Source organism: Peromyscus eremicus, chromosome 12 (genome assembly GCF_949786415.1).
Source record: "Peromyscus eremicus chromosome 12, PerEre_H2_v1, whole genome shotgun sequence".
Classification (NCBI taxonomy): domain Eukaryota; kingdom Metazoa; phylum Chordata; class Mammalia; order Rodentia; family Cricetidae; genus Peromyscus; species Peromyscus eremicus.
Window position 1 is genome coordinate 63697008 of NC_081428.1, and position 142835 is coordinate 63839842.

The 142835-nt window shown below is 47.4% G+C and overlaps 2 protein-coding genes and 1 long non-coding RNA gene across 4 annotated transcripts; 2 read left to right on the forward strand and 1 right to left on the reverse strand.

Annotated features, from left to right (window-relative positions):
* Positions 1-6916: 6916 nt before the first annotated feature.
* Lsg1 (large 60S subunit nuclear export GTPase 1) lies at positions 6917-35849 on the forward strand. The gene is made up of 14 exons (XM_059277182.1): positions 6917-7073; positions 8853-8979; positions 15061-15181; positions 15589-15675; positions 17034-17120; positions 23473-23533; positions 24863-25027; positions 26845-27246; positions 29223-29324; positions 29410-29553; positions 30262-30385; positions 31904-31983; positions 32443-32616; positions 35397-35849. The coding sequence occupies exons 1-14, from the start codon at positions 6975-6977 to the stop codon at positions 35574-35576; spliced, it is 1953 nt and encodes a 650-aa protein (XP_059133165.1). The 5' UTR covers positions 6917-6974; the 3' UTR covers positions 35577-35849.
* Positions 35850-49392: 13543 nt separating this feature from the next.
* Tmem44 (transmembrane protein 44) lies at positions 49393-82999 on the forward strand. Of its 2 annotated transcripts, XM_059277139.1 has the most exons (11): positions 49393-49594; positions 52177-52303; positions 54314-54407; positions 55527-55693; positions 55870-55956; positions 58453-58623; positions 59823-59969; positions 62147-62251; positions 70204-70362; positions 77526-77558; positions 81751-82999. In XM_059277139.1, exons 1-11 carry the CDS (start codon positions 49458-49460, stop codon positions 81859-81861), a joined length of 1338 nt encoding a protein of 445 aa, XP_059133122.1. In that variant the 5' UTR covers positions 49393-49457; the 3' UTR covers positions 81862-82999. The 2 variants fall into 2 exon arrangements, with proteins under 2 accessions (XP_059133122.1, XP_059133123.1); XM_059277140.1 differs by lacking the exon at positions 77526-77558.
* Positions 83000-115114: 32115 nt separating this feature from the next.
* Positions 115115-116836, reverse strand: LOC131922982 (uncharacterized). Its single transcript, XR_009382450.1, has 2 exons — positions 116651-116836; positions 115115-115195 (listed from the first exon to the last, which is right to left on the reverse strand). It is a non-coding gene; the product is annotated as an uncharacterized LOC131922982 (long non-coding RNA).
* Positions 116837-142835: the final 25999 nt, after the last annotated feature.

The window sequence follows — 142835 nt, forward strand, 5'->3', positions numbered from 1 at the left end:
ACATTTCTTTTCATCTACATTCTGTTATGTGCCACCCATCCTGCTTATTCTGTGTCTCCTGTTGTCTCTCTCTTGCCTAGATTCATCTCCTACTTCCGCCCTCTCTTTCCAGAAGTCCTGCCTGTATCTCCTGCCTAGCTACTGGATGTCCAGTTCTTTATTAAACAGCAATACATCTTCACACAGTGTACAAATATCCCACAACACCCATCTCAGGAGATAAACTCTGGCTCAACTTAAACACACACACAAAAAAAAACATTGACTTTGGCCATCTTGGACAAGTTCTAATCCCCAGTACCTGTGCTTGTGATCTCATCTAAAAAGATGTTTTTGCAGATGTAATCACGGGAAAGTGAAATTACAATGATTAGAGAGGCCCACAGCAATGCCTGAAGTCCTAATCCCACTGCCTGTGGATGTGATCCTTAGCATCTCTTTTTGAGGAATACCACTGAACTCAAAACAGAGGATCTTAGAGTTTCTGTTGTTGTTATGAAACACCGTGACTAAAAGCAAATGGGAGGAAAGGGTTTATTTGGTTTACACTTCTGTCTTGCAGGTCACTATTGAAAGAAGCCAGGGCAGGAACTCAAACAGAGAAGGAACCTGGGGACAGGATTATGCAGAGGCCATGGAGGAGTGTTGTCTGTTGGCTTGTTCCTCAGTCCATATAGAACCCAGGACCACCAGCTCAGGGATGGCACCACCCACAATGGGCTGGACACTCCCACATCAATCACCGATTAAGAAAATGTCCTACAGGCTTGCCTGCAGCCTGATCTCATGGAGGCATTTTCTCAACTGAAGTGCCCTCCCTTCTCAGATGATTCTAGCATGTGTCAAGGTAACAAAAAAAATCACCCCGCACAAGAGGCCATGACTGGAGATGTAAGAAGTAAGGGCAGAATTACAGAGGACTAAATGCAGCTGTCCAGAGGTGACCCTCTTGATTCCCACCCCCAGCGATGTTCTCTCCATGTCCCTTTCCTGGGAGCCTCTTCTTCCCTGGGGCTGTTTGCTTGGAATGGTAAAGGCCAGGCGGAAAGCCAGAGATACCAGAAGGAAGCCAGGACAAAGCTAGAGACAGGGACGGTAAAAGACTACCTTAGCTTTCAGACAGAAACAGAAACCTTGGATCTTAAAACAAACAAACAAACCCCACATATTTTAGGTATTTCCTACTTGTGATAATCATAGCCAATGATGACGGAATTTGCTAGTACGGTGGCTCATGTCAACCCTCTTGTGATAAGGAGGGCAAGATATGGTCTTTTCAGTTTCCATGGTAAAAGCACTGCTCTACTGTTGCCAGCCAAGGGACTCTTTCTGAGACTCTCTATATGCACTTGCTGTTTTAGATACTAGGGTAAATCACGGGGTAGAATGAAGAAGAAGGGTACCTACCAGGGTTAGGAGGCTGCTGAGCACCTCAGGGGCCACTAACATCACCCACTCTGGTGCACAGACTTGAGCAAAAACACCCTGATACTTGGTTATCTAGCCTGATACTTGGCTAGCCTTTGCTCAAATACTCCCTGTGGCAGGGAGCACGCTACCTTCCAAATCTGCACGTGCCATCTTTGAGTCACTGACGGAAAGAAAGTTCAGACCAATTTAAATCTCAAACTGTGACTCTGGTTCCTACCGTGTATGCTAGTGCTGTTGGTCTTGCATCCACTTAGAAACATCTTCTTTCCTTTCTTTATGAATAGAAATGGCCATAAATAGAAATGGCCCCTGCGTGCCCTCAATGTGCTGTCCTACAACATAGATCTGTATCATCATCCATGATAGGATATTTAGGGGGATTTAAGAGGGGACGGCATAGAGACAAAAAGAAAGTGCTGGTCTGTAGGGGGCCCTCTTGGTGGAATAGGACCTACCTGATGGTTCAGTTCGTGGCTCCATTGCTGATTTGAGCTATTTAAAGCTGGATGACTGCCACTAAAATGTACACTCATTCAGCCAGGAGCTTGCCCAAGGCTGACTCCAGAGGCCAGTGATCAATGAACTGACAGAGGAAATAAGTGGCTGAGTGGAAACAACCTAGCACTTTCTAGCTGTAAATTGTTGATTTGGTGATTACTAAACCTGCAGCTAGATCACTTAACTTTGATTAAACTTTTCTACAATTTCTGCAGCTTTTAGGTGCAGAACAATAGTGATGTCCTTTCTTTCTTTCTTTCTTTCTTTCTTTTTTTTTTTTTTTTGGTTTTTCGAGACAGGGTTTCTCTGTGTAGCTTTGCGCCTTTCCTGGAACTCACTTGGTAGCCCAGGCTGGCCTCGAACTCACAGAGATCCGCCTGGCTCTGCCTCCCGAGTGCTGGGATTAAAGGCATGCGCCACCACCGCCCGGCGTGATGTCCTTTCTTACTTGACTATTGTGAAGGGAAAAGTCAATTTTAAAGTCATTTGTGAGGAAGATCATAGATACTTCACATGTAAGAGTTGGTTTTTTTTTTTTTAAAAAAAACTCATAGGTGTAAGGGCTGGCAAAGTGGTTCAGGAGGTAAAGGCATTTGCTGCACATTTGGTAGCCTGAGTTCAATCCTCAGAAGTTTTGTAAAGGGGAAAGGAAAAAAGTTACTCCACAAAGTTGTCCTCTGCTCACTACAGGAGTGCCATGGCACACACATGCATGTATGCACCACCCACACACACTAACAATAAATGTTTTAAGTTATTTTTTAGATCCATAGGCATATATATACAATTCACATAGGATCCTATAGCTGCTGTATGCTATATATGCTATATACATATATAGTGTAGCGGATATAATTAAAACAAGAGCCTCTTGATACTTTTCCTTGCTTGCACAACTTACACAAGCAGGTAATCAATGTTTAATTGCAATGGCTCAATCATTAATAATAACCACCAATAAATGTCTGCGAAATTATTTAAACTCATGGCGTGCGAGAACCCACCCATTTCCAACAAAGATGAACTGGAAATAATAGATAATAGGAGGGAGTTCCCCTATTGATTCACTGATACTCCAAAAAGATGGCCAGATTCCTTTAATTTTCACAACTCTCAGGCTTACGCAAACTGCTCTGCTCTTCCTGAATAAGATGTGTAGAAAGTGAGGGATGGAAGGATGGGGCTCTATGCTTACCTTGGGAAAGTGTCAGCCACTGACACATTTTTGGGCAAAGGAGTGATAAGACTAAAATACAAGCCAGTCTACTTCCCTTCTCCCTCCCCCGACAGATGTGAAACCCAGGAGCTCAGCAATGTGGAGCTGGATTGCTGAAAGCTATTCCAAGATTTGTTCCTGGGTGTGAGTATCAGTGCTTGTAACTGCATTTGTTCAGGCAAGGTAAATCACCTGTTATGCAACACCGTGAATGAGGAGCACTCCCTCCCTGGGCTGCTATTTGGGAGGTAGGTGCAGGCTTCCACCCCCAAATCGATGCAGCCTTCTCCAGGAATCAGCCTCTCAGAAAATCCTGGTTTCCACGGAAGGGCTTAAGCTCTGGGAATGAGGAGGATCTATCAAGTCTCCAGATGGAAGTCTGGTAGACAAGCATTTCCGGTGGCATGACAAAGTGATGGTGGGGAATTTGGCTGGGCTGTGCTGTTCCCAGTGGTGTGTGGGTGGAATAGCTCCTGCGGTCAGAGGGCAGGGACCTGGGCTGATTCATCATTGCAACCTCCTCCTTCTGACAGCAGCCAGCACCTTGTTCAATCCTTCATCACCATGATCATCTCTCCTCTCACACTCACACTTTGTTCTCTTGAATCTGGGTCCTATGCCCTTACCTCATCAGCACCCTCAATTACTTACCTCTTTGCCCTTGTCCCTAGAACAATTATCTAGCTGGGTTCTCACATATATTGCTCAGTTGGGCTGTGTGTGTGTGTGGCGGGGGAAGGCAGGGAAGGTTGTTAATTCAGCTGTGCCAAACTGGTATCTCCACAAACTACTGGACAATGATCTTGCAGAATTATTTTATTTGCTATATTTGAAGAACAAAAATTATGACCATCATTCTGTTTGTTTTGTAGTCCTGGCTGGTCTGGTGTTCTCCATGCTGACCAGGCTGTCCTTGAACTCGCTGAGATCTCTCTCTCTCTCTCTCTCTCTCTCTCTCTCTCTCTCTCTCTCTCCCTCCCTCCCTCCCTCCCTCCCTCCCTCCCTCCTGAATGCTGTGAATGCTGGGATTAAAGGCATGCACCACATTAAAGACATGACGACCATCCTTATTCCTGTTTACCAGATAAGAAAACTGAGAATGATTTTTCTGAGTATTGTGTTGGGAGAACATCTTTTTTTTTTTTTTTTTTTTTTTTTTGGTGGAGCTGAGGATCAAACCCAGGGCCTCGTGCTTGCTAGGCAAGAGCTCTACCACTGAGCTAAATCCCTAACCCTGGGGGGGATCATCTTAGAATAGGTTATGCTTTCTTATCTGTTGGCTTGGAATAGTTGCTGCTAACTAATCTTACAATGCTGATGCTCTTTTGACATTCCCCAACCAATCTTGATGAAATTTTCACATTGGTTTATTTAGATATTTCAGAGTCTTTAGAAGAGTGGCATTAGGCCTGGAGAGAGTGTTCAGCTGTTAAAAGGCCAGGCTCACAACCAAAAATATAAGTGACTTTAGAAACCCAAAGTGGGCCGGGCGGTGGTGGCACACGCCTTTAATCCCAGCACTCAGGAGGCAGAGCCAGGCGGATCGCCGTGAGTTCGAGGCCAGCCTGGGCTACCAAGTGAGTTCCAGGAGAGGCGCAAAGCTACACAGAGAAACCCTGTCTCGAAAAACCAAAAAAAAAAAAAAAAAAAAAAAAAAACCCAAAGTGGCTGGACCTAACGGTAAGTGCTAACAATTCCAATCACTTGGGAAGCAGGAACCGGAAGAAGATCTTGAGTTTGAGACTAACCTAGATTATGAACTGTGAATCTGTCTTAAAATAAACAAACAAACAAAAACAAGACTGTTCGCTTTTTCAAAAGCCCTGGAAAAGGAAACTATGGTTAAGCCTTGAGTTACTGGCTGAACTCTAGGGATGAGATGACCATTTTCTCTATACTATGCATTAAAATGTATAATCCTTTTCATTTCCTTGAGTTATGGTTCTCTTTAACAAGAAGCTCTCTCTAATTCTAGCCGGGTGTCTTCTCCCTATCTTCTTCCTGGAGATTGTGCTCAGAGATTTTACAGTCATGCTTCTAAGTTGGGAAATGGAGAAATCATGTTCTTCTCAGAGAAAGCATTCCTTCTCTGGACTGTTAGCACTGCCTTTCCCAAAGTGTTTCAAACTACTCCTGGGTTTGTCAGCTCCCCAAAGTTCACTCCAATCAAGCAAGAGTCTACTGGAGGTGCAGCACACAAAAAGGATGTGACGAAGAGTCAGAAGTGGGTGAGTGGTGTGGTCCCAATTCTGCCTGCTGCTAACTTGCGATGAATGTCCTCTGGTTAGTTCACTACAGTGTCTTCATCTGCACCAGGAAATGAAAGGACTACTCTTGCTACCTAAAGAGTGGTCTGTGGGCCTTCCTCATCCTTGTTACCTGGAAACTTGTTTCCTGACCAGATCTTATGAATCAGTCAACCTGTTAAGGAGATTTCTGTGGACATCAAAGTTGGAAAAGTACTAGAGCAGGTGGCCTCTTGACTTTTATGATTTCTCTTAATTATTTTAACTGACAAATATGGTCATATTTTAATGTTATACATATCTTAGTCAAGCAAGTTAACTCAATGAGTTATCTTGTTCCTATGACTTCTACAATACATGTTAACCTTCAGTCCTCTCAATAATGTATGGAAAAGTAACAAGACTTGAGTTTGATCCCTGACACTGCATGTCTTTGATCTATAGCCGGTGCAAACTGTTTCCTTGCCTGAGCAGCACATTGTAGTGGTCTCCCTAGTAATGAGAATGTTGTCCAGCACACACATGGTTACAAGCTGATTTGGGGTGGGGGTGGGGTAGTTCGAGACAGAGTTTCTCTGCATAGCTTTGTACACCAGGCTGGCCGTGAACTCACAGAGATCCGCCTGCCTCTACTTCTCGAGTAAAGGCGTGAGCCAACACAGCCGGCTGTTTTTCTTTTTTTTAGACAGGGTCTCACTGTGTGGCCCCAACTGTCCTGGAGCTCGCTCTGTGTATGTAGAGATTTGCCAGCCTCAGCCTCCCACGTGCTGGGATTAAAGGCGTGCATCACCATGCCTGGCTTAAACTTTATATTCACATTATAAGGAAAGCTGACGATTGGTAGAGGCCACTAAATATCTATCAGTGGATCCAGCTCACTATTTTCGCTTTAATTTTAATTATAGGAAAACATTGAGACAACGCTTACTGGAACGGGTAAACATTTTTGCTCTTCATAAAGCAGAAGAGCGACGCGGTCGGCTTTCGTTTTCATCTTTCAAGTTCAGGAAATGAGCTTTTCAACTGCTCATTTCAAAATCTCACCCAGGTGGGAACTTTTGTCCCCGCCTCAGAGCTATAGAATACTAGGAAAACAAAAACCGATTTAATTGCTAGGCGAAACCCCAGAAACTGGAACCTCCTGCCACCTAGAGCCACAGAGGCATCCTACACCCGATTCCCTTCCTCCTCTTGACGAAAGGAGCAGGGAAGGTGGAGTCAGTCCTATGAACCTGAGCGGTCATATTTTCCAGTTGTCCCAGTTTCCCGCCGAACTTTAAACACTGACGTACAAGTCCGGAATGTACCATTCTCTTAAAAGTGGGTCAGTCTATCCAAAATTGAGACAGTCGCAGGAATAGCTATAAGGAAGTCCCCAGAACAATTTCCACATCTCTTCTCTATAATATTTTCAAGCTCGAGATCTACCAAGAGCATTCTGAAACAAGTCTTTCCATCCCCCCAGCTCAACTTCGGCCCTGAACCACTTGGACTCGCTCAGACGTCACTTCCTGATTCAGCACCAGGGAAACCGGAAGCCTCACGCGCTGGGAAGAGGAGGTCCGCACCGCTGTGGAGTTGTTATGGGCCGGAGGAGAGCGCCGGGTAGCGGGTCCCTGGGCCGGGTACTTATCCGGCATCAGACTCAGCGAAGCCGCAGCCAACGTCATACCGACTCCTGGGTAAGGAAATCCTTATCATCCATAGCCTTTCCGTCTCGTTCTGAGCGCCTCCATGCTACAGAAGTTGGAGCAAGTCACACCTGAGCAGGATTTCGAAGCGGGTCCCAGCAGGGCGCGGGGCACAGAGGGAGAGGGGCTTTAAAACCGGACTAGTGTGTGGTGGGGTGGGACTGAAAACGTGTATAGCCTTTCATGTCGGAATGTTCGCCTGTGTTTGATCTTGACTCTAGAAGCCGTGGGCGCTCTTGGAAATGTCTAAAGGAAAATAATGTGTTATCTTAATTTTTTTTTTTTTTTTTTTTGAACGAGCCTCCGTATGCAGCCAAGGTCGGCCCAGGACTATCTTCCTCCTGCCTCTGCCGGCAGGGTACTGGGATTACAAGCCATGGCCGCCACGCTTGGATAGATCTTTAAACTTTCCGATTTTAATTATCTCTAGAAGTGGTTGGTTCCATCAGAAAAACAAATAACTCCAATCCCTGCTTTCCCTGTGTTTCCTCCTTGGGGTTTAGCTCAAGGAATGAACGTTGTCTTTAGGAGTTTGAGGAGGATCGTAGTAGGAGCCTTAAAAAGTAGATGAAGTATAGAGATTACTTTAATCGCAGCGTTCAGGAGGCAGAGGCAGGCAGACCCCTAAGAAAAAAGTGGTTTGATTTTTTTTTTTAATTGTTCTAGTTGTCACTTTTATTCTCTAGAATAGTTGAGAAAATTCCGAGTTCTCATTAAGATCTTGTGCGGAAGTTGTTTGTCCTTGGTGCTCATGTGACTGCATGTCTGTCACACTGTCCCATTTTCCAACCAACCAGATGGCCTGAGGAATACACACATACTTCTCGGTGTTCAAGTCTGGACATTTGACTATTGGTCAGCTAACTGATTTGGTGGGGACTTACTGTTGTAGTAGCCTTTGGGAAATAGTCGGAGTGGTTGAATTTAAGTGTAAAAAAAAAAAATTCTAATCTGTATTCTGATTGTCATTAATTCTAAGCTTTTGTTTTAATTTCTTTTTAAAACTGTGTTTGTACCTATAAGTAAGCATATAGCAGGATGGTATTTATCAAACTCTGGGTTGTATGAGAAAATCAACTTAGTAGTTTGCAGCTAAATCTTTTTTAATGGTCATCCCGGCCAGTCCAGTCTTCCAGCCCTTGGGGGTTTGGGGTGGAGGAGACTAAGGAGAAGTGGGGAGTAGATGTCTACACAGTTCAGGATGGCCCTGAGACCTGTGGTCTCTGTGCTCTCTGCTTCTGTGATCACAGCATGTATCACCACGCCTGGCTTTAAAAGAGTCCTTCTCATACATCCCAGTGGAAACTTTTTAACTAGCTGGCTGGAAGAGTCAAGACAAGTCAACCCAAGAACAAGTCTGGGTTCTACTTCTGCCTGTGTACCTAGTTTGCAACTACAGCCGAATTATTTTACCTGCTTAAACCTCAGTTTCCTAAGTAGTAAAGTGAAGACACAATACAATTCACTTCAGAAGAGTCTGAAGATGAAATTGAATGATGGAAGGGAGGTGCCCTTGCTGAGGTAAGAAAGTGTTCGTTTAAATATTTGATCTGGGGTTTTTGCATTGCTGGATATTGATGCCATTGACAGCAAAGGGCAAGTATTCTGCTGAGCTACGCCCCTAGCCTAACTAGTGTTAGTATTAGTAGTGTACATTCGAGAAGCCTCAAAGCACCTTGAGGACATAGACCAGTACCAGCAAGTTTAGAGCCGATAGGATGCCAGGATCAGAGGACATGCTTCAGTCTTTCTGCTGTGTTTTGTTTGTAGTTGCACACGAGTGAACTCAACGATGGCTATGACTGGGGCCGCCTTAATCTTCAGTCAGTGACGGAACAGAGCTCCCTTGAGGACTTCCTTGCAACTGCAGAACTTGCAGGGACTGAGTTCGTAGCTGGTAAGTGATTTATTACCTAGTGCTTGTGACACTGGTCACTGCCTTGCTCACTTCATATGAATAGGCTATCTTTAATCCAAGAGCACTAGGGGAAAGTTCCATGGGGGTAAGGTAAAGTCTGAATTTAAAGACACTGGTCTTTAAATTCAGCTCTAAAGAACACTTCAGATGCTAGATGTGGTGGCACATGCGTTTAATCCCAGAACTCTGGAGGCAGAAGTAGCTGGATCTCTATGAATTCCAGGTCAGCCAAGGTTACATAGTAAGACCCTGTCTCCATAACAACAAAAACTACTTCAGATTGTACGCCATCACATCAGGCTCAAAACATACCCTTGCTGCTCTCAGGTACCTGTACTTAGTCCCTACTCTGTGTGTGTGTGTGTGTGTGTGTGTGTGTGTGTGTGTGTGTATTCTAAGCACTTAGGACAACAACTGACAAATAGCATTATATTTCTCTTACTATTGTGAATGGCATGCTGCTTAGCGAGTCATTCATTCATTTGTTCAAAATGCCTATGTTTAGCACATTCTCAAACATTGTGCTGGCTACTCAGAATAATATTAGAAGATAAATTGTATTTCTTTAAAATGTTCTTTTATACATTTTGAAAGAAGTCTATAGAAAACAATGGGCAGTAAAAAATGGAGCTCATAACAGATTCTATCTGACAGAAGATGGATGAGCAGGTAATAGAACAGGAGATAGCCATTCCTAGTGGTGCACATCTGTCATCCCAGCACTTGGGCGAGCTAAGGTAGGAGTATTTCCCCAAGTTTGAGGCCAGCCTGGGCTACAAATAGTAAATTCCCGGCTTTGGCTACATAATAAAACCCTGTCTCCAAGCAAAAGTCAAACAGATAGGCAGAGGCATCTAGACAAGATATGAAATAGCAGTCTGCTTTGTTCAGAAAATTGTTACAAGTTTGGTTTTGCTGGTGCAGGGGACAAGCTATAATAGGCACAGACACTGGGGGGTGGGCAAGGGCCAGATTCCAGGGAGGATAAGTTTAAGGGAAGGCCAATGTGATAGCACATGCCTTTCATCCCAGAAGGCAGAGGCAGCAGGACATCAGTGAGTTTGAGGCTAGCCTGGTCTACATACTGAGTTCCAGATTACCCAGGACTACATAGTGAGACCTTGTCTTTAAAAGGAGAAGACGGGGTGGGGGTGGGGGGTGGGGGAGATGGACAGATGGTGAAGGGTTCCTTTACAGGTTTTTAGGCAAGTAATGGCATGGTTTCAGATGTCATTTTCTGTTGTGTTTTGTGAGTGCGTATCAGGGGGATGTTTGTTTTGATTTGGGGGTTTTTGATTTTTTTTCCCCAGGGGGTAGTCATGCTCCCTACCTCCTAGCTTTATATAGTTGTGGTGCATAATATGTCTTAATATGCACACACAGTGTACGGGCAGTGACTTCCAAGCTAATTGACAGACCCATCACTGTGCGTAGTTCTTTTGTGTGTGGTAAGATAAGTCTACTCTCTTGGTAGATTTCAAGTGGACAATACACTATTCCTAGGAGAGGTCACCATGCTGACCGTTAGTTGTCTAGAGCTCCTCCTGCCTCATTAAACTTTGTACTCTTTGATGGCCTTTTCCCTGTGTCTTCCTCGTTACACCATCACTCCCTGCTTCTACATGCTCCACCTTTTCAACTGTACATACTAGTGAGGTCACTGTTGCCTGGCTTATTTCCATTTGTGTCGTATTCGTCCACATCATTACAGATGTCGAGATTTTCTTGTCTTTTGAGGGTGAGAAATGCTGTACATGTATATAGTTTGTTCCTCAGTACAATACAATTGTAGAAATAGTTACAGCATACTCGCCCCACCCCACCCCCATTGCACAGGTTCTTAATTCACTTATGTAAAATGTCAGAGCACTTGTGTAGAACCTCTACATAGCCTCCTGTGTGGTGGGTGTCTGGGTGTTTTACCTGCGTGCATATCTCTGCACCAGGTCTGTGCCTGGCTATCTCCAGCCCTTATTTTTATTTTTATTTTAAAAGCATGGTCCTCATCATAGGACAAGCCAGCCTTGTGCTTGTTGTGTAACCCAGTCTTACCCCAAGCTTGTGATCCTCCTGCCTCACCATCCTAAGCGCTGGCATTACAAGCACGTGCCACCTTGGCCCTATATTTAACTTTTTTTTTTTTTTTTTTTTTTTTTTTTACTGCACAAGACTTCTGTTCAGTGTTCTAAAAGCTGACCGGTGGTTTTAAGGAAGAAGGATGAATTAGGAGACATGTCTTAGTCACATAAAGAAGCAAGTCAGATCTGGAGGAAGGAATAGGGACAGGAATGTTGGGTGCAAGAATAAGCCAGGCCTGCTGGCAGAGTTGGTGAAGAGCAAGGAGTTGAGAATAAACTATTGGGTTTCACCCTGACACATTACCTCACTCGCTGCCATTCCTGACATTACAGAGACCGATACACAAATGTTGGTGAGGCTGTGGAGAAATGGGAGCCTCATATATTATTTGCAAAATAGTGCAGCTCCCTCAAAAGCTGTGTTGGCAGTTTCTGAAAAGGTTAGAATGAAATTGCCATATAATCCAGCAGTTTCCCTATTGGGTAGATAACAAGATAACCAAAAACATGTCTACATGAATACTTGTACGTGCATATTCTTAGTTGTATCATTTGCCATTAAAAAAAATGAAGTGGAAGCGCCCTGCTCTCCATTAGCTAATGATTAGATAAACAAAATGTGGCGCATCTATGCGATGGAGTATTTGACCACAAAAAAAAATCAAGTTCTGATAGGGGCTACAGCATTCAGGACCTTTTAAAACATTCTGAACTGGGGACATAATTCAGTGGAGGAACACTTGCTAAGCATGTGGAAAGTCCTGAGTTCAGTGCCTAGCACCCGGAAAGAATAAAAACATATGGTTCTATTTATAGGAAAAGTCCAGAGTAGGCATATTTACAAAGACAGAATAGGGAATGGGAAGTATGTGCTAATGGATAAACATTTCTCTCCGAGGTTTCTGTTTGAATGTGGATTACCTCCATAAAGCCGGATTTGAAAAGGCTCTTAGTGCCCTTTGCCAGGCCATGTCAGTGTGGGTTTAGGTGGGAGGGAGAAAGAAAGAGAAAGAGTGAACCATGGATTATGTCCTATGGATTGAAAAACAGCACACACCTTTATCCCAGTAAGGCAAGTGGCTCTCTGTGAGTTGGGCCCTTTGTCTCCATAGTGAGTCCAGAACAGCCAGGTCTACTTAGTGAGACCCTGTCCCTCTGAAAAGAAGACTTTTGGGTTTGCAGGGTGAGTTAGAAGCTGGAAGTGTATGTCTGTGAACCAGCATACTGCTTCTCCGTGATGCTCTGAGGGTTATTCTCGTGTTACTGGGCAGCAGTTACTCAGAGATCTTGTTCATAAACATACTCCTGACTCTTCCTCTGGAGACTCTGATTCAGCAAGTGAGGTCTAGACCAGTGAATTTCCATTTGTAACAAGGGTAGAGAAAGTGGTGTATCTAACTGTGGAAGTGTGGGTGCTGAATGCTACGTCAGCAGGGAGGTCACTGCTCTGGTATAGACAGGCTGAACTATTGAGCAGCAGTTGAAAGGAAGGTGTTAACTCCAGGTGTTAACACAAAGGCTCTCCGAGGCCTGTTGTCAAATAAAAAGACTACGTTACCTGACCAGGCTGCGGATAGGCCTCTGGATGAAGCATTTCTGCCAACCCTCACACCCTGTGTTAGGTCCCCAGGACCCGCGTGGTAGAAGGAGAAACCCAACTCTATCAGGTTGTCTTCGGACCTCCACATGTGTCAAATCCCACCCCCCATAAATAAACATGTGAGGTGTGTGTGACCAACCTATGTATGCATGTGAATATTAGAAAAAGAGACTCTGAAGGCTACACGTTTAATTCAAGGGAGAGACTCGGAGTGGCCAGGATAGAGAGAAGGTTAGAAGTGGGTCAGAGAAAGGTTTACAAGGAGAGCTTACTTTATGATTGTGTAGTTAAAAGTTACATTCCAAACATAAAACAGATGAATAAGGAAGAGGGCCAGAGCGTGGGACTGGAGGGAGGTGGGACTAGAATGGGGTTGGAAACAGTTGGAAAGGTCAGGTCCTGCAGGGGAAGGAGCGCAGCTTCCTGTGGTGATATTGTGTTCCCCAAAATATTGTGCACCCTAATAAACTTATCTGGGGTCAGAGACAGAACAGCCACTAGATACAAAGGCTAGAAAATGGTGGCACTCACACCTTTAATCCTAGCACTCCAGAGGTAGAAATCCCTCTGGATCTCTGTGAGTTCAAGGCCACATTAGAAACAGCCAGGCATGGTGACACATGCCTTTAATCCCAGAAAGCAGCCTTTAATCCCAGGGAGTGGTGGTAGAAAGCAGAAAGGTATATAAGGCGTGAGGACCAGAAACTAGAAGCATTTGGCTGGTTAAGCTTTTAGCTGGTTAAGCTTCAGGCTTTCGAGCAGCACAGTTCAGCTGAGAGCCATTCGGATATGAGGACACAGAGGCTTCTAGTCTGAGGAAACAAGACCAGCTGAGAAGTTGGCCAGGTGAGGTTAGCTGTGGCTTGTTCTGTGTCTCTGACTATCCAGTATTTTACCCCAATACCTGGCCCCGGGTTTGATTTTATTAATAAGACTCTCTAAGATTCATGCTACAGCTTCCTTTGAGGCGAACGAAGGGTCCTGAAGGTGGGTGCACATCTAGAGACGTGTGGCGCAATGGTTGGCGTCCAGTGGCTTCCTTTGCCCCTTCATAAGGTGATGACAAGGCTATCCTCGGGAAAGGGAAGGACAGAACAGCTGCCACTTAGGGACTGGGGCAGGCTAACCAAGTGCTAGAGCAGTTCCTCCTTCCATGGGAAGGCTGGGGTCTGGGCAGTCCCCAGCCTAGCCGTTTGCCATGCCGTAGCCGTAGTATGGTGCCATTTCCTATAGCAGGGTGCATCTCATGACACACGGGGAACAGCAGGCCAGTAGAGTTCAGGGTGCAGTGGTGTGAGGAATTCAGCAGCCGATAAGGGATGGGTGGATGTGCAAGGACTTCCAGTGATTAGCGAAAGGGCAGGAGTCAAGGAGCTAAGTGGGGGTACAGTGGCCAGTCACCATTGGACAGAGACGCTAACACCGCGGGAGCATCAGGTATGGGGAGTGCTTAGCTGTTAGTGGGCTTGATAGGGTGAGAGTCCTGGTGGGTTAACACTGGTGTAGGTCACGAGGCTGCGGGGTCTTACTTGGTGCTGTGATGGTTTGATGGGGTAGCAGGCTGCAGTCCTTGCTCAAGGCTTTGAAACTGCACCTTCACTGCCACTTGAGGAGGAAGTGTAGCTGCCTTCTCAGGCTCTCAGACAGTCTAGGTGGTGGCTGAGCTGTGAAGCAGGAACTGCCCCAGCAGCCCAAGGGTTAGCGCTCTAGAGCACACATCTCTCTGTTACTAGTCACATGGGATCCCTCGATTTTTTTTTTTTTATACAGCCACTAATGGTGACCATTAATATATATCTTGTATAAATTATAACTATAGTAGTTCACTGGTTCTAAATGGAACAAGTCTTTTGCTAAATCTTTGCCTCTACTGCTATGAGCCAAAAACTAATATGTAAAATGAGGAAATTGGTTATACTGAATCTTTATAATCCTTCCCCATTGTTACTGTTTCTGTAACCAGGAAATCCATTCATGTGGAATTTTGTAACATGGTACCCAAAGAAGTCTTAGGTTTTTTGGAAGTTTTAGTGAGGTAGTGAAGATGTCTTTTTCTGTGTAGAAAATTAATTTAAAAATTAACCTAAGAAGGCTTAAATTCTGTTTTAGGAAGTGGTTGGTTTCAAGCTTATCAAAATGATCAACATTCAGTGTTTTAAATTACCTTTTTTGGATTTTGAGTCAGAATCTTATGTATTTCAGGCTAGCCTCAAACTCCTGATCCTCCTGCCTCCACTCCCAAGTACTGGGATCGCAGATGTGTACCACTACAGCGGGTCATCCAGTGCTAGGGGTAGAACACAGGGCTTCCTGCTCATTAGTCAGGCACTGCAGCAACTGAGGTACATCCTTGACTAAGAGCACTTTTCTTTCTGTGAACAGAGAAGCTTAACATCAAGTTTGTGCTCCCTGAGGCTAGAACTGGACTGCTGTCTTTTGAGGAGAGCCAGAGAATTAAGAAACTCCATGAAGAAAACAGACAGTTCTTGTGTATACCAAGGAGGTAAGTTGAACAAGAATTTAGATCATCAGAAGATATAGAATGGGCTGGAGAGATGGCTCAGTGGTTAAGAGCTGCTTGCTCTTCTAAAGGACCATATTCAATTCCCAGCACCCACATGGCAGTTCACAGCTGTCTGTAACTCCAGTTCTGGGGCATGTGGTGCCCTCTTCTAGCCTCTGCAGGCACCAGGCACACACACGGTGCACAGACATACATGCAGGCCAAAACAGTCATACATGTAAAATATTAAATTAATAAAAAAATATAAAAGAGACATAGCCACTGAATAATATATTCTTAGTTGTTCATAATTGTCCTGCTTCTATCTCAGCTGCCACTTACATCCAAATTCTCTTTTGAATTTGGTAGCTTATATATAAATTTCTTCCTTTCTGTGATTGTTTCAGACCAAACTGGGACAGAAAAACGAGCCCTGAAGAACTGAAACAGGCAGAGAAAGATAACTTCCTAAAATGGAGACGCCAGCTTGTCCGGTGGGTATTGGACCATGAAGATTGCCTGGAAGCGCTGGTGCTGTGGGATGTCTTTCTGTATGCTGTGGATATGTGTTGCTCTGATTGATTGATAAAGCCATTTGGCCTATGGGAAGGCAGCTTAGAGGCAGGCGGGAAATCCAGGAGAGACAGGAAGAAGAGAGGCAGAGACAGAGGAGTCGCCATCCCGCCATCCAGGGAGCAACAGGTAATGGGACACAGGTAAAGCCATGGAACACATGGCAAAACATAGGTTAATAGAAATGGGTTAATTTAAGATATATGAGCTAGCTAGCAAGAAGCTTGAGCCATGGCCATGGCCATGCAATTTGTAATTGATATAAAGCTCTGTGTGTTTGTTTGGCTCTGAGTGGCTGCAGGACTAGGCAGGACACAGGAAAACTCCAGCTACACACTGGGTCCAGGCATTTTAGCTTGCACTGCCATTTGCCTCCTGAAGCCTTTTAAAAGAAAAGGGACATACCAGGCTGGGGAGATAGCTCAGCTGGTAGGAGCACCTGCTGCCAAGCCTGATGATCTGAGTTCAGTTCCCAGGACCTGAAGAACCAACTCCCAAAAGTTGTCTGTTGGCCTCTAAACTTGCGCACAAAGTCAATGACTAAAATGCCGTTTTAAGTAGAGGGAGGGTGGTAGCATCCATTACAGGTGTGTTTTGGTGTGTATATAGACAGCATTGTGGGTGCAGGTGCAGCTGTGCACAGAGGTGCTCAGTGGTTATTCTGTTCCATTCTAGTCTTTTATTATTCATTTTGTGTGTGTGTGTGCTTGCGTGAGGGTGTGTGTGCACCAAGTGCGTACATTGTCTCCCCAGGAACTGGAGTTACAAGTGGTTGTAAGCGACCGTGTGGGTGCTCTGCAAGAGCAGCCAGTGCTCTTGACTCCTCAGCCGGCTGTCTGGCTCCTTTTAGTTCCCAGAGGTGCTCCTCTGAGCAGTCTTCCAGTAAGAGTTGTACGAGAGAAACTCCTGCTGTGTAAGGACAAAATTTGAATTTGGTGGAATATACTATGACTAAGTTTTACTCTTGTGTTGACTCAACAGTAGGTATATTAAAATAATTGGACAGAGCCTAGTCTGGTGGGATAGGCCTGTAATTTAAGCTACTCACAGCCTGCCTAGGCTACAAAAAAAAAAGTCAAAAGAGGGCTGGATGTGGTGAGTGGTAGAGCACTTGCTTGACATGCACAAAACCTTAGGCATAATCCCCAGTACCATAAACAATAACAACAAAATACAGTGTTTATATACGTATCCTCTTAATGTAATGAATTTGAGTGCTTATAATTCTCTAATACTATTATGATCAGGCAGAGATGTAACCTTCTCATTCTGAAGCCAGGCTAGAAGAGGAACAAAAGTTGATATTGACTCCCTTTGAACGAAATTTGGACTTTTGGCGCCAGCTCTGGAGGGTCATTGAGAGAAGGTGAGTAATGTTTTCCTTGTTTAACGAAGACATTGCAGTGTTGATACTGAACCTAATGTTGACATGTGCTCCGGGCTCTGCACACAGCAAGAGGGAGATTAAATTACACAATGAGCTACTGAGAACTATGAAAAACAGAAAGCGGTCCTGACTAAACTATAAACAGTCACAAAACTAAACCAAAAGTCTAATCTGGGAAGGGACTAGTAAGATAGGGGAGGTATTCAAGGCTGGGACAGAGCTAAGAGAGGGAGAGAGAACATAATCAGAATGCATTATGTGCATGGGTGACATTTTCAGAGAAATTAATTTTTAAAAATTAAAAGCTAAAAATAGAGGGCTAGAGAGAGGACTGAGCAGTAACAGCTTTGCTGCTCTTGCAGAGGGCCCGAGTTCGGTTCCTGGCACTCACATTAGGTAGCTCACAGCTACTTGCAGCTCAGGTTCCAGGGTTCTGGCCTCCATGGTGCCTGTGTACACTCACATGGACACATGCACGTAATTTAACACGTCTTTCTTTTCACTTCTTTTTAAAAAGAAACCTGAAAATACACTCTATTTCATTTAAATTGTAGGTTTTTTTTTAGGTTTGGGTGGTAGTTGAACACTTACTTATCTAGCATGTGTGAGACCTTAGGTTCATTCTTCAGTACCAGGGGAGATGTATGTGTATGTGTATGTGTGTGTTATTAGATGACTAGTTCCGGGGGAAGTAACACCCTCTCCTGGCCTCCAAGACAATGTAGATACATTGTGCACAGGCATACAGGCATACAGGCATCCAAACACTTTCACACATAAAATAAAAATAAGTAAGTAATAAATAAATAAGTAAATGTTTGCATAAGGTGAGTTCTGGAGCACCTGTGTTACTTCAGCCAGTGTACGTTGACTGTTGAGGTCCTCCTGGAAAGCAGGCATGGAAAAGCGCAGCTTTGGAGGTGTGTGCTGTGAGGAGAGACTGCTCAGCCAAGTTCCAGGGACACATGGAGGAGTGAAATGCAGTCCTTGAGCTCAGAGCACACGATGCCTAGTGAAAGTCCAGGAGCAGTATGACTGCAGAGAGAAAGCTGTGGGGACTGTAGCAGAGGAGGCATGGTTGATAAGGATTGAGGACAACCAAGGTCGGTCTGTTTGTTTGGGGGACAGGGTTTCTCTATATAGTCCTGGCTGTTCTGGAACTCACTCTGTAGGCCAGACTGGCCTCGACCTCAGAGATCCGCCTACCTTTGCCTCCCAAGTGCTGGGATTAAAGGCAGGCACCACCATGCCCAACCCAGGTGACTTTTTAAAGCCACTGTCCCCCACCCAGCAGAAGTGTGCTGCTGCTGGCAGGTTCTGCATAAGCTTCTCCTAAGTCTTAGGCTCTGCTGAGCTTGCAGGTCCTGTCCTCTTCCCCTGGGGAGCTTTGGCGGAGCAGAATGGACATGTGTCCTTCAGAGCTTCCGTAGAGTTGAGGGTATGTGCTGCTTTTTCCAAAGAAGTGGACACAGAGTCTGCAGTACCTCAGTGTTGACCTTGATGGAAGACACTGTCTACATGCTTACCTACGGTTCTCGTTTTGTTCTCTTTCTCTGTTTATCCTGGCTTCTGCTGAACTGAAATGACTGGCATTTGTTTTCTATTCACATTTGAGAATGAAGTACTACAAAGCTGTTCAGATATAGTTTGCCTAGTAGTGAACCTGTCTGTAGAGAGACTGGGCAGGGATCAGTTGTTTAGAAGACTCCAAGATGTTAGTATCTTTATATCTTTCCTTAGCACGTGTCAGGGTTGGTTGTTGTTATTTTCTTTACATTTATTTAATTGTGCATGTATGCCACATGCATGTGTGGTCAGAGATCAGCTTCAGGAAGTTGGCTCTCCTTTCATCATGTGGGACCTAGAGAATTGAACTCGTGTGTTCAGGTTTGATGACAAGCACCTTTACTCATCTTTCCAGCCCCTGTGTGTTCCTTAAAGTAAAAGAGAGAGGGGGGGGGGTGAAAATGAAAACACAGCATACCCAAGTCTATGGTATGGGAAAAGCCTACCTTAAGGAATTGGGGGAGGGGGCCGTGGTGATGCTATCTTTAATCCCAGCTCTCCAGAGGCAGGCCCAGCCTGGTCTACACAGCAAGCTCTAGGTCAGCCAGAGCTACAAAGTGAGACCCTGTCTCAAAAGAAGAAGAAAAAGAACTCTGTGTAGGGTCTGAAGCTGTAGCTCCATTGATAGGAGCGCTTGCCTGTCATGCACGAACCCTTGGGTTGATCCTCAGTACCACATAGAACTGGGCATGTGTCTTAGCCAGTGTTCTGTTGCTGTGGGGAGACATCATAACCATGGCAACTCTCTTAAGAAAGCATTAATTGGGGCTTGCTTCTCGATTCGGAGGTTTAGTCCAGTCTCATCACGGTGGGGAACATGGTGCCACACAGGCAGCTAGAGAAACAGCTGGGAGTTCCACATCTGGACCTCCATGCTGCAGGGAGAGAGACTGGAACTGGCTGGGGCTTTTGAAAACCCAAAGCCTACCCCCAGTGACACTTCCTCCGAGGCCACGCCCACTCTAACAAGGCCACACCTAATCCCTCTCAAGTAGTGCCACTCCCCGATGACCAAGCATTCAAATCTGTGAGCCTGTGGGGGTCATTCTTACTTAAGTCACCACAGCATGGTAGTGCCTGCCTAGAATCTTGGCTCTCAAAAGATAGAGGCAGGGAGCAGAGAAGTGGTTCCCAAAAGTTACCTTCTGACCTTCATATGTGTTCTGTGCACATACTCACTTATATAAACACACACAAATTACATACTTTAAAAATCTTATTTTTTGCTTACTTGTTTTGAGAGAGGGTCTCGCTCTGTAGCCCCGGCTGTCCTGGAACTCAATGTTGTAGGACCAGGCTGGACTTAAAGTCACAGGGATCTGCCTGTCTCAGTCTCCCAAGTCCTGGGATTAAAGGCCTGTGCCACCATGTACAGCCTTTAAATTAATATATATATCAGGTTTATCTCTGGCTACGTAGCACCTTCAAGTCCTGCCTCAAGACAAAAAGAAAAAAAAAAAAAAAAAAAGCCGGGCGGTGGTGGCGCACACCTTTAATCCCAGTACTCAGGAGGCAGAGCCAGGCGGATCTCTGAGTTCAAGGCCAGCCTGGTCTACAGAGCGAGATCCAGGCCAGGCACCAAAACTATACGGAGAAACCCTGTCTCGAACCCCGCCCCCCTAAAAAAAGACAAAAAAAAACCCAAAAAACCCAAAACTCATAGTTTAAAGATACACTTCACAGAGTTAGAAAAAACAAGAGCAGACCAAACCGAAAATCAGTAGATGGAAAGAAATAATTAAAATCAGGGCTGAAATTAATGAAATGGAAACAGAAAAAAAATCAGTGAAATAGAGGTGATCCTTTGAAAAATGATAAAGAAGAACAAATTCTTTGCCAAACCAAATGAAAGAAGATCATCCATAAAATTAGAGGCGAAGGCGGGGAACATTATGACAGATAGCAATGAAATTTGGAAAATTATTAGAACATACCTTAAAACATATGCTGCACCAAATTGGAAAAGTCTTAAAAAAAAAAAAGAGGCATTTCCAGAGTGGTGTGATGGAAAGGAGCTGGACGTCTTCACAGGTCAGTCTGTGTTTAATCCCTCCTCTACATACAACACCTCCCTTCCCATCTTGTTCCATGCCCGAGCTCAGGTTCATCTTATCCACAGTAAACCCAGCCTTCTGCTGCTGGGGTAGAGGATGCTGGGTGCTGAGCTAAAACAGCAGACCAGCCTGGAAACTTACTGTTAGACTCCCTACAGTTCTGTGCTCGACCCTTTTCCCCGGGCCTCTGGGGCATAAACAGTCTTCCTTCTCGCTGACCAGGCATGTCTGTGGCTGTACTCAGTGCTCTTTAATGAGGGTTGTTACTTTGTTCTTGTAGGTTTGGGGGGGGGGGGGGGGCAGAGGCAACCTCTATAGTCAGTCTTCCATGACTAACAAGTTGTACTGTATTTACTTTTCCTGCCCCTAAGTTAGCATCTGGGTTCCCCAAAGTGAACCTGTACACGTGAAAAACTGGAGGTTCAGTTGGAGTACAGTATTACTTGCTGAACTGTTATTGTATTTCCTTTTTAAAGTTTTTCATTACATTTAACCATTTATGAGTCTCCACATGGTGCGGGCGGACATTGACTGGTTTGGCACACTTGTAGAAATCAGAGAATAACTTGTGAGAATTGGTTCTGTCCTACACCATGTGGGTCCCAGGGTCTAACTTAGTTGTCAGACTTGACAACAAGCTTTTACCGGCTGAGTCATCCTGCCAACACATTCCTTAATATAGCAATATGTTTTAATCACACAATATGGTTTGTGTCACATAGAAATTGACCCGAGTAATCCAGAAATATTAGTGAAGTGACTACTGGCACATCATTAATAGGAAATGTTTTATTGATGTCTTCCCTATGGCAGATGTCTCCTGTTTGCTGACATGTTGGCTGAGCCATCTGTCTCTTTAATTTCAACAGTGGTTATCAAAAAAGATTTGATACATAACACGGAGGAAATGCAGGAAAGGGCTGAGGCATGCAGAAAGAACATTCTGTTCCAGTAAGGCATTCCCACTGTTACTATTGAATAAATGCCTCCAACAGGCCAGCCTGGAATGTCTTCCCCATGCTGCTTTGAAGCTGTTTATTCCTTCTGTGTGTTGGTAGATAGAGCTAATGTTTGTCTTGTTGTGGTTTAGGGTATTCGTTTTGTAGTCATGTAGATTAATTTGGTTTGAAAGTAGAGTTCACCCTGAAGGAGATACTGAAACTAGCTTAATTAGAGAAGTTTAAAACAGTTTGTTAAAAATTAGCAGATCTAAGCCCTCTAATGTCTCTAATCCCAGCACTTTTGAGATAAGAGCAGCAGGTCTCTGAGTTTGAGAACAGCATAGTGAAGTCTGTGTCTTTGTGAAGTCTGAGACCTTTGTCTCAGAAAACAAAGTTGGCTGGCCAAATCAGGGTTTGGTGAGGGTGCTGTAGGGATGTTGTGTGTGCAGTTTATCTTTTTCCAGTGGTATCCACATGCCCTGACCATCTTCCTAGCCACAGGGGCTGAAGGGAGGGAGGGGGCCTCTGAAAAACAGGAAGTAAGTGTTCTAAGGAGGAAAATGCTGCATTGTACAGCGTGCTGGCCTCTATGTCCCTTCTACATCTAGCTAAGCTGGAGGAGCTTGCTGTCTGTCAGCATAGAAAGCTGTCTTACTGTCACATTTTACATGAGGACAGACATCTTACATGTGGACTTGACATCCTTGCTTCACTGTGGTACCTTAAGCTGACACTTAGTTGCATTTTGTTGTTTAAACACATGCTGGGAACCCGTGGGTGATCATTGGCTAGGCATCAGCTCTCCTCTTTGGCAGCCTTGGGTTTCAATACAGGACTGACTATAGTGGATGTTGTAGGTGATTGGTGTGAATTCAGATCAGACTGGATACTTAGTGAACTTCACCTTGGGGTAGTTCAGGTACTCTTATGACCTGAAGTTAATAGAAATTGTAGTGGAAGGTTTAGCAGCGAAATGTCATACGAGCCCTCCTTCTAAGCCAAGTTAGAGCATAGAATGTTGAAGAGCATGGCCTCTGGTCCAGACTGCCTGGGTACCCATTCTGACTTCATCACGTCTTAGCTGACTTTGGGCAGATTATATGACTATAATATACATCATAAAAACTGGGAATGACTATGCCTTAAGAAATTAGTATGTCAACTGCTTAATATATGCAAAGTATTTCCTATTATTACCATTAATATATGGCAGTGGTTCCTTTTTTAATGTTTTTCTAATTTGAGAATTTCATACATACAGAGTTTTTGTTGTTGTTTTATAACCACTGAGTCCAGTTTGTGTCCCTGTATACTCACGGGTATGGGGACCTCCATTGGAGCAAGGTGGACCAGGGGCCACAGCCATAAAGGAGACTGACCCTTCTGAAGCCTTCAGGTGTTGGTAGGGAAGAGTTCGTGAGCCCCAGTCCCACTGCAAGCTGGAGTGGTGATGGGCTTGATCTTGCTCAGGTCTTGTGCAGGCAGCTAGGCTGCTGAGTTCATACATGCACTGGCCCTGCTGTATCCAGGAGACCCTGCTTCACCCTGGTCCTCACCTTCTGGCTTTATATTCTTCCTGCCCCTCTTCCTTAAGGGTCCTCGAACATTGCAGGAAGGAAGTGGGATACAGATGTACTGTCTGGCTGAGCACTCCACAGACACTTACCCTCTGCACTTTGACCTGTGGGGAGTTCTGTACTAAGCGCTGTGTGTCAGTCAGTGGTCACTTCTACTTTATACTAACTGGATTTTCTCACTTTCTTCCTCCAGTGATATTGTGGTCCAGATAGTAGATGCTCGAAACCCACTCCTGTTTAGATGTGAGGATTTGGTAAGTAAAGTCTGACTTGGATCCTTGGGACAGTAAGGAGAGGGCAGCATTCCTCACAGCAGTAACTGAGCACGCATCCTGTCTTCTCTAGCTCGTTTACTCAGCCTTCCTGCTCCTTGCAAGCTCAGGAGCTTGTGTAATGTGCTGTTTAGACAGAGCTCTGCTCCTGCGGTGGTTGTCTGTAGAAAGCGCAGAGACTTGCATGCCCTGTTCTAGCTGCTGGGTTGGAAGATACTTTGTTGCTAGCCATTTGCTGGTCTCTTGTTTCAGGAGACAGAAGTCAGGATGGCAGTTTGCTTTTATTTAAGATATTCCAGGCACTTTTTTTTTTTTGGTTTTTCGAGACAGGGTTTCTCTGTGTAGCTTTGTGCCTCTCCTGGAACTCACTTGGTAGCCCAGGCTGGCCTCGAACTCACAGAGATCCGCCTGGCTCTGCCTCCCGAGTGCTGGGATTAAAGGCGTGCGCCACTACCGCCCGGCATTCCAGGCACTTTTTAATCCATCTCACTAAGTTCTCTCTTTTCACATCTTATTACACCCATGCTATTTTACAAATGAACTACACTTATAAAATAAGAGTAATACTAAGGTGTAAGGATTACTTAAAATGATGTAATACATGAACCCATGAACTCTCCTATGTGTGGTGCACATATTTGCATTTGAAGACCATAGTGGTTTCTCTAGACTCATGAGTAACAAAAATCTTAATGGTTCTTTTAAAGTTCTTTTCAGAGCTCACAGAAAGGATCAGTTAGTAGAATGTATCTTAATTTCTAATCTTTAAATTAGAAAGTGATTTAAGGGCCTCCTTTGAGCTGGCTCAGCAGGTCTAAAGGCACTTTGCTGCACAAGCTTGGTCACCTAAGTTTGACCCCAGATAAAGGTGGACCAAGAGCACCGACTTCTCAGTTCTTCGTTGACCTCTACATACACGCTGTGTCACGAGTGTGTGCATGTACACACATTGTGCACACACAATAATAAATCATTTTTTAAGGAAAATGACTTAAGCCTGGTGGTGATGGTGGCAGCAGCAGTGAGTGCGTGCCTTTAATCTCAAACTCACAGAGACCTCTCTGCAGAGGCAGGTGGATCTCTGAGTTCGTGGACAGCCAGGGCTACACAGAGAAACCTTGTCTTGAAAAACAAAACGAGAGAGAGAGAGAGAGAGAGAGAGAGAGAGAGAGAGAGAGAGAGAGAGAGAGAGAGAGAGAGAGATTTAAAATGGGGGAGGCCATAAAAATTTTAATTGGAAAGCTCCAGTGTAATTAACCCAGTATTTGTCTTACTTGTTTGAACAGACTGGAAATGCCTTTATCTTTACAGGAATGTTATGTGAAGGAGATAGATGCCGCTAAGGAGAACGTCATTCTGATAAACAAAGCGGACCTGTTGACTGCTGAGCAGCGCTTTGCCTGGGCCTCACACTTTGAAAACGAAGGTGTGAAGGTTATTTTCTGGTCAGCTTTGGCGGAAACCATTCACTCTAAGGTAACCGGGACTGGGGGACTTTTTCACGGATTTCGGGGATTGCTTTGAATTTTGGTTAATGTGCTTTGTTTATATTGGCAATTTGTAGGAGTTACTTTTGTTTGGGGATTTCCCTTACCCCACTGCTGTGACTGTAGGATAGCCTATAGAAAATATTTAGACTCTTTAATCAAATCATACAATTAGTTACTTTGTGGTTTAGGATAATCAGAGATGCCTGGTGTCACATCTGGGACCTTAAGGATTTTCATAATGGTTTTGTATTTGCTTTTAAGAGAAACTTCTAAGTGCACACGGTACAGCTGAAGGATGTAGTAGCTTGTCAGAGTTTATCAGGATCTAGGTTTGTTTTTAAAACAAACTAAACTTGAATTAAAGATATATTATGCTATTTTATCTTTAACCCAGATTTTACTAAAACAACTTTAAAAAGTTAGTCATGGAATCTTTGATATTTACAAGACACTTAGAAGTAATATCCTCCTCTTTTATCTCTTTTTTTTTGGTTTTTCGAGACAGGGTTTTTCTGTGTAGCTTTGCGCCTTTCCTGGAACTCACTTGGTAGCCCAGGCTGGCCTCGAACTCACAGAGATCCGCCTGGCTCTGCCTCCCGAGTGCTGGGATTAAAGGCGTGCGCCACCACCGCCCGGCTCTCTTTTATCTCTTATCAGTCATTTGATTTTGATGGTGTTAATGTAGGTGCTGTGCAGGCTGGGTGTGGTGGGGAACGCCTTTAATCCCAGCATAGTCAGAAGGTGCTCTCTGAGTTTGAGACCATCCTGGTCTGCATAGAGTCCGTGACAGCCAGAGCACACAGAGAGACCCTGTCTCAAAAAAGATAGGTTCTGTGACTACAGTGCTTTCATTGGATGAGTTCATAATTTACTGAGCTCTGAGCTCCAACTGAAAGAAGAAATCCCTTCCTCCACTTCCTGTCAGATGTTCATGTTATCTCCCACTGACTAATTCGGGCTGAGGATGTAACTCAGTAGAACAATGTTTGCCAAGCATGCAGAAGGTCCTGGGCTCTCACTCCAGCAGTGGCAACCGCCTCGAGACCAGGCAACTCGTTCCTTTTTAACCTGTGACGTCGGAAGTTCTTCCCTTCAGCGAAGCGAAGTTAGCTCCCTGATCTTTGATCTGAGAATTTAGTCTTTGTCGTCTTGGTTCCTTCCCATACAGATGGTTCATTTTTGCCTTCAGATATCTTATACACACCATTTTGGGGGGCTCTCATCTTGGTGCTTCTCTATTTCTTCTGTACTGACACTAAAGTTGATGGAACCTAGTTGAACCTGTTTAGTCCATGCGTTGTCTGCTAGGACACACACGGATAGATTGAAATGTCTAGAGCTGGAAGATAGCTCAGGGACTGAAGTGCTGGCCTTCAAGTGTAAGGACCCCAATAAATGCCAGTCTTGGCCAGCCGGGGGTTTGGACACCTGGGAAGCAGAGGCAGGAAAATCTTGGTGAGTTCAAGGCCAGCCTCGTCTACATAGTAAGACCCTATCTATCATACTACTAATAATAACAGCCGATCTAAAATGAAGTTTGCTACTCCTGAATTTCATACACAGGAGTCTGCTCCGTAGTACTTTTTGACTTATTTAAGGCAATTACAAAAGCAAAGTAAGATTGGGCATATAGCTCAGTGGTACAGTCTTACTTCATACGCAGAAGCCCCTGGCTCAGCTTGCCCTGGATAGATCCACATACCTGTCTCCAGCATATTTCCTGTTCTCCCTCCATAACCAGCCCACTGAGTGAAAAGTGCAGTTCCACAGGTCTGAAATTTGTCGTTTCTGTTACTTCTTCAGGACCAAGGCAACGGGGTTGCTGGAGAAGCCAGCAGAACTGAGTCTGAAAACTCAAGTTTGGATGAGAATGAAACTCCACGCAGAGATTTGCTCTCACTTAGTGAGGGGTCCGCAAGTGACGAAGACGACAGTGAGTATGAGGACTGCCAGGAGGAGGAGGAGGAGGAGGAGGAGGACTGGCAGACGTGTTCGGAAGAAGACAGCAGCCCTGAGGAGGAGGACTGTGGTCAGGACTGGAAGGAACACTGTCCTGTCGATTCTGAGGCTCAGAACAGAACAATTCCAGAGAGCCATGCCATGAACAATCGTAGCCACCTGGTGTCTAAGCAGGAGTTACTGGAGCTCCTGAAGAAGCTCCACACTGGGAAGAAGGTGAAAGATGGACAGCTAACTGTCGGGCTGGTAAGATGGAGTAGATCACGGCGCCGACTCCACATGAGAGTCTTCAGTCCTGTCCCTCCATAGCTACGCATGCCCCCGATAGTCAGGCTGCTGACGTCCTAGAGAACGTGCTTCCTTCTTGGTGCCCTCTGGCATCATGGGTGGAGGCAGTGTGAGGGGCGGGGTCCAACTCAAAGGAAAGATCTCTGGGTTTGTATAGTTTACATACATGTTTATATGAAATGTGTCCAATGGTCTTCCAGTTCAGTTCCTTGTCACGTCAGTTACTGAGAGATGAGAAGAAGAAAGTCTTTGGTGTTGCTGCCAGACTTCAGTGCGGTGTTCTGTTGACATCCTGTGACCAGCTTACACTGTTTCACATGCCCTTAGGGAGAATCTCAGTCCTGGCCAAAACCGTGACAGATACAGTCATTGCATAAACATAACAAAATGGCATCCCAGCTCTAGTGTCTAATTCTAAAGGTGGCTGTGGAACTGCCCACACCCCAAGGATACAGCATGGCTGTGGGCTACAGCGTGGCTCTAGGGGGCCCATCCTTAGCTAAAGACAAGTAAGGGGTTAGAGAAGGCATCTGTAGTAAAGATCTTTCCAGGAACAACACAGTGGAAGGCAGGCGGTCGCAGCAGGGGTAGCCTGTCAGCTCTTCAGGTAGTTAGGGTAACTAATCCTAACTGTGTTCAGCCTCTCTCTCTCTCTCCTGTGTCCCACCACCTACAATAGAACAGGAGGTCTACTTAAAATGTAGGGTCTCAGCTGGGCAGTGGTGGCGGCGGCGGCACACGCCTTTAATCCCAGCACTCGGGAGGCAGAGCCAGGCAGATCTCTGTGAGTTCGAGGCCAGCCTGGTCTTCAGAGCGTGATCTAGGACAGGCACCAAAACTACACAGAGAAACCCTGTCTCGAAAAACAAAACAAACAAAAAATGTAGAGTCTGAAGAGAAGACTCAGCAGCTGAGACCTGCTTTTGCAGAGGACCCACATGGCAGCTCCCAGCTGTCACTATTCCAATTCCAAGGGATCTGACACCCTTTCCGGCCCCCAGGCATTGCCTGCATGTGGTGCACACATAAATGAAGGCAAAACATCCTTATACGTAAATAAAACTAAAGTCTTATTTAAAAAACGATGGAGTAAGCCCGGCGGCGGTGGTGGCGCACGCCTTTAATCCCAGCACTTGGGAGGCAGAGCCAGGCGGATCTCTGTGAGTTTGAGGCCAGCCTGGTCTACAGAGTGAGATCCAGGACAGGCTCCAAAGCTACAGAGAAACCCTGTCTCGAAAAGCCAAAAAAAAAAACGAAAAAAGATGGAGTAAATGATGTTTACAGTGGGTATTGGCTAAAGCCTAAAGCCCTGCCTATGGGGTCAGGCAGGCATAGTGTAATTCCTAATTCCACAGTAGAACTAACCTGAACACAAAGTTCCTTAATTCCTCTGAGATTTAAGGCTCTATTCTCTGTGCCAAAAATTCATTTCCATGTGTATCAGCAAGCCCAGTTTTTCTCCATGTGTCTTTGAGTTCTAGAAATAAAGTAGCCTTCACTGCTTTCTGAATTCCTAACTTGGGGTATCCTCCTGAGAGTACCTGAACTTACTGCTCTACAAACAACTCTACATCTCCTGCCACCTTTCCCTGGGCCCTGACCTAAAAAGCGCTGACGTTTTTAGATGTTCGAAAGTTGTGATTACTGTTTATCTGAGCTCAGCTTCACCCCTTGTAAAAGATCTGGTGGAAACAGTGAAATACCTATAAATGGAACATTGTGGGGCTGGCAGAGGGGATGAGGCTTATTGTAGGGGTGACAGCAAAGTCCGTAGAGACAAAATTCATACAGCTGCATCATGTGTCCGAGACGAGTCTGAATAGATGAAGCCAAGAACAGAAAGGGAACAGACATACAGACCGCCTGTTAAATCAGCTTTCCGAGCAGCCAGGCTAGCGTTTCTACCACTCAGGTAACCTCCAGTTCTTTTCTAGGTGGGCTACCCTAATGTTGGTAAGAGCTCAACCATCAACACTATCATGGGCAACAAGAAAGTGTCTGTGTCTGCCACACCTGGCCACACCAAACATTTCCAGGTATTTCAGAGTTCTTTGCCACAGCGATACTCCTTTTCCCTCCCACTTGCCATGTGCCCATCACAACCTGTCACATGTCTTTCAGACTCTGTATGTGGAGCCTGGCCTCTGCCTGTGTGACTGCCCGGGCCTGGTGATGCCATCCTTTGTGTCTACCAAAGCAGAGATGATTTGCAATGGGATCCTCCCGATCGACCAGATGAGAGATCACGTTCCCCCCGTATCACTAATATCCTTCCTGTTTCAGTGCCAGTCTGGATTGGGGGACATTGCCTTAGTCCAACTTACTTGTAGGCGTTAGAAACAAAGACATGATCCTTTGCATCTCCGTTAGATAGTCTCTCAAAGTTAGAGTTTGTTTACAATATTGTTCCTCAAAGTGTTAAGGTCTGTTTCAGAGATATTTTTTTAATATTTATTATTTTATGTTTGTGTTTGCCTGCATGTATGTCTGTGTACCTCTTGTATGCCTAGTACCCTTGAAGGTCAGGTGAGAGCATTGGATCCCTTGAAACTGGAGTTACAGACAGTTGTGAGCTGCTTTGTAGGTGCTGGGAATGGAGCCCTGGTCCTCTGCAAGAGAGGCAAGTGTTCTTAACCCCTGAGCCATCTTTCTAGACCCAGAGATATTTTGTTTTTGTTGTATTTAGAGACAGGGTTTCTCTATGTAGCTCTGGTGTCCTGGAGCTCCCTTTGTAGACCAGGCGGGCCTTGAACTCACAGAGATCCACCTGCCTCTGCCTCCTGATTGATGGGGTTAAATAACCACCCAGCCTTGTTATTTTAAAGAATGCATTTAAGGTGATCATTGGTGTGTAAGACTGTTTAAGTGCATAAGTAACTGTACTCTGCTTAGAGGGTGACCATGTGTCAGAAGCAGCAAAATAGATGTAGGAGCATAGAGTCAGTTCAAGAGTAGATTCCTTGACAAGTTTACGTTTGCCAGAATATCCCACGCCATGTTTTGGAAGCTACCTATGGTATTAACATTATAAAGCCTGGAGAAGACGAAGACCCCTACCGACCTCCAACCTCAGAAGAGCTGTTGACGGCTTATGGATGTGAGTTGTCTGTGATTACATATCATGGGCAGAGTGTTCATAGAAGTCTGGAGCAGGTCACTAGGCATCCCCCGTTTCATTCTAATGACATAAGTACCACTACTTTTCATCTCATACTCCAGATCAAGTCAGTACTTCTGTTTGTAAGAACAGATGACCACATGTGTATGGTTGCTCAGACCACTGCCCACACAGAGCTCTGTGTAGATGAAAGCCTCTGGCCGTGAATTTTAAAGGCATTGCCAAGTTCCTCTAATTTTACTGTGTTTCTTTTTAAGATGTATTATTTTAACGTATGTGTATGTATGAGGTTATGTGTACGTGAGTGCTGGTGCCCGTGATGGTCAGAGGCATTGGAGCCACTCAGAACGGGTGCTGGGAATCGAACTTGGCTCCCTTGAGTCCTCTGTAGTAGCAGCACACACTCTTTACTGCTGTGCCCACTTGGTATTTCTTTGATTTTGTCTGTGTGAGGTAGTCTCACCGTGTAACCCTGGCCAACCTGGAACTCATGGATCGCCTGCCTTTGCCGCCTGAGTGCTGGGATTTAAGATGTGTGCCACAACACTCAGCTACTTTGTCTGTCTGTCTGCCTGTCTGTCTTTTTTTAAAGATTTTTTTAGAATTTTATTTTCTGTGTATGACTACTTTGCCTACATGTATGTCTGTGCAGTGTGTGTGTGCCTGGTGTCTGAGGAGGCAGTGGATGCTCTGGGACTGGAGTTACAGACAGTTGTCAGCCACCATGTGGGTGCTGAGGATTGAACTGGGTCCTCTTCGGGGAGGGGCGCTCGTGTCTCTGTAGGAGTCTGTGCACATGAATGCAGTCCCCCTAAAAGGTCAAGAGTGAGGTTGGATTCCCTGGAGCTGGGATTACAGACACTGTGAGACACTGGGCATGGGACTGAGGCCTGCGCTTGGGTCCTCTGCAAGAGCAGTGCATGCCCTTGACCACTGAGCCATCTCTCCAGACCAGCATTTAGGTTTTTGTGTGTATGATAGGAATTAGGATGCTGACTCTTTTCTCCTAAATTGAAAAGGCTGCATAGCTAGTATGTGCAGGGCTGAGTTTTGAACCCAGCACTTCTGCCAAAAGAGCTGTGTTCTCACCTTGCCACTCGTGACGTGAGAATTAGAGCAGGCTTCCTGGTGTGTCTGGGAAGCTGAAAAGCACGTGTAGTTATTAAGTTAGGACGTTTGCCTGGGTTGCCTTTTGTTTTGCAGATGGTATTCTCCTGCAGGTAGCCTCCCTGAGTAAATGCCCAAGATCAGGGATAGAAGGAGTAACTAATTGTGAGAAATTGGACGTGTCTGTCAGTGCTAAGTGATTAGATACTAGATAAGCTGCAGAGGCCCCTCTGCGTTAGCAAGTGTCGTTGATGATAAAATATGTTACACGGTGAGAAGAAATTAATTTCTCACAGGGCTGTGGGAAGGGACCCGATGCACATTACCTCAGCCTTCCTGCTGTGGTGCCGACTCCTAACTGAGCTTTCCCACGGTTGGTTTCTCTCACAGGCATGCGTGGATTCATGACAGCACATGGACAGCCAGACCAGCCTCGATCTGCACGTTACATCCTGAAGGACTATGTCAAAGTAAGCGTTCCTGTCTCCCTTGAGGAAGCAAGCTTCCCTTCCCATGTGTTCTAGCTCAGGGCAGCCTGTTGGGAGGTGTTTCCATTGAGAAGGACTGAAGGCAGGTGGCGTGTTTCTAGTGGTGCTAGGACTTGACCTTTGGGCCTCACACATGCTGGACAGCTGCTCTACCACTGAGCCCAGGCCCAGGCCCCAGAAATGATAGGATTTTAGACTCCAACCTGACGTTCCCATGCGTGTGTCCTGATGTAAAAGAACACTGAACACTACTTAGAAATGAAGTGCAGTGAACGGTCACAGAGAAGGGCCCTGGGAGGAGCTGCTGTCAGAGTAGGACTCCGGAGTTGCTGCAGACTGAAACACAGAAAGCTCCTTCAGCCTCTGCCTGCCTCACACTTGCCTTGAGGACCTTTGCCCTCCTGGGGGTAACGCGGTCACGGTGTGCTGTTGTCTCTGTAGGGTAAACTACTGTACTGCCACCCTCCTCCTGGAAGAGATCCTGTGACGTTCCAGAATCAACATCAGCAACTCTTAGAGATCAAAACAAAAGCTGAAGAAATACAACTCCAGCCGGGCAGAAACAAAAAAGCCAAACAGATTGAAAATGGAGTTGACAAAGCCTTTTTCCATCAGGTAAGTGTAAGAAGAGCCTGTGTTTTTTCTCATCCAATACATTTAAAAATCCAAATATTTACTATTTAAACATCTAGTGGACTGAAGGGTGGCTCAGTGGTTAAAAGCACTGCTGCTCTTCAGAGAACCTGAGTCTGATTCCCAGCACCCACAGCACGAGGCTCATGGACACTGTAAGTTCACACAGCACACTTTGTTACATATGGAAATGAGTGTTTTACCTGCATCGTGTGTGTCTGGAAGTCAGATGAGGACATCAGTTCCCCTGCAGGTGGAGGTGAGCTACCATGTGGGTGCTGAGACTGAACTGGGTCCTCTGCAACAGGTGCCCCCCTGAGCTCTTTCCCCAGCCCCACTTTTTTGGTCTTGGATCTTGCTTTGTGCCTCAAGCTGACCTTAGCTTCCCTAGTGCTGAGATTACAGCTGTGCATCATCAAGCCTGGCTCCACACACAGATTGGAAGTGTGCAGTGGTTTCTATTATAGCCACAGCTGTGCAGCCAATACCACAACCAATTTTAGAATTTTATCACTCTAAAAAGAAACCCCATACCACTGACAGCCACTCACTTTCCCTCTCTCCCCTTCTCCTCTGCCAGCCACTAACCTGCTTTTTCTCTGTGTGTGGGGTGGTCTACTCTGGGCATTTCACAGGAGTAGTCATGCTGTGTGGTCTTCTGTTCTTCACTTAGCTGTTCCAAGGTCCACCTGTGTCAGAGCGTGTGTCCACACATCATTCCTGTTTATGACAAATAGGTTACTGTAAAGAAGTGCCATAGTTCTTTTTCCATTTACTAGTTGATAGACATTTGGGGTATTCTCACAGTTTTGGCTAATAGGATTAGGTTGCTAGGTGTGCGTGCATCTGTTTGTGTAGCGTGTGTTTTCACATTCGTGAGTGAGCACTGCAGGACTGGAATGCTTCCGTCATTTGGAAAGCTGTGCTTTTAGCCTGTGAGGTGCAGCCAGCCTGTCCAGAGATGGCTGTGCTGTTGGGCATGCTCGCCAGCAGCACTGGGGGTGTCATGGCTCCACATCTGCTCCAGTGCTTCCCATTTGCTGGTGCTGCTTCAGCATCTGAAGTAGTCTCTGGTTCAGCCTTTTTTTTTAACCCTGGCACTTCGTGATGAACAGCAGCATTTCGCAGACTCACAGGTACCTGTGCATTTCCTGTACAGAAATGAGTTGTAAGAGATTTTTGTTGTTGCTTTGTGCACACGTGTGTGTGTGTGTGTGTGTGTGTGTGTGTGTGTGTGTGTGTGTGTGTTTTGAAGGGGATGAAACAAGGTCTTATGTAACCACACTGACCTTGAACTCTGTAGCTAAGGATGTTCTTGAACTCTTGATCCTCCTGTCTCCTCATGCTGAAGACATCTGTATACACTCCAAACAAGGTGTGGTGGTGCACATCTGTGATCCCAGTACTTGCATTCAGCTCCTACATCCACACATACACATCTTCTCACTTCGACAAATATGCATACATGGACATAAAAAAATAAGTGAATCAATATTAGTAACTTGAATTGCTTCGTCATAGCTGGTAGCATTTTCTTTTTGTGTTTGGTTAGTTGGTTTTTGTTGTTATTGTTTTTGTTTCTTCAAGACAAAATTTCTCTGTGTAACAGCCTTGTATAACAGTAAGGTTGTCTTGGAACTCACTCTGTAGACCAGGCTGGCCTCGAACTCACAGAGATCCTCCTGCCCTTGCCTTTCAAATGTTGGGATTAAAGGCGTGAACCACCACACACAATGGCTGGTAGCATTTTTTTTCAATGTCAGGTTTATGTACAAGCGTTAAGTCATTTTTGTTGTGTTTAATACACGTTTTCAATATTCTTAATTGGGGGCTGGAGAGAGGCTCAGTGGCTAAGAACACATGCTGCTCTTGCAGGGAACCTGGGTTTGGTTCCCAATGCCACATTTGTCGTACAGAACATTCAGTTTAATTTTTGTTTGTTTGTTTGTTTGTTTTTGTTTTGTTTTGTTTTGTTTTTGAAACAAGGTTTCTCTGTGTAGTTTTGGTGCCTGTCCTGGATCTTGTTCTGTAGACCAGGCTGGCCTCGAACTCAGAGATCCACCTGGCTTTGCCTCCTGAGTGCTGGGATTAAAGGCTGGCTCAATTTAATTTTTCAATGCTTGCAGAGATTTCAAGGCATTGCATGAGAAAGCTGAAAGTGGCATTATGTGAGAAAAAAATTATTTTCAATAAAAAGAAAAAAAGAAGAAAGTTGAAAGTGTCACCTTAACTTAACTTAATGTCCATATCTAAACCTTCACCCCAGTACTTTATTATAAAATATTAATTTTATTGCATGTGACAGTCATGGATGTTACTTTATAATTTTTATTCATGTTACTAAACAAACTGAATATGTCTCGAGCATCAGTGTCTAATGTATGCTGAAGCAGCCTGAATCTGACATCCATGGAGAGTCAGGCTCTATGTGATGGTATATACCTATAATCCTTGCACTCCAAAGACAGAGAATTGGGAACTCCAGATTTGCTGGGGCTACACAGTAAGACCCTGACTCATGAAGAAAAAAATAGGAATGCCCAGGAAATTTGAATTATGGAGTTTTGGATGGTTTTAGATAACATTGGAAGCTGCTGACTGAACAGTAGACAAGGAAGCCTGGAAAGAGGTGAGCTAAGAGAGGGTGCTGGGGAGCCTCGGATGAGGGGTAGGGAGTGATCCTGGGTCCGAGGAGACCCGTGTGCTGAGTGAGTTGCTCCTGTCCTGAGAAGCCTGTTCATGTCTCCTGTGTTTCCTCTCAGGAGAACGTCAGAGCGCTGACCAAAGGGGTGCGGGCTGTGATGGGCTACAAGCCCGGGAGTGGCCTGCTGAGCGCAGCTGCTGTGAGCGCTGAGAACGTGGCTGGGAAGCCCTGGAAAAAACATGGCAACCGAAATAAAAAAGAGAAAAGTCGTAGGCTCTACCGACACCTGGATCTGTGAACTTGCTCTACCGAAGTGACGTCTGCATCGAGCAGGTGGACATGAACCAACGCCACTGCTGCCTGTGGGGCTTCCCAGACACGGGCACTGCAGAATGCACCCAGAAGGCTAGACAGCGTGGCAGCCTTTGGAAGCGCCAACCGTGCCTATAATAGTCGTTGTGGTGTCCCAGGAGTCTCCTTCTGCAGAAGGCTGATGGATGTGTGTGTAAACATACATACAAATGCATATTAACTTTGGTTTTGAAAAGTTATTAAATTAATTTGCCACTAATTCATACATTTCATGTTATAATCATTTGAATTTGCCAAAATATAACTAGGGGAGGGTCTAGAGAGATGGCTCAGCAGTTAAGAGCACTGGTTGTTCTTTCTTAGGACAGGTTTGGTTCCCAGCACCCATATGGCAGCTCACAACCATCTGTAACTCCAGTTTCAGGGGATCCGACGACCTCTCCTGGTCTTGATGGGTACCAGGCACACATACATGGGTATGGGTCACAGGCAGAGAGAGCTGTCAGGGAATGGAGTGGGCTTTAGAAACCTCAAGTCCCATGCCCAGTGACATACCTCCTCCAACAAGGCCACACCTAATCCTTTCCAAACAGTTCTACCAACTGGGGACTAAGCTTTCAAATATATGAGCCTGGCCGGGCGGTGGTGGCGCACGCCTTTAGTCCCAGCACTTGGGAGGCAGAGCCAGGCGGATCTCTGTGAGTTCGAGGCCAGCCTGGTCTCCAAAGCGAGTTCCAGGAAAGGCGCAAAACTACACAGAGAAACCCTGTCTCGAAAAACCAAAAAAAAAAAAAAAAAAAAAAAAAAAAAAAAAAAATCAAATATATGAGCCTATGGGAGCTGTTCTCATTCAAACCACCACTCAAGGTCACCTCTAGGAAGCAGAGAAAGCCCCAAGTGAATGAATCCTGAGTGAACATGTGCTTTACATGGCTACAGCCATGTCAAGGACCTCCAAGCCTTTCCCAACCCCTAGGCCACACCCAAAGGGGAAATGGCAAAGGTTTCCCTTCTGGTCTGTGTGTAGGTGTTGATGGTGATGTGGAAAATGTCCACAGTAGCTTTCTCCCTCTGAACAGTTACTAGTCCAGAGACTGCTCCTACAGACACGAGCTAACCCTGTCTCCCTGGTCCAGCTCTATACCATAAACCCCACCTCCTGATTCAGCTGTGTAAAAACCCTGCCTCTCTGTTCAATTCTATACAACAAACAGGAGGAGCTTCGAGGGTGCTGTGGTCTCTCCATCAGCAGCCTCCATCCACCCAACTCAGTTTTTCAGTGTGTCTGTGTATCTGTCCTTTCTTCATTCCCTCACTGCCCCTGTCAAGTGCCTGGAACATACCTCACACTCAGGCAATCGTCACCGAAGACTAAGAGCTAGGCTTACAGGTGTGACTCACCACACCCAGTATGAAACTACATTCAGCAAATATTTATCAGTCAGCTACCTTCTAGCAGGAAAACAATCCATAAAGAAACCAACGTTGGGGCAGGAAGGATTATGGGAGCCAGTGGTGTCAAGGACACCACAAGAAACCCCACAGAACCAACTAACCTGGGCTCACAGGAGCTCACAGAGACTGAACCACCAGCCAGGGAGCCTGCATGGGACTGACTTAGGCCCTCTGCATTTATTACTACAGTTGTATGGCTTGGTCTTGTGGGATTCCTAACAGTGGGAGTAGGAGCTGTCTCTGTTGCTTGCTTTTGGGACCCTTCCCTCCTACTGGATTGCCTCATCCAGCCTTAAAAGAAGAGGAGGAACCTAGTCTTACTTGTTATATATACCATGGCTGGGTGATATCCATGGGAGACCTGCCCTTTTCTGAAGAGAAACAGGAGGAGGAGATGGAGGGTGTGGGGGAGACTGCAGTCGGGATGTAAAAAAACAAAACAAAAATAAAATAAAATAAACAACAACAAAGGAACCAAAGTTGGGAAGCCTTGTAAACAGGAAGCAAGAACTATGGAAGTTAGCTATAGCCGCATCTCATGGAACCCTGAAGTCCTAACGGGATTCTAGGTAGGAAAAAATAAGGTAACCGTGTATATACATGAACAGTGAAGTAGATTGCATTCTTCCTTTAAATAATGAAGGACTGGGCATAATGGCTCATGCTTGGAATCCACCCACAGAGGCAGGAGGGATCAGAGGCTCAAGGCATCTCAGCTACTCAGAAATAAGTGAAAAATAGGTATCTACCTGTAATCCCAGCACTCAGAAGGCTGAGGTAGGAGGGTGAGAAATTCTAGGTAGCTTAGCATACCCCCATCTCAGAGAAAGCAGTAATGGGTAAAAGTTAATTCATCTCAAAGCTGAAGTAGACTTGAGCCCAAACCACAGTTATGGTATCCTGCTGCTGAAAGGAACATGCCTCTTGGACAGTCTTACTCTATAGTTCAGGCTTGGAGCTCGCTGTGTAAAGCCCTGGCCTCAAATTCATGCCAGTTCTCCTGCCTCAGCCTCCTGAGTGCTGGGATTACATGCATAAGCCATCACACCTGGATGTTTAGAAGGGGAACAAGAGTCAGAATATGAAAACTCTGGGCCATCTGCTGAAGGACAGACAGAAACTGATGCTGATGGACAAAGCCTAGAGTTGTAGCGGGAAGTTTCTCCAGCCCTGCCTGGCCAGGACTAATTTCTCCCACCCACGTCCTGCAGCCGTTTGGCCCCAAGTAAACACACAAAGGCTTATATTGTTTACAAACTGTATGGCCTATGGGTCAGTTTTCTTGCTAGCTAGCTCTTATAACTTAACCCATTTCTTTTTTTTTTTTTTTTAAAGATTTATTTATTAATTATGTATACAGTGAGTGTTCAGCCTGCAGGCCAGAAGAGGGCACCAGATCTCATTGTAGATGGTTTTGAGCCACCATGTGGTTGCTGGGAATTGAACTCTGGACCTCTAGAAGAAGAGCCAGTGCTCTTAACCTCTGAGCCATCTCTCCAGCCCCCAACTTAACCCATTTCTATTCATCTATATGTTTCCATGTGGCCGTGGCATTACTGGTCTGCTGACATCTTGTTGCTCCTTGGGCGGCAGGCTGGTCTCCTCCCCCTCTGTCTTTCTTCTTCCTGTCTCTCTCTTGGACTTCCTGCCTGGCTATAATCTGACTTGCCATAGGCCAGAGCAGGTTCTTTATTAACCAATCATAGCAACACATATTCACAACATACCAAAAGACTTCCCACAGCATATAGGGACAGAAAAAACTCACACCATGCAGTTTACTGGTAAAAAGCATACAACCCATGGGTTTAACATATCTAGAGTTGTGCCACTGTGGGGTGTTTACCCACCAACCCCACAGCTCCCCAGAGTTTTCTTGAGTGTGAGCAGCAGGAAATATTAGATAGAAGGATTTATTGTGGACAATCTTGCGGAGATAAACAGATAGGAAATAAAGGATAGCCTCGAGAGGGCCTGGAACCTTTTCCAACGGGGCCCCGACTGTCTCTGCCCCAGGGTTTTTATAGAGACGCCAAGGGGTGGAGCAAAAGACCTCCTCCCCCAGCACAGCCAAGTGCAGACCATCTCAGACACCTGCACTCAGGCCCGTGGTCCTAATCATCCTCTATGCGGACCTGCTGGGTAAAGCCACGAGGAACCCGAGAACGGGCTCCCACATGCCACTATAGTAAATTTTAGAACATTTTTATCCTCCCATCCCCAATAAAGAGCCCAATCAAAGAAGCCATCAGCCCCCAGTGTACTTGTGCTGGCTATTTTTATGTAACCTCAACCAAACAACTACAGTCATTTTGGAAGAGGGAGCCTCAATTGAGAAAATGCCCCCTCCAGACTACACAAGCCTGTGGTGCCTTTTCTTGATTGATGATTGATGTGGAAGGGACCAGGTTACTGTGGGCAGTGCCATCCTTGGACTGTGGTTTTGGGTGCTATTAAAAACAAACAAACAAAAAAAAAAAAACAAAAAACCGGTCGAGCAAGCCAATAAGCAGCATCCTCCATGGCCTCTGCTTCAGTTCCTGCCTCCAGGTTCCTGCCCTGACTTCTTTCAATGATGGGCTGTGATGTGGAAGTGTAAGCAAATCAAACCCTTTCTTCCCCCAAGTTGCTTTAGATCATGGTGTTTTATCATAGTAATAAAAGCCCTAACCAAAACCCTACATATCTTAGATCCTTGCCCTAGGCAACCATTCATCTATATTTCATCTATGTGGTAGGCAGGTTGCCTGTTCCATATAAACTCCATGGAATTTGGTAAGGATGAGGGCTGGTACCTCAGCTTCCCCGTCACACAGTGGGTTCATTCCGTATGGCCTTCAGAAGATGCTAGTGAAGCACGCCCAGCTGCCCTCAAGCTGGAGGCATCTCATTCCCCCTGCGGGGCTCTTCTTTCCCATCACCTCTCCCCTTTCTCGGCTTCCTCCACAGTAAGGAAACTGAGCTGCAGTCCTTGCCTGGAGTCTGCGGCGCCTGAGCTAGGGCATCCTGACAGGGGAATTCCCATTTTTGACCTTTGCTTCTGAATGTCTCTTGTTAAGTTTTCCTTGCCGGATGCTTTGATGTCCGTCCATGTGGAGGTTTATGGTCTAGCTTTATGAATTAGTCATTGCTATCACTTTCGCATATTTTATGAATGGTAACCCGCTGTGCATCTGTCTTCTGTTTACTTTCAGGAAATTAGAAGGAAGTCGAGGTTCTTCCCAAGAAGCCAATAGCCACATATGTTTGGTTTTCTTTTTTGAGGGGGTGGGGGAGATAAACTGGAAATATTTCCAACAAGCCAGAAATCTTCTAAGGGACACATTGCTTTAACGGATTTTTCTCTTGTTTGGTTTGGAAGAGAGGAAAATCATCCAAAAATCTTACCCCATGTCTACTTGCCCCGTGTTGGGTTCAGCGCGTTGTTTTTCCAGTTAAGAATGGAAGACACTCGAAGGGAAGAGTGTCCTTCTGTTCCCTCCCTGGATAAAGGGAGACAATTTTGCACATGCAACAGGCAAATGTCAATACCCATGAAAAATGTGGTCCGTGGTAGACCGGATAGTTTCTATTTTTTTGAGATTTATCTTTATTTTATGTGCGTGAGTAATATGCCTGCAAATATGTCTGTACACCAATTGTGTGCCTGGTGCCCTTGGAGGCCAGAAGAGGCACTAAACCTCCTAGAACCGGAGTTACAGACAGGTGAGCTGCCATGTGGGCGCTGGGAATTGAACCCTGGTCCTCTAGAAGAGCAGTCAGTGCTCTTAACCTGCGAACCATCTCTCTAGCCCCTAAACTGGATTTTGAATGTTCTCCTATGTCTACAGAAAGTGCACAAGCCACAGTGTACAGATAAAAAGCAGCCTGATCATGGCTCTAAGCCTGACCTGCACCCCAGCTTCCTGTTAGCTTCTACTTGCCAAGGTGGCAGCCTCTCTGTTCTGACCTTTCCTCTGCCTTTGTATTGTAGAGACAAAAGAGTCTACAGTATGTGCTCTTGGGAGTCTGAATTCTGTAGTCCACCATTGTGGGGGTCATCCATAGTACGTGTGATAACTAGACCATTTGTTCTCATTGTTCTGTAGTATTGTACATGTCCAGGCTCAGGTTTCCAATGTGAAATGTAGCACTGTCCACCTGAACTTGCTGCTGTAATGGATATACTCTGTGACCTGTACTGGCCAAGGTTGCTATAGCCATTGTGACTGTTCAGCGCCTGAAGTATGACCAGTATGGCGGAGGAACTGAATTTTTATTTTACTTAAGTATCTTCGGTATAAATAGCCACATATAGCACTGGCTGCTATTGGCCAGTGTCTTAGTTATTTTTCTATCTCTGTGACCAAACACCATGACCAAAGCAACTTATAAAAGAAAGCCTTTGATTGGGCGTATGGTCTCAGAGGGTCAGAGTCCATGATGGCGGAGCAAAGGCATGGCAGCAGGAACAGCTGAGAGCTCCCATCTTTTATCCGAAAATAAGAGGCAGAAAGCACCTTGGGAATGGCATGAGTCTTTTTAAACCTCAAAGCCTTTTCCAAGGAGGCAGTACCTCCTAATCCTTCCCAAACAGTTCCACCCACTGGGGACCACGTGCTCAAAGATATGAGCCTCTGGGGGACATTTCTGTTGAATCCACCACCTCCAGCGTAGTCCTCAGACCTGACTTGAAGGAAATACTCTGCATTTTTGTGGGATGTGCATCCAGAAGCAGATGGGGGGCGGGGAGGGGGTCATCTGTTCAGCATTAGAAGATACACAAGGAATTTAACTTTTTTTTTTTTTCTCATCTGTGGGACTCTAGGAAATAAAAGGATGGCATCTACCTCTCCCAAGTTTTATCATGTTTATGTCGCAGGGTGGTATAGATAAGCCTGTTTATGTTGAAGCTGTGTAGTATAGACGAGCCCGGATATTCCAGACTTATGGCCCTCACAGGGAGGCGCAGTAAGGTAGGTGGGACTGTTAGTTCTCAGTGAAAAGCCATTTCTGTCCAGGTGTCTCTGATGAGCGGGACCTCCCCTCCCTAATACTCTTAGATCAGAACTAGCGCCTGATTTCTGAGTGTGGCAAGAGCCATCCAGGTGTTTTGCATTTGTTTAATTGAGGAACATGGGTGGGCTGGGGCATTAAACTGAAAATATTTGCAAACCTGCATTTCATTTGCTAATAGAATCTGTTGCTGGTGACTGGCCTCCGGGTGTGTGTGTGAGTCAAAGTATGGCTCCGAATGTCTCCTCTCTTCTGACTGTATCCGGTGCCTGTGTGGGCAACTCCTAAGAGGGGCTCTGTGTATTATCCCTGCTCCCATGCTAGGGGAAACAGTGATCACATCGCTTTTGAGTCATTTCTTACAGTGACAGAGGACAGGCAGATCAGGAATTTGGAGAGACTAGACTATATCCTTTGCCTTCTTTATTTTACTAATCTCACTCAGACTCTTATGTTCACCGTGCTTTCTCCTTTATAGTCATTTTTATTTTTGTGAAGACAAGATCTCAGTCTGTAGCCCAGGCTGGCTCCAACCATGTGCTCCTCCTGCCCTGAGCTGAAGTGCTGGGATTACAGGTGTGCGTCACCACGCTGGCTCTTCTCTGGTCTTTGTATGCATCTCTAAAGGTCAAATCCAGATACTGTGGTTCTTTCCCGGACACAGGTCGCTCGGTTGATCCCTTCTCAACAACAGTTGGAATTGCCAAGTGTCGACGTCTTGGTTTGAAGGCTGCAGCAACTGAAGAGAGAAATGTTGTAGAGAGTTATTTTTTGGAAAGTGTTCTTCAGAACACAAAACAAAACCAAAGCTTTTTACTCACTCCCAGAAGTTGCTGTTGTCTCTCTGACCGAACTGGGATGGCAGTTATATTTTCCTGGTCCTTAGTGGTCAGGGGATAGAGATGTGGAAGCCATTTGGGGGAGATAAAAGGAAGGTGACCGCACACTTCAGGCCTTACATGGCATTGGCCCCTGTTTGTATTCTCTGGCTATTCCTCTGCTGAACTGTCCCTAAAGACTCAAACTGAGCACCATTGTTTGAAGGTTTTTCCCCTCATTCTTCTATTAACTTAGTTTGCTGTTGTTGTTGTTGTTGTTGTTGTCAATAACTTCAAACTTGAAAAGAACACATTCTGATTACGTCTCCTTGCCTCTCTTATCTCTCTTCTATCTATATCAACCGGCTTGGGTTGGTTTGGGGACCTATTTAGTCTTACCAGTCTATGTGACCGTAGATTAGAAGTGTGCCTTGCAGCCTGGCTGGCTCAGTGTTTATACAGCTGAAGGTGCTGGCTGGCTCCCTCACTCCCTGAATCCGTCAGTAGCAACAGTTTAGCAAGGAGGGCGGGGCCCGTCCATCCACACCTGACTGTTGATGGGCCCATTCTTGTGCCTATCCCGTGGAAGGGCGAGGCTCGTCCATCCACACCTGACTGTTGATGGGCCCATTCTTGTGCCTATCCCGTGGAGGCACCTGAAGTGCTGGGAGTTCATGGATGTAATGGCTGCGTCTTGCCCAGAACTGACATTTTTAAGCCCTTCTCCTTGTCTTCTGGCTCTTACAGAAGGAGAACAGCCTCCCCATCTCCCACAATGTTCCCTGAGCTTTATAGGGAATGATATAAATGCCTTGCTTAGGGCTGAGGACTCATCTGTCACTTATGAGAAGCACCTTGTGCAGCCATGAGGCTCTGCATTTTCTACCTTTCACTGGAGTCTTCTCTGGTTAAGGCTGGAGTAAACATTGAAAAAAACAGTCCGATGCTATTTCAGTGACCTCCCCTGCCATGGGTACTTTCGACCAGGTTTATGGTACCAAGTATCCATTCCCTCCTGTAGAGGAAGTGTGTCACTGGGGGTGGGCTTTGAGGTTTCAGAAGCTCCAGCCAGGCCCAGTATCACTCTCTCTTCCTGCTGCCTGTGGATCCAGATGTAGAACTCTCAGCTCCTCTCCATTACCGTGTCTGCCTGCATGTCACCAGGCTTCCCACCACAATGACAATGGACTAAGCCTCTGAACTGTGAGCCAGCCTCAATTAAATGCTTCCCTTTATAAGCATTGCTGTGGTCATGGTGTCTACTCACAACAATAGAACCCTAAGACCGAAATTGACACAATCACCAGCAAAAAAAAAAACAGATCCCAGGCCAGTCTGTCAGTGGATGCCGAAACCAAGGATTCCTGGGGAGCTGGAGTAGTGTGATTGTGGAGCGGGGACACACAGACCATGGTGAACATGTGGAGGTCAGAGGGCAACTTGGGGCAGTCAGTTATCACCTTCCACCATGTAGGACATGGGGCTTGAACTCAGATCATCAGGATGGGTGTCAAGTGCCTTTCTCCACTGAGCCAGCTTGCTGGCCCTCTTGGGATTTTATTTTATTTTATTTTATTTTATTATTTTTTTTAAGAGGGTATCAGATTTTATTGCAGATGGTTGTAAGCCACCATGTGGATGCTGGGAATTGAACTCAGGACCTCTGGAAGAGCAGCCAGTGCTCTTAACTGCTGAGCCATCTCTCCAGCCCCCCTCTTGGGATTTTAAACTGTTACTTACTTAGTGACTACATTACACTTGTTGGGGAGAGATAGCTGATGTCACCTAAAGGAGAGATCAAAGTCGACACCAGGGTAAGTGGCAGCACTGATATGTGTGACAGGAGTGACTGCCACCGACTGTCCTCACAAACATGTCTGACCACCAGGCCCATGAGGAAACCATTATACAGTCCAGCCTTTGGACACAATAGAAGAGACCTGGACTAAAGAACTCACAACTCAATTACTGAATCTTGTACTAGGAAAACCATGCATTATTAAAACAAGTGAGCAAAATTTCATGTGGGTTATATATCAGGTGGCATTGCCATATGTGTGGGATGGAAGTGGCTAGAATACTCTCTGTAGCCCAGGATGGCCTCACGCTTGTGGTGATTGTCCTGCCTCAGCCTCCCGCACGCTTTAACGACAGGTGTTCGCACTGAACTTTTAAAAGAAGAGTCTTAGCCGGGCAGTGGTGGCGCATGCCTTTAATCCCAGCACTCGGGAGGCAGAGGCAGGCAGATCTCTGTGAGTTCGAGGCCAGTCTGGTCTACAGAGTGAATTCCAAGACAGCCAAGGCTACTCAGAAAAACCCTGTCTCAAAAGAAAGAAGAGAGGGAGGGAGGGAGAGAGAGAGAGAGAAAAGACGAGTCTTAAATCCATAGAATATTCAAAAATGAGAGAGAAAGGTGTGTCCTTGGAGACAACAATCTGAGATGAAGTGTCATGATGACTGAAATTTCAAGTGGTTTAGAGGGAGAGAGAGGGAGCAGATGTGGCAGAATATTAAGGACTGGCAACGCTAGCTGCCGTTCTTTTACCTTTCCTACAGATTAGGATTTTTCAGAGAGAGAGAAATGTAAAAGGTTATATAAACTACCAGAAGAACTCAGGAAGCATCTTTAAAAGCAGACAGAATTACACCAGAAATCCTGGTGTGGTGGTGCACGTCTGACCTCCCAGCACTTGGGAGCTTGAGGCGAGAATATCGGGAATATCGCAAGTTCAAGTCCCCGGCTCTGGAAAATGACAACCTAGGAAGAAGGATTGGAGACCTGTCGCTTCCAGAGGCTTCTGTCAGTGCCGCCGGCGTCTCTCTAGCGAGGAGGAGACCTGTGGGGCTGTTTTGTTTTGGCCCTTGTAGCTGTTCACAGCCACAGCCCTTCCTGTCCGGGCTGCAGTTTGTTAGAGGCTGGCAGGAAACCGGGTGCCTCAGCCTTGGGCCCTCACCAAAAGGAAAGCTCCTGCGGGAGGCCCAGGCTCGGCCCTTCCTTCTCCGCAGGACAATGCCTGAGGCCGCCCGCCTGCCCTGCCACTGCCAGCAGGAAATGCCTGGGGGAAGCGAGGTGGCCCACTGCCCAGGAGCCGAGCCTCAGGCTCTTGGTGGGTTTTCTCTTCAGAGTCTGGACCGTGGCCCAAAAGCAAGGTCTAAGCTACGGCTTTGGGACTCTGGGAGGAGCAGCCAGGGAGGGATGAGCCAGAGGTGTTCTCCTCAGACACAGACCCTCTCCTGGCTTCAGGCTGTCACCGTCTCATCTCCCCTCAGAGCCCCAGGATCTCCACTGTTGACTTTCTCAAGAAGCCATTCCCTCCTTGTTTCTAAGAAGGCCTTTACAGGGCTGTGCTGGGACCTCAGGCCAAAAGCGTGAGACCGGAGGCCTGTGTTCTACCACTGTGGTGTTTCTGCCTCAGCTGACACCAAGTCCTGGAACTCTGGGAGGGAAAACCAAGAGTTTGGCTTGGGCCCGTTCAATTAGACACAACAGGAAAAAGCAAGTAGATAGCGGAGCCCGTGAATCTAAGGAATGAGAGCCGATAGCCCAGAGGAAATAAACCGGACAATTGCAACCTACTGAGGTTGAATCTGGAAGAAACAGAAAGCCTGCGCAACAAAGAAATGCGTAGCGATTCCAAAACCCACTCACAGAGAACAATTACAAAACCCACCCACAGCTGAGTCCTGCCACGCCGAAGAGCCCTGTGTGGTGCCCACACCTACAGTCCCAGTGTTGACGCAGGAAGATCACTGTGAATTAGAGGGTACGCTACACTGAGTACGGAGTTGCAGGCCAGCCTGGGCTACATAATAAAACCTTGTCTCAAAACCAAGCAAAAAGTAAGCTTGGATGCACATCTTAAATCCCAGCACTGGGGAGGCAGAGACGGGCAAGTGTCTGTGAGCTCAAGGCCAACCTGATCTCCATAGCGAGTTCCAGGCTAGCCCGGCCTACATAGTGAGACCCTGGCTCAAAAACGTCAAAGTTGAGCTTGGTAGGGAAGTTTGACAGGAGATGAGCATGTAGGGGACGCAGGAACAGAGGTAGCCCAAGGTGGCAGGGGAGGGGAAGGGACCGAGAGCTGAGCCATGGTCTCCCTGCCGTTAGCTGACTTTTCTTCGCTGTCTTTGAACCCAGCTTCCTTAGGATGACAAGAGGGTCAACGTCCACCGTTGGCATGTGTCACTGCTTGAACCGTAGGATTTCTAGTGTCACAGGACACTAAGGCAGGTGTCTCTGCTGCCTCGTTTTGTTTTGTTTTGTTTTTCAAGACAGGATTTCTCTGTGTAGCCCTGGCTGTCCTGGAACTCACTCTGTAGACCAGGCTGGCCTTGAACTCACAAAGATCTGCCTGCCTCTGCCTTCCGAGTGCTGGGATTAAAGGTGTGCCTCACCACCACCTAGCCATCACCTCACTTTTAAGTAGGATCACATAAGAGTGCAGAGAGGTTCTGTTCTCTGCTCCAAGTCCCCAATGCTGTGTCAGGTCCACAGCCATGTGCTGACAGGGGTGTGTGTGTGTGTGTGTTCGTGTGTGTGCAAATGTGAGTACAAGTGTGGAACTCAGAGGACAACTTGTGGGGTCAGTGTTTTAGTTAAGGTTTCTATTGCTGTGAAGAGACACCATGATCACAGCAACTCTTATAAAGGAAAACATTTAACTGGGCTGGCTTACAGTTCAGAGGTTAAGTCCGTTATCGTCATGGCGGGAAGCAAGGCAGCATACAGGCAGACATGGTGCTGGAGAAGGAGCTGAGAGCTCTACATCTTGATCCGCAGGCAGCAGCAGGAGACTGAGTGCCGCACTGGGCGTAGCTTGAGCATAGGAGACCTCCAAACCCACCACCACAGTGACACACTTCCTCCAACAAAGCCACACCTCCCAACAGTGCCACTCTCTATGGGCCAAGCCCTTAAACACATGAGTCTATGGGGGCCATTCCTATTCACACCACCACAGTCAGGTCTCTCCTTCCATCAGATGGAACTCAGGGATTGAACTCAGGTCTTCATCCTTGGCAGCAAACATTTTCACCCAGTGAGCCATGTCACTGGCCTGGTCTGCTTTTTTTTTTTTTTTACAAGCAGAATGATTCATATTTCTCTCTCACTCCCCTCTGACATAGTTTTTACTATATAGCCCAGACTGGCCTGGGACTTTGATCCTCCTGCCTCAGCCTCCTGAGTGTCTGGATTACAGTTCTATGCAAGCACACATCTCAGGGTCACTCTCCTCCTGATACCTATGTGTGTGCGCGCACACACAATAACTAAATTGAAATTGTTTAATTTGGTCCAGCCATGAGGGGGGTGTATGCTAAGGAAACCTGAGGGAAAGCTGTAATACAGAGGAAAACAGACGTAGAGCTGGATGTGGTATCACGTGGCAGGCCTGTAATCCCAGCACTTGGGAGACAGAAAGCTCAAAAGTTCAAGGTCGTCTTGACTATTTAACACATGGAGGCTAACCTGCGCTACAAAAGATCCTGTCTCCATAGCAGAAATAAAAACAATAGTGATGTATAAGTATAAACTGAGAGCATATGGCTTCCCCACCTTGAAGCTGGTGTGATGGTGACATGTGGAGGTTCCCAGTTTAGTAAGTCAGTGAGCAGAGGATCTCTGGCTTCCCCGGAGAGGCTGAGGATAGAACCAGCACCAGAGAGGGTTTCTGTGTACCACTGACTGTCCTGGAACTCTGCTGGCCTCGAATTCAGAGATCCTCCTGCCTCAAGCGCTGGGATTAAAGGCCTGCATCACCACCGCTACCTCTGCTTTGTGGTTAAGTTGCAATATATGGAACTGGAGGGAACACGAATGTTCAGACCACAGCGACATCCCATTTGTCCGAGCAGTGGTCACTACTGTGGACTGTTCTGTAATCCCAACACCGGGGAGGCTGAAGCAGGGGGTCTTTGAGTTGGAGGCCCACCTGGAGGCTATGCAGTGAGCTCCAGGCTAGCCTGGTCCACGAGGCAAAACCCTGCCTCAAAAGTAAATAAACAGTAAAGTGACAGTGTGCTGTGCTTTGAACAAACTTATTGAAACCCATAAAGACACCTTGAAAATATTCTAATGGTTTGCTTTAAAGAAGAAAAAAAACATTCATTTGCCTAATTGTGTGGCCCTGCGGCTGGATGGGAGCGGCACGTTCCTCAATTAACCCCTCCCTGGCTGGGTCTAGGGAGACTGACTGGGTGGTGCCAGGCATGCATGCCCTTGACAGCTTCGGCAGAGTGAAAGAAAAGCAGAGGCGATCTGTGCCCGCTCCGTCCCCCACCCACCCTTCTGTGCTGCACCTTTTTAACCAGTGACCTCGCGCCTCGGGGGGTGGGGGCAGGGGAGGGGGAGGGTCCCCCACCCCACCCCTACGAGCGCTTGGCAGCGCCAGAGTATTGTCTGTCTTGGCAACCGGGGTTCGTGAACCCGCAAAGGGACCGGGTGCTGGCGGCGCCCTCCTTTGTGCGGCGGCTGCGCGCGGCTCCACCGCTAGGGGGCGGCCCGCGGCCCGCAGACCCCCGACAATAGGCGAGGCCGGGGAGCGGTGCGGTCCGGGAACTTTCCCCGGGGGTCGGCTCCCGGGAGGCTCGGCCGGGCCATGGAGGAGGGGGCTGGCGCCGCGTCCCCGCTCTGGAACTGGGACTACCTGGACCGCTGCTTCGCCCGCCGCCGCGTCTGCATCTCCTTCGGCCTGTGGATCTGCGCCGCCTGCTGCTGGATCGCCGCCCACGCGCTGTAAGGGGGCCGGGACCCGCGCGAGGGGTGGCGGGCCGTCCGCGCAGGGGGTGGTGGGGAGATCGGGCGTCGCTCGCCTCCTCTAGGAAACCCAGGGGAAGGGGCGCAAAGGGGGTCCTTCGGGAGGCAGCTCAAGTCCGGGGTCAGATCTGGCACGGCTCTGTGCACTGTCGTGGAGTCCCTTCTGGATTCCCAGCACCGGGAAGCTGGGCTGTGAGCCGGCGGCAGGAGGCTGGGTGGTGCAGTGGGGGCGGCTTGGATTGGCTTCTATTGTCAGCCTTTCCCTGCTGGCTGGCGCGGGGAGCAAGGGCAAGGTGTAGTAAGCCTTTGGGGCCTCCCGGGAGTGAGGAGATGCCTCCGAAAAGGAATGTGAGGATTAAATGAGGCAGGCCAGGCAAAGGACTTAGTAAGTGCTCATTAAACACCATTACGGCTCTGGCTCTGCCACCCACCCTTAGGGAACCCTAGCAAGTCCCTTGATGTTTTCTAGTTTTAATTCATCCATAGCTGGGGAGAGGTGTGGAAGTGGTGTTCCGACTCCGGCCACAGTTTTTGCTTTTGTCTACCTTGCAGTGGGATTGGCCAGGTAGTCCCTGTCGCCTGGGTTCTGAGGGTGAAACTTCCAGGTCTTCAGGCACCCAAGTATACTCAGACAGGAGAGGAAGGGTGCATCATCGCTCTTCCCCACTGCTGTAACTGGCTCACCTTAGCGCTCAGGGGACAACCCCTTAGGCTCTCCGTAGTGGTTCAGAGAGTCTGCAGTCCCATTGCCTAGTGAGTGGAGTCCAGGAAAGACGCTCTGGGCCTGGGCTGCATTTCTTCACGCCCTTGGTCCTTGCCTGCCCCCCTCCCCCCCCCCCCAAGGTAGGTTCTGTTTAGCACACTGTCGGATGAGGAGCCGGCCTACTGAGTATGCAATGACACAGGCAGGCTTCAGGGATTGAGCTATCCAGTCAGAGGGCGCAAGGTAAGAGGGCTCCACGGGCACCATCCCCTTTCTCATGGGCATTGTCTCCTTTGTTCCTTAGCCACCCCATGCTGCCCACAGTGTTGGGCATGCTTGCCCCTGGAACCAAGGCTTACCGAGGTTCAGCGGTGTGCTGAGAATGCCTGGCTGTACAGGCTTGAGAGCAAGGCTTCTATCTTTTACCCTGCCTGGGGCTACACATGGCCCTCTCCTCTCATGACCCCACCACCCCCGAACCCCTCTCTCCTCCTCCGTTTGCAGAGAACGGGTCTTCCGTGGTGTGGTGTGTGGGCTAGGTTAAGGTTAGTCCAGGAGTCCTGGCCCCCGAGAGCTTGGAGGATGTGCCTAAGAGCATCAGGGCATAGGGCAAAGGCCCTAGCGTGAAGTCAGATCCTGCATCTACTCACATCGACACCCTAGGCTGCACATTCTCCTCTGTCCTATACAAAGGCTGAAATAAAGTATTGCTAATTTGGGTCTTCACTCCTTGACCTTGGGTTGGTTTTAACAGCCCAGAGCATAGATATATAGCTAATGATAACACTCTGAGCTTCAGGCTTGGGGCTGGCAGACCCAGAAATGTTTAGGGTACTGGGTAACAGCCTTCCTTCCGTAACTATGATCTTTGGGACCGATGCTCAGAACCCGATCAAAGGAGTGAGCACCAGCCATCCTGTCTGAGTGGATGAAGCCGGAGCTGCTCCTGGCCCATTCCTCTATAAAAACCAGCAGGGAGACACCTGACATTCAGTGTAGTGGAGACAGCATTCGTGATATTGCCAGAGAGTCTCTGGCCTCTACTAGTCTGCCCTGCCCTCTGTATGACCCAGGTGGGTGAACAGTGGGGAGAGAGCTGGAGGGAGAGAAGCCAGCCGCTTGGAGACCTGGGGAGAGGGGCCCAGAGCACCGCGCTGCCGCTCCGCAGTTCCGTTTTGTTTTCCCTGCATTATGAACATGCACAAATTGCTCAGCTGGCAGAGTCTGCCACCCACTGCACAGATGGACTGGGTAGATTTCACTCTCATTTCAAAGAAACAAATTGCCTTTTAAATTTAGGCAATCATGGCTATAGTTAGCGGCGCTGGTGGGGGGTGACTTTTAGAAACTGTTTCCCTTTCAGAAAATCAAACCTAACAGCTAGCATGTGAGGGAGGAGAGGGCTCTGTACCTTGACCCAGCCTGATTTGGAGGAGGGAAAAAGAAAAGAGCCCTTCTCTTTTCTTAAAGACAGGACCTCCTAGGTCGTGCAAGCTGGCCTCGAACTCAAGACCTCCTGTTTCTGCTTCCCAAGTGCTAGGATCACAGGTGTTTCCTAACATGCCGAGGCTTGCAAGAATCTGAGGTGCATGCCCCTTGCCCAGCTGGTCTCCCCCTTTTGTAGAAGAGGACGATATATCTACAAGTACAGCTCCAATTCCCAGCATGGCCTCGTGGTTCTTCTGGTCTTTTCTTCCCCACCTGTACGTGAAATCCAGAAACACATGCTACACCTTGGGGATAGAGGGGAGATGATGCTTCCCAGAACAGAGGTTACTGCTGCCTCTTCTAGGTGTCGTCTCTGGCCTCGCCTCCAACTCACAGCCCCTGTGTTCTGTTCACGCTCCTATCACCTCAGGGTTCTCTACCTGAGATGCACCAAGAAATGTGGCCGGGACCAGTCGACACTGTGCGCCGCCTTCTGCCTCCTGACCAGCCTCTGTGACACCGTGGGGGCCATTCTGGCCAGACAGCTCACGATCCAGGTATGTCCCGCACAAGCCTGGCTTCTGCTTCTCCGCGGCTGGCCGCCGCAGAGGCCTCCTCTGTCTTTTCCTTCGGCCCGCCGAGCAGTTTCCTCTCGGAACCTGTGCCTTGTCCTTCCTGCCTTCTCAAGTGCTCTTTCTCTCGGTGTCCACACGGCCCATCCTCACCTCCCTCAAGCGTTTGTTCAAAGCCACCTTCTAAAGCAAAGCCTCCCGGGGCTGCAGCCATGTCCCAGTGGGTAAGAGCACGCAGAGAGGACTAGACTTTGGTTCCCAGAACCTGTGTCTGGTGACTTATAACTGTGTGAACTCCAGCTCCAGGGGATCCCATGACTTCTCCTAGTGTAAGTGTGCACATGTGGCTGTACACACACACACACACACACACACACACACACAAAGAAGGCCTCCCCTGTGTGAAATTGTAACACTCCTCTTCCACAAGTGCTCCAAGCTCCCTTCTCTTGCTGTAGTTTTTTGTGGTTGTTGTTGTTGTTGTTTTTGGTTTTTTTTGGTTTTGGTTTTTTGAGACAGGGTTTCTCTGTGTAGCTTTGCGCCTTTCCTGGAACTCACTCTGTAGACCAGGCTGGCCTCGAACTCACAGAGATCCACCTGCCTCTGCCTCCTGAGTGCTGGGATTAAAGTAGTGCACCACCACCGCCCGGCCTGCTGTGTTTTCTTATCTTGCTGTGTCTTAGTTAATTTCCAGTTGCTGTGACAAAACACCATGACCAAGGCAACACATACAAGAAAGTGTTTAATGGGGCTCCTGGATTTAGAGGGTTAGGGCTCATGACGACAGAGCAAAGCCATGGTGGCAGGGACAGCTGAGAGCTCACATCTGGATCTGCAAGTAAGAGACAGAGGCACTGGGAAGGGCTTCAGTCTTTTGATAACTTAAGACCCAGCTCCCAGTGACACACCTCCTCCCACAAGGCCACACCTCCTAATCCTTCCCAAACAATTCCACCAACTGGGGACCAAGGATCCACATGTATGAGCCTTTGGAGGCCATTCTCCTTCAAGCCACCACAGTGAGTTACCGTCATCAGAAGAACAGGGACTTAGTCACCTCTGTATTGTCACTGTATACAGCTCCTAGGAGATGCTCAGCAAATAGTCATTATCATTACTGTTTACAGGGCTGAGACTTGGCGGTGGCAGCCGAGTCCTTCCCCGGGTGGTGATGTGGGATTTGGCACAGGGAAAAGCGGTTTCTAGCTTCCCCAAAGTGCAGGTCCTCAACTAAAGTGTTTTAGCCCTCAACACATATCCTAAGGAATATTTTTTGAGCCCTACTGTGAGGAACTCATGATTTTATCTTTGTGGCCACCCAGGCAGAGATAAAGGGGGGCAGCCTAGTGGTCAGGACACTGGTTCAGAGGTTTGAACTTGCTGAGAACACTGTCGTGCTGGCTCTGGAGCAGACTCCCTTTTCCATTGGCTTGTGGGGTAGAATGAGGCTCTGTTCGTGTCCAATAGGGATGGCTGGCGGGAGTTTGTTAAATATTTAACTGTCTCCTTGGTGCCAAGATCCTCTTGTGTATTAACTCATTTACTCCGGAAACTGTCCCGTGATATGGATCCTGTCATTCATCTGCTACAGATGTGGAAACTGAGGCACAGTGAAGCTTTCTGTAAGCCCGCCCTCTAATAAATACCAGGGCCGGATTCCAAAGCCACAACGTATCCTCTTCCCATTGAAGCTTTTGTCTCTGGTACTGTTGACTTCTTCTAGGTCCCAGTTCCAATGTTGGCCATGAATTGTCTGCAGACATCTATATGGCAGTCATTGAGGGAGACCTGGTCGTGTGCTGGTTTTACAGATGGGGAAACTGAGTCTCAGAAAGCTTCCATGTCTGGGATATAGCTCCACAGCAAAAGCTACCCATGCCACAGACATGCTGCCCTGGCGTAACTCATGTGGTGGGGGGTCTCCCAGGAGGGTAGTGCTGTGGTACCTGGGGGCTAGTGCTTGATCGCCCAGACTCTGTCTCCGTTTGCTTCCAGGTGTTCACAGGTGCCTACCTAGCAGTTGTCGACTTCGTGAACTTTATGTCCATCCTCTTCCCAGTCTGTGGCTCCAAATCCAAGTCGAAGTCTGGTGAGTGTGTGTACGCCGTCATCCCTTCCGCCTTCCGCCTCCATTCTTCCGTCCTTCCGTATGCTTGGTGCCAGTTCCTTACCACACCCAGAGCCAGACGAAGGAATGAGATCCCTGACCTCAGCCGCATGAGAAAGATGGGGCCCTAAGCAGTTACAGGGAGGGATGAGAGTCGGAGCTAGGAAAGCGTGTGGCAGCATGTGACGACACCATGACTAGTGGGTGTCACAGGCAAGCAGACCAGCAGGGGCCAAGGCCAGAAGCAGGGATGTAGATGGCTTCAGGAGACAGTATGCAAGTCTGGCTCACCAAACCAAGCCACACAGCTTCTGGAAATGGATGGCAGAAGCAGGCATGCATCACCTCTGCAAGAGCAGGGCTGGAGGGACCGAGATGAGGTGAATAGCCCTGAGTACGTAGGACTGGGCGTTCCTGTGAAGAGAGCAGTCAGTGTTCTTAGACTCTTGTCCAAAAGCAGGATGGTCACATCGGTGGGTAACCCAGTCCACGTAGCTCAGAGGAAAATTATTCTTTTTTGTTTTGTTTTGTTTTTTGAGACAGATTTCTCTGTGTAGCTTTGTGCCTTTCCTGGATCTCGCTCTGTAGACCAGTCTGGCCTCGAACTCACAAAGATCCACCTAGCTCTGCCTCCCGAGTGCTAGGATTAAAGGCGTGTGCCACCACCGCCCAGAGAAAATTATTCTTTAAAATGCTCCGAAGAGCGTGTGTCCCGTGTTCCAAGGAAATCTACAAAGATGTCCTCTCTCACTGCTGTTTCTCCTGCTCACAGAGTGGGTGGCTTGACACACAGTCACTTATCTGTGCCAGTGACAGAAATGGTTGGAACATGGTCATTGGGGATGGGAGTCTAGAAGAGGGGTTAATGTCCACCTAGATACTAGCATTAAAAGATTCCTTCCAAGGAAGACAGGCAGCAGCCACTGTTGGGGGAGGCAGTTTCTGGAAGAGGAACTTGACCCCAGGGCTTTGAAGGGGGTCATGATCGGCCATAGCAAGACATGCAGCAGAGGCTAGAGTCTACACCAGCCTCCCCCTCACCGGCCGTCTGGTGAATTCTGTCATCCAGGAGCATCATGGGAGGTCTGGTGTTTCCCGCAGGTGGGAGCTGCAGGGAGAGGAAGGGCAGAAGGCACCTGAGAGCCAGTGTGTTTGCCCTGGCTCTGCCGCTGTGCCTGGGTCCCGGCTGGGCGGTCTGGGCTGCTGTCCCCAAGGCTTCAGCCCCAGTCCGAGGGCCACAGCGGAGGCTGCTGGGAAGCCTGCTGCAGGTAAGGCTGAAAGTACAAAGATGTGCGGTGGTACAGGTCACTTCCCCCCTTGTGCCCTTGGAGAGGGTGAGGGTTCTTGCCACTGGAAGGAGGGGCCTTCTAAAAGCAGAAGGGATTGTATTGGGTTTGTTGCTCTTTGGGACATATGCACAGTCTCTACACATCCGTTCTTGCAGGAAAACCCGGAAGTCTTCGGCTACCTGCTGGGAGGCATCGCTGCCTTTGGCTCCTGGGCATCCCGGATCCCTCCGTTCTCCAATATCGTGAGCCTGGGTGGGGCTGGGGCTATGGGTCGTGTGACCAGTCTTGGGGCATCGGGAGATCCTGGGGGTGTGATGTCCCTGTGTGGAGCACACATGTGCTTACATTTTTCTGAGGAGCCAGTATATGACAGCAGTGTGGGTTGTGTGTGTATGCATGCATGCATGCATGCATGCATAGCATGCGTCCGGGTGTGTAGCTGTGTGTGTCTAAAGGGCCATGGCTGAGCAGTGGAGTCCTGAGACGTACAGGAACCTTCCAGGAAGTCTGAGGCTCTTCTCTCTACTTCCTGTAGCCAAGGAAAAGTAGAGCAGGAAAAGGTCACATGGATGGGACAAATTAGAGTCTCACAAGAGAACAAGAAAGGCACAGAAGTCCAACACAGTTAGCTACCCACGGTCTTATTGGCAAATATTTCCAAACATCTGGGCTGTGATCCCAGGTCTGTTGAGGCCAAATGGGGCTTATCCTTGGGGAGCTCTCAGTCCTGTGGAAGACTCAGATGGCGCCGTGAGGGGTTTCCCTGCTCTCCCAATGGTGGAAACAAGTGTTTGGCTTGGGAAGCAGGAGAGACGGCCCCTGTGCCGTCAGGGAGTGAGAGTAGACACCATGACGGTATCGGGCTGCAGGGGGTCTCTCATAGTGGCTCACAAGGGCAAAGGGGACCAGTGGAGACAGAAGCCGAGGAAGGGTTGTCTGTACACGGGAGAGGGCATGGAAAAGCCACCATCCAGGACAGTGCCTGAGTGAGCTCCGGGGCTGGTGTAGAAACTGCCTGGCCAGGTTTTCTCTGGAGAAGACTCTGCTGCGGTGCCCCTGCCTCAGTGGCAGGCCCTCGCCAGCCCTGACACCCGAAAGTGGAAAGGGTCTGTCATTTAGTCTGAGACAGTCACTTTCCCAGGAGCGCCACACTTCAGTAGCAGATCCAGAAGGACAGGACGTGGGAGGCAGGTGGCTTGTGACTGTGCGTACAGAGCCCCGCTGTGCTTCGAGGCCTGGGCCTCCAAGTCCTGGAGTCCTGTCTCCAGAGATTCCCAGGCTGGCTGCAGCAGCCTGTGGAGGAGTCTCCAGGAATGGGGTGGGGCATCACATGGCGGGGAGACCTTCCAGGGAACAAGGGCTGTATCTAGACTACCTGTTCTAGTTCCCTAGGACCTGCAGCGGGGTGGTCGGGCTGGGGAACTCACAGGCCCTTAATGGCTCTGGGAAACTTCCAGGGTTGTGGGAAGGAACCATGGGAAGGGCATCATTACCCTCAGGCTGTGGGGCCAGGGACCACACCCACCCTCACCTCCAGGTACCCCACAGTTAGGTGCTTGACTGGGTCTCTCTTCTCACTGGGTTTCTGCAGACGGTTGCCAGAAGAGAGCCTGGGGATAAACCTAACAGGGATATGTGGCATTCCTGGCTGGTTTTTGTTTGTTTGTGCAGTGCTGAGCTTTTAACCCAGGGCCACACACGTACTCGGCAATCAACGCTACCGCCGAGCTACATCCCAGCCCATCTGAGCATTCTTGGGGGATTTAAAGCAAAAAACGAAAGAAAAATCAGCCAAAATACACTTTTCTCCTGAACTTGGTTCCATTCCTTAGCTAACACCTAGATATTTCTAAATACCATCACCTAACAAGCAAACCAGATTATACACATTTCATACTGGCATATGTGGAAACTTAAATATGTACTGTGCCGTTTAGTATGTAGTCTTGTGTATGCATGTATAAGTGTATATATAAAGTGACTTTTTTGAATATTTATTTATTAGGGGGGTTGGAGATCTGGCACATGGCACATGGCTAGGGTGTTATGACCAGGGGACAACTTGCAGGAGTCGCTTCCTCATACAGTGTGGGTGCCAGGATCCAACCTAAGTCATCAACAGCGGGTGTCTTTACCTGCTGAGCCACTGGCTGTAAAGTGACTTTGTGCCTACGGAGACTCCTTACATGAAACATCGCACCTGTTCCTTTTTTGTGAGCCAATATCTCTGCTGTTCATTCTCTCACAACGTCCCGTTGGCTTCACAACGTCCAGAAGGTCGCCTCTCAGTCCCTTGATCTCCCTGTGTGGTGAGGTTCCGCAGCGGGAAAGCTGGGCAGTGGCTCTTTACAACTCAGTCTCCCTCATTGTCCCCAGCTGGCATTCCCAAGTCGCTACCCACTCACTGGTCTGTCCCCCAGGAGTCCTCTGATATGTGAAGTCTCGCATTCCTCCACGACAGAGGAATGTGCCAGGCGTGACAGGGTCCAGAAAAGAACCAGAGTCCCATAGGGTGGACACAGTAAGGAAAGGTGTCCGGTGTTAAGGTTAAGCCAGACTCTGAGGAATGAGTAGGGTTTGCCAGGCAAGGGTAGCAACATGAACAATAGCTAGATGCCTAGCAGGCCGACCGCCCTTTGTGAGTGGCCTCTGGTAGAGGGCTATGCCATAGGCCACCGAGAGCTGGGGTCTTAGGATCCAGTGTCCACCTGCCCAGCCCCTCCTCTCTCTTTGCACAGTGCCGGGGGAAGTCATTCTCCTACATCCACCTGTGGGCTCGGTTCCTGTCGGCTCTGGCTGGCCTCCTCTACGCCTCGGCCATCGTGGCCCATGACCGGCAGCCTGAGTACCTCCTCCAGGCCACACCCTGGTTCCTGATTTCACTGGGCCGAGCTGCGCTGGACCTCGCTGTATCCGCCCAGGCCCAGAGACTGTGCAGTCTGGATTGCCTGCAGCCAATGGCCTTGTCCTACCTCCTGCCTGCCCTGGCCTCTTTTGGTCTTGCTAGGTAGCATGTGGTCCAGCAGCCCAGTGATTTGAAGCCTGGGACAGGCAGGTACCAGCTCAGTGATCTGCGGTTCACGGGCTATCCCAGTTCAAAGACAATTCTCTTGCCCAGAGCAAGGGAAGTGGGAAGGCTCTGAGCCTTGAGGGTCGAAGGCCCCGGCTCCAGGGGCTCCAGGCTCGATTCTGCTTCCTACCAGTCTCTCCGAGGATCCCGCCTTTCTGAGAGGGCTTTGCAGGCGGGCTGGCCTTCCAATCAGGCTCCTTCTGCTCTATCCTCTTCAGCTGGTGCAGAAATCAAGGGTGACCAGTGCCGCCTCCAGTCAGGGGCTGCTGAGCCCGCTCCTGGGGCCCCAGGGGCGCTTCCTGATGTACCGTCACCCGGGTGTCCTTGCGTGAGTGTTTCAAGGGCAAAGGGAGCTAAGCTGGTGGCTGGAGGAGGCTGGTGGCGGTGGTGACGGCCTCCGAATGTGACCCTGCTGTGGTGGTGGTGGTGGTGGGAGTGTAAATCACCCAGAAGTCCAAGACCAAAGCGGGCCCACTCTTAAGGCTCTGCCCGAGAAGCTGCCCTCATCCCTTCTGATTACCTGTGACCTCTAGAATTCTCTAGCTACCGCTTTATATGGTTTTTCCTTTATGAGGCAAGTTCTTGGAAGGTAGCTAGGGTTAGCCTTGAATCCAGCCAGATCCTCCCGCCTCAGCCTTGGAAGCGTGTCTTCAATGGCCTGCCTTCTTTGGTAGATCTCTGCACGTCTTCCCTTCTAAGGACACCAGGCATTGTGTGTAGGCCCATTTTGGGTCTCCTTTCAAATAAGCCTGTTTTTTCATGTGGACCACATGTTTTCCCCACTACGTGTGCGATCACTGTGAGGCATGCCCCGAGGAAAGACGGTTTTCGAATGTCTCTGCCTCCTGAGCATTTAGCAGGGGACAGAAGGACAGAGAAAAATTGATCAGGCCCAGGCTTCAAGATGTGCTCTGTCCGCCTGGGACAGGATCATTACGGGAAGGGACCAGGGCCGGCTGCTGGGGCGGAAGGGTGTGAAGAGCACTACCTAGAGGCTGAAATTCTCCACTTCCGTTTACCTTAACTTCCGCGTCTCAGATCATCTTTCTGTCCTGTGTGATCAAGAGCAAGGTGAGCCGAGCCTTCGGATTTGCTGCTGAAGTCAGAGAGGGCCCCGACACGCAAGCCCTTTTGACCTGCGCAGAGAGAGAAGAAGAAAGTCAGGAGGCCGGGACTGAAGACAAGGTCCTTCTGGGTAGAAAATGTCTGGTTTGCTGGCTGGGTGCACAGAGGTGGGAAGTACTGGGTACAGTGACTTCTTTCCAGGCTTGGTCTCTTAAAGAAACTGCTTTCACACCGGGCGGTGGTGGCACACGCCTTTAATCCCAGCATTCGGGAGACAGAGGCAGGCAGATCTCTGTGAGTTCGAGGCCAGCCTGGTCTACAGAGTGAGTTCCAGGAAAGGCGCAAAGCTACACAGAGAAACCCTGCCTCAAAAAAACAAAAACAAAAAAAAACAAAAAAAAAAAAACAAAAAAAAAAAAAAAGAAAGAAAAAGAAAAAGAAACTGCTTTTAATGTCCAAAGCTCTCATGATCCTGAATGTAATGGGATCCTCCATTTTCCGGGTTCCAAGAACTCTTATTTATTTTTGTTGTTGTTGTTTTTGTTATTCCAGGCATTCTTGTTGCTGTGCAGTTGGATAGTCAAATAGTCTCTCGTGTTACCCAACTAATTCACTTACAGACACACACACTCACATACTGCCTAAGTTAGTGTCCTAGTTTTCGAACAGCGTGGGCTTTTCCACGCTTACTTCATCAATTTGCTTCCCCTTTTCCCGTGCGTCTTTATGTCGTTGCCTCCTCCTGACAATCCCAGAGCACGCTCAATGCTCGTCCCCGCCTTTGCACATCTGTGTGACGCTGTTTCTGGAAAACTGTCCCAGGTCACAAGGACCCATTTGGGCTTGAGGCCGCTGCAGTTTAACTCTCCCGGCTTGGAGGCTGGGCTTGCTAATGCTCGTCTGGGCAAGTTGCTTGTGATGATGTCCAACATTTACAGCTGTAAGTCACCACTAGTGAGAGGCGATACGTCTGGGGCACGTGTTTGTCTTATTAGTTTTGCAGGGCTGGGGATGGACCGGGGCCTTCTGCCCACCAGACAACACCATCTCTGCACTGTTCCCCCAGCCTCCTGCCTCTTTTTATTTGATCTAGACTGTTGATGTCCATGAGTAACCGGAATGGACCCTCCCTGAGGCAGTTTGTCCTCATCAAAAAGCTGACTTTCGCCGGGCGGTGGTGGAGCACGCCTTTAATCCCAGCACTCGGGAGGCAGAGCCAGGCGGATCTCTGTGAGTTCGAGGCCAGCCTGGACTACCAAGTGAGTCCCAGGAAAGGCGCAAAGCTACACAGAGAAACCCTGTCTCGAAAAACCAAAAAAAAAAAAAAAAAAAAAAAAAAAGCTAGGGTCCCTTTTACAGAGCACAGATGTGAAGGAGACTGGGATTCCTTTACTAAAAGGACTGGGAAATGGGAAAAGAAAGGGTGAGTAAAAAAAATAAAAAGTAAAACTGCTCCACAAAACATTCTAGGCTCAACAGGGTAGCCTGAGCTGGCAAAGTGGAAGGGACTGGTGTGTATATAACAAAAAGGAGGTGGGCCGTTTAGGCTCTTGGATCTGAGTTTGCAGGAAGGCCCCAGGGGCATTTATTTCCTTCACTCTAGCAACCGTAGTAAAAAGTGTCTCACCAGGGAGCTCACAGTACAGAGGTCTATGTGACTCTGGACAGACAGGGAGAAGCCTTTGGGTGTCTGCCACGGTCCTTGTAGGTGTGTGCAATATTTTGACACTGTCATCCATAAAGTTCACGCTTGAGAATCACACAGTTGATACCAAAAAAAGCAAAAATAAACCTAACCATGTTTTGAGTAAGGTCGTGATCTTGGGTTGGGCTCTGTTCATTCATGGTTGTCGTGTGGCTGGCGAGCTGTGGATTGAACACACTTGGTAATAGTCAAAGTTCTCACCTCGTGGTCCCTGGACCGGGTGTCCCTACTCTAAAGCCAAGGTGGCCTCCAGCAAGCTTTCCTAAGGTCCCATCAAGTCTGAGTCACTCTTTGGCTCAGACTGTCCTCACTGCCTGCTGTGGTGGCCCCCAGATTCTGTGCACACAAAGATATCTGGGAAACTGCTTTTCCTGAGGCAGGGTCTCACTGTGTATCCCCGGCTGGCCTCAGAACTCACAGATGTGGATCAGGCTGGCCTCGAACTCACAGAGATCCACCCGCCTCAGGCTCAAAGGCGTGCACCACCACGTCCGTCTAAAGGGCTCTTTTGAATAAAATGAGACCTTCCTTTCAGAAAGTGCCCCCCGGCTTTACAATCTCTCCTTGTCACCTCTCTGTTTCTGTTTCAAAGAACCCCGACTGGGTGCCTCTCACCAGCCTGTCACACGGCAAGCCTCTGAGGACAATGACAGCCATCAGCCGCTACATGGAGCTGACCATTGAACCTGTGCAGCAGGTGAGTGAGATGAAAGCAGCCCTGGAAGGCTTCCTGGAAGAGGTGGTACTTCAGCTGCTGGGGTCCGTTCAGAGTTCTCCAGAGTTGCGGTGGAGGGGAGCCCGTGGGAGGAGAAGTCCTTTGCCCTCTGCTCTCTTAGGGCCCATGGCTGGGGACTGATGAAAGAGAAAGAAACCGTGTAGTTACCTCTACAAGGGTGTTCACAGAGAAAAATGTGGTCCAAGAAAGTCTCCAGATGGTTGAGGCTTCTGACCCATCTCAGGCTCAGGAGAAAGGCCTAGAGCTTGTGGGGTCAGGAGGCGAATTAGGAAAGGAGAGGGGTGGGGAAGTGTGGCTTCTTAGGTGGGAAAAGCCTCCGGTGACAGACAACAGCTGTGTCTGGACGTGGCTTATCTGGTAGGAAAAAATGGGTTTCCTTTACAAATGTGAATTACTATACAGAAAGGAAAATGTGTACAGTTGGCCTCTTTCTAAGATTTTAGTTTTTATTCATTTAAATGTTTTTTCATTGTATCTGTTCGTCATATGTGGTTCCTTGTTACCTGAAGATATTTTCATACCAGTGTAACCTGTATGTATGCTTATGAATGCTGTGTGTCTACTCTGTGTTCCCCACCCGATGTATTAGTACTTGATGCACTGCTCAGACAAAATAAACAACTTCAGGGAGACGGGCTTATTTGGATCACAGTTCGAGGGTACAGTCCATCATGGTGGGGAGCCTGAGGCAACTGGTCACATAGTATCCACAGGCAGGAAGCAGGGAAAGATGGGTGTTTATGCACAGCTTTAGGACCCGGCCCCGGGAATAGTGCAGTCCACTGTTAGGATGGGTCTTCCCACTAAACTGATCTGCTCTTCACGGGCTTACCGAGAGGCTGGTCTCCTAGGTGACTCTAGGTCCTGTCAAGGTGACAGTCAGTGTTGGCCATCACACCACCCCCTGCTTCCTGGCTCTTTTCTCCCTGCCTCCTTTCCGCTCTCCCTTCCCTTTAGTTCACATGGTTTTCTCTGACAGTGTCTTAGTCAGGGTTTCTATGCTGTGAAGAGACACCATGCCCTCGGCAACTCTTATAAAGGAAAAACATTTCATTGGGGTGGCTTACAGATTCCAGGTTCAGTCCATTATCATCATGGTGGGACATGGTGGCAGGCAGACACGGTGCTGGAGAAGGAGCTGAGAGGTCTACATCTTGGTCCCCCAGGAAGCAGGAGTCTCTGTCCTACTGGCCAGACTTGAGTTTATACGACCTCAAAGCCCACCTCCCACAGTGGCACACGTCCTCCAACAAGGTCCCACCTACTCCACAAGACCACACTTCCTAACAGTGCCTCTCCCTATGGGCCAAGCATTCAAACAAATGAATTTATGGGGGCCGTACATATCCAAACCACCACAAACAGTTTTACTTCTGTGCTCACGTCATAGACACTGTGTGTGTCTGGTATAAAATCAAGGGACCACAGGTAATAACTTACCTTCCTGAGACTGATCAGATTCTCTTAATGTGACTATCTGGAGTTGGATCTACTTTCCCGCAAATGGCCTGGCGGTGTTTTTCTTTAAGTCCATTCCATTGTGTGTGAGCTACATTGTCTGTTTATTCTTCGGTTGCTGGACACCTGGGTTGGTTCCATAGCTACTGCACATAGTGTCGCAGTGAGCACTGACGTGTGGGTGTCTCTGTGACGCATTGACTAGGAGACGTCCTTCAGGTTCATACCCAGGAGTGCTAGCTGGGTTATGTGCTAGATATATTTTTAGCTTTGTGAGACTCCCCCATACTGACTTCCCGATGGCTAGATTAGTTTATATTGCCACCAGGAAATGTGTAAGGATCCCCTTATGTCTGTGTTTTTATCAACATTTTTTTATTTTAATTTTAATTATTTATTTATTTATTTGTTTATTTATTTTTTTGGTTTTTCGAGACAGGGTTTCTCTGGGTAGCTTTGCGCCTTTCCTGGAACTCATTTGGTAGCCCAGGCTGGCCTCGAACTCACAGAGATCCGCCTGCCTCTGCCTCCCGAGTGCTGGGATTAAAGGCGTGCGCCACCACCGCCCGGCTATTTTTATTTTTTAAGATTTATTATGTATACAGTGTTCTGCCCGCGTGTATGCCTGCAGGCCAGAAGAGGGCACCAGATCTCATTACAGATGGTTGTGAGCCACCATGCAGTTGCTTAGAATTGAACTCAGGTCCTCCAGAAGAGCAGCCAGTGCTCTTAACCGCTGAGCCATCTCTCCAGCCCCCTTTATCGGCATTTTTTGTCTTCTTTTTCATTCTCTCTCTGTCTCTGTCTCTCTCTGTCTCTGTCTCTGTGTGTGTATGTATGTGTGTGTGTGTATGTGTAGGCCAGAGAGGGTGTTGGAGCTAGAGTTACAGGCAGTTGTGAGCCATGTGATGTGGGTCTTGGATCTGAACTCGGGTCCTCTAGAAGAGCAACACGTGCTCCCAGCCACTGAGCCATCTCCTCAGACCTGCTGTTTGCTTTCTTGATGAGTGCCATTCTGACTGGGGTGAGAGAGAATTTCCACTAGTTTCTAATTAAGATTTCTCTGATAGGTAGTGAGGTTGAACGCTTTTTGTATGTTTATTGATCTCTTATATTTCATCTTTTGTGGACTGTACATTTCATTAGACCATTTATTGATTAAGTTGATTGGTTTCTTATGGTTCAGTATTTTTCAGTCCTTTGTATATTCTAGATGTTAATGTCCGATGGATAGATTGTTAATATTATTATCATATAGTCCGGAAAGTAATGTCAGCTAGCAAAGATTTTTCTCTTCAGTAGGCTCTCTTTATTTGATTAGCTATTTCCACTGCAGTTCACAAGCTTTTTAATTTCACGAGGTTTCATTTATCAACTCCTGAGCCACTGGAGTCCTGTTCAGAAAATTCATGCCTATGCATGTATCTTAAAGTATTTTATCCCTTTTCATCTAATCTTAAAGTATTTTATCCCTTTTCATCTAATAATTTCAGAGTTCTAGGTCTTACTTTGAGGGCTTTGGTTCATTTAGGGCTGCTGTTCTTCATCTTGCAATTTTCTTTTCCTGTTTGGTTTTTTTTTTCTCCCTCCCCCCTCCCCTTGAAATGGGTTCTTAGCTTACTATGTAGCTCTAGCTGGCCTGAAACTTGCTACATAGACCAGACTGACCTTGAACTCACAGGGACCTTCCAAACCCAGCACCATTCTACATAAGGGACTTGGTGCACCCTTGAGTAACACTGGGCATGGTGGTCGTGGAAGGCGTCCCCATTCTGAGGGATGACTGCTTTTTAGGCAGTTAAGATATGGCAAAGAGTTTCTCCTGGTTTTTACTTGTCTTTAACTTAAAATATGTATGCCAAAGAGATGTTTTGGTCCCTCCAGAATGCAGTGCGTGTGAAAGATGGAGAGGAGACAGGGGCCAGATCACCAGGTGTGGTATCCAGCTGTCAGTCCAGTATCTACCTGGGTCTAAGTTTGGGTCTAAGTTCAAGGTCACCTGTGCATGTTTGAACTATCATTAGGTGGCAGATAGGCAGGAAGAAGTGACTAGAAGTTGGCGGTTAGCAATGGTCATAGGCGGTTAGCACTGTGAGTCTTGAGAAGAGGAGGTGAGACTTTCGCTAAGGCTGGAGTAGACGGGAAAGCAGAGTTAGAAGTGGAGTTGGGGAAGGGGCTGCAGGACTCCGGCCTATCTTCTGGGTCTTCAAGAGGGAGAGGGCTGGGAAAGAGATGACAGGAAGTTTACCCGCTCAGCCCACTACTGTCAGTTTCCAGGCCAGCTCACCAATGACTTGCAAGTTGCTGAATCCTCATCATTTCTCTCTGAGACTCACTTGGCCTCTGGTGCTGGCTCTCCGGTCCCAACACTGTTTTCTGCCACCTTCTTGCTCACTCATGGTTAGCTTGCCCTTAGGGTGGGATTATCCCAACCCTGCTGGAGAGTGCTCCCTCCTCTTAGTGTGCTCCTACAGACCCTAGCTCCACTGCCCACTCCTAACTCATGCTGACTCCCAGAATGCATCTGTTCCTCTCCCCTTACTTCCGGTCCCAGATGCCCAGGTGCCTGTTCACAGCACCACGCGGCATCATGTTCTTACTACATCCACGTGGAGCTCAGGCTTTCCCTGCCCAAATGGGCTCCTTCTGCATCACAGGAAGTGGTGTCCCCATCTATGCCGATTCCCAGATTCTCCTCTCTTCCCCTTGCTCCATCCCCTTCCCACCCAGTTCATTTGCTCGTTCTATAAATGCTTCTTTTAAAATAGCTAATGAAACCTATAGCCCTGCACTGGAGAGGTGAGGCAGAAGATTGCTCCAAGTTCAGAGTCAACCTGGGCTACAACAGTGAGCTCAACACCTGAGGTATAATGAAACCCTGCAACAAACAAAACAAAATAATGTCTGGGCTCTATATCGAAACCCAGGCTGCACACAGACACTGTCTCAAAAAAAAGGGGGTGGGGGGCTCTTAAGGCCACACATAGATACTGTCTCAAAAAAAGGGGGTGGGGGTGGGAGTTCTTGAGGCAAACAGTTGTCCACTGACTCCTCTCTACTGCCACTCCTGTCCCATCCTGCCATCTACACCAGCAACCATAAGGGTTGTGATTGGTTTGCTTGGGTTTTTGCTGTTGTTGTTGTTTTGTTTTGTTTTAGTTTGGTTTGGTTGTTGTTGTTTGTTTATTTGAGACAGCTCTGTAGGGGAAGCTGTCCTGAAACTCAGCTCCTCCTACCTCAGACACTGGGGTTATAGATGTGTACCAACAGACCAGGCAGGAAAGCTCTTTACAGATATAACTTACATCTTTGAAATTTTATTCATTATTTTATGTGTGTGTGTGTGTGTGTGTGTGTGTGTGTGTGTGTGCATCTGAGGTATGTATATGCACCACATGTGTGCAGGAGCCCATGAGGTCAGAAGAGGGTGTCAGATCCCCTTGGAGCTGGAGTTATGGGGCAGTGGTGAGCCACCATGCAGGTGCTGGGATCTGAACCTGCGTCCCCTGCAAAAGCAAAAAGTGCCCTTAACTACTGAGCCATCTCTCCAGCCCCCATAACTTACATCTTAACCTGTCTTTGTTTAAAACACTTCTCTGGCTTTCTCTTTCACACAAAATAAAATCTAAACGCCTTCCAGGGACTCCAGGCCTCCCAGGTCCTGGCCCGTTCCTTCCACTCAGAACCCGCTCAGTGCTCCCTGCCCTCCAGCCCGCTTCCCTCCTCTCCCGCTGTGCAGGCCTCTCTACTCCTCTGCTTCTCCCTCAGACTGCAACCTACGTGTCATCCCCAGGCCTCCCCAACCCCCAGGGAGAAGTCACCCCACTGCTCTGTCCTCTTCCATGATTCTCTTCACTCTGGGGTTTCTCAGCAAAGCCCTGGTCACTGTTTTCCTTTTCTGCCCTGGCCCTCTCTCGCCTGGCTTTCTCCTGTAAGAGCCTATAACGTGCAGGTCATGGGCCCACAGTACAGGTGCATTTTGACCATGTAGCTCAGTGGTGTGGCCCCTGTGCCACTATGTGGTGGACACGGGTGCTCAGAGGACTTGGCACCTGACAGCTAGGCTTGACCCTTTGCCGGGTTCCTGGTTGGTGACTCCTTCTGCTTGTGATGAAGTTCAGAGAGAATCAACGCACCAGTGTACAGTGAGGAGCCCACTTCAGCCATGAAAGCATTCTTCTGACCAGGGGGAAGCAGAGGGGTGGGAGGGAAGGAGGGAGGGGCCCTCGGGAGCGATGATTTTTGAATCACAGCACTAAGAAAAAAAAAAAAATGTCCGAAGCCCCTCTGGGGTGGGATCTGGGCTGTGACTCGCTTCTGGAATGCTTGCTTAGCATGCAAGCCCTGGGTTCCATCGCCAGCACTACAGAAAAGAAAAGAGTGTGGAAGTGTGTTCACCTTCAGCCACTTCATGCCTCAGGGTCGTATGGTCGACTCTAGGGAACTGCCCTCCCCACGACCCGTGTCCGCAACCCCTACCCACGCACGAGGGGCGTGCGACTCCCTCCTTCTCCCCCGACCACGCCCAAACACCAGGGCCGTTCACCCAGCCTCTTCCACCTGTGTCCACTAGAGGGCGAGAAGGGCCGAGGCCATGTGGACCAGCAGCTCCACCCTCAATGGCAGGTTTGAAAGGTTTGAAATCCCTTGTTCATCTATTGATTGGGGTGTATCATCTGCCCCGGGAAATTTTAGGATTTGTTCTGTTGCCTAGGAGCCACCTGCTTCCCCGCTCCACCCACGGGTTTCTATTTCAGCTCCCTCCTCCTGGGGGCAGCAGGGTGGTACCTTACTCGTGTTCCAGGGCTGCCTCCGGAACACCACCTTTGCCCCCTGGGGGACTTCTCCACCTGTCCCACTGACGCACGTGGAATGCCGTACGCCGACCGCCTAGGACTGAGCCCTCATTATCGGGGCCAGAGCCTGTACATCGGGTCCCTTTGTTGTCGCTGAGACCACCAACCTCGTTGATTTGGCTGCGAAACCGAGACCCAAAGGGGAGACATTGCCTTTGGCGGCGACGCAGTCAGTTAGCAGAAGATGATCTTTGTCATTGCGGTTGTCATCGTCGGGCACACGGCATAGAGGAATCACTTCTGTCCTTTCCACCATGTGGCTTCTGGGGGATCCAACTCAGGTCACCAGGCTTAACGACCCGTTAAGTCGTGTTGCCAGACCCCATGTGCAGCCCAGGCTGGCCTTGAACTCACAATCCTCCTGGCAGCTCCTCTGCAGTACATCCCACCAACTTTGCCATCACAACCCGATCCTATTTATTATTGTTGTTGCTGTTATTCAAAGGGAGACTCTCTTGTAAGCCAGGCTGCCCTGGAACTCACTATGTAGACGAGGATGACCTGGAACTCCTGATCCTCCTGCCTCTGCCTCCCTAGTGCTGGCATTGAGGGTATCCTCCACACCCTGGCTGAAGCCCAGAACGCTGCATGGTTCTGAAAGTCCAGCAGATGGAGCTTTTCTGATCGCTAGGGAGACTCTCTAGAGTTGCTGTGCTCTGTGTGGGGATAGATGGATGGGCTAGGGAGGCTGCAGATAGATGACGGGTAGATCCCAGTCCACAGACCTTCCTCCGGTGTCTCCCAATCCTCCCGCCATCCCTTCACATGCTGCTCTGGTGTGAGTCGGTAAATCCTCAGTGCGATGTGTTGCAGCTGTCCAGGTTACAAATGGACACCCCCTTTCACCCAGAAATTCCTAGAGATTCTCTGAGTACCCAGAAGTCCGAGATGTCTGGCTGGGTTTGTTATGTTTTTCTGTTGCTTCGAGAAAGCACCACGACCAAGGCCGCTGATAGGATGAAGGGTGTGTTTACGCTTGCAGTTCCAGAGAGTGAGAGTCCGTATCGGAGAGGGCAGCAGGCAGCAGACATGGTAGCTGGAGCTGGCCCCTGGAAACGGAGAGCTCACACCCGGAACTGCAGACACCAAGGAGAGAGAACCAACTGTCAATGGCACGAATCTTAACGTACCCAAGCTCCCCGCCACGGATGTACTGCCTCCAACGACGCCACACCTCCTAGACTGCCCAGTGTCACCAACGAGGGACCTAATATTCAAAAGCCTGAGACTCCGAGGGACATCTCATGCAAACCACTGCAGTGGTGGGACTTACTGGAGTCCGCACAGACCGGAAAAGCAAGAGATTTCAAAACCCTGAGTACCCATCAGTGAGGGGTTGGTTAAATGGACTCCTAACGTCTGTAATGTCACTCCTAACAAACCCCCATAGCTTGTCATATAGAACTATATCCGAGGCATATCATTAAGTGAACGTAAAATGTGTAAGAGACTGTGGAGTGCGCTACTGTTTGTGGAATTCAGGAACACTGCACCATACACATGCGTGCCTTTGGAATACTAAAGTGCGTGCATGCTTTGAGTGCTAAAAAGGGAATTAAATCAAGTGTCCCTGCTCACCGTTTTCTTCGCTCCTTGCAGGCAGGCTGTAGTGCCACCAGGTTACCCGGTGACGGACAGACAAGCGCCGGAGATCCCTCCTTTCAGGAGCCTCCCTCATACCCCCCCATCCAGGTCATCCAGGCCAGGGTGTCTTCCAGCAGCTCCTCCGAGGTCTCCTCCATCAACTCCGACCTGGAGGTACAGGGCCTGCCCAGGGAGTGGGGGTGGGGGTGTGCACGGGTGTGTCACCTACCAACACTTGCTGGGGCCCTCTTGAGATTGACCTGCTTTCTAACGCTGCCTCATTAACCTCAAAACCGCTAATCATGAGTGAAGTGCCACACGGCTCCCACGGTCTATGGAGACGCTTCTCAAAACTAGGACAGGACTCCAGCAATTGCATGGTTGGGCTGGTCAAGTGAATCCTGGGCGCTGGGGTCCAGTTCGCATAGACTACTTAGGTATTCGGGTCCTTCCTACAGAAAAAAAAAAAAGCAAGAATAATAAATCTCTTAAAAGCCTGTGTAGTGGTTTAGGATTGATGGCTTAGGCTGTAACCCCAGCGCGCAGGCGGCTGAGGCATGAGGATCATGAGTTCGAAGCCAGCCTGGGCTATATAAGAACCTGTTAGAAGGAAAGGAGAGAGGAGAGAGAAGAAAGGCTGGTGTCAGTGTCTCCCCACTCATCTGATCATAGAAGAGTTTCTTTACCCCAAGGAACAGGAACCTATGATGCTGGCGCTGGCCCGCACAGGCAGGATCTATGGGAAGCAGCAAGCCTAGCCTCCATCTCACTGTGTATCTGAATGCAATGCATGTCACACCAGGGATGCACAAACAGGTATAACTCTCTCAAGTGTGTCCTGTCACTCCGGGTTCTAGTAGCTGCGGTTCCCAACCACATTCAACAAGGGAGTTTCCGTTTGTCCGAGGACAGAGGAGAGCAAGGACGACGTAGGGGTCACATGTATGTTGGAGAAGGATGCTGTCTGGCTTTTTTTGGTGGAGGAATGGCTGAGTTTTGTGCCCTAGCCTTTTGGGTGCTGAATGCCCATTTGTGGAATGATGGTCGTAAGCAGTAAGTAATGTTGAGTCGTGGCTTGGGTTTGGTTTGATTTTTAGTGCCCTTATTTGGCAAAATAATCATGTTCTCAGAGTCTAAAAATTAGTCAGACTTATGCTGTACCCTGAAATCCAAAAACTCAGAACTTCTGACTGTGAGGTAAACCAGATTCTGTAGTGTGATATTCCAGACGTTTCCAGCCTGTGCACCGTGCTGTTTCTGCTCATAGCTAGGGTTTTGTCCTGGCCATCCTCTCCCCTGTCCCAGGCCTCTGGACCTTTCTTCCTGGGTTCCCTCTAGCCCCATTTCCATGGGCCAGAATTCTTCCCAGAAGCCCCTACTTCTGTGAACCCTCAACCCAGGACCAGTGGCTCCCTCCCTGCTGCCCAGAGCCCATTTTCCTGCCCGCCTCCACAGGTGGCCAGGCCTGATGAGTGTGGGTGCATCGCTCATCCCTCCCTCTTAGAACAGCTGGTGTTTGAGAGCTGGGCTGGAGTTGGGAATTGTGCACCTGCTGGGGCCATTTTCCTAAACTGAGGGTGAGAGTATCTGCGACACCAAGAAGCCTGGGGCTGGCAGTCTCCACTGAGGTCTGTAGCTAAAGGGACTACAGAGTGAGCCCAGGGCAGAGCAGGGATAGGAGGGCCCGTGGGGGAGCAGGGGAATATTTACTTTGTGGAAATGATGACATCTCCTCCCCCACCCCCCAAAAGCACTTGGCATCCGTCTTGAACATTGCCCCTGTAGTTAGTCCGGGCCGTGTCTCTGCTCTGCGGTCCTTATTCTTCCCCCAATTATAGTCTCACAGTTTTTAGAAGTCCATTATTTAACAATAGGTGCATCCTTGCTGTTCAGGTGTCTCATACCTGTAATCCCAGCACTCTGGCAGCTAACACTAGAGGATCACTGGAAGTTTAAGACCAGCCTGGACTACACAGTGAGACCCTGTCTCAACGCAAAGCCAGAAGTTAAACATATGTAGATCCTTAGAGTCCAAACTAAGCAAGCAGCTCTGGCTGTGTCTCCCCTCATTAAAAGATAAATGTATAAGCTGGATGGTGCTGGCACATGCTTTTAAGTTCATGACCTCTAGCCGGGCGGTGATGGCGCACGCTTTTAATCCCAGCACTCGGGAGGCAGAGCCAGGCGGATCTCTGTGAGTTCGAGGCCAGCCTGGGCTACTGAGCAAGATCCAGGAAAGGCGCAAAGCTACACAGAGAAACCCTGTCTCGTAAAAACCAAAAAAAAAAAAAAAAAAAAAAAAAAAAAAAAGTTCATGACCTCTGAGTTCGAGGTCAGCCTGGTCTACAGAGCAAATTCCAGGATAGCCAGGGCTACACAGAGAAACCCTGTCTTGGAAGTAAAACAAACAAACAAAACTCTCATCCTTTCTATTTCTGTATGGTTTTGTTTATTGCTGGGGACTGAACCCCAAGTCTTGACCAGCCTGCAAAAGCACTCTGCTGTTGAGCCAAGCAGACCTACGTCTTTTAAAAACGCGTACAGTATTCGTGACTATGCTGGTCTCAATGAGAATGGTCCCCATAGGGTCATATATTTGAATGCTTGGCTCCCAGTTGGTGGAACCGTTTGGGAAGGGTTAAGGAATGAGGCCTTGTTGGAGGAGGTGTGTCTCTGGGGGTGGGCTTGCGTCTCCCTCTGCCTCATGATTGTGCCTCAGGATGTGGGCTCTCTGCTACCGCTCCAACACCATGCCTGCCTGCTGCAGTGAGATGCCATGTAATGCACATTTGGGGGCAGAAAATTCAGAAAGCATAAAGGGAGCAGAGAAGAAAATAAAAATCAACCCCCTGGCTCACTAACCAATCGTCACCGCCTCCGTGCTGTTGGTTTGGGGAGCCACGTTCCTTGAAGGTCTTGGTTTGTTTGCTACTAAATGAGATCAGGAAGGTGTCTGTTAGCAGATGATGTAACCGCATACCTCACCTCGGCATCTGGTCAGTCATCCAGCAAACATTTTCCGAGCGTAGGCATTTGAAGGAAAAATACATGAGGACAGAGGGACTGGCCCGAACCTGCCCGCAGACAGGCAACTACAGTGCCTCTTGGCCACAGTGACTCAGGTCTTCTGCACATGCCTTCAGAGGGAAGCGTGGGGGTCAGAGTCAGGCCTCATCTGTCCCGTCCCTAAGCTGGCATCATTCACATACTTGATGGCATTCAACTTGGGCATCCAGGGCATCTCTCCTCCCTCTTGGGATGCCTCATCCAGGGCATCTCTCCTCCCTCTTGGGATGCCTCTGTCCCTGTCCTGCTCCTCTTCTCTGACTGCTACCGAGTGCCCTTCCCCCATCCCCTGGCTTGACTCTGTCACTGACCACCCGGGCTTCCGTTTGAGCCCATTTAATACAGTCTAGGAGAGATGGTACCTATTGTGTCTCTCTCTGCCCACTCTGAAAATGTGAACCCTGCCAAGTCTAGTACTGTCTTACGTCCTTGGTCTTGGGGACAGTCGCTTCTCCCCAAATATAGGAGGAAGTAGTTGGACAGATGGTCTCCAAGAGTGTTTCCAGTTCCCACGGTCTGTAGCTTAAACCTAGAATGTGGCCTTATTTCATCAATGCGCAAACCCCCCCCCCACACACACACACCCCTTCACTTCCTCAGGAATGGAAGGAATATTGCCACACGCTGTGTAGACAGGAACTAGCACATGTTTCAGAAGCATGAGAAAGCCTGCTCTAGGAAGCTCGTGAAGTGAAACCCTGTATGCTGTGGTTCACACAGGGGACAGAATCGTGGCCCTGAAAATTACTCAGGAATGCAAGAAGCCAGGTATGGTGGCCACATCTTGGGAGCTGGAGGCTGGCTTGAGTGACATGTCACAATCTTGTCCCACAGGATAAGGACTATGGACATGTTAATTGTGTGTAGAAGGGAAAAAAGTCTTTGCACAATTTGATCTTATTGCAGTGTACATAGTGTATACATACGGCATCATTATACACACAGCATGGCTGTGATAATTGTTCTCAGAAGGTTATTCTATAACTGTTCAGAGAGAAAAATTCCCCAAGGATAGATTGTGTATGTGTGTGTGTGTGTACTTTTGAACACTTTTTTTTTTTTTTTTTTTTTGGTTTTTCGAGACAGGGTTTCTCTGTGTAGCTTTGCGCCTTTCCTGGAACTCACTTGGTAGCCCAGGCTGGCCTCGAACTCACAGAGATCCGCCTGGCTCTGCCTCCCGAGTGCTGGGATTAAAGGCGTGCGCCCCCACCGCCCGGCTCTTGAACACTTATTTTTGTTTGATGTGTATGAATGTTTTCCTGCCTGTGTGTCTGTGTACCACATGCATGCAGTGCCTGAAGAGGCCAGGAGAGGGCACTGTATGCCCTGGAATTAGAGTGAACCATTCCGTGGGTGCTGAGAATCAAATCTGGTCTTCTAGAGGAGCAGCCAGTGTTCTTAACTGCTGAGCCGTCTCTCCAGTCCCCAGTGTATGTATATATATATATGTGTGTGTGTGTGTGTGTGTGTGTGTGTGTGTGTGTGTGTGTGTGTGTGTGTATGTATATATATATACATATGTATATATGTATATATATGTACATATTTTGATGAGTCTTTTTTTTTTTAGTCTTATGTAGCCTAAGCTAGCTTCACACCTATAGGTAGCTGAGGCTGGCCTTGAAGACTTCAGATTCTCCTGCCTCACCTCCCCAGTGCTAGCTGGGATGTTATTTTTTGAATCTTTTTCTGTGAGGAAAAAAAAACGTTTTTTTTTTTCTTTTGTTGTTGTTTGAAACAGGGAAAATATCTAAAACATTTTTATTTATTGTCTTTTGGGAGAAGAGACTTCTGTTATAAAGATTTGAGTTAACTGGGCTTACGATGTCATCATAGACTTAAAATAATAGCTTAAAAGCTAGGCCTGGTGGTGGTACATGCTTGTAATCCCAGCACTACAGGCAGAGGCAGGAGAAGTGCCGGTTTGAAGTTTGTTTGATCTACACATAGACCCTGTCTAAAAACAAAAAACAAGAAAACAAAAAAAACCAACAACAAAAAAAACCTAACTACTCCTTCCAGCAGAGGGCGCTCTTGTTAACTCTCACGCTGTCCCTGGTGTTGGCCGTTGGGATGACTGTCCAGGTTTCATTTCACACAGCTGGGAGATTCGAGCCTACTTACTGGTTTGCTTGACTTTAAATAAACTTCTCATTTTGGAATAATTTTGGATGTACAGATTTTTTTTCAAAATTAGTACAAATTTCCTGTTTGCCCTTTTTGGCCCAGCTACCTCTTTTCACGTCTTACGTAACACGCTACATTTAGCAAAGCTAAGAAACGAACCGAGTGTATTTCTACAGCTGGACTCCAGGCTCGGCTTGGATCTCGGCAGTTTCTCACCAGCTGGATGTGGTCCAGGACGGTGCACTGTGCTCTGAAACAGTCCTTAAAGAACCGAGTGCCCACGAACTGTTAACACCGAAAGTTGCCATTTACATTTTGGGTGGATGTCTATGTTTTTCTAAGGAAAAGCAAAGTGCTTTTGAATTTAACTTCTCTTCTTACTTCCATCATACTTTAAAAATCATGGAGCTTTTTCAGCCCTTGCGTTATATCAATTTAGTAATCTGTACCTTTTCTAATGGATTTTTCCATTTATGTTTCCCCCAGAAGAATGTCAGTAAGAGATGGGTGGGGCTGAGGGCCCTCATCCCGGGGAGCCCCCTGCCCGGCTGGCTGCAGCATATCTGTGCTATCGATTCACTTCTGAATGTTTCCTCTCCACTCAGAGGGGAAAAAGATGAACGCCAGCAGGGAGAAGATACCCGGGGACAAATACGAGCAACAATGATACATATGTATTCCAACTTAAAAAGGAAGATGAACGCTAGCCAATCGTAGTGGTACATGCCTGTATTCCCAGTACTGGGGGAGGCTGAGGCAGGAGGATGACATGTTTCCTGCCAGCCTCTGCTACACACTGAGAGCCTGTTACACAAAACTGATTACTTAATTGAAAATAAAAAGATGCATGGCAGCTAGGCCAGGTTTGGTGTAAAACCCCAGCTCTTGAGACTGCCACATGTTCAAGGCTAGCCTGAACCACAATATGAGAACTTATCTCAAAAAAGACAAAAAGAAAGAAAGAGAAAAAGAAAATTCAGGCTTCACGTGCATGATGCCCTGGGTTTCAGGATAAGTACCCCCCTCCCCCTGCAAAATAAAATGAATGTTAAGGATTCTGCACAGAGGTTAGCTGGGGCTATGTGGAGATGGTATTAGGTTTAGTCATGATATTACAATTTAGGATTTATCTATGGAAGCCTTCTAAGTGATTTGCAAATAAAATGATTTACTTTAAAATACCAAATTAGGAGCTAGGTGAGCAGGCTCGCACTGGCCTTCGTTATTCTTTTGTTTTTGTGTATGACTACAAACCCTACAATTAAAGCATTTAAAAATGAGCATTTAGAGAGTCGAACAGTCCAGGCATGTCGTCACAGGCTGGTAGTCCAGCATTTGGGAGGTGGGGGGAGGAGGATCAAGGCTAGCCTCAGCTAGGCAGTGAGGTGGAGGCCAGCCTCAGCTACATGAGACACTGTCTCAAGAAACAAGTCAATAAAAGACTTGAACAGTAGAAGCTTTGTTTTCGATGGCTGCTAGGTCGTCTCATAGACGTCCACGAGCAGCCTATCAGCATAGACTTCTAGCTCGTGGGTCAGAAATGCATGTCTCCCAGGCACGGAGTGAAGAGCTGGAGGACCAACGCAGACAGTCTGCACTTACTCGTCCAGGATCTTGAGTCAGGCATATTTGAGGCTTGGAGTGGAACCAACCATGCAGTAAATGCTGAGTAAAAATGAATGTAAGCTGCTTGGCAAACCCCATATTTCAAGGTGGAGATTTTATTTGCACCTCTTTCTTACAAGTTTTATGAGTCTGCATTGGGTAATCTCAGCTATGTGGTTAATAAGTAGAAGATTTACTGTTATTATTACTATTATTAGAACTACTGCTACCACCCATAATTTCTAATTATAGTAATTGTGAAGTGCCTGAGAGTCAGTGCTCCCAGAACCCAAAGCCCTGCGTAACCATGGTGGGTTTATTTTATTTTGATCATTTAACTAACTTACTAAATTAATTACTCTGCTAATAGCGACTGCCTTTCTGCTTGCTGGAATGTTGTCCCGCCCCCACCTCCCACCCCCAGCCATCCAAGGCTCTGACTCCTGGCTCACTGACCACATGGGCTGACTCTGAGCTCCCCTCTGTGGCCCCGGGGTGAGATCCATCCAACACTCTCTGTCTCTCTTTTTATCCTACAGCAGAAGTATTGGGAAGCCCTAAACTCGGAGCAGGTATGGACAAGCGTTTGGGCTCTTTTGGGAGGGACTTCCATGGCTTGATTTTCCATTTCTGTTTCTGTTTGAACCCCCTTGGATGGAGGACATGACAGTTTTTTAGTTTTTTTTTTAAAAAAAAAAAAAAAGGAGGGCTGGAGAGATGGTGCAGGGGTTAAGAGCACTGGCTGCTCTTCCAGCCTTCCAGAGGTCCTGAGTTCAATTCCCAGCACCCACATGATGGCTCACAACCATCTATAATGAGATCTGGTGCCTTCTTCTGGTGTACAGGCGTACTTTATACATAGTAAATAAATACATCTTTAAAAAAGAAAAAGGAATGCGGGCTGGAGGTGTAGCTCAGTAGAAGGCTTGCCCGTACAGCTCCCTCCCAAACACTGCAGAGTAAATACATAAGAAATAAAGATCAGGAGGCAAGCCTGGGATCCGTGGAGTTTGGGGACTCTCTTTTCAAGGTCTTTTCTGCACTGGGAAGTATTCGGAGCCAATTGGCTCAGCTTGGATAGAACTCAGTGTAGCCCAGTGAAGAAACACAGTCCAGCCGGGTCTGTGAGCCGTGGGGTGGCTGCAGGTCACATGTGGTATGTGGGGTGTGGCTGCCGCAGTTGTGATGATTCTGAGACCTCCTGCAGCTGGCAGTCTCCTCCCTTGCAATGACAGGCAGGCGTGTTTGGTGACAGCTACCTGTGCCTGTCATCATCCAGGATTGTTTGTGACACAGAGTGCATCATCTCTCACACAATTAATTTTATGCCTTTTTTTCTTTTTCTTTTCTTTTCTTTCTTTCTTTCTTTTTTTTTTTTGTTTTGTTTTTCGAGACAGGGTTTCTCTGTGTAGCTTTGCACCTTTCCTGGAACTCACTTGGTGGTCCAGGCTGGCCTCGAACTCACAGAGATCCACCTGCCTCTGCCCCCCGAGTGCTGGGATTAAAGGTGTACACCACTACCCCCCAGCTTTATGCCTTCTAATTATGTTTTTTTTAATTATTGCTCAAAGCATCTGAGCACATTATCCTATAGATTTCTAGATTTCAGCACATGATCCTATAGACTCCGAAGACTTTAAATGCCTTCTAAGATGTAATCTACATTAAAGGGCTCACCTGTTCAAAGTGCCAGACTGTTTCTGCTCACGGGCAGGTGACTCCATCAGGGTTAGCAAGAATAACTTCCGAAGCATTCAAGGAGTTGGAACAGTGGCTTCCGAACATCAGAGCATCTAAGAACTGTAGTGACTACTCATTAAGATGTCAAACTGTATGTCTCACCCAACCAACAGTGGCCGCAGAGCCCCTGGTGTCACCCCAGTGACCACTGGCATGGTGCCTCTGTCATTGTTAATCCAGAGCATGTTCAGAGATGTCCGATCTAGGACCTGGGTCTGTGCTTGCCAACAGTATTCATGAAAAGTGCCCTGGCCATCCACAGAGGACAGAACAGACCCCTGTTCCCGCCACTGTGCACAAGGCTCTGAGGCTAAGGGCCACTGAGTTATTTTATGTAGAATCTTTGATGTCTGGAAAGAGTTTGGTTAGAGGTGCCAAGTCTGTAACCACAACTACACAAGAAGTTTGCACAACCCAGACAGGTACAGAAGACTGAGCTGCATGGACCAAGTTACCTCAGGGCCAGGTCTGTAGGGTCACTGGGCTGCAGTGGTCTTTTTAACACGGTGTGTGTGTGTGTGTGTACTCATGCGTGCGTGTAGGGTGCTACAGAACATCACCTACTCATGGAGACCAAAGCAGAGCATCCTCCAGAGTGTCCTCCTTTATTACTCTCCACCTTATTCTTTTGAGGCAGGGTCTCTCCGTAAACCTAAACCTTGTCATTTTCGGCTAGACTTGCAGGCAGCAAGCCCAACAATCTTCTTGTCTCTACCCCTCACATTACCGGGGTTACAGGGTTCCAAACTCAGGTCCCTGTGGTTTTGCAAAAAGCACTTTTAACCACTGAGCCATCTGTCAGCCCATTGTGGAGTTTTTAATCACCGAGTAGAACTTGGTTCAGTTATATGGGTGAATCACTAATTGAATTAGGTTCTTTTTTCAAAACAAAGTGGAAATTTGTGTTTTAGAGCTGATATGCTGTGGGCCTCACATGAGAGCCTTGAAGGTTTTATGTGGGACTTCTCAGAACTGAGCTGTGAGCTCAGTTTGCTCAGGTGATGATCAAGTGTCTTTCTCTGAGTGCGTGCGTGTGTGTGTCTGGGTCTGTGATCCTCTACCCAGACAGGTCTTTCAGCCCAAGCTAACATAGCTCCCATGATCATCGCTTGTTTCTGGGTTTTTGTTGTTGTTGTTTTGTCTGTTTGTTTTTGTTTGTCTGTTTGGTTTTGAGACAGGGTTTCTCTGTGTATCTCTGGCTGTCCTGGAACTCACTATGTAGACCAGGCTGGCCTCGAAGTAGAGATCCACCTGCCTCTACCTCTTAAGTGCTGGGATTAAAGGTGTGTGCCACCACCACCACCACCACCACCACCACCACCACCACCACCACCGGGCTTTGTTTTGTATTTTTGTGACAGGCTTTCACTGTATAGTCCTGATTGTCCTGAAACGCTCCATGTAGATGTCTATGTAGGCTGGCCTCAAACTCACAGAAATTTGCCTTCCTCTGCCTCTGCCTCTACCATGCTGGAATAAGAGGGGTGTGCCTAGCCGGGCGGTGGTGGCGCACGCCTTTAATCCCAGCACTCGGGAGGCAGAGCCAGGCGGATCTCTGTGAGTTTGAGGCCAGCCTGGTCTACAGAGTGAGATCCAGGAAAGGCGCAAAGCTACACAGAGAAACCCTGTCTCGAAAAAACCAAAAAAAAAAAAAAAAAGGGGGGGGGGGAGTGCCACCATGCCCAGCGACAAAATCCTTAATCTTAAACCACGCGCAGGATTCACTCTCTGCTCCGTCATCTTTGAAGAGTGGTTTGCAGACAACTCCATCTGCACCGACAGGCCCATTTCCAATCACTCCTCTCAAACCTTTGCAGAGTTCGTTGCCATTCTTGTTGGAGTCCGTGATGACATCATGCTGAATTGGCTTTTTTTTCAAGTGTGTGTGTGTGTGTGTGTGTGTGTGTGTGTGTGTGTGTGTGTGTGACAGCTCACATGTGGAGATCAGAGGACAACGTACAGGAATCAGTCCTCTCCCTCCATCGTGTGGGTCTCAGGGATCAAACCTGGACTGTAGGACTTTGCAGCAAGCACCTTTACCGACTGAGCCACCTCACTGGCCCTCAAGTGGTAAAGTGGCTTTTTAAAAAACATTGTTTATTTTTATTTTATGTGTATGGAAAATTTTTGCCTGCATGTATGACTGTGTACCATATGCAAGCAGCAGCCAGAAAAGGGGATCAAACTCTGGAATTAGAGTTACAGATGGTTGTGAGTTGCAATGTAGGTGATAGGAACTGAACCTGGGTCCTCTGGAAGAGCGGCCAGGGCTCTTCCGGCTGAGCCATCTCACTGGCCCTGAGCTGGCCTTTAAGAGTTTGCTTTAGACTACACGGGTGTGTGTGTGTGTGTGTGTGTGTGTGTGTGTGTGTGTGTGTGTAAAGGCACAGCTGTGCTCTGCCCTCCAGGAACTCACCATCTCCAGGAGGGCCAGGCAGATGTTTAAGGAAAGACTAGTACTGTCCAGGTGCAGATGCAAATGAGTGGTGGAGGTAATCCCGAGTGCGGGATGAGAGCCCACTGGTCTAACGCTTCAGAGAATGATGCCAGGCAAACCGTTTCCTTGGGCTGGAAAGAGAGTTGAGTTTATCTGCTCTTTTCCAGGAGTGTTACACATCAAGGAGATTTCGGGACAAGGCTTGGTGAGGGAAGGAATGGAGGAGACGGAAAGGGATTCGGGGCTAGTCTGCTCAGGGTGGTTGTTCTTTCTTTCCTTGATTTAAAGCTGCACTGTGTGAGAGCGTGATGCCAGTGTGAGGGCAGAAGACATAACTCAGTGGTAGAACACTTGCCTAGCATGCTCCAGGCCCTGGGTTCCATCCCCAGCACCTCTGAAGTTAATAAAGCTATGTTCTCTCTCTAGATCCGAGAACACAGGCCTGACTAGCTTGTGCTTACTGACTTTCCCTTGTCTTTGCTTGGGTCCCGAGACCCAGGTTTGGGCTGTCATCTAGGGGTGGCTGGGCTTGAATCGTTGGAAAGGATCTGTCACACCAAGATACCTTTTCCATCTTTTTTCCACAGTGGGACCCTGAAGATGTCAACCTTGAAAGGAACAAGGACAACGTGGAGCTCCTTAGATCACAGATGCGCAGGGGCTCTCTGAGCCCAGTGGACTTGACCTCTGATGACTGACATCTCCAGGAGCCAGTCCATCAGTGCAGAACTCAAGGTCAGGCATCTGTCCGTGACAAGATGGGGACCAACCTACAGTGCCACCATGGCAGACGTGGAAGCTGCTTCAGAAGCTTCCCAAGGAGTGAGGAACCCCGAGCTGTCACTCAGCTTGGCTAGCCTACCCCATGGCTCAACATGGAGCTAAGGCTGTGGGGTCTGTGGACAGACCTGCACATGCCAAGTTGACCCTCATGATGAGAAGTTCACAGATGAACCCCGTATGTAAAGATAAGCTTTCTCCCAAAGGACATGGGGTCTATTCCCATGAGATTCAAGCATAGGTATTGTTTGCTTAATAACAGGATCGAACTCACCAAGAGCTACTATTTGGGTCTCAACAGAACGCGTTCTTCAAGACTCAAGTCAGCCCAGATGAAAGAGTGCGTCCGTCAGCTAGGGGACCTGGGCACAAGAACTAACATAACTGCCGCACCTTATGTAAGACTGCCTGGTCAGCCGAATGTTCGGAAGATCGCCGGGAGGGCAAGGGTAACCGATAACTGATCTTGGTAACAGGATTCCCTCCAGCTTGGCAGAGTATGTGCCGAGGCTGGGTTGGCACATTATGGGGTCGTCCGGGCTCTAGGAGGTAACAGAAAGCGTGCCAAGTGAATAAAATGTGGTTGAATGCATGAAAACATCTCACGGTGGAGGGCAGGGATGAGTCGTCTGCCACAAGGGGAACTAGGAGGAATGCCAAGAAGCACAGCTCTGCTCCGAGCTGGCCCGTGACCGCCTGTGACTTAGCTGCAGCTGCCCAGTTTCTCCTAAGGGGCGGTGCAAGTCCCAACAGTGTGAAGAATGGGGTACCGTGAAAGCTGGTTGGTTGTGCAGGTTTCTGCATAGTGCCCAATCCCCTGGGTGACCTCTAGACTAGCATTCAAAGCCACATTATCTGCTTGGAGTCCTTGGTTTTCCTGTGAGGGAGCTTGCTGAGGTCAGCTTTGCTTTGCAGTCGTCACCACTGAAACCACTCTGAGGGGAGAGGACCGTGGGATGGGGAGAAGCGGTACATTCCAGCCCGGATCATAGCAAACCCGAGGCAGGGAAGGTTGAGATCTCTTGTAAAATATTAAAAGGACCAGCCTCAATATTATACTTCTTATATGCTCAACTATAATCTTAAACATGATCAGAAGGAAATATTAAGAATCTATAAGTCGCTAGATCAATGGGTGAAAATAAAACTGCCTTCTTTTTTCCTGTGGCTCCTATCTGTCCAAACTATCTGCTGTTTTTCTGCAGGGTGGGGGAAAGTGTGCTTGGTCGCTAGGTGCCTCTGGTGATAGTTAAAGGGAGATCTGGAACTAGAGGTAAGATTTGGGAAAGGAGAAAGTTAAGCTTAATTAGCAGGCCTTCTCAAACAGGTAGCCTGGATGCTTAAGTCAGTTCTTAGAGAGTACAGAGGTATCTCTGATAAGATACTTTCCTCCATCTGGGGATGGACCTGGATGGATGCTGCTAATGATGATAATTACAGGGAGGTTTGAACTGAGGTTCTGGCTGTGCATAGCTGTCAGTGCAGGTAAAGAGTTAGAGGTCTATAAAGTTAGTAAGGCTGTAAGAAAAGGAGGGTCCGAGCTAAATTGTGTGAAGCCATTACTTAAGGTCCACCTAACCTAGGTGGTGTCTGGTGTCTCCGTGTGGAATTTACCTTCATTTGGGAGACTTATTATGTGGTGGTCTGGACTGTTATTCCTGTTAGTCCTTGAAAGTGGCTAAGGGAGATACCTGATTCCAGCGCTAAAAGGAGAAGAAATGGATGGGCCTGAGGGAAGGAAGTCTTTCCTGTATATATACAAACATATATGTACAAATAGTGACCAGTCCACACTGTTAGCAATTCTTAGGGAAAAATCAATTGGGAAAGCTTTGAAGGCACACACGATTTTCATAACAGAAGACAGCTGATATATAACAAGCCAAATAACACCAAAAGCTCCTTGGGATTTGGCTTCCTGTGAAGGAATTCCCTGATCCCTTCAGGTGGTGGCTTTGCCATAACCAGCTGAGTTCCTGATATATTCCTGCGGCCCGCAGCAGAGATGTAGTCAAAGAAGGAGAAACCTGACGTGGCCAGGAGAGAGCTGGAAAAGAACCTGGCTCTGGAGACTAGGGAGTTAGTACTGAATGGTGTAGCCATGCAAGACACCACAGCAGGAAGGTGACTGACTTGTTCAAATAGGCTACAATTAGTGAGTTTCTCATCCCTGACTTTTCATGAAGCAGAGAGGTAGTCACGGGTACAGAGTAAACATGAGACACATGCTTAAAGTATATTCCTTAAAAAAAAAAAAAATCAGGGACTGTAAGAGGCCAAGATAACCTCAAAAATCATGACCCTCCTACCTACCCCAGCTTTCCAACTGCCGGGGGGATCACACTTTATAGATGAGGAACCGTGCTTAAAAACAGGAAGCAAAGTATCACCCCCACAAGTAGAAGAGGCCATCACAATAAATGATAATGCAGGCCCTGGAGTTTGGGCTATGTTATCTGTCCCGAAGTCTGTATGGTTTAGGGAGCACTCTGATTACTAAATTCTCTTACAAGCTTGCCTGGAGGGCTGTGGCTCAGTTGGGTGAAGGCTTTCCTGACAGGCACGAGGCCCTGGCTTCTGTCTCTAGTTCAGTGTAAAGGAGGTGTAATGATACACGTCTGGAATGGGAGGTGGAAGCAGCAAGATTAGAAGCTCAAGGTCATCAGCCAGATGGTGGTGGCGCACGCCTTTAATTCCAGTACTCGGGAGGCAGAGCCAGGCAGAGCTCTGTGAGTTCGAGGCCAGCCTGGTCTACAGAGCGAGATCCAGGACAGGCACCAAAACTACACAGAGAAACACTGTCTCTATTAAAAAAAAGAAAAAGAAATTCAAGGTCATCTATTCTTAGCAACACAACAAAGGTCAGTGTGTGATATATGAGACCCTGTATTAAGAGAGAAAAAATAAAATAGTATAGATCTTGAAGAACTAATCATCTGAAATCCATCCAATAGTCACTCCAGAAAGAGGTTTATGAGGATGAGAATCATCTGATGATATATGCAGGTCTGCCTCCATGAGAAATGAGTTACTAGTCTAAGGAGGCTCTGGGCCCAAGAGCATGACCAGACTTCTCTTCCCAGGTCTGAGTCTGTAAGCTGTCATTCTTTCTGGGTTAGAGTTTCCCCATCTATAACATGAAAGGCTAAGCATGGTGGCTCACACTTGTTAATCCCACACGTGGGAAGCTGGGACAGGAAGATTTCCACAAATTCAAGGTCAGCCTGGCTATCCAGATCCTATCTCAAAAGACCAACAAACCAGGCCGGGTGTGGCGGCACACGCCTTTAATCCTACCACCCGGGAGACAGAAGCAGGAGGATCTCTGTGAGTTCAAGGCCAGCTTTGTCTAAACATGGAGTTACAGGATAGCCAGGGCAACACAGTGAGACCCTACCTCAAACAAACAAAACAACCAACCGCCACTAACCTGGGGATAAGCTACAGCTCAACAGTAGAGCACTGCATGGGCCCCTGGGTTCCATCCCCAGCATGAATAGAAGTCTTTCTTCCTTTTTTCTTTCATGACTATGCCAGTCAGCATTTTACACATAAGACTGGCATCTTTATAAACACTCAGAAAGAGATGTTATATGAAGGTAGATTTCATATACAATAGGTATCATTGTATAGTGCATACTTCTCTTTCATTGATTAATTTTTGTGTGCTGCACCCGCACCAGGAGCATGTACGGAGGTCAGCGACAATCTGTAGTTCTCTTCCCGCCACGTGAGTTCTGAGAATTGAGTCAGGTTTCAGTTTTAGCAGCAAGCAGCTTTACCAGTTACACCCCAACCCCCTGCTTAAATTCCACTACCCATTTAAGATAACGCTGGGGCTAAGATATAGCTGAGTGGTAGAGTAAATGCTTGGCATGCGCAAGACCCCGGGTTCAATTTCTAGCATCGGGGAAAAAAAGGTCAAAACCTTCACAATCCTTTCAAAGTTCTCTGCACATTTCCCTCTTGCGCCTTCACATTTTGCAGCTTGGGCAGACATTAATCTATATACTCTTCCACCCTCCCCTCTCCTCTTTTCTGAAGTTAAAAGGCCATGCATGGGCAGAGGAGGCTGTGCATCCAAAAACAAACAAACAAACAACAAACAAAAACAAAACAAAAAACCAGATACACTGTAGTGTTCAAGGACTCTTTAATTGGTGAGACAAGACTGGTGGTAGGCGAATGATACAGAGAATGCCTACTATGAGCAGGGACGGGTGGCACTGGCCTGTAATCCCAGTTATTCCTGGCCGAGACAGGAGGGTGGCAAGATCGCCAAGCTCCAGGCTAGCCTGGGTAATGTTGCAAAACCCAGTCTCAAAAGTGAGAAAAAAGTGTTTTGTTTTTTTTTTTTTGTTTTTTTTTTAATTAAATGGGCTGGAGCTCAGAGGCAAAGCGCCGCGTGCCTCACACACACCATGGCTCTGGTTTCAATCTCCAAAAGTGCCGAACTGGGACGTTTAATCTGCTTTTTCTTTGCCTTAGTCTGACAACCAAACACGGCACTGGGCATTTGGAACTGCTGCTTCCGAGCAGGGTCGGTCGTTAAAACTCCTGGGTTCCTGCTCCAGTCGCACGGGAACCCTGCCGGCCGCTGCCGGCGCTGGAGTCGGAGGCCGGGGCGTTGCTTCGTATTCCCCGGGGTCTGGCTGCAGGGCTCTCCCCCGCGGGTCGCTGCCCCCTCTTTTGACGCTCACCCTCGACGGCCCTCTAAGGATAGCAAGGGGTGTCCTCCGGCAGCGGGGCAGCACAGAGCGGACCTGGACCCGGATAACAACACAAGTTAGGGTCATTTGTTCCACCGTGGGCACTTCCGGGAAGAAAGGCCCCCTCTGCAAGACCCGCGCATGCGCACCCCGCTGCCGCCGCCTGGGCGAGCAGCGCAGGCTCCTCCCCGTGGGCTCCTGGCATTTCCTACTTGGGCACCGCTGACTTAAGTGTCTCCCCGCTGGGTTTTTAAAAGGTAGCTACAAGGTTGTTCTGTCGTGCCTTTGCGACTGACTAACAGCCTGAAGCTGTACTGGAACCATTCTACCTAAGTACATTCAACTTTTTTAAAAAAAAAAACAAAATCGCAGGTGCATGATTTAACAAAAGAAAATCAGATCGTGCCGGAGTTTATTAGGAAAACAACAGCGCCCTGCCCGCCCGCACCCAACGGCCCCCTTTCAACTTCCCGTGGGTGTTTTGCTCTCGTGTCTTTGCACAATGTCAAAATTTAGTGAGTAGCAGTGAATTCAAAACCTACTTGGAAGTCTAGATTTCCCTTGGTAACAGACAGTTGGCAAACACAAGTTCTTTTATTTTGACTTTAATTGCTAATACTAACTCTCAGATCACACACTGCACATCACCGTGTCATTGTATATCTATTGTCTGTGTGAGATACCAAACAGCCACAGAAGTGTTAAAGGGCCGGCAGAGTCGGGGCTTCGCTGGAGGCAGAGGCCGAGAGCTGGTACCGATGCAGAGTTATGGCGCGTGGTAGATAGATACCAACACCCACAGTCCCACCTTGGCGCTAAAGGCAGAGAGCCAAGTCACAGGGTCGGTCACAAGGGATCAGCCTCACTGCAGAGGCTCAGAACTGTGGAGGCGAGCTGTAAGGACCTGATTTGGACAGATGGACAGACAGATGATGGCGACTCCAGTAATGGAGACTGAGCTAAGCTGAAACCTAGGAACAGTGGAAAAGTGGGTGGGGTCATTGGTGTTGCCTATTGGGCATCCTTTTTATGTAGTCTAGGTGAGGGTTTTGTTCATCTAGTGAGTTTGATAACTTATTGGGCCTGGTTTTACTGATAAGGATTTAATTACACCCATGTGCTCTTCCATTCCTAACTTTGAAAAATGTGTGAGTGATGCGTTTTTACTTTTAGGCCTAAGTTCTTGTAAATCTGTGCCTCATGGGTATTGCTGGACTCATGATGTCATGACGGTGTCCTCATGAACAACAAGGTTCAGAGTCGCCCTGCCTCTGCATATACACCCATAGAATGGAGCCAAAGGATGCTTGAAAAATGGAGTTATGTAAGGCAAGGCACAGCCTGCAGCCGCTGTTTCTAACACTACGGAAGTGACCTGGAGCGAGGAACAGCGTGATCTCCACTCTTGGACCTCGTAGACAAGCGCACCAGCACTTAGCTTCATCCCCAGACTCCAACCTGCCTTTCAGCTACCAGTGCCAAGATTTGAACTAGATTCTCCCCAGCTCCCTGAGCACAGGTTAGAGTCAGCAGTTGGACAGGGTCACTGGCAGACTGAGAAATGGAAAAAACTGGCTACACATCCAGAGTCGTTGTGGAGACTTCAGACCAGGACCACCTGGATAGTCCCTAGCTAGACCTGGCTTCTGAGTTCCCAGATCACGAGGACCTGAGCCCTCTCCAACTACATGCAAACAAAAGGATTGTACACATAAAATAAAAGTAAATAAATCTTTAAAAATTTTTAAACAGGGGTTGGGGATTTAGCTCAGGGTTAGAGCGCTTGCCTAGCAAGCGCAAGGCCCTGGGTTCGGTTCTCAGCTCCGGGGGGGGGGGGGGATTTAAAATAAGGGCTGGAGAGATGGCTCAGCAGTTAAGAGCACTGGCTGCTCTTCCAGAGGTTCTGAGTTCAATTCCCAGCAAGCACAGGGTGGCTCACAACCATCTATAGTGGGATCTGATGCCCTCTTCTGGCATAAAGGTGTGCATGCAGATAGAGTACGCATACATTAAATAAATGATTAAATCTTTTTTAAAAATTTAAATAAAATAAAAAAACAAAAAGTTAAAAACAATTCAACACAATGTCAAGTACGAGAGAGCATGCGGTACCCCTAGCAATTACAATCATGGATTCGTGTAGTTGTGATTTCCAAGCTGTGGGAGCACCTAAATACATCATACCTAAAAATATAGCTCCCGGGTGTAGCTCAGGGATTGCCTCGCCTGTGAGCTGCCCTAGATTCCACCCACCCTTGCCTCAAAACAGCTCCCAATAAAATCCCTTGTTCTTCGAAGCTGGTAGCACAAATACCACCTATTCCATTTCAAGAGATGCCCTTGGGCTCGAGCAGATGCTGTAGTTCAGCTCCTTGCCAATCGTGTCTCCTAAGACTCAAGAAAGATAAGAGAAGATTGGATAGAAACTATTCCCAAACTGGAGAAAACCCGCCAGAGAGGGCCCCTGGGAAGTCTAACAGCCAAGTTGCTAGTTAAAAGCTCCGCAGGAGGGAGAGGAACAGCAGAGGAGAATCAAAAAAGAGAAAAATTCTATTGTCTCTTTTGTGTTTGTTTTGATTTTTTTTTTTTTTTTTTTTTTTTTTTCAGACAAGGTCTCTCTCCATAGCCCTAGCTGTCCGGAACTCACTGCATTGACTAGGCTGGCTTCAAACTCACAGAGACCCACCTACCTCTGCCTCCTGAGTGCTGGGACTAAAGGCGTGCACCACACCTGGCTCTTCCCGCAGGCTGACTCTTTTTCTAGGGAAGCTGTAGGAGAAAATAAAGACTTACAGAAAGGCTCTCAGTGTTGGCCGCATCTGAGAAGGCTCTCTGGGACATCAATCACTCTTACCAGCAAGTCCCTAAAGTCCTCTGGCTCCATGAAAGGAATAGATGGCCAGGGGCCACTTTTTAGCGGCTTCTCATGTGTGGCTGGGTGCCAAGCAAAGCAATACTGTCAGGCCAGGATGGGTAGACTCCAGTTGGTCTGCCCCTGAGAAAATAACAGGACCTACGACTTAGATGAGGTGCCTGATACAAGTCTGATAAGGTGCCTCTGTGGCTGGAGTAATGGGGACGCACAGGGCTAGGAGAGCAGGACAAACGGAAGGCCTGGAGCGTCCAGACAAGGAAATTCTCTCCCTGAATTGCCTTTTCCTATTGAGATAAGATAATATACAATAAAGCACAGGGCTCTGAAGTGCTGCCTCCAAGCCCAGCAGAGCAGCCAGCGCTCAGGCCTGGCTGAGGCATGCGATTTTTTCTGGGGGGTCTCCAGCTGGCCCTGGCCTGCTACGCCTAAGACAAAGGCATTGATCTTAGACCCAGAAGCCAGGTTCTGACTCCTACCGCTCACTGGTTGTGGGATTCTGATTTCCTTTTTTTCTTTTTCTTTCTTTCTTTTTTTTTGAGGTAGAGTCTTTCTGTGTAGTCCAGGCTGACTTCAAACTCATCCAGGCTGGTCTTGAACTCTTGATCTTCCCATCTCAGCCTTCCCATTACTGGGATTACAGGTGTGAGCCACTGGGCCTGGCTGTCATTATTATTAATCTCACACATATGTCCACCTCTTCTCCTGCTAGGAAATGCGAAGACTCCTAAGGAGCCATGAGCGAGCTCTTTAAATTCCAAAACGTCACGGAGAGAGATCAGCACAAAGGATTTCATTTGTATAGGTTTTCCCATTTCTCAGGACCAGATCCACTTTTCCTTAAAACTCACCTAGCTATCTTTTAATGCCTGGGCACATTTTTTATTATCCAGCTGTGTATACAATTAAAGTTGTGAGCAGGCAAGACTGAGGAGCCTGAAATACGTGAGTACACAGTGGCAGATCGTGTCACCCTGTTCAGAGAGCCTTAGACAGGAACTAGATCCCTGGAGGCAATCTAGTGACTCGCCTATCCAGTGTCCCAGGAGACCAGTGCTGGCAGCTGTCACGGAAGATGGAAGGCAGGGTCTAGGGCTGGGCTGGAGCAGTGACTTTTCTTGCCACTGTGACCAAACAACCAACAAGAAGCAACTTGAAGAAGGGGAGGCACGGAACGGGAGTGTGTGGCAGCTGATCACATTACAGCCAGTCAGGAAGCCCAGAGACATAAATGCTGGGCTCGGCTCCGTTTCTCCTTTTTATTTAGTCCAAGACTCCAGCCCACAGGGATGGAGCCATCCACATTCAGAGCAGGTCTTCCCTGCTCAGTTAAATCTTTCTGGAAACACCCTCCCAGACTCTCCCTGAGGTGTGTTGCCACAGCGATTCCAAGTCCAGTCAAGCTGACAAAGAAGAATAACCGTCAGTCTGAGATGTTGGCCTGAATGTCTACATCAGGGAGGCGGAGCAGATCCCCTTGATCGGGAGGAGAACTGACGCCTTGTGAATGGTTGTCTAGGGCCCGTCCCCCATGAGCTGCACCCCAGCTCCATTTATTACCCTCCTTAGCTTCCTCGGCTGTAAAATGCGATAATTGATATCTTCCTGTCACACGGGGTTGTGAGACAACGAACGTTTCTTAGTAAAACGGTAATTTCACCTCTCTCTGTAGGCACGGTTCCTGGGAGATAGGCCAGTGCTCCAACCAGCTCTCATGGTGCTGAACAAAGGTTGCATTCTCTCCAGGGGCCGGCATTCAATCAGGCTTCACTAGCTAGCCTATGAATGGGGTCACATTTCTGCCGCCCCCCCCCCCCCCCCCCCCCCCCCCCCCGCCTTCCTTATCCCTTTGGTCTTCACTTCCTTTATATTCCATCAGCTAACACTTTCTGAGGGGTTAGTGTGTGCAGGGCACCCTGCTGGGTCTGGAAGAGGATAGAAAACACCCAGTCTTGGCTTGTGTTGGCTGGAGAGGAGAACACAGTGCCTGGGGGGGAGGTTGGAGGTATTTCTAACGCTAGAGCTATTTCTATTGCTAGAGTAGGGAGGCATTTACCAAGGATACGACCTTTGCATCTGGCTTGGAGGAGCAGGTCATGTTCTCCCAAGCAGGGGAAGGTCGAGAGCACAGAGCACATGGGCGCATACATGTCGTGCCCATGTATGAGTACAATGACCTGCCCCTTCATGACAGAAAGGCGGTGTCAGCCACGCTCGGCCAGCAGCTTCTCTCTAAGCAAGAGGGTTTAAAAACTAGACAGTTCCTGGAAATAGCCCTGCCTGTTATTTCTGGGTTGTGACCATGGCTAAATTAAGACATCTGTCCCCCACCCTGACTGTGCACCAGAATTACCTGTGGCTTGTCCTAGGTTTGGATCCCATTCACATTTCCTGGCCCCACCCTTCATGAGCTCTGATTTCGTGACTGGGTTTGGAGCCCCGTAACTGCGCTCAGCTTTTGCAAATTTTGAGGGCAGAAATACGGTCTCATACTTGTTTTTCTAGTTCCGCACTAGAGACTGAACACAGGCCAGTGTAGTGGTGCATGCTCATAACCCCAGCACTCAGTAGATGGAGATAGAAGGGTCAGGGGCTCAAGGTCAGACTGCTACAAAGCAAGCCTCCACACAAATACTTGTAGTAAAAATGAATATATAAGCCACGTAAAATATATCTATTGAAGAGTACGTATACCTCCAAACACAATGCATCAATAAATAATTTGAACCACCAAAAGGCACATAGTAAGGGTTAGTAAGGATGTAGTAAGCACTCCATAGTAAGTAAATAGTAAGAAGAGACCAGTGTAAAACCAAGAACTACTAGTCGTTACCTCTGCTGTGACTGCTTACTGCCTCCTGGTGTCGCTGTCGGACACTGGCCCTACTGTGTCTTCAGCTGGCTCCACCGGAGGCTTTTCATAGCCGGCTGCCAGGGCCGCTTTCCCCTTTGCTGACCTTGGCTCACACGTGAGTGATCCAGTTCACCTGCAGAGGCTCCTCCCTGCACACCAGCTCGTTCCGAACGTTAGGTCAGACCTGGTTTGAGCCCTACGCCACGCACTGAGCCACACCTCCCCTCTCCAGGCTTCTTCTCCCCAGAGGGCCATCCGGGGAGCTACAGCTTCTTTTTTATTACCTTGGAGCCTTAGGGTAGGAATATGTCCATTTTCTCAATGAGATTGTTCTTTTAAAGAAAATGACCAGTCAGTTCTGACCTCTGTTCAGAAGGCTGTACTTAGTGGCTCCTATTATCCTCTAGAACAGTTCTCAATGTTTCTATTTTGACCCTTTAATACAGTTCCTCACGTGTGGTGACCCCAACCTTAAAATTATTTTTGTCGCTACTTCATAATTGTAATTTTGCTACTGTTATTAATCATATTGTAAATATCTGTGTTTTCTGGTGGTCTTAGGTGACCCCTGTGAAATGGCTCCCCCCACACACACACACACAAAGGGGTCACAACCCACAGGTTGAAAACTACTGCTTTTAAGGGTATCCCTTCAAGACTACCAACGCCTATACTTTTGGTAAAGCCAATATCTGGGACTCCAAGGCAGGTGTTTGCTTCTTTAAGGGAGCAGAAAAATCTCCCACCTGCCTAGTCTCTGCTTGGAAACCATATGATGGGTGGATTGTTCAAAGTCCAGCAAAAATCTCTATGCAGCCAAGACAAAGGCTCGGTGGGTCAGGAAGCTGGAGCCTTATTGGTTACTGAAGGTCGCCTGTAGAGGTGGGAGGCTGTGTGTGTATTCATTTGAGGCTGCGTCCATCTACACTGTGCACCACAGAGGGGCCACATCAAAGACTGGTGTAAGTCAGTTCTCAGATCCCCTGCTCCAATCCCTGGGCTGCAGCGTCTGAGGGTGTCATGCTCACAGCAGATTCTCAAGTGTAGACTTCTCACCCGTAACACTGATTCAGTGACATGGGGTGCAGAGGAGTAGGGAGGAACCCCAAATCCTAGTAAGAAGTCACAGAGAGGCAGAGAGGGCTTGGGCACGGTGGAGGGCTGCCTGCACGGTCTTGCCTCGCTAGGGACTTATCCAGCAGGAAGAGCATTGCACACACAGTCCGATACATCAGAGCTGCCAGCAAAGCTGGGAACCAGTGGCAGCTTCCAGATAAATCTCAAATCTCTTGACAAATAATACATTGCCTATCTGGCTGTCAGGTCATAGTTTGAGATGGAGGAAAATGTGTGTATCCAAAACATCTGTGGGAGCCGCGGTAAAGCCCCTGGGAACCCAAGCAGGAAGACAATTGTGGCCAGTGGTCAGTGAGGAAAGCCTGGTGCTCCGATGACCTCATGGCTCTTTTCTAGACACTCCCTTCCCTCCTGCCCACCTCCACCCACGGGCATATCAGACAGATGACCGAATGAGCACAGGGGAAAAGTGTTCCCCATCGATAACGCTCGTTCTCACGTGTCTCTACCCACCCCCAGCCTTCTTGTCCCCCGAATGTCCCCTGACAGCATGCTGAGCTGGGCTGAGTGAGGTCAGTGGGAACTCACGCTCTCTCTCAGCAGATCCAGGAGGGTTTGAAGATTGCGTAAGGGCAAGTGCCTGGTCATGCCTTGAATTCTTTGTGTGAAACCTTCAGCTCTGACAACGCAGGTCACATTTTGTTCCCTGGCTCACTCACTACACACGATTCTGTCTTCTGAGCAGCGTTGGCCGTGAGAATAGCTTCATATCTCCTCAGAGGGGTCAGCAAGGGACCCTAACCGACGTTGAGGAAGAGACAAGATGTAGCGCACTTGGCTCTAATGCTCCAGCCTCTGGAGTCCACACCTCAGACAGAACCTCCCTCCCCAACAAAAAGGTTGTGAGTGCCCCTAACAGTCTGCTTGGACCTACTGTCTTTCCAGTCCTTCACAGCTAGTGACCTACAAACGATAACACAAGTCCTGGAGCCGGAGCATCCCTGATGTGTTGCCACCGACAGAAAAACATGCAGAGGGGTCATCCACATGATCGTACTTCAAACCTCATTGCTCCCCAGCTCTCTCAGGCCTCCCACTTGGCTAAATATTTGGGAATTGGCACAATAGCTTTACTAAAGCTAGGGTGAGCAATTATGTGGTGGGAAGTCATGTGATTGTCCAAATTGAACCAATTCGTCAAAGACCGTTTTCCTCTCACCATCCCCCCCCCCTGCTGCCACACCCTACGATAAGATAGGGTCCCCAGAGCACAATAATCTTTTCCTGAGATACAATTTAGAGGCTCCCAAGAGAAGAAACAACAGTGAGGCTAATTTTGGATTTTCTAAGACTAAAGAAAAACACACAGGCAGGCCCTGTCCTGCCCCAGGAAGCCAGGGTGGGCCCCGTTTTGTCTCTCCAGGGTATCTGCTCAGATCACCAGAGGTTTGGGGGAACAATACTGAGGTGGTAAGGGGAAGATGGGAACAGAGTCTGGCCCTCTCAGCAATGACCATGACCGAGCCTCTCTGGGGTTCTGAGCATCTGATATCTGTATTTCAGGATTAACATTTCTTTTTCTTTTTCTTTTCTTTTCTTTTTTTTTTAAAGATTTATTTATTTATTACATATACAGAAGAGTGTGCCAGATCTCATTACAGGTGGTTGTGAGCCACCATGTGGGTGCTGGGAATTGAACTCAGGACCTCTGGAAGGGCATTCGGTGCTCTTAACCTCTGAGCCATCTCTCCAGCCCTAACATTTTTTTTTAACTGCTCCCTACCATCCCTCCCCCAACTCAACTGCTAATGAACTAAGAGTTGGGGATGCCTTGAGACCCAGCTGTGGCCCTGATGCTTCTCCGAGGATACCCTCCAGGTTTTACTATGTTGGTAGACATATGCACCTTTTTTTCCCCTGCCACATTTGATTTTCCTCTGACTCTTAGAGGAATGTGTAGTTAAAACCAAATGAAAAATCCATTGCTCTGTCAACACTGGTGAGATTTTAATGTAGCTTCGAGTCTTGAGAGTCTCCCGTTACCTTTTACAGTAGTCTGGGCAAGGCTCACACATCTGCCTGCGCTAGGGTGCCACCCAGGTTGCTGTTCTGTGGACCATGCTTGTGTAGCAGAGCTTGGAGGCGAGTGGTAATTCTGAGCCCGTGCCACAGCCTCGGCCCTCCTAACTGTCTCCAGTCCTTCCATTCAACTCCAGCCCACTCCTGCTGCCTCCAGAGGGATCTCATAGCACAATGCCATTTTCCTCCTTGCTTAAAATCCTCCCGTGATAGGGCTGGAGAGAGGGCTCAGCCATTGAGAGCATATATTGCTCTTCCATAGGACCTGAGTTCAATTCCCAGAGCCCACATCTGGCCGCTCATAACTACCTATAACTCCAGCTCCAGGGGATCTGATTCCTCCGGTCTCTGAGGCCACCTGCATTCACATGTATAACACCTGCACACACACACACACACACACACACACACACACACACACACACAATTAAGAGTAAAATAGGTCAGGCAATGATGGCCCACTCCTTTAATCCCAGCACTTGGGAGGCAGAGGCAGGTGGATCAGAGTGAGTTTCAGGACAGCTAGGGCTACACAGAGACACCCTGTTGTCTCAAAAAGACAAAAAAAAAAAAAAAAAAAAAAGAATAAAATCAATATTTTTTAAAAGTATGTGTTATAACTGGTTTCTATTCCATTTTTTCCCATTGTATAGGAATAGGAATAATCCTACTGTCCACAAGGAGTAACTGAGCCAGGGAGTGTCTGTAGACTTTCACCTGCAGGTTTCTCTGTGCTCAGGAAGCCGGGACAAGGGTGAGTAATCCTGACATGGTCACCAGTCCCTGCTTAGACCAATTCTCCCAGGACGCTTCGTTCTTTCTGTGCGGAGCAGATCGTCTTGGCAGAAGTGACTGTTGTTGGCCATTTCCTGCCAGTTGTCCCTGAGTTCTCAACAAAGGTGTATATTTAGTGAAGAATTAAGAACTCTCTGGCGGGCTGGAGAGATGGCTCAGAGGTTAAGAGCACTGACTGCTCTTCCAGAGGTCCTGAGTTCAATTCCCAGCAACCACATGGTGGCTCACAACCATCTGTAATGAGATCTGGTGCCCTCTTCTGGCCTGAAGTCATACATGCTGTATGCATAATAAATAAATAAATCTAAAAAAAAAAAAAGAACTCTCTGGCCCGGCAATGGCGGCTCCCACCTTTAATCCCAGCACTCGGGAAGCAGAGGCAGATGGATCTCTGTGAGTTGGAGGCCAGCCTGGTCTACAGAGGGAGTTCCAGGACAGCCAGGGATACATAGAAAGACCCCATCTCAACCGGGCGGTGGTGACGCACGCCTTTAATCCCAGCACTCGGGAGGCAGAGCCAGGCGGATCTCTGTGAGTTCGAGGCCAGCCTGGTCTACAGAGTGAGTTCCAGGAAAGGCGCAAAGCTACACAGAGAAACCCTGTCTCAAAAAAAAAAAAAAAAACTCAAAAAAAGACGATTCTCAGGAAATAAGAACCTGTGTTCCTGGTGCCTGCTCCTTTGAGTTGATAATTAATTTTTAAAATTCGTAGCCATTTTGTTTGTTTGTTTGTTTTGTCTCACAATTATTTCACTCTGTAGCCCTGACTGGTCTGAACTCATTACTTAGACCAGGCTGGCTTTGAACTCACAGCGCTCTGTCTGTCTCTAACTCCTGATTGCTGAGATTATAGGCATATGCCCACCACACTCAGCTCAAATTCTTCTTTTTTTTTTTTTTTTTTTTTTTCCTTGTTTCTTTGAGACAGGGTCTCACTTTGTAGCCTTGACCGGCAGGGAGCTCAGTATACACATCTGGCTGACCTTAAACTTATAGAGCTTCTCCAGCTCTGCCTCCCAAGTGCTGGGATTAAAGACCGCCATATCTGGTCCAAATTCATTTTCAAGTTATGTCCATGTCTGTAAGGCTGAGTGAGTTTCTGTACCACGTGCATGCAGGTGCTCAAGGAGGCCAGAGGGTGTCAGAGACCCCAGAACTGGAGTGACAGGTGATTGGGAGCTGCCTGATGTGGGTCCTGGGAATCAAACCTGGATCCTCTTCGAGAGCAGCAAATACTACTGAGCTGTTTCTCCAGCCTCTTAGCAAATTTTAAAGGTGTAGTTTCAGGAGCCACCAAATTTGTATGTACGACTATTGTAAAGCTACTGAACTGTGATGATCCTGGGAAGCCCATGTCCATGCTCTTGGGTCTATTGTCTTCTTGTCCTGAGTACCTTTCTATTAACCTTACTTAAGAAAAATTAAAATTCTCTTTCTGGCCAGGTGTGATAGTGCATGTCTTTAATCAGCGCTGGAGAGGCAGGGACAGGCAGATTGCTGAGTTCTAGGCCAGCCTGGTCGACAGACCAAGTTTCAGGATAGCCATACATAGAAAACCTGTCTTGAAAAACCTTAAAAAAAAAAAAAATCCCTCTGGGGCTGGGGATCCAACTCAATCAGTAAATGCTCCCATGTACACATGAAGGACCTAAGTTCAGATCCTCAGAACCAAGGAAAGGCCTGACACAAAGGCACACGCCTGTACCTCCAGCACCAGAGTGCACAGACAAGTGGGTCTGTAGAGTCTATTGGCTGCAAGGCTAACCTTGTTGGAGTGATGAGCTCCAGGTTCAGCGAGAGAAGCTGTCTCCTCTCAGCTCTTCTCAGCCCCAACCCCTACCCTGAACCTTCTCCAGCTCATGGGCTCCCCCACCCCCCAGCTTCTCCTTTTGGCTCTCTCTTTTACTCTCTCTCTCTTCTTTTCCTGTCTTCTCTTCTCGTCTCACCCCCCCCCCTTCTTATGGCCCCTCGCCTGCTGGCCATGTTTAGTCTACACTTTGTCTCTCTGCTCTGGACTCTTCCAGATGCCTCTGGCTGTCCTCTCCTTCACATCTACAATAAAATCCTTTTCAATCATACCTTAGCGGAGTCACGTCCTCAGTTTATACATCTGGTGCCAAACCCCCCATTTGTATACATATTACATACACATACACACTCTGGGGCATGCACATCTCACACACACACATATACAGACCACACACACACACACACACACACACACACACACACACACACGAGCATATATATACCATATATATGCACAAGCATATACTTAGCACACACATGAGCATATAAATACACACACACACAGAAGCATATGCTTAGCACACACACAATTTTTAAAAATATTTATTCTTAATATTCAATTCTTCTCCATTCTGACTCATCCTAAAATTCTTTTCTGTGGTGAAGTCAAGAAGCCTGGCTTCCCCAGCACAGAGATCTCCGACAATAACTCTTCAGCATGGAGCTCTCTACCCAGCTAATATCCCTGCTGCTGACAGACAAGCTTTACAACCTATAGACAAAGAAAGCAAACCTCGGTAGGAAGGTTGAGGCTTGTCCAGGTTGCACTGTACAAAAAAAGCAGGAGCTGCACTATAAAAACCAAGGCCCTTGTTCTCCCGAATTACAAGTCCCTTGGTTTCTGCAGTGACCTCAACGTCCTGAAGTGACCTGTCTCAGCTGCAGGGTTCCATTTAGCACAGGGTCACAGCTGCCTAAGGTGGCTCCTGCCCTCTCGTCATGCGCGGAAGAAGAGCGGACGTTTTAGGCAATGTTTCCTGCCTAATGAGGCAGGTCTGGACCTGTGTGTCCACCCCAGTCTCCCTCGTGTGTTTACCAAACTCTTTGACATTTTGTCCCCTGGCTTGCCCGGCTTTTATGTCCCGCCTTCTGCTATCACTGGTGTCCCGGCTGCACCATTCCATCCGGAATGTGGGAACAGCAGGAAAGCTCCCGGCAGGGAGTGGAGGAGGTGATGAGAAGGGAAAAAGTTTGGCTTCCAGTGGTCCTGTGGGTGAGCGGGGTGGCTGCAGAGGTGTTCCAGCTGGGAGCCAGCGTGTCAAAGTGGAAAGCCCTGCTGCTCACCCGACAGGCTGCATCACCATGCAGGTCCGCTTCGGCCTTTCCGTTTACGAAGACTGTTTTCAGGCTGGCGAGATAGCTCGGAGGGCAAAGGCCCTCGCTGTGTACCAGCGACCCGAGTTCAATTCCTGGAACCCAGGGCAGAAGGAAAAAAACAACCCCCAAAGTTATCCTCTGACTGCCACACGTGCTCTATGGAGTCACATTGGGGAATTGTGCAAAGAAGTCACACACACACACACACACACACACAAATCACACATAAAAAAAAACGCTCACAATTTTAAAGTAAGTTTATATTTTATAGTTGAGCCACATGTAAAATGTCTATCTGTGGCTGTGTATGGCCCATGGGGCACAGGACATGCTTCCTTTATGCAGGTGTAATTAAAGATATCTTATTATTTATTTATTTATCTATTTGAGACAGGGTCTCACTATATAGTCCCGATGTGATGGTTTGAATGAAAATGGCCTCCATAGGGTGGGCTTCGAAATTTCAAAAGCCCACTCCATCCCCAGGCTGGCGCTCTCTCTCTCTCTCTCTCTCTCTCTCTCTCTCTCTCTCTCTCTCTCTCTGCTACATGCTTGTGGATCAGATGAGCTCTCAGCCACTGCTCCAGTGCCACGCCTGCCTGCCTGCTGCCATGCTCCCTGTCCTGACGGTCACAGACTTTAACCCCCTGGAAGCGTGAACCCCAAATTAAATGCTCTCTGTTGTAAGTTGCCTTGATCATGGTGTTTTGTCATGACAACAGACAAGTAACTAAGACACCTGGCTATTCTGGAATACCAGATAGACCAGGCTAGCCCCGGAGTTGCAGCAACCCCCCTCCCTCTGCCTTCTAAGTACTGGCATTACAGGTGGGAGCCAACATACCTAGCATGATTACGGTTTACCCTGCATTGTACAAGGAGGCCTTAAATGCAGCCACATACATCCCTATAAGAGAGAGGCAAAAGGTGATTTGGTACGCAGAGAGAAGGCGACATGAGGGAAACAGATCTGAAGATGCTGGCCTTAACAACGGATGTGGTGGGGCTGGCTTAGAGGTTAAGAGCACTGACTGCCCTTCCCGAGGTCCTGAGTTCAATTCCCAGCAACCACAGAGTGGCTCCCAACCGTCACAGAGCTGGAAGCGGCAGGGAATGGATCATCCTCCTGAGCCTGGACTCTGTATTTTTGTTACCACTTTGACCTGGGCCCAGGGAGGCTGACTGGATAGCTGGTTTCAGAACTACAGAGGGGAACAAGAATGAATTGTTTCTGCCACCCGGCTTGTAGGAATTTGTTACGTCAGCGTTAAGAAGCTGACGCAACCCATACCAGACGTCCGTATTTTATATGGCGAGCAGCCCCGGCTTCTAACCCTCAGGTGTGATGACATCTTCCTAGGGGAAAGGGACTGTTCACCTGGGGACACTGTGCTCATCGCTATGAGTCATTCTCCTGCCTCAGCCTGCCGAGAACAAGGGATTGCAGGCATGAGCCACTCCCATCCTGGCTCCTCCTGTCATCTTGAGTGTTCATGACAGAGGTGGGTGTTATAAATGAAAAACGGCGGGCGGGCGGCGGCCTTGGTGGGTTGCAGCCCAGGGGTGAGAGAGACACACACCACGCGGACGGACAGCGCTCATGTAGAGGATTTTATGGCAGGAAGCGGAGAAGAGACGCAGAGTGCGCTTCTGGAAATAAGGGCTGAGGAGAGGAGAATAGGAGAGAAAGAGAAGAAGAAAAGAGACGGTAACGGGAAGAAACGCCGCCTTGGGGGAGGGGTCTGCCTTTAATACGGGGATTTAGCGCATGTGTATGGAGACTGCGCATCCATGCAGCGCATGTGCACAGACTACAGCAGTAAGACCTGGGCCGTCTAGGTATTTGCCTGAATATTAGCCAGTGCATGCTGTCAGGTCCCCAAGGGGCGAGCCAGGTAATGTCTACATGCTAACAGTGGGTCCTCTGGGCCAGGTACAAAGAAGACTCAAAGGCACCACGCTGTTGGAAGCACATACAAAATCAAGAAAAGAAAGCCTCTCAAATCAAGAAAATCGGTAAATCAAGAAAGTCCCTGCTTCCTGGGAGTCTGACTTTGCTCTCCGCCACACACACACACACACACACACACACACACACACACACACACACACACGCTGAAATCATCCCCTCTCTTCTCCAACTGCAGCAACATAAAAGCACAGTTTCCCAGCCTGCTTGCCTCACCTTCCCATGGCGCGCACACACACACACACACACACACACACACACACACACACACACACGCTGAAATCATCCCCTCTCTTCTCCAACTGCAGCAACATAAAAGCACAGTTTCCCAGCCTGCTTGCCTCACCTTCCCATGGCTTCCCCAGCACCAACCTCCTCCCATTCTCCGGAAACGCCTCTCCTGAACTGACCAATCCCTTTCAAGATCTTCTCATCCTACACGTCCCTTAAGAGTCAGCCATTTTCCCTTTCCAAAAGAAAGAAATGATTACCTTGGGAAGCAGGGAAGTGTTCCATCCCCGTGGGACAGACAAGATGAAGTGGCCGTCTAAGAGGGACAGTATGGGAAGGGTTCACAGCCCTCTGAAGTACATTGAAAATACAGTTCTGGGTCTGGTGAGAGGGCACTACTTCCAAACTTAATGACTCAAAATCAATCCTCAGAACCCACATGGTGGTTAAAGAGCTGGCTCCTGCAGGCTGACCTCTGACCTCTACAAGAGACACGGGCAAGATGCCCACAAACACATACAACTTTTAAAATTAAAAATACACATTCTGGGCTGGGTGGTGGTGGTGCATGGCTTTGATCCCAGTACTCAGTAGAATCTCTGTTAGTTTGAGACTAGCCTGGTCTACAGAGCGAATTCCAGAACAGCCAAGGCTGCACAGAGAAACCCTGTCTCAAACAAAACAAAACAAAACCACAAACCCCCTAAAAAAAAAAAAAAAACCAAACACCCCCCAAATACAAATACACACACACCCATACACACATTCTGGGCTGGATTGTTGCGTAGCAGTTAAGAACACTTGTTACCAGAGGACCTGGGTTTGATTCCCAGCACCCACATGGCAGCTCACAACCATCCACAACTTCAGTTCCAGGACATCTGAGGCCCTCTTCTGACCTTTGTGGGAACTGGACACATAACATACATGCAGACAAAATACTCTGCTACACAAATAATAAAATAAACAAATCTTTGAAAATTAATATATTTGTATAGTTCAGTACTTACTGCAATGTTTAGATATGATGACAGTTTTAAGAGTGTTTGGAGCTGGGGTATGGTGGCACACACCTGCAGTCTCTACACTCAAAATTTGAGTTTAGCCTGGGAACCAAAGGCAAATACTGTATCAGAAAAAAATAATAATAATTGGAAGCAGAGCTAAAAATAGCCTACTATAATCTCCAAATTCCCTAACCACAGAAGAGTCAAAGCTGGCAAAGATCTTTGAAATTATCTATATTGTCTCATCCATTGTAAAAATGTTAATTCTGCTGGGTGGGGTGGCGCACGTCTTTAATCCCACTCGGGAGGCAGAGGTAGGTGGATCTCTGTGAGTTCAAGGCCAGCCTGGGCTACAGAGTGAGTTCCAGGACAGGCTCCAAAGCTATACAGAGAAACTCTGTCTCAAAAAACAAACAAACAAACAAACAAAAAAAGTTAATTCTATGTGTTGAGAGCAATTAGACCTATCTTCTCTTGCCTTGTTTTCGTTTGAGATGGGATTTTCCTATATAGCCCTGGCCAGACTAGCCTTTGCTGTTAGTCCAGGCTGGCCTGAAATTTGTAGCAATTCTCCTGCCCGAGCCTCCTAAATTCTAGATTATAGGCATATACCACTAGATCTGGCTTAAAAAATGATTATTTACAGGGCTGGAGATGATTCAGTGGCCTAAGAGTACTTGGTACACTTGCAGAGGACCTGGGTTCAGCTCCCAGCCCTAAATCAGGTGGCTCACAACCATATGTAAGTCTAGCTTCAGGGACCCAATGGGCAGCACTTATATGCCTGTACATATACACAGACAGACAGACAGAAATATAAAGTAATTGTTTTTGTTGTTTTTTGAGACTGGGTTTTACTGTGTAGTCTTGACTGTCCTGGAACTCACTCTGTAGACCAGGCTGGCCTCAGACTCACAGAGATCCACCTACCTCTGCCTCCTGAGTGCTGGGGATCAAAGGTGTGTGCCACCACCTCCCATAAAGTAAATGTTTTTAAAGTATTACTGTTTTGTGCTGGGTATGGTGGCACACGCCTTTAAACTAGGCAGCTCGGTAACTGCAAATTTATTTCTTTCAGTTCTGGAAGCTGGCAAATCCAAGGTCAAAGTGAGGTCAGTTCTGTGTCTAGTGAATACCAGGGTTCACAGAGTGTGATGATGGTATCTTCCTACTGTGCTCACATCATAGAGAGGGTCTAGCTGGCGGGGGGGGCTCTCAAAGGCTCTGCATACCCTCTTAATAACATCACCTTGGAGGCTAGAATTTACCTTTGGGTTGTTTTTTGTTTTTTAATTATATGTATGTGTGTCTCTCAGTGTGGGTATGTGCATACGTGAGTGCAGTACACATGGAGTCCCAGTAGAGGGCGTTGGATCCTCTGGAACTGAAATTACAAGTGGCAGTGAGTCACCCAACATGGGTGTTGGGAACTGAGCTCAGGTTTTCTGTAAGAACAGTGCACCCACCCTTTTAAGCACTCAGCCGTGTCTTCGGCTCCTTTATTGGTATTTTTGAAACAGGGTTCCACCCTGTAGCCTTCCTGGACTGCAGCTTGCTTTTGCCAGTCCTCCTGCATCTGCCTCCCGAGGTTAGAGTGAACCACCCTTCCCAGCCCCACCCCTTTCCTCTCTTCTCCTTCTTCCTCCTCTTCCTCCTTCTTCATTTTTTGAGTCGGGTTCTCATTCCTAGAATTAACAGCAGTGTTCCTGCCTCAGGCTCCCAAGTGCTCAGGTTACAGGCATGAGCCATCATATGCAGCTGGAGGTTAGAAGTTCAGCATATGAACTGTGGGCGGCACATGCAGGTCATAGCGTTTCAGGAACCTGTCCGTGGTGTTATAGCTTTCTAATCCATCAGACATGCCCTGCTCTACCTCACACCTCCTCCTCACTTCCTCATCTCTGTTAGATACACTGTGTTCTGAGCGAGTATAACCTTCCCCCTTCCCTTCCCTCCCCTCCCCTCCCCTTCCGTTCCCTTCCCTTCCCTTCTCTTCCCTTCCCTTCTCTTCCCTTCCCTTCCCTTCCCTTCTCTTCCCTCTGTTTTTGTTACTTAAGCACCAGAAACCCATCTTCTCACAGTTTTAGAAGCAGGCATATCTAAGATCAAGGTGGCAGCAAGGTTGGTCTCTCCTGAGGCTTCTGTCTGTGGTTTGTGGATGGACCCATGTCCTCTGTGGCCTTCCCTCTGTCTCCAGATAGCAGGGGTTCGGTTCTGGACACAGAATGTGGACATTTCTAAAGAAACTTGGCACATAGCAGCACATCTTCTATCAGCCTTTAGAAAAAGATCATATACATCACGGACGAATGATTACACATTTCCAAGGCACCCGAGGGTAAGGATGAAGTTTTCTGTGCATTGACTGGAGCTCCATTCACCGGCTTTTTAGTCTAAGTTGCTGTGATGACACTCTATCTTTGGAATAATGTCCCCCTTTGTCAGACTTTCAGTAAGAGGGTGTATCAGATCATTCAGTCAGTTAAGGGTCTTACAAGCAGAGGTGAGATTTCCCTAAAGAAAGTCCCCACCCGAGGGTCTGACTCAGTAAATTCCTTAACAGTTAAAGAGAAATTAAATCTCATTCACACATTTCACACACGCACGCACGCACGTACGCAAGCACCTGCTCAAAGCAACACAGCTAAAATGTGCAAGACATGTTCTTTGCTTGACTCATTAACAAACCTGCCTGGTAGTATCTGGAAAGTTCCTGGGGGTGGGTGTCGGGGGTGGGGAGGGCCGATAATGGAAACAATTAAACTTTGATAAATGACTGCGTCTTCAGATATGATTTAAACACAAAGCACTATAAGGAACTCAAGCACTGAAGCCCCTGATAACATCAAGGGAAGGAGTCATTTCACATAAATCTTGGGGATGATGTCATCTAAACACACCAGTGCTTAGTAGAAGTTCCAGCTCATCATGAAGGAAATGATTCTTATAAATAGTCTTGATATGGAGATAGCGTTTGGCGTCTTAAGAATCGACTCTTGAAATAGGAAGAGCTACTACTGAAGTCATCTGACCCAGGGCACACTGACCCTACTAATCTCAGACAGTCTCTCTCAGCTGTGTTTCCCTAGGATTCAGTACTGGCCGCCACTCCAGCATTTTGCATGTTCAGATCTGACAAATGGAATGGGAGTTTATTACTCCAAGATGAAGGTGGTTTTTTCAAGTGATTAAAAGCACACGTGCTCACGGTAAAGCTTGGGGTAATACAGCGGGGCATGAAAGGGTTTACCAGAGTTCCTCCATCCAGGGATAACTGTCACTAGCATTTGTATGAATCTCATTCAATCATTTCTCCACACGTGTATGTTTATAGTCACACGTCCATGATTTAAGAAAATGGGGCAAGGTTAGAAATGGGGTTTCCTCATCTTCTTTTAACTAAACTCTTTGTAGAGCTATGCAGGTTCCAGGTTAATGGCTACATATTGTCCCATTGTCGGACTAAACCTTAATATCAGTAGGGCTATGACGAATGGACCAGGTTGTTCCTGTTTTTTTCCCCTTCATTATAAAGAACACCTCCTTAATGATCTTTGGCAGGCAGAATGAGTTATCCTTGGAAAATCATAATGGTAGCTTGTCTCCTCCAGGGTAGTTCAGAAGGTGACTGGCGTTGGGACACCCCGGAGAATGAATGGGTGGTGGGAAGGTTCATCTTCCCCTCTAGAAAAGAGAAACAAATGGAGTGCTAGCTGCCATACCCCCAGAGTAAGGCTGCAAGCATGTGCCCCTGTGTGGCTCCTCTCCTGACCTTGTGTGATTTCCAAGTCTGCTTGCAAGCTTGCCTTTACAGATCTACCCTCGACAAGAGCAGGACATGATAGGACCAGCCCCCAAGTCCAGGATTAGTCACCCAGGCAGCCTGCTGTTCTGGAGCCTGGACCCCACTTGTGCCCCCAGAGAGACATGGCTGTCTAGTCATTTGGTCCCTGCCTAAAGCTAAGGCTTCACTCACTTCTGTGCTTGGCAGGCTCCCCAAGCAACTGGGACACCATCAGTGACCCTTCCCCTTACAGTTCTCGGAAGAGATTCCATTTCCGTTGGTGCTGCCTGAGTTGGAGATGGAGAGACTCTGGAATTCACCCAAATTCTGGGGACAGCCTGTGGGGTAAAATTACCACCGCCACGGCCTCCAAGTAAAAAGGAGAAAATTCAAACGGCTGTAGTGAATGCCTTTATACAGACGACCTTACATATTTGTTCAGTTCTCTCCTTTGAGTGACATTGCTGTATCTAGAAGAACGTTACGTCTTGAAGATACACTGAGGTGCCTGGAAAGGACCAGCTTATCCATCTGCTCTGAGAATTGTCATTACACAGCAGCTTGGTGTAGAAGTACCCATGTCCAGAGTCTAACCTTGAAGGTTCAGGAATTTGATCCTGTGAGTGCCTCAAAGTTAATGGGTCTCTGAAAGCTGACTCATGCAGAGGAGACTGAAATAGAAGGCCACGGAAGCCACATGACCATCAGGAGGTAATGGTGGCCCTAGACTCAAGCAAGGAGAGTTAATTTGGTGATCGGAAAGATGATGAGCTGGTTCCCCTTATCGGGGGAGCTATACCTCTCAGGTGACAGTGGCCACAGAGCAAAGTCAAGTGAGCTGTAAGTGTAGAACCTGCCCCATGGCTGAGGTGAACAGCTACCCCACAGCTTCCGTGGCCCTGGTTCTGAGCACACAGCCAACACACTTCGTACTGCCCATGCCACCAATGCCGCGGTACACCAACAGACACAGCCTGAGCTCTTAGCTCGGCTCTGAGACGCGTGTGTTTCGAGTTGCAGTGTTTCAGCCGTGCGCCGTTTTCTGTCCTTTTTGAAACAGAATGGTTTAGTTATGAAGAAGGTCTGTGCTGGTTACTTGGTTAGCTTGATGCAAGCTAGAGTTATTGGGGAAGAGGAGACCTCAACTAAGGAATTTCTTCCATCAGACTGACCCGAAGGAGAGTCTGTGTGGTGATTTTCTTGATTAATAATTGATGTGAGAGGGCCCAGCTCACTGTGGGAAGTGCCACCTCTGGCCAGCTGGTCCTGGGTTGTGTAAAAAAGCAGGCTGAGCAAAACAAGAGGAGCCAGTCAGTGAGCAGAGTTGCTCTGTGGCCTCTGCCTCAGTTCCTGCTACCAGGTTCTTGCCTTGAGTGTCTGTTCAAACTTCCCTTCATGGTGGACTGGAAGCTATAAGTTGAAGTAAACTCTCCCGTAGTTGCTTCGGCATGGTATTTATTATTGCAGCAGAATCCTAATTAGGGCAGTAAACTCAGCATATATGTATGAAGTCAGTGCATCTTGGGGTTTTTGTTGTGCTAGTATGTCTGATTTTAAAACTTGTTGTCTGAGTACTGGATGTGCTACTCACTTGTTATTCCCGGCACTCCAGAAGCAGAGGCAGATGGGTCTTTGTGAGTTGAAGGCTGGGTTGGTTTACATAGCAAGCTCCAGTATAGCCTGGGCTACATAGAGGAACTGTCTTTAAAAAACTAGTCAAAAATGTTGCTATTTGAGGGCTGGGTGGTGGTGGCGCATGCCTTTAATCCCAGCACTCGGGAGGCAGAGCCAGGCGGATCTCTGTGAGTTTGAGGCCAGCCTGGGCTACAGAGCGAGTTCTAGGACAGGCACAAAAACTACACAGAGAAACCCTGTCTCAAAAAACCAAAAAAAAATTGCTTATTTGAGTCACTGACTTGAGGTCCTAAACAAAGATGACTAAATGAATTTTGGCTAGGGAACAGGGCAGAGTTTCTAGAATTTCCTACAATGACCTAAACATACTTTTGCTAATGTGTACTCCATATTTTTGCAAAATGGATGTCTCCATATTGACAACTACAAAAATAAAACACCATCTACAGGAAAAGTTGAGGATTCTGTGTGTCTTGCATTCAGCCTAGATTTAATTCTGTAAAAAGTAAAAAACACATCCAGCTCATGAATATGCAAATCTATGTTGTCCTCAGTAAATGGTAAAATTATAGGTATATCAAAGAATAGGTTTTAGATAAATTATTTGTGATTTGTTATCAGTGAACGTTTGATTTGTACACCTGTTTTGTAAATCTGTAGGTCAGGTGTCGTATAAAAATGTCTTGAGTGCCAAGAGACTGTAAGTGGAAAAATGTGACCTAGGTCTTCTACAGAACCTTTCTCTCTGGCCGTGTCTGGGGACCGCAGGTGCACGGCTTTTCTTGCATATGGACAAGGTACATATGGTCAGATCACATCATAGAACCTGATTTCCTTTCTTCTCTTCTTCCTTCCTTCCTTCCTTCCTTCCTTCCTTCCTTCCTTCCTTCCTTCCTTCCTTCCTTCCTTCCTTTCTGCTTGTCTGGTTGGTTGGTTTTTGCTGTTACAGCCTTACAACTCTCTCTGATACTCAGTGGTTGGTACTCATCTGCACTGAGCACCCTGTGCCATCAGCCACATCCAGAAACGATTAGGTTTTCAAATGTGGAAGGGAAGGTGTAGCGGCTGAAGTATAGGGCATCCTGGTGACTCATCTCTGCGCTTCCTGGACACCACGCATCGCAGATACGGTACGAGACAGCCCTTCTTCGGTATAGACAGCTTTGTCAAGCCTGAGATCAGACCATGTATCTGAGCCCCTGTCTCTCTCACGGCAAAACTTCCCAATGACTTTGTTCTCTCAGGCGTGTGTCTTGAAGCCCACTGGATGGCCACACTTGAGAATGTTGGCGTTTTCTGGTACCACCACCCCATTGAACGGTGGCCCTTCTTACCACTCTTCTTTGTGGGAGCCATTGTATTAGACACAGGTTGGAAAACAAACCCTATTTTAAAAATAGTTTATATCTTCCTTTTTTTATTCATCTACTCATTCAACACACAGTGGTGGAACGATGTTTAGTTTTCTGGAAAGAGTGATGAGAAAAATAGATAAGACCCTTGCTATTGTGGCTTTGCTGTTCTAGCGGGGAGAGAAATACATGGAGATAAAATTTTAAAAGTGCGTAATAATTGAGGGACTAGAGAGACGGCTCAGCAGAGAACAGGACTTACTGCTCTTGCACACGACCTGTGTTCAGTTCTCAGCATCTACATCAGGTGGCTCACAACTACCTGTAACTCCAGTTCCAGGGGATCTGATACCCTCTTCTGACCTCTGGGGCACCTGCATGCACATAGTACACATTAACATATGCAGACAAACACACACACACACATGCAAAAAATAAATACTTTTTTTAAAGCACAATAATTGAAAAAGTGATCAATTCAAGTTCAAAAAGGAAAAGGAAACGGGATTTTCTTTATGGTCTCACAAGCTGCCGCTCAGGAGACGGGGTTTGGTAACTTTGGACTGGTGTTGTGAGAAATGTGGGAAAGATGGGAGCCTCTACATTAAGGACCAGGGCAGGTGACCAACAGAAAGGAAATGTCCACCAGAGGAGACTTCAATAACCTCTTGACATGCAACTCAAATGTCTGGGGATGATGGACTTGTCCTGCAACTAAAGTGAGTTAGTCCAGACGCCTGTGGGTAAGAACAGAAGTAGCCAAAGTTCACAAAGGCGGCAGCTGGAATCTTCTCCATTGAACAGGCTCTTCCAGGGCTGTTTTCCATTTCTTGTAAGGGGACTGTGGGAGTCCCGCCCCTTGATAGCCCTCTCCCAGGGCCCGGGGAAGAATCTACAACCAGCTGATAATTTAATCTTTGAAGATATTAAATGAATCTACATACAAGAAACTCTTTAGTCCATACACTTTATTCTTCTGAGTCAGTTCTCTCTCTGCACAGCTTCTATTCTGCTCTCATACTTAGCTCCTTTCTTGCCTGATTCTCTCTACATCTTTCTGCTGTTTCCTCTAAGACTATCTTAATTCTCTTACCTTAGTTCTGCCCCATCTAGGTTCTCATCCATCTAGTTCTTTCCCATCTTAGCTCCTCTCCTGTCTCCTTCCTCATTTTGTTCTTCCCCATCTGGCTCTTCCTCATCTTCCATCTCATTCCTCTAGTCCTCTCTTCTGGCCCTTCAATCTAGTTCTTCCCCATCTCAGTACGTTCCTCTCCAGTTCTTACCCATCTAGTTCTTCCATTCTCTTTTCTCTTCTCTGTCTCATCCTTCTCTGAAAATAAAGCTGCCTTTTTCCCCCCTTTGACCCTTGACCCTTAACTCTCCAAGCTATCTCTGCTCCTGCCATTTCTGGCAAGTGTGCTTGGTCGCTAGGCAACTTCTGTCACAGCTAGATGTATCTGTAAGTTGGAACCCTTTAGTTCTGAGTTAATAGTTAAAGGTAGATCTAAAACTAGAGATAAAAATTTGGTAAGGGAGAAAGTTAAGCATAATTAGCATATCCTCCAGGTCTTCTCAAACAGGTAGTCTGGATGCTTAAGTCTGTTCTTAGAGAGTACAGAGGTATCTATGATAAGATACTTTCATCCGTCTGGGGATGGACCTGGCTGGATGCTGCCGATGATGATAATTACAGGGAGGCTTGAACTAGGGTTCTGGCTGTATATAGCTGTCAGTGCAGAAGGTTATCTAAATATCCATTAGTAGAGAGGAAATGGTGCCCAATGAATGATGGAAAAGCTACAACAGCACACGAGAAATTCATAGTAGGAAATGGCTAATAATCAAAAGCCAAATATCACCAAGACTCCGTGAGCCTCAGCTTGACCTCTGGAAGGCCCTTGGCTTCTTCCAGGTGTAGCTTGTCACAATCAGCTGAAATCCTACTTCATATATTTTTGTGGCTCGCAGCAGGCTCATAATTTAAGTTCATCACGATGGGGAAGACATGGCAGAACCATGGTGACAGGAGCATGGAGCTAGTGCTCCTCACGTCTCGATGGATCAGCAAGTACAGAGTAAGGGATGCTGGTACTCAACTGGTTTTCTTCTTTTTCCCTTTGTATTTAGTCTGAGACAGATTCCCTAGCTCATGGGATCGCAGACATCCCCAGAAGTGTGGCTCCTGGGCAGTTCAAATTCACAGTGAAGATCAATCATCACAGAGGCCCAGGCTAGCCCCCTGAGCCGGCTCTAGAGAGTTGGCTTTCCATTGCACCACACGGTGATGAGGTCCATATACTACAATAGCCATACTTCCATTCATCACACAATCACTCATCACTGGTGCACCATCCACAGCAACATCATCTCATTAAAGACTTTTTACTTCAGGAGACCAAGACCAAGACCACATAGGCTACTCTAGTGTCAAAACCTGCCTTGAGTAATTCAGGGCTCAGCTGCAGTTATTTTTGCCCCTGTCTCCCGTCAATGCTGAGATTTTCTGGACACACCCAGGATGTTTAGGTGTGGTGGCCCCTGAAATGTTTCTTCCTCCAGGAGGGTGGGAAAGAACACAAATGTCATTGTCTCGGCAGAAAAGTCTCCCATAGCCTGAAGTAATTAGGAAAAAAAAAATGTCGGTGTGATGTACCACCCCAGGATCTTGGAGATTAGACACAGAAACCCAGGTCATGTCCCAGAAGGGAAGAGTTGAGAGAGCAAAGACTATTTTCAGGGGTTGATAGGGTGAATGGCTGGAAGTTTCTACAATGGAAAAAAAGACTGGGTTATCATCGCTGACCTTGCTATTATTGTTGTTGTTATCAAAAACATGTAAATAGTGCTCTTAAATTATTGTCCCTCCAGAACAATAAAGGTGATAACAGACTTCTTTGGACATTGCAAATCCAAAGAAAATGTCATTGCTCACCAGCAGCTTGGCTCCGAGAAAGCACGGAGCACTGGCGTTGGGATCCCAGCCATGCCAGGGCCAGGGCCGGGGTCAGAGTTATACTCTGTCCTCTGAGAGGTGAAGACGGCCAGAGAGCTCTGTAAAGGAATGGTCTAGCACAGTGCACGGGCACTGTCCAGGGAAGAAGCCTGCTGTTTCAGGAGTCAGATGACAAGTGAGGAGAAAGGAAAGAGGACAGGAGGGAGGATGGGGCATGCTGCAGAAGAAGAAATGGGGCCGCCAGCTAGGTAGGAGAAGGGGAGAGAAAGGAGGGCTGGAAACAATATTTGGGGAATGGGAATTATGTGAAAACTTACTACATTTCTTCATTATGCAGGGCCTTTAGTTCTAGTGGGTGCTCACTCACTCCCCTTCACCTCGCAAGAGCTCACTGTCTTAGCTAGGCTCCTATTGCTGTGATGAAACACCAGGAGCAAAAGCACCCAAGAGAGAAAAGGGGTATTTGATTTACAGGTTACAGAGTTGGGCACTGGGGAAGCCAAGGCAGGAGTCTAGAGGCCGGTATTGTACTGAAGTAGAAACCATGGAGAACGCTGCTGCTTGTTCCCCCGACTTGCTCAGCCTGCTTTCTTTTTTGTTGTTGTTGTTGTTGTTTTTCGAGACAGGGTTTCTCTGTGTAGTTTTGGTGCCTGTCCTGGATCTCGCTCTGTAGCCCAGGCTGGCCTCGAACTCACAGAGATCCGCCTGGCTCTGCCTCCCGAGTGCTGGGATTAAAGGCGTGCGCCACCACCGCCCGGCATCTGTTTTCTTATACCACTCAGGACCACCTACCCTGGGGTGGCATCACTCAGAGTGTGCTGGGCTCTTTGACATCAATCATTAATCAAGAAAATGCCTGGTAGGGGAGTCTACAAGGATGACCTCTCCTTGAGACTGCTAGCAATAGTGGAGAGGGTGCCTGGACTGACCTACTCCTGTAATCAGATCGGTGACTACCCTAACTGTCATCATAGAGCCTCCATCCAGTAACTGATGGAAGCAGATGCAGAGATCCACAGCCAAGCACCAGGCTGAGCTCCAGGAGTTCAGTGAATGAGAAAGAAGAGGGATTCTATGAGCAAGGGTCACCAAGATCATGATGGGGAAACCTACAGAGACAACCAAACTGAACTAGTGGGAACTCATGAACTGTGGACCAATAGCTGTGGAGCCTCTGTGGGACTGGACTAGGCCCTCTGCATAGGCGAGACAGTTGTTTAGCTTAACCTGCTTAAGGGGCCCTTAGCAGTGGGATCAGGACCTGTCCCTGGTGCATGGGCAGGCATTTTGGAGCCCAGTGCCTATGGTGGGACACCTTATACAGCCTTGGTGCAGGGAGGAGGGGCTTAGACCTGCCTCAGCTGAATGTACCAGGCTCTGCTGACTCCCCACGGGAAATCTTGCCTTGGAGGAGGTGGAATGAAGGGTGGATTCGGGGGAAGGCTGGGAGGGTGGGAGGAGGGAGGAGAGGAGGATCTGTGGTTGGTATGTAAAATGAATAGAGAATTTCTTAATAATAAAAAAAGAAGAAGAAACAAAAAAGAAAGGAAGAAAGAAAGAGAGAAAAAGAAAGAAAAATACCTGGTAGGGGTAGTAGGGAAAGAAAACGCTACAGACAATCTGATGGAGACATTCTCTCAAGTGAGGTTCCTCTTCCCTGATGATTCTAGCAACTGTCAAGTCAACAAAAAACTAACCAGAACAATTGACCCCTTGCCAGCCTGACACACAAGCCAGAACCACCAGAGAAGAGGGAACCTCCACTGAGAAAATGTCCCCATCAGAGTGACCTGTAGGCGAGCCTGTGGGGTGTTTTCTTGATTAATGACTCATGTAGAAGGATCCAGCCCACTGTGGCCAGTGCCACCCCTGGGCGGGTGGTCCTTGGATGTATAAGAAAGCAAGCTGAGCAAGCCATGGAGAGAGCAAGCCAGTGAGCAGCACTCCTTCAAGGCTTTTTGCCTCAGTTCCTGCCTCCAGGTTCCTGCCCTGACTTCCCATATGATGGACAGGGACCTAAGAGTTGTAACATAAAATAAACCCCTTCTTCCCAAGTGTTGTTGTTGTTGGTGTTTATCACAGCAATGGAAATCTTAACTAAGGCACTTATTTATTCTCACTCTTTAAAGCGAGGATGTGTATGGAGCTGCGGGTGGAGTTTCTTTTTTTTTTTTTTTTTTTTTTTTAAATTTATTTATTCATTATGTATACAGAAGAGGGCGCCAGATCTCATTACAGATGGTTGTGAGCCACCATGTGGTTGCTGGGAATTGAACTCAGGACCTCTGGAAGTGCAGTCAGTGCTCTTAACCTCTGAGCCATCTCTCCAGCCCCTGCGGGTGGAGTTTCTGTGCGAATATCCTTCGAGCGTTGTCATTGCTGAATTCTTTGTTCCCAGCCTGACAGGAAGAAGAGGAAGTACAGCTCTTTCTTCATATCTGCTTGTTCTACAGATGGAGATGAGTCACGTGGGGGGGGGGTATTAGAGGAAAGCTACTCACATCACGGGAGAAGGAAACAGCACGACAGGACAGGGATATGGATAATATATTCCCAACAACCTTCCTCGCTGACCTACTTTCCCAGGGCACCCCATCAATTTCCACCACCTCCCAAAATAGAGTCAGCAGTCAATAACCAAGGTCTCACCTAATAGCCAAGCCATACCGTTGTACCAGTGGCCTCTAAAAGACTCATAACTCTCTCAAAATGCAAAAATGTATCCAGTCCATGTCCAAGAGCCTCAAAGTCTTAATAGTTACAACATCTGTTCAAACATCTAGGTCCATAGTCTCTTGGCTGTTGAACGCCTATTAAAAAAAAAAAGTTACATACCTCCCAAATACGTGGCACAAAGTAAACATTCCTATTCCAAAAGAGAGGAATGGGGCACAGTAAGGAGGGCCGGGACCAAGGTAAGACTGAAACGTAACAGGGCAAACATTAAATCCTATAGCCTTATGTCTGGCGTTCAAGTCATGTGGTGTCCTGATGAACTTCAATGTCCTGGCATAGCTGTGTCTTCACGGCCTTGCCATTGACAGTTCACATGGCTTCTTTCTTGGGATGGCTCCATTTATTGCCCTTAACGTTCCCCAAACAAACATCCTGCGTTCCTGGCATCTCCAGCACCTGGGGTTGCCACTGAAACCCAAGCTTTGCCCTCAAAGCTTAGTACATCATCCTCTGAGGGGCTTGTCACAGAGACTGAGACCCCGTTACAATATAGTCTTAACTTCCAGGCTTCCCTCAGAAATCTTGGTGGCAACCTCCCTCCTTGACCCCATGACTCTGCATATCGTATGCCTGCAAAAGCCAGTAACACATGGACAAGGGCAAGGTTTGCCGGCAGCTTGAGCGGTATGTGGACCCCTTCGGACCACAGCTACACAGCCCAGAGAGTGCCTGGGTAGTTGAACCTGGGAAAATAGTTCCCCAGATAGACACGTGCAAGCAAAGTACCCTGGTAGTTATGTCTTCTCAAGGGGAAAATTTCAGATGAGTTGACTGTTTTAGACCTTGCAGCCTGTGAATGATCTGGCCAAGTCCTGAAATGCCCTTGTAGGCATTGTTCCTATTGGCCCAGCCAAAAAGTGTTTGCTTCTCTTTACATTTTTTATCTTGTTCATTTTCAAATAGACAAATTTTAAAATTTGTTTATTTTATTTTATGTGTAGCAGTGTTTTGCCTGCACGTATGTATGTGCACCCCGTGCATGCCTGTGCTCTCGGGAATTCAGAAGAGGATATGGGATGCCTGAAACCGGAGTTACACATTGTTAGAGCCACCATGGGGGTGCTGAAAACCAAACCCTGGTTCTCTTCAAGAACAAGTGCTCTTACCTCCTAAGCCATCTCTCCAGCTTCTTAATGTGTGTGTGTGTGTGTGTGTGTGTGTGTGTGTGTGTGTGTGTGTGTGTCTGTGTGTGTGTCTGTGTCTGTCTGTCTGTCTGTCTGTGTCATGGTATACATATGGAAGTCAGAGGACAACTTTCCACCATGGGTTCTGAACTCAGGTCTTCGGGCTTGCACATAAAATGCTTTGACACACTGAACCTTCTTGCTGGCTCTTGGTTTCTCTGTAACATTACTAATCCATTAATCACACTCTCTTTATCGACCACTTTCAAGGCACATTTTCTTGCTCTGTTCTTTGCTCCTGGTTCTCACTATGACTCTGGCTAAATGCAGCCCAAACTAGCCATGTCAGAGCCTCAATCCTATGCTGTCTTGACATTTCCCCCACCATATTAATTAATCCATCACCTTAGTTTCCCATGGTTTCTCTACATGGGCCAAATGTAGACCAGTTCTTTGACAGAATGTGATACAAATGACCTCTAGTCGAATTTCCAACATAGCTCTCATCCTCTCCTGAAACCTCATGAGCAGAGACTTCATTCATTGTCCACATTTCCATCATGACTCTCAACTTCCGTGTTCCCACCAGCATTTCCCATGAGTTCTGTTGATAGAACTCTAGAATGTCCAAACCTACATCACCAAACTCTTCCAAATTCTTCCTACAAACCACCCCCCCCCCAACATAAAAACAGGTTATAATTTAAAATTCCAGGGTTATTTTAAACAGTAAAATATTTTCTCTATAGAAAATGGTATAAATGATAACATTTCCCAATATGCTGTTTTAAGCCAAATAATAGCTAAATTATACATATAAATATTGATTATATTCCGGGATATAGAAGAAACCTATCTTCATCTGTTCAGAGAGCTATGTTTTACTTAAATTGTGTAAGTGAGATTCCTATTCATCTTCCTCTTCACTGTCCTACAAACCATTTCTAAAGGCCTAGGAACAACATGGTCAGGTTTAATCACAACTTAGACACTTCCAGAGTATCAATGTCTAGTGCCAGTTTTCTGTGTTAGTTACCTTTATTATTGTCGTGACACCTGAGAACAACAGCTTCAACTCAGAAGAGTGTTGTATGCTTGCAACCCAGCATGAGGAGGGTGGACGTAGGGAGGTCAGAGGTTTTAGATCACCCTTGACTACATGGTGATTTTGAGGTCAGGCTGACCTACATGAGACCCTGGTCAAATAGCAGCTACAATTAGAGGAAGGAATTGATCTTGGCTTACACTTTCAGAGGATTCAATGCTTTCCTAAATAGAGGGTGTGGCCAAAGGGAGTAGTTCACATTCCAGTGAATGGAGTAGTTCATGTTCCAGTGAATGGAGTAGGTCACATTCCAGTGAATGGAGTAGTTCATGTTCCAGTGAATGGAGTAGTTCGTGTTCCAGTGAATGGAGTAGGTCACATTCCAGTGAATGGAGTGGATCACATTCCAGTGAATGGAGTAGGTCACATTCCAGTGAATGAGGTAGGTCATGTTCCAGTGAACGGAGTAGATCACATTCCAGTGAGCCAAGAAGCAGAAAAATAGGATACTGTGGCTCAGCTGGATTTTCCCTGTTCCCGTTTTTTATTCTTTCCGGGCCACCAGCCGATAAGATGTGCTACCCACATTCAAGGAGGACCTCTCCCTGTCGGTTAGTCCTTCCTAGACACACCCTCACTGGCACAGCCAGAGCTGCACCTCAGTCTCCTAATTCTAAATCCAGTCAAGTTAACAATGGAGATTAACCATCACAGATGGTTAACTCCAAAGTGTTTGGGAGTTAGAAGGGAAAAGCCAAAGGCAGAGACTGTTGGCAAAGATGTGGGGCCCTAATTAAGGAACCCACCTGGGGGACAGGGAGGAAGAGGTGTGCTGGGAGCCTCAGAGTCATGGAAGAAGAGTCTCCCTACAGAAGTCAGAGCCACCGAGAATGTAAGGTCAGCAAACAGGGATGTGTGGAGATGGGAGCGGGGTACAGGGGACAAGAAACATGTCAACTCCCAGTCTCTTGCCAGAGCTGAACCCCACAAGAAGTCAGGGGAGCAGGGAGCCTGGTGATGGATGCCACATGGGAAGCACAGGAGGCACAGAGTAGGAGAGGAAATGGATGGGGAGGCCCATGAGCCTGTGTCTGGCCTTGCCTTTCTCCCCATCTGTGTGACAGGGAGTGTGGAAGGCTTGGACCTGATTGTATGTACTCCCAGGGAACGTCCCATTCCGGTTGACTGCGGCCATGATAAGGATGGTGGTGTTTATCTTAGATTTCTGTAACTATGACAATATTTGGTACCTCTGTGGCATCCGAAGGAAAAGGTCAACTTCTCTGCATCTTGCACACACAGATTTGGAGCCTGGCCTGCTTTCTGCCCTGAGTGGTAATTCTAGCTTCTCTCTGTCCTGGAAGAGTTGAAAGAGAAGGATAAAATTAGACCACAGAGTTATTGTGCCTCGGCCAATATTTCAAATACTTGATTTTTTCGCATGACCTTAAACCTCCATCCTTGCATAACTACATATTATCTGTCCTCGGTTTGACCAGCTCCTCGGTCCTTCGACTCAGGTTCGTGTGTGACTCCCTCCCCCACCAGTTGTGAATAGTTGGTGTGCACCATGGCACTGGGTGCTGGGCTGTAATCAGTTCCCACTCTGCCAGATACCATCACTGTCAAAACAAAGTCAGTTATGTGGAAAGCCTCGCCATCCCTCCTGCCTCCTTTTGGAATGCACTGCTTTGACTGCACACACAAAGCCGCAATTTATCAGCAGGAACTGGCGCAGAAAACAAGACACAAATCCCAGAAAATGAATATGACATGGCAGAGCATGAAATTCAGAACTGGAAACAGGGGATAGACTAGATCAGAAATGAAAAATGACATTTCAAGATTAATATACATGAGTGTCGAGGGCCCAGAAATCAGACCTTAGCTAGTCTTTTATTTATCTGCACACTTGAGCTCAATATAGAATTGTTCTCAATAGATTGCTTTACTCTGGCATTTGAAAAGGTGCTTAAACAAATCTGCATTGGCCGTTCTCTTCAGCACTGTTTTTTTAAAAGGGGAAGAGAGAAAGCTGAGCATTGTGGCAAGGCCTGTAATCACTTGAGAGGTAGAAGCAGGATAATCTAGGAGTTCAAGGCCAGCCTTGGCTACATAGCAAGTTCAAGGCCAGCTAGGCTACCTGAGATTTGTAAAGAAACAAAAAACCAATAAATATACAGAAAGCTTCCTTCTTTCCTTCCTTCCTTCCTTCCTTCCTTCCTTCCTTCCTTCCTTCTTTCCTTCCTTCCTCCTTTCCTTTGTTCATTTGTTTATTTTGGTTGTTTGAGACAGGGTTTCTCTGTGTAACAGCCCTAGCAATCCTGGAACTTGCTTTGTAGACCAGGCTGGCCTCGAACTCACAAAGATCCTCTTGCCTCTGCTTCTCAAGTGCTGGGATTAAAGGCATGTGCCACCACTCCTGGGCTAAAATTGTTTTTATTTTTTAAAAGTATATATAAACCCTTGGGTCATAAGGGTAGCACAAGGGGGTCAAGACATGTCTTTTTCTGGGCTGGAGGGATGGCTCAGCAGAGAAAGTGCTTGAAGCACAAGCATGAGGATCAGAGTTCGGATCCCCAACACCCACGTAAAATCAGATGCAGCAGCTACACCCTACCACACAGTGGGAAGCAGAGGACCTCTCAGCAGCCCATGGGTCAGCTAGTCTCTCATGTATAGTGTGAACAACAAGAGATCCTGCCTCAGAAAAGATGGACAGTGAGGGCTGACACCTAAGGCTTCCCGTGACCTCTTTATGTGGGAGCTACAGCCCTTTTGAGCACACACACACATACACACACACACACACACACGCTCTCACACACACACTCTCATACTCTCTCTCACACACACTCATACACTCACATACTCTCTCACACACACACTTTCATACTCATATACACACACTCACATACTCTCTCACACACGCACACACTCACACACTACTACTGTAAATGAGATTTCTGGTTCATAGAAAACTGTAGATTTACACCAGGGAAAGAAGAAAAGCCATGCACACTTAAACATGAGCTATTGATATTTTAACATTCTTTTTTGAATATGTCTTTGTATAAAAAAGTATTGCTAAAAAAAAAAAAAAAAAAAAAAAAGGGCTGGAGAGATGGCTCAGAGGTTAAGAGCACTGACTGCTCTTCCGGAGGTCCCGAGTTCAATTCCCAGCAACCACATGGTGGCTCACAACCATCTATAATGAGATCTGGCGCCCTCTTCTGTATACTTAATAAATAAATAAATCTTTAAAAAAAAAAAAAAAAGCCGGGCGGTGGTGGCGCACGCCTTTAATCCCAGCACTCGGGAGGCAGAGCCAGGCGGATCTCTGTGAGTTCAAGGCCAGCCTGGGCTACCAAGTGAGTTCTAGGAAAGGCGCAAAGCTACACAGAGAAACCCTGTCTCGAAAAAAAAAAGTATTGCTACTGTGCCAGCGTCCCTCACAGCAAATGCTAACTGTGCTAGAGGATGTGTTTGTTAGTCAGTCAGACTGCAGGATAAAGGGCTGCTTTTCTCTTCCCATGTCCCTGCCATGTTTCTCATCTTCCCCCTGTTTATATTTTAGAGAAGGAGAGATTGGAAGAAGCCCCAAGGCTGACCTCCAGCGATCTGAATAGAGGCCCAGCAAATGAGAGAGAATCTACAAATATTATTTAGCTATTATCCTTTTCAGATGTTGCTGGATGAGCAAAAGAAAATCCAAACAATATACGGAGTTTGTTTTGAAACGATTGGAATGGCTTATCCACGGACAGGATCTTTGATGCCACATACAGGGGTGCTGTTAGGTCAAACGGAAATGGATATGGATCGACTTGGGGTGATTCCTTGTTGTGAAAAACACGGGGAAATTAAAGCTTTGTGGCTTTGAGTAACGTGTTCAGACTGGAAGAAATTGATCCCCAGGGCTCCCAGGCAGCTCTGTGCTCCCCGGGGAGCCTTCACACTGGATTTCAGCGACTGTGCGACTGTGCTGTGGTCCGTGGCATCTGTTTGCTGAAGTGTAAGTGCTGTGCCGAGTCCACAGCTCCCCTGGGGACTTCTTTCTTTCTGTGAAGGTGACCGAGACTAGTCTTGGTTTGAGGCCTTTCCAGGGCTTTCTCTGGCTTCAAACTCCAAGACCAGGTTCTCAGAATCATAAACAAACACACCTGTGCCTTTCCCCAATGTCAATGTTTATTGAATAATAATAAATTCTCAGGGTGCTGTGGTTTCGTTGGCAGTCCTTTGCCAAGTGGTCTTGCTTTCCTTGGGAGCCTTTGCCAAGGAAAACACAAGTTCTTTTATCTCAATCTTAATTGCTAACACTAATTCTCAGATTGCACATTAAGTGTGTGTGTGTGTGTGTGTGTGTGTGTGTGTGTGTGTGTGTGATGGCTGTAAAAAGTTAAAAAACCTCAGCAGAGTTCAAGAGGTTTCAGAGGTGGGAAGCTGTTAAAGGTGCAAACAGCAAATCTCTGGAGATAAGACAGGTCAACTGGAGGCTGCGGTCACGGCCATCATTGCAGGGATAAACTGCAGGATCAGAGTCAAGCGGCTGCAGCGAGGTGTCGTGGAGGCTGTAGAAATAAAGGTCAGGACCATGCCTGGGCAGGGAGATGGCGTCGGTTCAGATGTACAAACAGGAAAATGGGCAAACAGCAATTACGTAAGCCAGCTCAACAGTAGACACTGTACAGAGCTAGGTAGGTAGGACAGGTAGGAGTTCTCAGTACACACTCACACACACACACACTCACACACACACACACACACACACACACACACGCACGCACACACGCACACACATGCGCATGCACATTCTGACGGTCAGAGGACAGTTGTTGTTGGTGGGGCTCTAGCTTTTGCAGTATTCAGTTTCAAGACTTCTTTATGGGGTTGGTGTGAGGGAGTTGTACTCTTTCCTCAGTCTGGTGTGTCTGATAAGTTCTTAGGCCTGTTTTTCCTGATGTGATTTTACTACGCTCAAGTGATCCTACACTACTAATTTACCACAATAATTTACAGGTAGCATCCTTTCTGCTCCCAGGAATAAGTCATTTATCAGTCTGTGGCATCTGGGTGGTACCAGGTAGATGGTACCATTCACATGTACACCAAATGTAGTTATTTTCTAATTTTTTTTTTTTTTGAGGCGGGGTTTCTCTGTGTAGCCCCGACTATCCTGGAACTCGCTCTGTAGGCCAAGCTGGCCTCGAACTCCTGAGTGATGGTATTAAAGGTATGCGCCGCCACCACCATGCATCATTTTCTATTCTTAAAATTGACTCAAAAAGTGGAAGTTCTCAGAGCAATCTGAAAACTCACTTTTGCTGGCCAGTTTTGCTTTGTTTTGTTTTTGTCAAGTGAGTACAAGCTAGAGTTATCTGGGAAGAGGAAACCTCAGCTGAGAAAATGCTTCCATCAGATTGGTCTGTGGGTAAGTCTGTGAGGCGTGTTTTTGATGGATTAATGTGGGAGGGTCCTGTATACTGTGGGCAGTGCACCCCTTGGACCGGTGGTCCTGGGCTATATAAGAGAGCAGGCTGAGCAAGCCATGGAAGGTGTGGTAGTTTTAATGTAATTGGTCCCCATTAGCTCATAGGGAGAGGCACTATTAGGAGGTGTGGCCTTGTTGGTGTGGGTGTGGCCTTGTTGGAGTGGGTGTGGCCTTGCTGGAGTGGGTGTGGCCTTGTTGGAGGAAGTGTGTCACTGTAGGGGCGGGCTTTGAGTTCTTCTATGTTCAAGTTATGCCTAGTTCAGTCCCCTTCCTGTTGCCTTTGAATCAAGATGTTGAACTCTCAGCTCCTTGTCCAGCACCATGTCTGCCTGCACACTGCCATGTCCCACCACGATGATAATGGACTAAACCTCTGAACCGTAAGCCAGCCCCAATTAAATGTTTTCCTTTATAAGAGTTGCCGTGGTTATGGTGTCTCTTCACAGCAACAGAAACCCTGACTAAAACAGAGGGCAAGCTAGTAAGCAACGTTCCTCTTGGTCTCTGCTTCAGTTCCTGCCTTGAGTTTTTGCCCTGACTTCCCTTCACGATGGACTGTTATAAGATACAAACTCTTCTGCAGTTGCTTTTGTTCATGGTAGGCTGTTTTTGTTTTGTTTTGTTCTTTTCTTTTTGCTTGCTTATTTTGTTTTGTTTTGTTGAGACAGGGTCTCACTATGTCTCTCCATCTGTCCTGGACCTTCTTATGTGTTAGACTTCTAAGACAGCATAAAGAGACAGAAAGAGACCAGCATCTGACCTTCATCAGATGGAACTGTGTTTATCAGTGCACACAGTGAGGGAGCCTCTCTCAGAGGGAAATTGAGGAGTCTGCCAGGGGAGAAAGCTGGCTATGACTCTCTGTAGGACAGGGTGAGGGGCCTGAGAACAAGGATATTGTGGGGTCAGTAGCCCACGTGTCTCTCCTACAGTATCTCTGTCCTGGAGTTGTTTGCCCAAGGTGAGACAGGCTGTCTCTGTGCTGACCAATGAGGCTGAGCAAGCTCCCCTGTAATCTCATAGGAACCCTGTTTTACCACCAAGGCACTCTTTCAAGGATCATAAAAATGTTTAGAAGGGAATTTGACAGGCAAATCAGAGCCATTCAATAACCTAATTGCAGTTGCTTCTTCACTGGGGCCCATGACCTTTCAGCTATGGGTTTCTGTCCTGTTTTACATACTAGACATGAATTCCCTGCCTTGAACCCAGTCAGAAAGGTGCTGGTTCCCCCAAAACACCATGCTGCTGTTGCACCAGTCGGTACATCTTGCCTCGGATTTTGATAGTGTAGCTCACAGGGTCTGTGACAAAGTAGAACCGTTAGCGATTACTCTCTACCAGCAGTCTGCATGGTGTCTTCTGGCCAGGAAGGAGGGAGCTTCTGATTTCTCCATGTCTGGAGATCAATGCATATGATGTTTTCAACAGTTTGATCTTCCCATCTAGTTCTGGCCTGCGACCAACAGTGGCTTTTATCATGTTGACCTTGCTAGCCAAATAGTCATAAAGAGACAGGCCACTCTCGGCACAGGGGTCGTCATGAACCAAACTGTGTCTTTGGAGGGTGCCTTCTCCCGCCCACGCAGAATGCCTTCTTTTGAACTCGAACTGCAGTCCCTATTATCCTCCAGATGCTTTTCTAAGTCTGAAAGGCACTCGGAGGTTAGTATTAAAACACCCAGGTAATGAAGCCTTTTCATAGAGAGTAGACAGGATCTCTGAAAGCACCATCATCTTCTCCAAGCAAACGTCAGTTGACCTGGAGAATCAGCAGCTGAGGGGCTGCTAAAAACAAACAAACAAAACAAACCAAAACCAAAACAAAAACCATTAACTAGGTCCAGCAGAGAATGAAAAGATTCCATTGGTATGTCAACCATTTCCTCAAAGAGCTATGTTGAAGAAAATAGTACATATCGAAGGCATTCTTTTATCTAGTTTTCTATAATTTATAATCATGTTCCATAATTTCTCCTGATTTCTTATCCTGGGACACTGCCATGGAGCTGTAATGTATCTTCCTACCCACAGTGGGCTCAGTGGAGCCATCTCAAGCCCTCTGCCTGGCCCAGGGCCAAGGGGGAGTGAGACTGCACCCTGCTTTGCCCCCTGTTCAAGATGGCTCCCTAGAAACTGAGTCAGGACAGGTACCGAGGCTACAGCTGCTGATACTGCTTTTCCTTCAGCTCTACTTGGTTGCTGAGAGAGCCCTGACCTAGTTTAGCAGTTTCTACTTCCCAGTATACTTTTTAAAATAACTTGTTTTTGTTGTTGTATTTCAAGATGTATTTCTCTATGTAGCCCTGGCTGTCCTCAAACTCACTCTGTAGACCAGGCTGGTCTCAAACTCACAGAGATCTGCCTGTCTCTGCCTCCCAAGTGCTGGGATTAAAGATATGTGCCACTACTGTCTGGCTTAAAATAACTATTTTTATTATTTTGTGCATATGGGTGGTTTTTATACCTGCAAGTCTGTGGACCATATGCCTACAGAAGCGAGAAGAAGGCATTGGGTCCCCTGGAACTGCAGTTACAAATGGTTGTATGCTGCCATATAGGTTATGAGAATCTAACCCAGGTCCTCTAGAAGAGCAGCCAGTGCTCTTAACCACTGAGCCATCTCTCCAGCCCCCCAGTATACTCATTACAAGAGTGAAAAACCTAGCTTCTCTGTGAGGGGGACCTGTCAACACTTTGCACAAGCTTTACTCTTTTTCATCTAAACTGTTTTTTTGTTTTGTTTTGTTTTATTGGTTTTTCGAGACAGGGTTTCTCTGTGTAGTTTTGGAGCCTTTCCTGGATCTCGCTGTGTAGACTGGGCTGGCCTCGAACTCACAGAGATCCACCTGCCTCTGCCTCCCAAATGCTGGGATTAAAGGCGTGCACCACCACCGCCCGGCTCATCTAAACTGTTTTATCATCTGTGCCTTCTAACAACCGTGCTTTAGGCTTGAAGGCCTTGCAGGAGCCTTGCTAGCACAGGATCTGACTTTCTGTCAAGCTCACTAAGCCCAGCATAAATCCACTGCATTTACTTTCCAATGACCCAGACAGACCCCTGTTCTCTGCTTCGCCCTTCCCTCCTCCAGACTGCTTTACCACTTTATAGACTTGATTTGCATACTGTCCTAAGTCCCTCAAGTCTTCTAGAGTCTCCCTACCTTATAAATACCGTGTCCCACCAAGGAGCTCAGCAAAGCCATTAGAACTCTTACCAGTCTCGAGATCCCTGATGAATTTACTTCTGGAGAACACTGTCCTAGGAGAGATGACTAACTACCAGTGCATAGATTGACAGGGTCCTAAAGGAACGCTTTCAAAATCCCGTCAAAAGGGGATTTCTGACTTTTATAGCTGTCCAAGGTGGAGGTAGGCAGTGCCACACCATGTGACATGGTCTGACCTAGTGTATTGGCCAAGGGGCACGGGACATAAATTTATCTTGCAGTTGCAAGGGATGGGGGACTGAGTTGTTTTCTTTTCCCTATTGAAGCCTGCATGCTCTGGGGGGCTCACTGGGTCTTGGTCTTAGGGAGAGACTGGGTGGCATGTCCTGATGTCTAGGACAGAAGAAGCTGGAGGGTCTGTGGTGTAACAGTGAGGAGTCAGTGCTCTTGCAAATATAGTCTCTAAGTACCTGCTTTACATTGTCTTAAACATGTGAGGGAATTGGGGAAGTTGGAGAGATGGCTCAGCGGTTAAGAGCACTATTGCTCTGGCTGAAGACCTGGGCTTCATTCCCAGCACCCACATGGTGACTCACAACTGTTTATAACTCCAGTTCCAGGGGATCTAACACCCTCTTCCAGCCTCCAAGGATGATAGGTACACATACAGGCACTCACATATACACAAAATAACGTAAGTAAATAAATCTTAAAAACACACAAGTTAGCTGGGTGGTGGTGGTGCTTACAAAAAATCCTAGACGTATCACTCCATTCAAGTCTCAGAGAACTTTGCAAGGGAGGGGGGAAAGAAGAATAAGAGCTGGGTGTGGTGATACTTTGTTTGTGCTCTAACAAAGTTTGCCTGGAGATCAGAGGTCGGAGCTAGCCACTAGTTAACCATAGAGGCCAGGCAGTGGTGGCTCACACCTTTAATCCCAGCACTTGGGATCTCACACTGGGGATCTCATGCCTTTAATCCCAGCACTAGGGAGGAGGAAACAGAAGTGATATGGCTCGGCGGGGAGAGGAATACAGGCAAGTGGAGACAGGAGCTCGGCCCCCCTTTCAGGCTGAGGAGTTGGAGAAGTAAGAGGTGGCTGTAGCTTGTGCCTTTGTCTCTCTGATCTTTCAGCATTGACCCCAATATCTGGCTCAGGTTTTTGATCATTAAGACCAATCAGGATTCATGCTACAGCTGGGAAAAGAGTAGTGTGATTTTTTTTTTTCCTCTGGACATAGCATGGCTACTTCATCACTACCTTGGAGTGGAGACTACTTGGCCAGGAAACCTGGGCAATTTATTGAGCAGAACAATGCCCCGGCCAGTGGGGTCTTCAATGGGGACCTGAAGGGAGGGCCGTCGAATGAGAGGGACAAGAGACACAAAGAATGAGAGCAAGACAGGATGTCTGATCAAGCTCCAAAAGTTTATTTTCCTCTGAAGGCATATATAGGCAGGGGCAAAGCGGGGTGCAAGCAGGGAGGGACTTTAACCATGGGTTGTTCAGCCAGCAGGGAATGTTGCTCTGGGGGTTATCTATCTGCTCTTGCCTAACTGCCTAATTGCCTAACTGCAGCTCGGTCACCTGATTTCTGAGACGAGGTTCTGGTATCTGTGAGAAGAGGTTCTGGTGCTATGGAGACTCATGCAAGGCCTAGATCTAGGAAAAGAGGAGAGAAGCCCAAATATGGCGGCATGCGTGTCAGGGGTCACTTAGGCTGATGGCTCCCGTCACACAACGCATTGATAGCTGGGTCTATGGTAATGGCAACGGACCCATCGACACTTCCTAATAGAAGAGAGGAAGGGCCACAAGACCCTCACCTAGGAGTCCAGCTATTATGTCCTGCCCTTACCAGCTGCAAGAGGTATTGGGAAATGCTAGAGTACTTAAAAGTGGAAGGTTTGCTGAAAGGAGGTCTTCATGGCTTTGTGGTGATGATGCTGTCTGGGGAATACCCATGCTCTACTAAAGTAACATCTCATCTCTGTTTTCCAAGTGAGCCCAATAAACTAACTTGGACTTCAGTGGACTCATACCACTATCATCACTGATGCCCTATGTGGAATCAGTAAACTTTTATTCATGTCCGCCTCTGAAGAAGTGGCTCGGCACGTGTTAATCACTTAAGGAGTGACACCTGATCTATCTCATTCCCTTTCAAAACTGTGGCCTGAAGGTGGAAGTAGTGGAGGCCTCTTACTGCCAGCTTACTATAGAATCCTTAGGACCAGTGAGGACCTCCAAGGCTTTAGACCCCACCTCCCTTTTCCCACTGACACTTGAAAGGTGAACATCAGCTTCCCCAATACTTAGGACTTAAATTACCATAGGAAAAAGTGGGAGTATCTGGGCTTTGTTGAGGCCCATTAAGACAAAGCTATTTCCTCACCATCAAAAGAATAGAATGTAAGTTCTACTTCTGGGTGGATACCTGACATTCTCAGCTACCCAAAACAGCACGTACTGCTGTCCTCCTTTTAATGGTTAATCCAACTGGCCTGTCAATCACCTGGCCGGGAGTCCAGCTCCCAATCACGTGAATCACCTGAAGACATGCTAAGGAGAAGAGGGATAATGTGCCTGTCCTTCCCAGAATCCCCTGCCTCAGGCCAGATGTTTGCAAAGCTTCCATCTTGTAACACTGTGGCCAGCCCAGAGAAGTGTAACCTCCCCTTTAATGTCTTTGTTTTTCTGTTGAATGCTAACCAAAGTCTGGCATGCTTTCCTAGATGCTTCTATCGGTTTCATTCTTTTTCACTGAGGCTACGGGTGGCCTAGGAGCTAGACAGACTCCCTGGTAGGCAGACAGAAATGGCTGGAAAGGTGCCACAGCTAGGTAATAAAGAAGGCAAGATGGTTGGCTTCTTCCTCACCCTCCTGACTCGAGACAAATTCCCAGTAGCTTAAAGAAACGGCCTTGTGGGCTTTTTCTCTGGCTAGCAGACCCCTACTGATGGACTGGCTGAACAAGTTCAGGACACCTTATATCAGGACACATTACAATCATCCATAGTTTCTTTCCTCAAACTGATCAACCCTAAATTAGGGGAGGAAAAGTCCTCAGAGACTTAAAAAACAAAAACAAAAACAACCCAGCCCTTGAGAAGAGACGAGATTTTCCTGAGTCTGCCTTCTGCTTAGCAGAGGATCTTTTCTCGGTGTACCTGCTGCATGTGTGGTTTCTCGCCTGCAATAAACACCTTTCTTCAACTGTTGATTCTGTCTGCTGCTGTCTGCAGTGTTCAGGATTTCTCCACTGCCACCTGTTGCATTGGAGATTTTTTTTTTTTCTGCCTTTTAGTTCTTTAACTGATAGAGAAAAGGAACCCGATCAAGACCCCCTACTTTATTCTAACTTGGGGTGGCTGGGGTCCAATCTCACAATCTTATTGGCTAGTCTAGAAAGAACTGTGCTCAAGAAATTAAGGAATGGGAAAGGGTCACTACTCAAAGGAGGAAAGGGTCATTGCTCTAGGCTATCAAATTCCTAGAATGCAGCAGTGGGCCTTTCAGTAAACAAAGGTTTTAGTGAGTGAGGGAGAGATGAAAAAGATTTTTTTGTTTGGTTGTTTCTTTGTTTTTCTGAGACAAGATTTCTCCATGTAGCCCTGGAAGTCCTGGAACTCACTATGTAGACCAGGCTGACCTCAAACTCACAGATGCACCTGCCTCAGCCTCCCAAGTGCTGGGATTAAAGGCATGCGCCACCACGCCCAGCTTCATGTTCTCTTTCTATTCATTCTGGGACCCCAGCCCATGGGATGGTATCATCCACATTCAGAATGGCCATCCTTCCTCAGTTCAACCTTTTTGGACACACCTACATGGACACATCCAGAGGTGTTTCCATTTGACTATAAATCTAGTCAAGTGGGCAATGAAGATCAGTCTCATCAGATCACCTGAAGAGTCTCCAGTCTGCTCTAAATCTGCAGTCACTGAGGATTCTAGGAACATCCGAGCACCCCGGACATCTCATCCCATGAAGAGATTGCCCCCAAACAGGACCACTCATCTCATTATCCCCTCATATCTTATATTCTAAAGCCAGAGGACATCTTCAAACTTGCTTGTATAACAGAATATACATATTATGTATATATGATACATAATATAACTGAAATCATGATTAATCAGACCACGCTTTGCCCGAGACTTCTTAATTATGCATTCCTTTTGCGTCCTGCCTCAAATCTTGCTTTATTTCAACCCAAACTTCATGTCGGTGCCCTGAAGATGTCTTCGAAGGCCACTGGCTCCTTTTTACTTCCTAATGACTCCTTTCTCTCTTTTGCACTTCTATTTAGTTGGGTCTTGGGATGAATGGCTGAGGCAGAACATTAGGCCCCATAGAGCCTTACAAAATTTGCATATGAAATAAACCTAGTTGATCAAGAAAAAGGTTGAAAACCCACCATTACCACCCCCAGAAGACACAGGGCCATTTCAGTGTGGAAGGAGACCCATGGCTCATTGACATACTAAAATGCATGCCCCTGGGTGGAGATTTAAGTGCTGGTGAGGCACTCTTCATATAAAGCTGTGTGTAGAACTACATGTGACAGACAATGAGCAGAAAGACCCACACCATTCAAATGACTCCTCCAAAAGTCTGAGTGTTGTCTGAGTTCTGTAACATCATAATCCCAACTCCTTCTACACTGGGGCCACTGAAGTGCCAATCTTTCTCTTTGCTGTGACCTCTTCCTCCCTTGGAAGTATACTGTCTCTTATCGAAGTCATCCTTGCTTCTGCTGTGACTGCAAATCTCTGTTCAGTTCTTTGTCCAGGACATACGAACCTCCAGAGGTGCCCACCAAACCCCAATGTCATAGTCCACGGAGATTCCTGGAGTCGAGACTTTTGCTTTGAAATTCTGTTAACAAGTTGACTTATTAAAACCTTGGCTTGTTAAAACTTACTCCTTTTTAGAGGGATTCTAGGCTGTGATGGTTAGCAGACCATATGGCATTGCCAGATGCCTTTTGCTAGTTCTGGCCTTCACTGAGGTCCATGCCCACTGTTTGAATGCAGCACCAGCCCTGTTGAAGGTGGTGGCAGCCTCAGGGAGATGAGAGGGGACAGCCGCGGGCTGCTATATTAGGAACAGCTACAAAAGGAACCAGCAATTTGGGCGCCCCAGGAGAACATCCTAAACAACCCCTGTTACCACCCTCCACTGCCAGCCTTCCTTCCGTCCCACCCGGAGTAGCTGGTTCCCTGACACTGTCATCTCCTTGGGCACAAAACCAAGGATCCTCTGCACTCATGAACCTGTAGCCTCACCCTTCCATCTTCTTCACCACCCTTTCCTTTAGAGTCCCGCACTCAGGATAACACCCACCCTGCCGGACAGAGCTGGGTGGGTTTAGAACTGAGTCAGAAGTAAAAACCTGATGAGCATTTGCGGGGCGCCTTGAAAATGTGTCCATCTTCCCAGCTCTGCTGTCCTTATCCCGCCAGACAGAAAGAGGAAGGGAGAGAAAAGGAAGCGTAAGCAGTCTGTAGCTGTTAGAATTCTGCCCTCACTGCAGCTACATGACTGCACATGCGCAGTTCAGAGTCTTGCATCTTATGTCATCAATATGCACTGGTGACTACGTATGCGCGGTGTGGTCACACAATCTGCTTTAAAAGCTGGACGCAGACCCTACCCTCTCTCTGCTCTCTCTCTCTCTCTCTCTCTGCTCTGCTCCCTCTCCCCCCACCCCATCATTTTTCTCTCTCTCTTTCCTCCCCAGGCCTGGTCCTTTTATCCCCACCCCCCTCTTCCTCCCAATAAAGTTCTCTGTAACTAGGTAGTCATGGCTGTGGCTCATGACCTTTCCACCAGTAACCAGCGCCGTTTTATCATCCTTCCAGCAGCTGGACAGTTTTTGTTTTGTTTTGTTCTGTTACTGAGGCAGTGTCTGTTTCCAGTGTGTTTGTCTCCTGCCTCACTCAACCTCTGAGGCGCTAGTCTAGGCATACACTCCCACCCCTGGATCAAGAGACCCGGCCCTATCTTTGGCCTTTCCCATTGCCCTGTGCTCAGGCTGTGTGTTAGTCGAGAGTCCTTGCCTGGTTATGGTATGGGGATTACCCTTAGTGGCCTATCACTCAAAACCTCACACCGTTTAGACTTCCCACAATAGTAACCAAATCAGCTCACCCGTTCCCAGGAGGAAAAAGACAAGTATACACACACACAAACACACATACAGTCATTTCTGTGTGCTGTGACCCAAGGCTGTTATCCCCAAGTCTCCCCACATTTCTTCAACCCCTTCCCGTGTCTCTCAGACCACCCATCTAAACTCTATATTGTACTCTGCCTTGAGCTGCAGGGTACTTGCAGAAGATGCACCACGGTGCGCATGCACGTGGGATAAGCATCTGCCACAGCCTATGGCCCTTGTGCTCATACACGTGACAACCTGGGCTCCCTGAGAGTCCATGGCAGGGGATCAGGCATCTTCACGGAATCAAGTGTAAGAAACCTTTGCTGGCTGGCACTTGGGAGGTAATTTTAGGACATAGAAAGAAGAAAATGAGGAACTCAAGGCCAGCCACCAAGGGAATTTGAGGCCAGCTGGAGCTACATGAGACTCAGAAAAGAGAAGAGCAGAGAAGGGGGAGGAGGGAGGGGGGAGGGGGAGAGGGGAGTGGTTCCCTACCTCCATTGCCTTTGCTAATTTAAAATGGTCCTAGGCTAGCAGAATCCACTGTAGTTCTCTTCCTCTGAGTTTCCTGTGTGAAGATTGAGAGGAGGGTGAAAGTTCACAAGTTCAAAAACAAGCTAAAAGAAAAACAAGGTGGAGGGGCCCAGCTGGAAAGATGGCTCCTCGGTTATGAGTGATTGCTGCTCTGGCGGAGGAACCAGGCTTCAGTCTCAGCACCCACAGGGCGACTCACAACGACCTGTAATTCCAGTTCCAGGGGATCCGACACTGGCTTCTGTAGCTCCAGGCATGCACATGGTAGACATTCCTACACGTCATAAAGAAATTAATATAAAAAAAGGAGGTAAGAAAAGCTGTCATGTAACCCCAGACTTGGGCACATCAAATGCCATTCACAGTGGTTCTAAGAGGATGGGAGCCTGATACTAGGCGGCTCCTGAACACTGACTCAGAAAAGGACTCTAGCATTCCCAGCACTGGGAGACTGAGTCAGGAGGATTGCTGTGAGTTCAAGGTCAGTCTGAGCTGCCCAGTGAATTCCAGACCAGCCTGAGTTATGGAGGGAAATAAACAACAAAAATAAACAAACAAAATCCCACCCCTATGACCCAGCAATTCTCCTGCTGGGAGTTTATTCTAAGAAACAATTAAGCATGCTGATAAAGACTTGACCATAAAGGGAAAACAGAGACAAATTACATGCCCACCAGAAAGGATAGGCCTAAAACCTGTGCTACGTCTGTGTGAGGGTGTGCTGCAGCTAATAAAAATTGTGTTCTAAGGGTGATATGTTTATTGGCATGGAAATATGTTCATTTATGTTTATCAACATGTAAACATGTTCAGACGGTATGTTTATATGTATTTCCAAAATTTCAAAAAATTTTATGTGTATGGTGTTTTGCCTACATGTTTGAGCACCACTTGCATGCCTGGTGCCCACAGAGACCAAAAGAGGGTGTCAAATCTCCTGGAACCGTAGGTGAGCCAACATGTAGGTGTCGGGAATCAAACCCAGGACCTCTGGAAGAGCAGTACTCTTACCTGATGAACCACCTCTCATTCCTTTGTACTAAAAGCTGCTGCTACCAGGCTGTGCCTGTTCTAGGTTACGTCTACAGGGTGTGGATACAATGGCTTTCAGGCTGGGCTGTATGCTGAGTACTCTATTTTGCAAGCAGTCTCTGACTTCATTTTGAGCGTCCATGAAAAGACAGGGTGTTTCTGTGCCTTGCCAAGCAGCATGCAGCACCACTCATGGGGGACAACGATCAGTCACCTAGTTCTAAAAGGAAAAGTGTACCCTCCGCCTATAAACTTATCAAAGTAGGTGCAAACCATATGCACACGCGTGTGAACCAAAGCAACGCCAGGGGGGCTGGAGAGACGGTGAAGGGGGTGAGAGCGTAAACCGCTCTTGTAGAGGATCCACGTTAAGTTCCTGTTACCGGTGTCTGACTGTGTCTGATGGCTCACCAGTCACTCCAGCTCCAGGGGATCTCATACCTTCTTCTGGCCTCTAGGCCACTGCATTTAAATGCACAAACCCACACTCGGAGACACACATTCATACATAATTAAACATAAAAATAATCCTTAAAAAATATCAGAAAAGGGCGGTGGTGGTGCACATCTTTAATCCCAGCACTAAGGAGGCAGAAGCATGTGGATCTCTGTGAATTCAAAGCTTGCCTGGCGTACAGTGAGTTCCAAGACAGCCAGGGCTACACAAACAAACCACGTCTTGAAAAACAAAAACAAAAACAACCAAATAAAAATAAATTAATTAATTTAAAAAAAAAAAAAGAAAAGAAAACAGGCCTGAAAAGTTAGAGGCTCAATTCAACCTCACAATCCCTGTAGCTGGGTTCTGTTCCTCCAGGGCTTCTCCAGCTGGCTTTACTAGTATGCATTTTACTACACTTTATGGGGCTGGAGAGATGGCTCAGTGGTTGAGAGCACTACGTGCTTTTCCAGAGGACCCAGGTTCAATTCCCAGCATCCACATGGCAGCTCACAACTGTCTGTAACTCCAGTTCTAGGGGATCCAACACCCTCACACAGACATACATGCAGGCAAAACACCAATGCACAACATAAAAAAAAAGTACTACATTTTATTTTATTTGTGTGTGTGTGTGTATGTGTGTGCGCGTGTGTAAGCATGCATGGGGGCATGCCGTGTCACAATGTGTATGTGGTGGCCAGAGGACTTGCACGATTCAGTTCTTACCTTCCAGGGATTGGAATTGGAGAGGGATGCATTTACTGGACCATCACTGTCTTATCTCAACATCACAACAACACCCCATCTGTTAGTTTCTGCCACAGGCTCCAGTGAGAGCACACCCCATGTACCTTCCCATCTGCCTGTTCATTTATGTCTCCTATGATCTGAATGTCTGTATTATCCCAAAATTCATGCACTGAAATCCTAACTTAAAGGTGGTGGTTTTATGAGGTGGGACCTTTAGGAAATGGGTAAGTTTGGGTGATAGACTCTCATGAATGGGACTATAAAAGAGACTTCAAAACGCTTGTTAATCTCTATGTCATCATAGGTGGCTCTGCAGAAAAAGGGCCATTTGTGATCATGCAGCTCCTCACCAAACACTGGCATCTCCATCTTTGATTTTCCACTCTCCAGAACCATGAGATAAAGCCCAGTTTCTTACAAACCTCTCAACTTTGTTACAGTGGCCCGGATTGTTAGTGTCTTTTCAACACCCTTATAATCAGTTGACAGGTACCATGCATTTGCCTGAATTCCTGAGTCACTCCAGCCAGTGAACCAAATTGTTATCTGACTGTATTTCCGTGTTAGCAGGGACTCTGGGGATCTGTCGCTTGTGACTAGCTTCCAAAGCAGAGACATTGTCAGGAGCCCTTTACCTGGCATCTAATGCTAACTAGGGGAAGTTAGAGTTGGGAATGGACTGAACCATGTGACACCCAGTTGGAGTCTGGAAAATTGATTATTGGTGTAGCATTTGTGATAGCCCACTTCCTGTCTACTCTCTGCTTCTGCTTCCTGAGGGCAGATGCAATGTGACCATTCAGCTTCCTATTCCTGCTGCCAAGTCTCCCCTGCTCCTGGAACTATAAACCCAAATACATTTTTATTGCCTAATTTGTATGTGTGTGTGTGTGTGTGTGTGTGTGTGTGTGTGTGTGTGTGTCCGTGTCCGAAGTGTTATGGGTGGAGAAATAGCTTTCCTTCCTTTACTTCATTAGAGAGTCAGTCTCCACATATTGCCCTTCCAGGTTTGGTTTTAATATGTGAATGTGGGAAAACACAAGCTTTAGTTCATACATGTCTGATCCAGCAGTCATACTACAGGACACCTGCTCAAGTGAATTAAAAACTTACACCCATGCGAAAGCAAGCATGGATGTTTTATTTGTAACCAGCCAAAGCTTTGAAGGAACTAAGATACAGATACCCCTCAGAAGGTAAATTATTGTACTAGAGAGAAATAAGCTAGCAAGCCGTGAGAAAAGAGATAGGAAATGTAAATACATATTACTAACAGGAAGACACCAAGTCACACATCTATTCTATATGATCCGTAATGACATTCATAAAGTCTTAACTGTAGGGGCAATAAATAAACAGAGTAGTGGTTTCCAGGAGTTAGTGAGGAGGGAGGGGGAATAGGTGGAATGCCCATGGGTTCTGGGGAATGAAATTGCTCTGTATGATGCAGAGATTTCTATTTTCCTTGTGAAGCTGGGAGCGGGGCCACTTACTAAAAGTGATGAGAATGGATAAAAATATCTCACATCAAGATGATCCCAAATATAAATGAAGAACTTTAGAGGATGTGATGTGTCACTATGGATTCATGGATGGCAAACCCTGTATCACTGTGGTCTGTGGCGGTGGTGATGGGGGTGGTGCTGTGAAGGGAAGAAATGGTGTATGGGAACTCTTTGTACTTTTAACTCAATTTGAAGCTAAAACTGTCCTAAGAGACAAAATAGAGAGACTGGCAAGATGGCTCCGTGGGTAAAGGCTTGTTGATAAGCCAGATGACCTGAGTTTGGTCCCTGTGGAAGGAAAGAATAGACTCCAGAAAGGTTTGCTCTGACCCTACATGTAAGCCATGGCATACCTGTACACGGACGCGCATGCATGCATGCATGCATGCACGCGCGCGCGCACACACACACACACACACACACACACACACACACACAATGTTAATTATTTAAAATAATATAGTGCATAAAGAAGTATCTATCTCATTAGAGGGCCATGAGAGTAAAATAAGTTGATTTAAATATCTTAAAAATTATTTTAAGCCCGGTGTGGTGGCACACACCTTTAATCCCAGCACCTGGGAGGCAGAGGCAAGAGGATCTCTGTGAGTTCAAGGCCAACCATGTCTACAGAGTGAGTTCTAGGACAGCTAGGGCTCTGTTACACAGAGAAACCCTGTCTCAAAAAATTGTTTTATTTTACATATACAAGTGCCTTGCTTGCCTATACATCCATGTACTACGTGTGCCCGGTGCCCACGGAGGGCAGAAGACAATGTCGATTTCCCTGGAACCACAGATGGTTGTGAATAAACATGTGGGTCCTGGGAATTGAACCCAGGTCCTCTAGAAGAGCAGCCACTGCTCTTAAGCACTGAGGCATCTCTCCATTCCCAGTAACTTGATACTTGTGGAGCTGATATGCTAGTTCTGAACACAGAGTAAGGCAAGCCATATATTTGAACTGCAATTCAGTAAAGCTATCCCATACACGTAAATGAGAGTAGATCTGTTAAAAAGTAAATAAAAACAGATTCCCTATCCAGCAAAGGCCAGGTACTTCCTACACGCACTAGCCCACAGATCTGCTTACTGTGAGTGCTCAATAAAGAACTGTGAGATGCTGAGCAATGGCTGTGCCCTCCAACCTGAACTCAGAATGAAATGGGGGTGCTCAGGGAGAGAGTGTAGAGGGAGAGGAGAAAGGGGTGAAGACCGAGTCTTATAGTCTTCCAGGTTTAATGATCAGACACAGACAGAGAATTGACTGGGCTGAAAGTGGCCCAAGAGAAAATTGAGAGTACAGGGTCTCAAAACAAGAAAGAGAAGGAGGAAGTGGCAGCTGAGCTTGGTGGTCGGCTGAGAGAGCAAAGAGCGGGTGTGTGCTGTGTCCCTGAGGTCACTGAAGTCCTTAACAAACCCAGCTACAGTGCTGTGTGGGGAAAAGGGAAGGGAAGGTGGGAAGGAGATGGACTGGAGGTGGCTGCGAATAACTGGAGGTGGGTGTGGGGTTTGGATAGGAATGGTCCCATACCCTCCTGTGTCTGAATGCTTGCTCACCAGGGAGTGACACTATCAGGGGGTGTGGCCTGTAGCTAGACCCTTCCTGCCTGGCCCACGGTCAGGGCAAATCTCTCTCACCTGCCAGTCCCACAGCCACTCAGACCCAACCAAGCAAACACAGAGACTTATATTGGTTACAAACTGTATGGGCGTGGCAGGCTTCTTGCTAACTTTTCTTACAGCTTAAATTAATCCATTTCTATAAATCTTTTTTTTTTTTTTTTTTTTTTTTTTTTTTTTTTTTTTTGGTTTTTCGAGACAGGGTTTCTCTGTGTAGCTTTGGAGCCTGTCCTGGAACTCACTCTGTAGACCAGGCTGGCCTCGAACTCAGAGATCCACCTGCCTCTGCCTCCCGAGTGCTGGGATTAAAGGCGTGCGCCACCACCGCCCGGCTTCCATTTCTATAAATCTATACCTTGCCACATGGCTCGTGGCTTACCGGCATCTTCACATGCTGTTTGTCATGGCGGTGGCTGGCAGTGACTCTCTGACTCAGCCTTCCACTTCCCAGCTTTATTCTCCTCCTTGTCCCGCCTACACTTCCTGCCTAGCCAATGGCCAATCAGTGTTTTATTTATTGACCAATCAGCAACACATTTGCCATACAGAGAACATCCCACAGCAGTGGCCTTGTTGGAGGAGGTGTGTCACTGGGGGTGGGCTTTGAGGTCTCAGACGCTCAAGCCAGGCCCAGTGCCTCTCCTCTGTTTCTGCTGTCTGCTGATCTGGATGTAGAACTCTCAGCTACCTGGTCAGCACCTCTCCGGCACCATGTCTGCCTGCATGCCTCCATGCTTCCAGCCATGATGATAAAGGACTAAACCTCTGAAACTCTAAGCCATCCCCAATTAAATGTTTTCCTTTATAAGAGTTGCCATGGTCATGGTGTCTCTTCACAGCAATACCAACCCTAAGACAGTGGGGAAGGGAGAGAAAAGGAACACAGGCAACTCAAGGACTTTGGGAACCAGGATGGGTGTATACTTGTCATCCCAGTAGGGGTGGGGGTGGGGCAGAAGGACTAGAGGTACAAGGTTGGAGCCTTTGAGGGGGCTCGGTAGGTCAAAGTGCAAGCAGGACAACCCGAGGTCAGTTCTGGAAATGCACATAGTGTGATTGTGCACATCTGTAACGCCAGCACTTCGACAGCGAGATGGAAGGCAGAGCCAGGAGGATCACACGGAAGCTCTTGGGCAGTTTGGGCTGGAGTATGGCGGAAACAACAGGGGAGACCTGGCCCCAAGGAGGGGAGAGGCGGACTGACTTCAGAAAATTGTTCTCTGACCTCTACACCTATACATGCGCATGCGCGCGCGCACATCAGAGAGAGGAAGGTGTTAATCCCACCAAGCAAGAATAAGATTACACCTTTTAAGCCAAATTTGAAGCAAACTTTATCTTCCCCATGTTCAGGGCTGATCTCTTCAACTGTACCTGACCGGGAGACAGCCCATGTACACGAATAAAGCTTTCTTTAATTTGGCCATGATTTGGGTCGGTGATCTTTCTCCTCAAGTCTGTGGAATGAACAATACACTTCTTTGTTTGTTTTTTAATCTAATACAGATAGTGACTGTGGTCCAAGTTTAGTCTTTGGTTAAAGATTGGCTAGTTTTAGCAGGGTGGTGGTGGTGCACATGCCTATAATCCCAACTCGTGGGAGACAGAGGCAGGCGGATCTCTGTGAGTTCAAGGCCAGCCTGGTCTACAGAGCAAGTTCCAGGACAGCCAGGGCTATACAGAGAAACCCTGTCTCGAAAAACAAACAAGCAAAAAGATGATTGCCTAGTTTTAAAAGAATCAGGGCAAAGGAAAATAAAACAGGAAAGGGCCAGCCACTTTAATTCGAGAATGTAATCCTCTTCTTTGTGTAAACAAAGGTTTTACTGAGTGAGGGGGATTAAGACATCTGCGTAAAAGTCTTACAAGGTGGGGTAGATGAAAAGACTTGATGCCCTTGCAGACACAAGTGCTGTGGAAGATATTCATAAGTAAATAGATAGAGAAGACTCCTACTTAATGCTTCTTACACTAGCGCCCTGGGCACGGAACCCCAGGATTTCATGCCTGCTTGACGGTGCTCTCCCCCGGAGCTACACCCCAGCACATGCTATTGTAAGTACCCTAAGAAAGGAAGATTCCAACTGGTACTTGTGGGACCAGGCAGGGTGTGGATGCAGATGACATAGATAAAAGCTGAGGCAGCTCTATCAGGATTTCTAGATTAGAACTAGTTTTTTTGTTAAGAGTGAGAAGATTTTGGTGTCTGAGCCGGATTCGGTGGGGGGATTCGGATGTCCTAGGTGGAAATACTGAAGCCTAGAAAAGAGAAGCAATTTGCCTGAAGTCATACAGCAAATTAGTGGGAATCCTTTGAAGATAAGCCAAGCGTTGAAGCTGCCAGGGTGCTTGTTACCTGCCCGCAGCCACCCTCCCTACACCAGGTGTAGTGTGGCAGCCTTCCAAGTCTTAGTAAATGCTGTCACTCCCTCATTCAGAGTTTTGTGCATGAAAGGGACTCAGACAATATTAATGGCTAAAGCCCTTTGTCTCGCTCCTTCTTAGAAAAGCGAAGTCCAAGATTCCCTTCAGGCCCCCTCACCCCTGTTTCAGAGCACATCAGTGGCAGAGGAGATGTGGTGCCCATCCCCTTGGCACCCAGGAAATAAGACATCAATTCCTGCAATATTTCCTTTCCTAAAGCAGGGCACAGATAACATATTCATTTGCTGCACATACAGCACCTTGTTCTGGAAAGGGTTCAAGGCCTCCAGGGGACATCAGTTGCTAAAAACAAACCTCGCTGTTTATTGTGGGTGTGTGATTATTCCGCACAATATTGGCTATTAGTTCTACTAATTAATTCCTAGTGTTTCCTAAAAGGTTGACAGCTCACTATACATACATACATACATATACAGAATAGATGGTAAATTAAAATTCCTACCCCCCAAACTTGTTAATTAGAAAGAGAACCCAGGTACAGAGGGGCATGGAGAGATGGCTCAGCAGTAAAGAGTATTTGTTGCCCTTGCAGAAGACCTGGGTAGAAGACCCTGTTTCAGTTCCCAGAACCCATATGGTGGCTCACAACCATCCCTAACTCCAGTTCGAAGGGCTCTGACACCCTCTTCTGACCTCTGAGGGTACCAGGAACACATGTAGTGCACATATACACATGCAAACAAAATACTCATACATGTAAAATAAATAAATAAACTGAGTGAGAGATGGGAGGAGAGAACCAGGAAGGGGTAATCATGCTTTACCCTTTTAGACAGGCCAGCTGAGCTAATAAGGCATTTTGGGAGCTACATGGATGTGAGCCCTATCTGAAGGCCAATGAGAAGACTCATATCCTTGCTATGGCAGGAAGCAAGCTTTGGCCATGGGGTAGGCTGATGTCATCACATCCTTCAACATAGGATGCGGTCTGTGGCTTGTCCCAAAGCCAGCTAGTCCATGAGAGCTGTAGAATGGCTCTTCCTGGTGGAATGACTCTCCAGTGACTCAAGGGTTATCTGGGCTTGGTCTGTCTTTTAAACTCTATTTCCTGGGGAATTCGCCTGATGTTGTAATCCAGCTATTGCATTGAAGTTTTTATTTCTGTACTTTCTGTGGATCTTGGAATTTGGAGATGGATAAAACTAGATTCCTGCCCTCAAGGAGTTCATGTGAAACTATCATATAGAAGTATTTCATATGAGGGTGGTGGCAGGCACCCGAGGCTGAGGCAGGAGGATGTTGAGTTCAAGGCAAACCTGGGCACATAGAACCTGAAGATAGATTGATGAATGGAAATAGATAGATAGATAGATAGATAGATAGATAGATAGATAGATAGATAGATGATTGATACATAGATAGATAGATGATAGATAGGTAGCTAGGTAGATAGATAGATAGATAGATAGATAGATAGATAGATAGATAGAGGATGGATGGATGGATGGTTGGGCGGGCAGGCAGGTGGGCAGGCAGGCAGACAATTTCTAAGTTTGAGGAGTCTCAGGGGAGGGACTGAATCTAAGTTTCTGGGCGTTGCAGTCTGAGGACCAGACTCCTAGTCATACTTTTTGGCTTGTGCAAGGTGTTGTGTGCATGAGTGCCCGCAAAGGGCAGCTGGACTTCAGTCTTCCCTGCAGTCAGCAGGCCGGATGAGTGCCTACTTCCCCCTCTAGCCAGGCACAGGTTTGTTAGTGTGTTCGATTCAGTCTTCATTTATATTTAATTGCTGTTGACAATGACCCTGCATACACTCTCCTTGCCTGCAGCTCGGGACCAGAAAGGAGGCATTTCCCTTAGAAAGCTCCCTGATTTCTGAAAAGATAAAATGTGTCATATTTACAGAAGGTGAATAACGAAACATCTGTCACCCATCAATGCCCTTGAGCCTGGCTGTGAGTCCTTTTCCAGTCTCTGCTTCTCTTGATACCTCCACAGACTTTTATCTTGTTTTGCTTTTTGTTTTTTGGTTTGTTTATTTATTTATTTTTCCTGAGACAGAGTTTCTCTGTGTAGCCCTGGTTGTCCTGGAACTCACTTTGTAGACCAGATGGCCTTGAACTCACAGGGATCCACCTGCCTCTGTCTCCTGAGTGCTGGGATTAAAGGCGTGTATCACCATCACCCATCAACCTTATGTTAATCATTCATTTGTAGTATAGTTTTAGCTCATATAAGATAACCCTGCATAATCCATTGCTCAGATTTGAATAGCGGAGTGTGTAGCAAAAATTTACCTGTGTAGCAGGGTTGTCCTTGAGTTTACCGTTCTCCTGCTTCACCTTGTTGGGTTCTGGGATTACAGGTGTATGCCACCATGCCTGGATGGAATACCTCTCTGTGAAACTCATGAAGGCAAGGACTGAGTTTTAGCGGTCTTTAAC

Bases quoted from the DNA above. Each gene is read 5' to 3' on its own strand.
- Tmem44 (XM_059277139.1), top strand. From the start codon at position 49,458: ATGGAGGAGGGGGCTGGCGCCGCGTCCCCGCTCTGGAACTGGGACTAC. The intron at 55,694-55,869 runs GTAAGGCTGAAA...CCGTTCTTGCAG, and splicing joins TGCTGGGAAGCCTGCTGCAG to GAAAACCCGGAAGTCTTCGG. The intron at 77,559-81,750 runs GTATGGACAAGC...TTTTTTCCACAG, and splicing joins AAGCCCTAAACTCGGAGCAG to TGGGACCCTGAAGATGTCAA.
- Lsg1 (XM_059277182.1), top strand. From the start codon at position 6,975: ATGGGCCGGAGGAGAGCGCCGGGTAGCGGGTCCCTGGGCCGGGTACTT. The intron at 30,386-31,903 runs GTGAGTTGTCTG...TTTCTCTCACAG, and splicing joins GCTGTTGACGGCTTATGGAT to GCATGCGTGGATTCATGACA. The intron at 32,617-35,396 runs GTAAGTGTAAGA...GTTTCCTCTCAG, and splicing joins ACAAAGCCTTTTTCCATCAG to GAGAACGTCAGAGCGCTGAC.